The sequence below is a fragment of the Neodiprion lecontei genome, chromosome 4 (assembly GCF_021901455.1).
Source record: "Neodiprion lecontei isolate iyNeoLeco1 chromosome 4, iyNeoLeco1.1, whole genome shotgun sequence".
NCBI classification, from domain to species: Eukaryota; Metazoa; Arthropoda; class Insecta; order Hymenoptera; family Diprionidae; genus Neodiprion; species Neodiprion lecontei.
In genome coordinates this window covers 21,135,758-21,262,717 of record NC_060263.1, presented here as the reverse complement: position 1 = coordinate 21,262,717, position 126,960 = coordinate 21,135,758, and the positions used below count along the sequence as shown (strand labels likewise).

The following is a 126,960-nucleotide window of genomic DNA, read 5'->3' as shown; positions in this document are numbered from 1 at the left end:
TGAATTGAAACTTCCGATTCACCGCTTCGTCGGACAATTCGCTTCTGTTCGAGATAAAAATTAAACGAGGAAAACAACGAAATGCGAAGTAAAAAAAATCGTCGTTCGCCCATCGCGTTTTTCAATTTGACCGCCTAACTCAATCACCGCACGAGTGTCCTAGATTTTCGTGAAAAAAAAATAAACAAAATCGAAGCGGAAAAAGAGTGAAAGAAAACCAGAGAAACAAAGACTGGAAGGAAAATAACCGAATTAAAAAAAAAAAAAAAAAAACAATGATCATCACATTCTGTTTTCTTTCTTCCCAAATTTTCACACGCATAATTTTCCCCTTTTCATATAATCCACATACATATACGTAAATTTATAACGCAACTTTTACTGTCTTACCGCATACATATATGTATATTATTATAGATCGTATATCATAATCTTAAGTATCGTATTGAAATACGTAATTAGTACTAATTAGTTTTAAATTATATTGTATTTATTGCATGTATATACACACACGCAAACTCACACACACACACGAAAGATCTTTTATTATTAATTAATTATAAAAATCCGTTCCAAAGAACGGCTCGATCTCTACTAATTCGTAATGTATCGATACATCCAGCTCCGCTCGTCTCTATATGAGTATGATGCATACGCATACGTAAATTTATATACGTAAATATATATTTAAAGTAAAATTAATTCTACGCTCCGTAATTAATCGCACATAATGATATGTAATAATCGTTCTACGTATTGTGTGTTATTTAAAAATATCCGTATTATACGTATTATGTAAATTTATACACCAACACTCCGTAAATATTATTAATAGATATACATATATATATACATATATATATACATATTAGATTGGACATAATAATAGTCTGGATAAAACGAGATTTTAAATTAATTTTCAATGTATATAAAACACACCACCCCTCCACACACACACACACACACACACGCGCGCGCGTACAGGCTATCATATTACACACGCAGAAAGAGATGCGTGATGAAAAATGGGCACTCGTCTCTTATATTCTGAAATGAATTATTATATAATAAATACCAATCTAACTTCTATGTGTACATAATGAAATTATGCCGCACAACTGAATGCAAAGCTGCAATTGGGGCGCAGCTTGCATTGCATATAATATACTATGTTAATAAGAATAATATTCTAGACGAGTACCCGTTGAATTTATAATTCATTATCAAATCGCATCGTAGGCATACCAAAATTACAAGCATTTATAAACGAAAGAAAAATATCATCAAAGAGAAATTAAAACTGCTATTATGTGCAAATAAAAAATAAGAAAAACCTTTTAATTACATTGATTAGGGTGTATATTAATTATAATATATCATATGCCGTGTGGCGTTTCTATGTACAATCAAATGTTCGTTTTATTGTCAGTGCGTGTATACAGATAATAATAATATTCATATCATATATTGATAAAAAATTTATTATATTATCAAGTTCTATGTTCCATGATATACATATTATGTGACGTGTGAGTGATTGATACGGTATATAAAATTATAGACTTGTATAGATATGTAATAAAATTGTATGATGTACATTGCCGGTATGAAGGATGATATACGACATGGAATTCTAAAAAAATAAAAAAAAAAAAACGAAATTCGCGAGAAGATAAACGAAAGAAAAAAAGAACAAACCGTCGAGAAAATTCGCTAAACACGTTTCAACATCGCGAGTTTTTATATTGGACGAGGGTTACATGGTATTATTTAAAAAAAAATTTATTTCTCTCTCTTTTTCCTCTATGCACCATCACTCTTTCGTCGACTTGTTTTCCACCTTTATTACATAATACGAACACACGATATTGTGACATAGTTAAAGAGGTTCCAGACATTTACGATTCGGGGAACGTGCGTCTTATATATAATACAGAATAAAAGACTATAAAGAAGATGGAAAATGGGATAAAAAAAAAAAAAAAAAAAATGAACAAACGGACCGCCGTGGGTGTCGCGATTATATTATACCTTCAGCTATATCCTTATACCTACAACATAAGAAGTGCAGAAACCAACTCTGAGTTATGATCGTATTATGGGTAGGTAAATTTTCCACCTCTGGCCGAGAGCGGTTTCTTGCCCCTTTTTTCCATTTCTCTTATCGTTCTTCCCCTATTTCTTTTATACCGAAGCAATTCTTCGACTCGACGATTCAAGTTTAAGATTGTCCTGCGGCTTAAAAAAACTAACCCGCGTCTCAAAATATCCAAGAGGATACAGTCGCATACGGGTCATTTTTTTTTACTTCTTTCTTTTTTCGTTTCTACAAAAAATCCGAGCAAGGGATGCGAAAATTATGAACGAAATTAAACAGAACAACGAATAATTCGCTAGGAGAGAAAATTTTAGCGACGTCAAAGAGACGGAAAAACTTTTCAATGCGTGGTGAGGAAGATGATTCTTTTTCTCTGAAACTAAAAATTGTTGCTCCGTAGAATGTTTTTTTTTTTTCTTTTTTATCTTCTCAATTCGTGTACACCGGCGATGAAATAACGCGTGGGACAAAATGTCAATGAAACTATGTAATGATAATGCTTTATTGAAACACTCTCCGTCGATGATCAAAGACAAATGTTCCGCGGTTGCTCGCGAAGCTTTGTGAAAAAAAAAGGAAGAAAAGTGAGAGTATAAAGTAACGAGAGGGCTCTAGATTCGTTTTTCAAGCTCTCTCTTTCTCTATAAGATTTTGGCGTGGCTACGAATTTAATGCGACGGAGGATGAAGAAAGGGCGAGAGAGTAAAAGGAAAAATTATACGTCAAAGGATTTTCAGTTCTCTTATATTCTTTTCTTGAAATTCTGTTTCTTCTTTTTCGATGCCCCTATAAAGTGACTTTATTTCGTAAGCGAAGCTTTTTCTTCACGCTATAATGGTGAGGAAATTATAAACGAGAACCTTTCGATATATTATAAATACATGGGCAATATTTTATCAGGAAAAAACTCGTATCTGTGAATTTTTAAACATTTCATTCTCGTTTGCAAAGTTTTTTCATTCTTATGTGAGGTATTTTAAAAGCATCGAAAAACGACAGAATATTTGAACGCGCAAGCTTTGCAAAAGAATAGGGAATAAAGTAAAGATAATTATACGTACAGTAAGCGCTTTTGCAAATTCTCAGCAATTTAATTTCAAACTTTCTGAACGCGCTAAATTATTTTCCAAGCCGAGTGAGTGCGAATTTGATTAAAAACTTTACTGCTAACCAACTTCGCGAGTTCTCTTCTCGCTGCAAATATTACAGACAAACAGAAAAATGTTTGTACGTACCGTTTTCTTAAAAAAAAAACTTCAGATGCGTACATTTTTCCATTTAAAAATTCGATTGCATGTCGGGGCGTGTTAGAATTATTGGAAAAATTCGGGGACTTGGCCAGATTTTTTTCTATGTATGTTGATTACTTTTTTGGCGAGTGAGCGCGAAGAAATTCCGACACGACCAAAATAAGAACCACCGTAATACGTATATAAATCTTTTTTTATTTTTTTTAACCGGAAATAAATATTTGCACAAAATTGATTTAAGTTTCCGTTTTAAAAATTTTTGCGCAATGTCGAACACGCGACTACTTTTCATATTATCATTACTACGCCCTCTGTCAAAATCTTGAATAAATTATTGCCTTGAGATTAAGTATCGTCAAGTGAACAGATCCTGCTCTTTGCTGCGACTCATGGATGATAAGAGCTAAAAACAAGGCTGCAACGGGAGTCCAACGGTCGATAAAATAGTCGGTTGTGTGATTTATCGGGTAAGACTAAAATCCAGCGTGCGGTAAAGCAAGAACGGTTTGAAATTTCCAAACCAATACGAAATGATTTATGTTTTTTTTTTTTTCAAATTTAGTTAAAAGAATTTCGTTATTCTCGGCAGTTTGCCGTAATGAATTACTTACAGCGCTGAGTATTATTCTAAGGTAATTTACTTCGCGGGCAACGACGAGGCACGAACATCGGGAACAAAACCAAGAAGTATATAAAAGATAATACTGAATAAAAGAAATTCGCGTAACAAAATAAGAGCGTGGAAAGTAATCGGAATCGAGACAGCTGGGTCTATTCTTATCCCAGTCCATCCAACCGCAAATCCGTCGATTTGAATTTAAATTTAGTGACGGGATGGAAAACTCGCGGAAAATCGCGAGTTGGGCAAATGAAACCAAAATTCCAACCTCATCTTCGGGCCACAATTCTCAATTCGTTCAAATCCCCCAACGCAATCGACGAACTTGACCTGTTCCGGCACAGAAAGAGTTCAGATTCGGCGGCCTGAAAATGCCCTGCAATCGGGGTGAAACTTCGTCCTTCAAATTATGCCGCTGCTCTTGTCGATGGCGATGCAAATGCCTCATTCTCCGAAAACCAAAACCCCCGCCGCCTTTCGGAAGCTCGGTGCCGATCGGGGCGAAAATTGGAATGCACCCGCGTCTCGGGGTGAAATTGAACGACGGCCCGCCCCCAGGGACCTACGATCCTCCGCCCCTGGTATCAAAATGCCCCGTAACAAGGTAAAATTATTTTCTTTTTTTCGGTCAATTTCCACCCACGTGATATAAAAATTGACGTAAATTAATGCTAACTGAACGTGTTGTGCAAAATTTTGCTCCGGCTTTCCATCCATTAAAACAAATTTTCCATTTCGTGCACCATGACATTAGTGTTCGCAAGTTTTTGTTATTTCTCTCGAATATTCTGATTTGTGTTTTTGGAGTTCGCTCTTTTCTTTTTTAAGAGCGATACGTGTGGAGAGTTTTTAAAATTTTGAACTACGACAAACAGATCATGTTGTTAACCTGCGATACAGATGATCAGATCGAACTGTCAATTTTAAAATGTCTACATAACTATTGATTAAAATTTTCCGGACTATGGACAATATTTTTGTATTCAAAGTATTGAAAATTACAAAGTTTCGACCCAGTCTTTATGTGACCTGCGATTCACGGGCGTAATGCGGGTTGACTAAAGTTAGGCGCTAAATAAAATTTCTAATGAATTCTAGTTTCCATTTCGACTCCAAATTTCCAAAATTGTAATTGACCCTGACGATAAGAAAAGCAGAGAATTATAACGAACGAAGTTTCGTGCGACCAAGCTGAAGACCTAATCCGAGCGATTGTTTGATGGAAAAAATGAGTAATGATTTCAGCTGGAAGCGGGAAGAGGAGATGAAGGAGTTCGCTGAAACGATGGGCGGTAAGCTCCCGGAGAAATACGCTCTCCAGAGGGACCTGATGAAGCGTGGCCGCGGGCCGGGTGTACACGATATTCGACAATGGCCAGAAGTCGTTTTGGAAGGAAGCTGCAACATCCGGCGTGAAAATACCGGCTTTGGTAGAATTCCCAGATTCAAAAACTCCCGCGCCAAGGAAACACCTGGTCCAGGTAATCAGAAAGAGGATTAAATATTGATAATAATGTCGGGAGCCAGACGATAAAACTAGTTGTTACTGATCCGAATGTTTATTATTGCGTCATAATGATATAAGAGACACAAAATTTTGACACTTTTCAGGATACACTGGAAAAGAACACAACCCGTATTACCACGTTGAGAAGAATCGGTTCAAGTCCTTCTCCTGCCTTTCGAGTTTCGAGTACGACGGTTGTTTACCCAGATTCAAGAAATCCGTTCGCAGCTGGTCGATTCCCTGCAACCGGTGAGATGAAAAAATTCTTCCTACTTATCAGTGTGATATTTTGCCATATTTATGAAACACAAGGAAGAAAGGATAGTGAAACTTGGGTTGGACAAATTTGGAAGGGGTTATATTCGAATCTCGTTAATGTCAACATTTCTGCATGATTCGTTTTGGTTTATGCATTTTCCTCTTTCTCTCATCGATGACTTTCCGATTCTGTTCACCAGGTACAACGTGCGACATCCGGACTCTATAGACAGCAAATTGAAGAAGGTAACGAGCAAGCGAGGACCGTACGACTTGTTCACAGGTGAGTTCAAGGATCGGCGCTGTGGAAAATCTGCCGCAAAAGGCACTATAAGCCAAACAATACCCGCGTCATCTTTCCTGGCTCAGCGTCTTTCGTTCTACTTCCAACGAAACCCCTCACTTTGTACTGTCTCAGGACCGAGAGACGCGAGCACAATCTTCGGTTACCTAGCCCGACCGAAGCCAACGGACACCAAAAACTGGCCGACGAAGTTTCCGAGCGATTTCGAGAAGGCCGTTGAAGGATCGAACCGGTTCAAAGGAGCCTGGACGAGCTGTCCAAGGTGAGGCGAAGCCTCCGCTTCATCTTTTAAAACGCTTCATAATCTTTCTCTTTTTCAGGTTCACCAAGAAACCGACGGTGCGAAGCATGCTCGAGGACATCAGCCTCTGCTACAAGGAACCGGAAGCTCCGGGACCAGGCTGGTACACTCCTGTCCATCCCGCGGAGCTGCGACCCGAAAGGAAAGGAGTGGTCCACCCTTTCAACGACAGTGTGAAGATCGCGAGGCCGCTTCGACCCTTCGAGATAAGCCCCGGGCCGGGTAGTTACGAGGTGATTTCCGGGCGGAAACGGATCCCCGGTAACGGCTGGACGTTTGTCTTTAGTTCGAAGCTGCAGAGAAGCATCGCGCCGAAACAGGACCAGTACAACTCCTTCTGACCACCATTAGCGATCTTCTTCTTATATTACTCGCGGTGTTGGCCGATTTAAAATATACACGGATCATGGACGGAGAGTTTTCTCCGTGGAACGGTTTTGAGAGGTGCGGGAATATCGGGGTAATGATGAGCAGTTAATAACAGCGCAGGTGGAGATGGACCGCCTGCTGGAGTGCACCGAATGCGTAATTCCCGTGCATGCAGGAGTAAACTTTGAACCGGGTACTGGGACCGGCTATTATACCCTCGGTCTTTTTGGTCCTCTCTTTGCGATTTGTGCACACAGGTGAATCCGTTCACCTGTTTCAACGGTTACGCCGATTTCGCTACCGCGAAACAAAAATACCCCGGGGCGAAAACGATAAACGCGGTGAGAGAGGATCGATCCGCCATGGCGCAAACGCGAATCCTACCGCAGATGCATTTTCACTGCGGCGGTACGTGCGGAGAAACTCTTCCTGCACAGCCGATCCTCCGAGCGTTTCGAATCTCTCGCCTACTATATCGCGATTTTCGTGTTTCAAGGGTCATCCTCGCCGCCCGCCTCCGTTATGCCGCAATCCTGGATCATTCCCGAACGGGTTTAATTGCCCAATTACTTGTTGTCCGAGATCAGGATCTCCCGCATAAGCCTCGATCTTTTCCCCGCTGCGCCTTGTTCCGCTCGGATTATACCTCCTCCGGGGTGTCGATGAGGGAAGACATTTCCGAGTCGGTAGAAATCGATGAAATACCTACTTCGCGTTGATAGAAAATAACGAACAGCAGCGACGAGCCGACTATGGGTAATCATAAATTTCCGCGTGATTAATAACAACGCATCGAGAGCACAATAGCGCAGCATTATCCAAGCTGGTCGGAGGACAAGAGACCCCCGGAAGCGTACCGCCTTATTGCTTCAAAATGTAATATCGCGGCTGGAAGTATTTTCGAGGTATACCCAAAAGCCAGGGGATATGATCGAGCCATATGCTCGAGTTGAGGAGGGCTGGTAAATTTATTAGATTGATGAGAAATTTCACAGTGCAACTGACACCCGTATCCTTTGAGCGTAGGCCGTGTTATGGTGTCTGTTGGTTTCGTACGATCATGTGCGATCAACGCGACGTGTCGGATGCAGTCGAAGGGCGCCCCGAACAAGCCACCACGCATTTGTTACACGAGGGTTAAATTAATCGCCTCCTATTTAGCCGATAATAACTTTTTAATTTATCACCACTCTCCTCCTCCCCTTCCTCCATCACGCTCCAGGTAAGAGCTGCGTCCTAAGAACACAACTCGTAACAGAACTCTTGAAAAACGAAGAAGAGCTCCGACGGACAGCTTCTCCAGGGGTTTTATTCACTTCGAGGTCGCGTGCCAGCCTGACAAAGGAGGAGCTTCTTCGGGTTCCGTTTTCCACCTCTTTTACTCGCCACGCTTCCTTCGGTCGTAAATTTGGCGGTGCTACCGGTGTCGCGAAGAACGACGAGTGGTTCATCACCTTGTTCAAAAGATTTCTACTTTCCTTCTTAAATTCTTTCCCCATCATCAGGATCAGGAGCGGCTGTAAATCTGTTCAATAGCTGGAGTCTACACCGATTCCGCTTTTCTCTTTTGCAGGAGCTGCTTGGAGTCGGAGACGGAGTCGACGAGCATCACGGACTGAAATTGCAAGCTGCACTTTCAGCTTCGTCGCTTCTGCACGTTGTGCAGACCCTAAATTTAAACAGTAGCAAAAACTGTGTCACCGCACAGCGGGGGATGCGGCACTGCCGAAACCCGCCTCTTTCTACTTGCCAATTTTCACTTTCCATTTCACAACTGTGTCACGAGGTCGAAGAAATGCTGTGCAGGGTCGGAATCAACCGACGTCGAAGTAAGTACAAATTGAAAAATCTTCGAAGCTTTTTTTGTAGCGAACTTTCTGCAAGCTGTGTTGCAGATTCGCTGAAAAAAATCTCGATCCAACGCTGCAGGAATAAAATTCCTCTCTGTAAAAGGTGCCAGGTGACAAAAAGTGATACCAATAAACGGTTCCCATTCGAACGATCACTTTCCCTGGAATCCGTGCAGTTTGGCCGGATCAGCGGAAATAGTTTACCCAGACAGATCAAAACTTAAGGCCGCCAAAAAGACGTTCGGAAGATGTCTTACTAGCCGTTTTTTAACGTCCAAGAATGACGAAAAATTTCTTTTGGACATAAGGGTACTTTTTCGATGTCAAAAAACGGCTGCTCAAGACATGTTTCGAACGTCTCTTTGGTGGTTCGCTACCGGAGTCGCAAGATTTGTGGTCACAAATTTTCAGCCGAAACTGGAGCATCGGAGTAAAACTTACTGTACTTGGTCTCCTACCGTTTACAAAGTGCCTGAATTGAGCGATCGCCCGGAAAGAGTGCGGATCGCATCTTAATAACCATGGAGTCGAGGAGCCGGGTTGCGTGTTCGGATATAACGACTACTTTGTGGGCAAAGTGCAGGCTTGATTTGCGCCACCTGTACCACGATCATTCTTCTGCCCCCGGTGGTTCGGAGAAGCTACGAAAAGTTTGCCTGCAGAAGTAAGATGAACGGGAGGAACGATTAGAGAAGCGTCAAATCGGCGAGATTGGCGACTCGGGGTTCGCCGGGGGAACCGCAGCTGTTTAACCAGCTGTGACGTATCACACCTCGACGCCGCCGCCGGGGGGCGGGAAAACTTTTTACCCTCTCTAGGTGCTTAATTACTGTCTGGCGTGACCGCGGCTTCCGGTTTCCAAAGGCGCCGCGCCGCGCCGAAGCGGGGCTGAAAACACGCCCGGAAGAACTTTTTACTTTTCGATCCTTTTCGATCCGAGACGGCGGTGAAAATCTTCGCGATTTTACTAGAGCAGGTATCCGCCTGTCTGATTTATTGGGGGGCGGGTAATCGCCGAACGGTAGCTCGCCTTGGCGGCCGCTGGGGGTCGTATAAATTTTTGAGGACACCGTTTTATACGCACCGCTGACCAGCCTTCGGCTAATTTCCTACCCTGGTCCCGTGACCTACATCTGCAACTAGAAAAATTCAGTAAAACAGGTATCGTTAAAATAAACCTGTTTGAATATTGTTGGAGTTACGAAAATCGAGGTACGCGTAAACATTTTGCGCTATCGTCGATCCTTTTTCGGTTATTGCAACGCAAAATCAGTTTGTGAGGTTTACTCTACTTTTTTAGTTAAACAAGGGTTTAACGTCAATTTATCGTTGCGCAAGCATTAAATTTTCGCAACAGTTGCAAGAAAATATAGTAACAGTGATCGTGATGAGAAAGATTAGTAACGGATACTAGACTTTCCGGTAACAGCTAGAAAACTTATTTTCATTTTCTACCCAGAACTATATTTTTCGATTGTGGTAAAAAATGAAAATAGTTAAGGACTGAGCGGTAACCGGAACCAAAAATTTCTCTCACTGTATATCTAGACGATCGTTTGCAAACACTTTTAACATGACGCACCGTGCGCAAAACCCTTGCAGGTGGGATGAATCAATTGACTGTATATTATAGTGAGACGAGCTTCCCTTTATCATTTAATGAACTGCAGTCCTGGGGCAGTAAAATTTATTGAAAAAGGAGGCTCGTGGTTTCGAGTCGCATCGTTGTCGGGCATTTACGATAAGCCTCGTGTGCCGGAGGGTTGTAAAATGTCTGCGTCCTTTGGAAAAACTCGAGTCCTTGAGAAAGCTGCGCACGCCTTCGCCAATACTGCAGGTATTATAAATCCAAAATGGAAAGCGAACCAGAGGCTTGAACAAGAGAAATTTCATGGCAGTTAGGCTATAAAGTATGTCGTAAAATTCTTGCTCTAGGTGCGAATCGCCATGGTTTTCGAAAAACACTTCTCTACACCACCGAGAGAAATTTCTAGTTGTGATCACCAGCCTGTCTTCATAGATTTTCACTTTATACCATGATCGAAAAAAACTGTACTGGATACAAAATGATAAGGAGTTATTTATTTTTGACTAAAAATAATATAGTACTGCGTTCTGTTTTATTCTTTCTGATTATGGTCACTGACTGTACTTTCTTGTAACTGCTGCAATAATTTTATATCAGGATACGATGATAAATTGGTGTTACGGCCTTATTTTACAAAAAGAAATGTCAGAAACCAAACAAATAGACGTTACGTTGCCGTAACCGAAAAATGAGGCACTGACAACTAGAAACGTCACACTTAATGGTCACTTAACCTATAACTTTTTTATTATTAGAACAATATTCAAATCGTAGTTATTCTAACGATACCCGTTAAATTAGAATTTTCTAGTAAGTGTAAAAAAATGAAACTCTTCTCACCGCGTTTCCGTGCAAATTTGAACTAATTTGGCGAAAAGGGGTGCAATTCGTGTCGTTTCTCTCGTTGTTTTTATCAGCGGAGCACACGATCGTAGCTCTAAACCGAAGTTCGGGGCAACCGCCGACGGGCCACACGCCGGCCACGTCCGATTTTTGGGGCCTCATTGGGCCCGAAAATCACCTAAGCGCACAGCCACGGTCGTAAAGTGCCGTAAAATTTCAACGAACACGAGGACGTCGCGAGGACGTTTCTCATCGTAAACTATTTGCACAGCTTTTAGGTGGGGTTTATTTTTTCAAAAACTGAAGAAGAAAAATAAAAAGAAGAGAAGGAAGAATAAAGAGTAGAGGATAGCGCGCGCCGTAATATTATTAGTCGCCATAAATCATCCCGAGAAATTTTCAAACGAGAACCAGCTGACGGAGTTTCAAGGTCGAGATCGAAAATTTTCACAAGGTTGAACCTTAAGTACCTTCATATAACTCTAACATGAAACGTCAAATAAAAATCGCTGGTTCGCAGCTTCAGAATGACGTTGAAAAAGTTTGACTTGGCAAAATGTAGTCATGTTTTGCTTTATCAAGGTTTATTCAATTTCGAACAGCTGTTCCGAAGTTTTAAAAACACGATTGTTCCTAAAAATTAAATACTAGTCTTACTTCACGAACTTGAATCTTATAAAATTTCAACCCCGCTATTGTTAATCTTAAAAATAATTAATCTTCCGGTTTGTTGCGAATTTTATATAGCTTTTAATTGTTAAAGAAAAGTATTCAATCGACACGATTCGATGAATTCCAATAAAATACAATCGATTCAGGGACTCAATCGTTTCTGATCCGGTCTTTTGATCAAGTTATTTATTTTATTATTAAGTTAAATTTCTAGTAAAGATCGAGAATAATGATACTATCGCAATATCCTGATATTCAATAACGAGGGACTAAACAATACAAAATTATAATAGAATGAGATGAACCCTGAATTTCACGGTTGTTCAAATGCAAAAATGAGAATCTAAGCACTGATTTTTACGCAATAACAGTAAATTATGTAAATTCTATACTATCTGGGTGATCGGTCGATGAACAATAAACAACGCGGTTCGCGGATCAGAAAATGTTGCGATTTACGGGTGACAACGTTCAGCAGCATGTTCGTCGTTCCGAAAACTTTAAAGATCCTGATCACTGCTAAAGAAAATCAAAGATAGGACATCCGTAGCCCCGAAGTCACATCGACGAATTTCGTCAATATTGGGCCTTATGAGGCCCCGCTCATTGTAACCGAGCGGTGGGGACTGAATCCCTCCTCCGGGAACGCCTTCGCCTCATAATGCGGCTGGGCGTGGGCAACGGAGCCCGTTCCGCATCCACGACGATGATTCACCCTCTTCAGGATCGATCAATCCTCGATCGAAATCCCTGTGCGCGTCAAATACGTAATTTTTCAAGAATCGAAGAGAAGAATTTAACCATAACCTGCAGATTCTCCTATTCTATCCAAAAGTTCAGGGAACCAATTAGTCAAAATATTTTCCCCAAAAGGTTCAGGTATCGACGGTGATAGAAGCGATATTTAGTCACAGTGTAGGGAACGGGGCGGAGAACTCGACCCTGGAACAGGTTTGACAAATTTCAGCCATCCGAAACGATCCGTGAATAAGTTAAAATCAACCCCCCCTGCGGTTTGGCAGAGTTAAGTATCTCCATCCACCAGCGTTTGCAGACATTGGACACCTTCGAGAACGCTCATCCGCCCAACTCTGGGATTAACAGCCGTCATTAGGCAGGTTGTTGACTAAAAGTTTACAAAACTCCGGGCGTAATCTTGTTATAGCGGTCGAGCCCTCCCTTTGAGGGTAGAGCGACGATCACCCGACACGGAAGCCCTGGCTACCGTAACCGGAATAAGAAGCAATAAAACCTGAGGGTGATCGACGATTCGAATTGCGCGCCCAGGCCGGGATTAGTCAGAGGCGAATGACGTCACGACGCCGAAATTTAATTCCCCGCTACCCGGCGCGGCGGATAGCCGCGAAATTCCTGATCATCGCGAATGACACACTGCAGGCAGAGCAGCGGCAAATACGATGAGTTTAGGGGCAACGGCGTGACGTGACAGCGAGGGCGGCTATTTGTCTCTCGAGAGAGAGAGGGTGGGAGGTAGGGAGTGTTGCGGCCTCTCTTCTGGGCAGAAGAAACCGCGGGACCGATGGACGGCGGCAATTAGTGAACCGACTAATTGCGAGGAGCCCGAGCTCGTCTTATTTACGAACACACGTGCAGCGCGTTTCACCAGGTCTTATGGGAGGTCCCGAGTGTTAGCGGTGTCAACTTGAACGCCATATGCCAGGGCCACATCCAGTCATTACTCGAGCACGCGTCGATGCTAATAGTTCTTGCGCCGGGTCGCTCCTTCTTATTCATATTCTTCTTCTTCTTCTTCTTCTTCGTGGGTGGTCTTACAGCGGGGCTGCGAGGCTGTCGGCCAATGTTGGGCTCGATTTTGCCCCTGGATCCTGGCCACGACGAGGCCCGGACTCGACGACGCAGGATTGAGGAAGCCGTACCGCGGAAAATCCGCTTTACCACGGATTACTTCCGAACAGAAACCGTGTCTCATTAATTGCCTCTAATAATAGCCGCCCGGTCCGGCCAGCACGTGCTTCACTTATTTATAGTGTCGTGTCCCGCATGTGCGCAGCAGCATGCCGCGCAGATGAGCTGGAAAAGGAAGTGTGAAAAGCCGCAGATTCGCGCCCCGCAACTTTTTCGACCAACCCCGATTCTCCTTTGGGGATAACAAAAGCCCTGAGAATTCCAGACCACAATGGCCGCGCTCCTCGCGAGCCGGTGTAACGACGTCATTTCCTTGTCAGACGCTTCCGGTGCGAATTAATTTATCAAGTCGCTCGATTTCGCCCTTCGTATATGAACCGCCGCTGCTCCGCCGGAGACGAGGACCTGCGGCCGAGTCGGACCGGTTCCTCACTTTCTTTGTACCCTCGACCAAATTATGTCGCTTTTTGTTGTCAGCGTATACACTCTGCCGCCGCTGCTGCTGCTGCTGTTGGTGCTGCTGTGCTAATGGGGCCAACTCATTTTCAAACTACTATTCAGAAGCCGATCTAACAACGCTGGATGCGCTGTGTTTCACCGAATTATATCCGGCCAAGCGTTCCTTGTTGGAAGCTCATTATCGCTTCTGTCCTATTCGCCTGCATCATTTTCTCGACAGTTGCACAGAGACAAGAAGCTAGACCAAGGAGAAAAGCAGCGGATACCGAGAGTCTGGAGGCTGTTCCAAGAGCATTGCTTGGAATATGCAACTTTGGAAATTAAACATCCGCTCTGCTTGGACTGGCATGCTGAATCCGCGGTCCAACCAGCCAGGTCAGTAGGAAACTAACAGTAGTTGGCGTCATCTTAGCAGCTCATTTTTGCTTCTGTCTTATTCGTCTAGGACATATACGCACATAAGAAGCCAAGCCAAGTGACGGCGCAGAGGGTACCAAGACTCCTGGTAAAGTTCCAAAGCTGAACGAAGATCGTTACACGATCAGTGAAAACTTTCGGAAGGACATGGGCTTTTTTGGACCAACATTCCGAGTCCTCTTTCCATCCAATCGGCACGGTAAGTTGACTTTGTCCCAGCAGCTCGTTATCGATCGTATCCTCTTCGCCTAGATCATGTTTCCAACAGTTGCACGAATAAGAATCCGAGTATTGTTCAAAAGCTGCGTGAAGAGCATTACGCGAAGTGTGAAGACTTCCGGAAGGACATCGGCTCTTCTTGTACCGGCATTCCGAGTCTTCTTCCCATCCAAGTAAGAAGCTAACAGTAGTTGGCCTCGCGGTCTGCAGCATTGTGGTCGAACGGCTTCCAGTGTTACTTGTCGACGAGGCAACGCGGCGTTTTCGTCGGACGGCAGCGGTGGCGATCGGGAATGATAAAAAGAGAATAAAAAGAATAAGGGAGAGGAGAGGCGAGGGAGAAGGGAGGAGAATCAAATCCCGAAAAATAAAAATGGGAAAAATCAACTGACCCTTACCGACCGGCAGCTCCTCGTCCCGTTTGAGGAACGCCGACCGCTGCCTCGGCTCATTCACCTAACGAAATGAGATCGTCCGGGAGAAGAGAGAGCTCCCGCACCCCGCGGGTCCCGCCGACGAAGCCTCCGGGCGTGATCTTTCCTCTCTCTTCGGACCGTCTGCCCCGGTTCATCATCATCCAGCTCCCGGATCGACCCTGGTCATCCTTTCTGCCCGCCAACACGGTATTGCTCTATTCAAATTACACGCGCCTGAGCCATTTTTTATGACGTTGCTCCGAACAATGCTTCAGAAATTACGACTGAGGCTAATAAAAGTGAATTTAATTGAAGAATTATGACCCGTTCGTTGGAAAAAAAAATACTTCTAATACAATAGTCAACGGTTAATAAACCTTGTTATTAACAATCTCAGAGGGATTAATTACATCGTTTTACTATTTTTTCACCGGAAAATTCCGATACTTTGTGCAAATTCAGACATCAATTTCATACAAATCGACTAAAATGATCAGTAAATCGTTATGATTTACAGAGACAAACTTACCATTGACCGAGAATTACGTTATACTTAATCATTATCAGAACTTTAAGTCGAATGATTTGTGGAGAATCTGGTAGGTGATAAAATAATCTACTGTTTACCAAGATCGATGAAGGAATTTTGATTTGTCGATGAAAAAATTATGAAACCTGTAACGCGATATGCATGGTATTTTTAAAGTTAGAATTCAATGGCTTTAAATTTTATCACCGTGTACCACAAAGAATTTTCTAGTTACAAAACACCAAGTACGTTACACGATCAGGATCCTCTGGATCACGACCATCGTTCTTGCATTTGAAAAATCTCGTCTCACGAACGCGTCTCAAACGAATCGGTAAAACCATCCAATTTAATCCAATAAATTTCCAACGAAATTAAAACCGATCACCGATATTCCGACCGTCAGAGATTATTCATTCCCCTAGGTTGAAAATTCCCGACCAATGTATACACGCCGTCTGGATAAGGTGCCGAAGGACGACGAACGGTAGCCGAGAGATAGATAAAGAGAGAGGGTCGAGTGTCGGCGCGAATAAAGCGTCAGAGATGACTTGACAATTTCGCGGGGAATGGACGCCGTGCCGTGGTGATCCCCCGCGGTGGAAGGGGGAGGATAGAGGGAGGAAGGGATGGACGGAGCTGACGGAGGAAGATTACCCCGGGGGAAAATTAGGCAAAAACAAAACACTTTCCTCTTCTTAGCCGGGCCGGAGGGCGGAGGGAGGGCTCATTGTGTCCGATAATAGCCTGTGCTCGGTAATTAACCACATACGCACCTTCCCTCGGCACCAGGTATGCGTCCGAGCGGGCGGCGGCGGGTTGTTTGTTTCGTTCGGGCGAAAAGAACCGATTTTTCTGCCCGTCGCAGTTGCGCCGACGCCGCCGCCAGGGGCGCTACCTTCGGGCATGCCGACTCATCGAGGGATCAGAGGGCGTGCTCGGCTCGGTTTCACACATACCGAGGCTCCTCTCTCGCCTCTCTCGCCTCTCCTCTTCGCTCCTCGCTGGTTAATTCCGGTAGCTGATCCAGATCCGTCACGCTGCGATCGCGCGAGGCAGATAATTCCCCCCTTCCCTCTCGCCACCTCTCTCTACCTCTCTCTCTCTCTATCTGGCCCACTGCTTCTCGATTGGTAAATAAATGAGGATCGAGATAAAAAAGACACGGTTTATTAGCCGTGACCGGTTGGTAAATTTACACGCGCACACACGCCGTGCTCAAAAAACGTCCTATATCTACGTATTTCGTATATGTAACAATAAGCTCAACGCAACTCTCCTCACAGTTATTCGGCAGCTTATGCAGCGGTCGTCCGCACACCGGGGACGACAACGCCGAATCATTGTATAAAAAACGATTTATCATAACGATAATTTATACACTTTACGCCAAAAATTATCGGAAACGATAATTTCGCTCCGTACCCAACCGTCATTGGTTCATTGCGACTTTGACCGCACCGATCGTACCGGAATCGAAAAAACACCGCCTCATTGTCGCTCGATCCTGACCTACAGCTCGACGCAACGCGCTCTGACCGTAAAAAATATAAGTTTTCCTCTTTCTTTTCTTTGATTGCAGTTTTTCTTTTTTTTTTTTTTTACAATTTTATCACAGAGAAAGAAAACGGCAACTCTAACACGTTCCAAGCATCTATCCCAAGTCTTTCTCAATATGGATTCTGAAAATCTTCAGTTTTCATCGCGTACACAATAAAAACCACGCAAATTTCAGACTACAATTATTTCATCCCCAAATTTTTCAAACCTCCATAAAGCTTATGCACCTAATTAATTATCCTCACTTCAGCTTTTCCGACTCGTGAAAATGATGCGATCGATGGTCTCGATTGGCGCGAATCGTTGTAATCCCGCATCTGCAGCCGGTATAAGGAATCCCTTACACGGGTATGTATTACATACAGGCAGAGCGTGGATTATATTACAAAGCACATAGCACACAGAGAGGCAGGTTGATCCCTGGCTGGCTATATAACCCACACCTGCATTGTGTCTGGGTTGTACCCGCTGCAGGAGAGTTGGCCGGCTCTGGCAGAGCCTATAAGGTAATTAAGCTCCTGGAATTAGATCGTCAAAAATGGAAGAATATGAAATTCCTCGCGGGCGTCCCGGGCCACATGCCTATAGTTGTACATACGCATGCTACGAGAGAGAGAAAGAAAGAAGAAAAATCCGTTTCAGCCACAATGCGCTCCAATTTTTGCTCCCTTTTCTTATTCGACTTTTTCACATTTTTCGTTCGATATTTGTGTGTGTGCGTGCGTGTGTGCGTTTGTACGTGAAATATATAATTTATCCGTATGTATACACAAGCGCGTATCAAACTTACACACGCGTACACGCGCTAGATTTTTTTATTTATTTTTATTTTATTTTTTTATTTTTTTTTTTTTTTTGTCTTCTTTTCATTTTCATTCTTCTTTCTTACTTTCTTCAATTTTTTTTAATTCATCTCAACCAGCTCCGGATCCTCCGAGCCATGAATGAACCAACGGCCGGAGATCATTAATTACACTTTTCAGTTGCCGCCCGTTTCACACTGCAGTGTCTCTCAACCAAATTTCGGTAATCACTTATTCCGTAGTAGAGCTGTGCACAAATCCGATTGCCAACAGCTTGTTATCCCATTCCCAAATATGTACGGCAAGTCTTCAATAATTTCACAGTCTGATAATAATATCTTTGCGCTTTCTTACGTACCCCGTTGTGCGAAGATAAAAAAAAAAAAAAAAAAGAATAAAAACCGCGTAAATGTCAGGAAAAAAAGCGATACTGGAAAATGTAACAATTTCTCAATGGCAATGAAATTTGTATGTCTTTTGTATTCAAAGCTGCAATTTTATCTTTTACATTTTTTTTCGAGTTTAGTCTCTGGCTATTTATTTGCTAAAAATCTTCGGGGGCGGATTAAAATCAACGTCTGAGAGCCTCTGAATCCAGTGCTGTGGGCTGGCTGCCACCTGTAGTGCATCAGGGCGAAGAGATGGGCAGATGATTTCCTCCTCGTCTCTGCAATGTTGCACCCAACCCCTCGATCATTCCGTATACCCGCATTGATTACGGTAGGTACTGGAATGAAATGAAATCTTTTTCTTTCTTTTTAACTTTTTTTGTTCTCCTCAAAATGGAAATCTGTTTTTTTGTTATTCAGGAAACTTGCGAGCTGAAAATCAATGATTTTCGATGATTCAACTATTCATCGAACTAATATACATGTATTCATATTCAACTACGATGGTTTTCACAACAAGGTAAGATTAGAAACTAAAATCGTATGTCGATTTTTCATTCAGAATCGCTACAAAGTGGGTTTGAAAATCTGTCGGATTTGTTCGGATTTACTCTACGGTGATTTATTTTATTCAGGAAACCGTTTTTCACAAATTCACCGAAACAGATTGTTTTCTTCTTCTCAACGATGGATTCAATATCCCCATTACATGTTGATCAAGATTAATAATCAGTCAATGAAGAAAATTATAAATATTCAACGATTATACAAACGTGACGAAGAAACGTGTTCTGTAATATGATCAAACGTTAAGAAATATTGTAACTTTTTAAATTAAATTAGTCGTAATTTCAGAGCCGCAGAATCGTACAAGTCAGTAATAATTTTAACCATTCTAATAAGATTCGAAATCAAAAATAGGTATCTAAGCTACTGTTGATAATTTATACCCATAATATTTTTATCTTGCATTTCTGTACAGAAAACTTACTGTGCAGCTTAGAAATATATATTGCATGTACTTATAATAAGTACCGTATGCGTGCTTCTATCCGGTAATAAAATTAGGGAAGAGGTATTTATTTATTTTCTCGACGCAAGGCTGTTAATCGATGCGAAACGAGTTATAACTATTTAGAGAAATTGGGAGCAAGCGCGATAGATTTGCCAGTCTTGTTGTACTTTTTTATAATCCTCTTCTTCATTTTTGAGACAATTTGGATTTTCCCCCTATCAGGCTTTACGGATGTGAAAGAGGGCGCGTGTGTGAGACTAGATACGGAATCTAGCGCGGGTTAACAAAGTGCAGCCCGAACGCGAGCGAGAGGTAAGAGTTTACCCTGTAATTTGGCCATTAGGAGAATAATGATAGTTATACGCTGGCCAAAACCCCTCATTATTATAGAACCTGGTGTAAAATATCGGTAGTTTTATAGTTTTATAGTACGGCGATATAACCGCCGTAAGCCGAAAACCTGCCCCGGAAATTCTTCAGCCTCTATTATACCTGTATTGCCTCTTCGATTGTCTATAACGTACCCGATTTGACTGGCAGGTATAATCGCCTCGGATAGTGAAACCGATGCCGATTGATTTCAATTGAATTTTACGCACCTAGGTATACGGATTGCAAAATTTTTAACGAGGAATTGTTTCGCCAAAATTCGATACTTTTTGCTAATTTTATCACGAGATGGTCGTACATTACTATATTCGTAAGCCGTACGAAGATATGTTTGCAAAGACGAAAATAGAACATACTGGAAAAATGAATAGAGGCTTGGTATAAATAATCAATGCTTTTTTCAAGTCGATTCGAAATTGTTACAAGTTTAGTAGATTCGTTCCATTTCTTTCTATGATCGCACATTTCATTCAAAACAGTTTCATTTTTTTCCAGTATATAGTGCAATTCAACATTGACATTTGTTCATTTTAGTCAACACCGGCGCGATGTTGCGATACTAAGTATTTAAAGGTGAAAACGTGATGAAATAAAAAAAAAAAGAAGTATTTTAGCGAACCGACTAGTGGAAAGTAGTCTTCTGAATAAAATAATTTATCACCGAATGAAATCGAATGAATTCTACTATGCTTTTAACAGTTTTTAAGCGATTTGGAAAGCATTAAAATCGACATTTATCCCTTAGTTTTATTTATTAATTCCAACATTTTCTATTCTTGTATTACTGCAGCTTTACGACTGTACGATAATAATTTCAAAAAATTACCCAATGCTACAGATAATCTCATAAAGTAATTATTAAAAAGTGGCGATTATCGGTCGACCAGCCTCCGTAATAATTTCCTATCACGGTTTTCGCAACTCTAGTGGATTACCTTGACAAAAAATCATAAAAAATAGCGCACTATGTTACCTTAGACTTGCCAAAATTGACGAATATTCAATTACGTTACCCGGCTATCTTCACTCCATCATTCTATCCAGTCTTCTATTCTAATTCGCTGTATAACGTATCAAAAGAAAGGCTTTTCGAATTGCGCAAATTTAACGGCGTAAAGTCAAAGCACACGAGAATGGTCATACGAACATAATGAAATTTTTTGCACCCGGACGTCACGCGGCAACAGCATCAGCAGCAATAGCCGAACGCAGCGGAATGCGGTCTAGCCGCGATTTTCTACCGTCGAAGCTTGCGCGCCATGCAGCGCGGATAAAGGGAAATTACAGATTCTGTACGGCCAGAGTGGCTGCGGTACGAGGAAATTCCTCAGCGGACACTGAAAGCGCTGCGCTCCAGCTCTCCGTATGAAAATAGAAGAAGAAGAAGAAGAAGAAGAAGAAAAATGAGAAAAAAAGAAAATAAGAAGAGAACGAAGAAGAAGCTATCGGTCAATTTTTTCAAAACTGCACGCCGATGGTCAGCCCGCCGCTTCGCGTAGCGTCGCTCAGCGTCGCGACGCTCGCCGTCGCTAAACTCCCGCCGACGGCAAACGACGAAACCGTCCTTCGCTCGCTGCAGCTAATTACACTTAGGGACTCCGATTTTTGGTCGTTGATTTTCACGATTTAAAATTCATATCCAAAGTTAACATATTTTTCACGTATCGTATCGACATTTTAATCGGGATCGCGGTTTGATAATGTAAATCCGAATATCCTTAACGAGGAGAATCGTAAAACTGATTGAATTTAAACATATGATACATAGACGATAAGTATTTTTTTTTTTTTTTCACGGATCATGATCTCGTGAAACCGTGTTGGGAAAACAAATATCGACAAAGGTGAGGAAAGATTAAAATACCGATTAGATGTGGAAAATTCAAAAGCGTTGTAAAAAAAAATTTCACCAATTTTTGATGCCAATAATGTACGTTTAACGTGTTCAGGAGCAGCTTTCGTACGAACGACGTTGTGCGTAGAAACATATCAAAGCCCGCTATTATTTTTCGATCTCAATTTCAGAGTGGACAGAACAAAGTTTTTAATTATGTGGGGGGGGGGTCTGGAAAGCCAGGGGTTTCGGTCCCCAAGGCGACGAAGACTTTCCTCACAAACGAATACCGAAACCCACCTGTGCGTGTTGACCGTTCCTGCAGCCCAACATTACGAGAAAAATCGGCTTACAAATTCGGCAAAATACGCGAATGACGGTCTGTATTTGTAAAATTTTTCCGCGATCGAATAACTTTCGTATCAGCAAAAGCGAACTTATTTCGTTCAACGGCCGGCGCCAGGTGGCGCTCGATTCTCGCGGTCAAAGATATTCTCGTGATCTCCTTCCCAGTTTTGCGATTTGCTTCTATTTTTTAATGATCAAATGTTGTTCACTGAATTCGAATCGATAAGTATTGTTTTACACACGGTAAGTAAAATTTCTGTACCTGGTTTCGCGTTGATTGAAACATTCGAATCGCCTGCAGGTTGAGTGATATTAGAATTTCACCGCGGCCTGCGTCCACCTTGTGATTTGACTGTGTGCAATTTATTTCGATTGCTTTTTGTTTCATTTTTTTTTTCTTTTTTTTTCTCAAATTATATTGCATTGTTTTCTCGCTGCGTTTTCATTGCTGTTGGTATGTACTGTACGGGAATAATCGATGGACGATGTACAGCAGCATTGCTTGTACACGATATCCGAAGAAACTTGCGAAGGGTTTGATTCCCACGACTACGTGCGGGGGCAATTAAGCCAGTGAAACGGCAAGGAAAAACGTTTGACGGATGAACAGAACGTGAGCGAGTGAGAGAGAGGGAACGAGAGAGATAACGAGAAAAAAAACCGGTCTAAACTTTGGTAGGGATTATAAATGGGTAAAACAAAAAAAAAAAAAAAAAAATGGATAAACAAGTAAAGGAAAAGTCGATGTACAGCAATAAAAAACGGGAAATAGTCAATCGCTCAGTTGCGATCGCACGGCTGTCTTTTATATATACACTCACACAAATCGAGGATGGTTCTTCGTCTTCTTCTTCTTTCTTATTGTTCTATCGGTATTCCCCGGCAACAAGATGAATGCGGTGGAATCAAAAAGATAAAAAAAAAAAAAAGAAGATAAACAGGGCAAAAAATGTAAGATAAACCGAGCCTCGCTAGTACGTACGTGATTCTGGCTGCATCTTTCACACCTGCGGAGAATACATTTATTATCCTTCTGTTCTGATTTTGAAAACCCGATCAGATAGACAAAAAGACACGTCACTGGCGCGCAAAGTGCGAAAAGCGTTGGAGATTTTTTAGATCCGCATAAATTTGAAGGTAACACAAGAAAGGAATAGACCGTAATTTCAAGATGTACGCTGCAGATGGAGAAAACTAATGAAATAAATTTTGTAGAGTATAAAATTTTACCCAGCACGTATACAATGTACCGTGTCATTTTACATAATGAAACGAAACTTTCCTTAAAGTTGACAATTATTCTTCCCAATTCACGTATAACGATCGTAGTTGCATAAGGAGCAATTAATTGATAAAAAATGGAGAGTCCGCTGAATCGGCAGGATAGCGAGTACCCGTATAATAATAAACGGAAGAAGCTAGGTGTGGCTGGTGGTGATTTGTGAGTGTGGATGCCGACATGCACAGGCATGTATATGTATGGGGAAAATCCAATTTTACAAAAATATCGGAGGCGGTTAATGAGAAATTCCAGCCGAGTCATGGCGGGCCGACGGTAAAAACGTGTAAGAAGTATAACCGAACCGGGGCCCGCTCGTTCGGAGGTTGGGCCTGTCTCGCCTCCACGGGACCAGAGAGCTGCGTCACATCCCGCGGTGCCGCGTCTCCGGCCTGCATTTCGTGAGCACCTACAATGGACCGGGGGTTGATGGCTTCTTGTTTCTGCCTCTCCTCTTTCCCGCCTCAGCCATCGCCCCCGAGGGATTCGGGAGGAGCGCATCGCTTGCCGCCTCGATGCATCGGCGACAGGACGAAAATCGGCATGTTCTTGTAATTCCGAAAATCGTACAATTCCGTAACGTCAAATTCATTTTATTCGATACGGAAACGGCCGAGCTCTGTAAATTTCTTCGAGAGAAATCGGCGAGCATTTTTTTTCTAACATGGAGACATTTTTTATTACGTTAAAAATTCTCGCAGTTCGTTTATTTTCATTCGTTTGTACAGATCCAATCGTCATATGGGAATTGAAAGGCGTTAATTAACCCTGCACGATAATCCCATGTTTAACAATGTTCAACATATTTGAACATCCTGCATTCGAGTTCCTTCGGCATCTTGTCGAATTTTTTTTTTTTTTGCACGGAGTGAATCATGCACCAAAATTACTCTTTCAGAACGCATATAAATTGTGGAACATTTTTCGACATGATCTTTGAATTTTTTATACCACTTCCAAGTTTCTCACATTCATTTTCGAATAGCAAATCTATCAGTTAGTAGTTCAAGACATAGTTTGGACCGTAGTAGAAATTTTTAAGCACGTATTTGTTTAAACACGATTTCGCGCAATATGAAGCCAAATCAATAAGTTCAAGTGAAAAAAAAAAATCAATATGAATGAAATAAAAAAATTCACAACACACGTTCAACAATGTTCGACGATTTTTGTATCCCGAATGAGTAACCGTAAACAATCTGTGCTCGATTTTGTGTGAACTAAAGACAATGAGATAACGATTATCGACAATTTGAAAATTTTCAAACATGTTTCTTGCCGTCTCCTGTAAGAAAAAAAAATTTCCCGACAACTCCCACTATCATACTTAATTAGACTAGCATGATTTATATAATTTTTCCGTATTGCAGTGTTCATAATTACTAACTATCTCACTATGTTTTTTTTTTTCTCTCTGCTTACAGCAGGATCGGCGCTTTCAGACTTAGGTGTACGGATATCCACCTAAATCTCGGCATGTGTGGGCTAGCCGAAGGCTTGCAGAAGGCCATGCATCATCCGAATGTCGGCGCTCAGTTGAGCGTCGCGACGATTCAGCGTCGCTGGGCTCGGCTCAGCTCATCTCGTCTGTGACGTTTTCGTCCTGCCCGGGTTGCACGGCAGCCTTAAAGAGATGGTCAATGGTCCCGTAAATTGGCCCTCGCACACTGCGGTAGGTCATTACGCGTCTCAGCTCCGATGCTCTGCATATATCCCCTTTCCTTCCGCGACAATATTTCTGCAACGGAGAACAGCGCGTGCCTAACCAGTAACTCGGCATGGCCGATCTCCTCCTCTCGTCCGGGGTTACGACTACACCCGGTGAGTGAGGAAAATTATACAAGAAAATTTTGACCTTGTTTTATTTTTTTTCAATTTTCAAGTCGAACATTCTTAAATCCCGAACATCATTCGTCCCGATTCTACTTCTGTCGATTTTCGAATCTTTGGTGGACCATAAACGAATAGAAAAATGGTGAAATTGAAAATTGAATTCATGTTCCCGTTGCGTATAAAACAGTTTTTCTAAATCTTACATTGCCGTGAGAAACTGTAGCAGGCTAGTGGCTTTAACACCGTTCGCATGATGGTTCGTGATAGTATTTTTATGAAATTCGCTCCACCTCGTATCGCCCCATAAGCACTGCATACGCATCCTGCAATTGAAATTTCGACTTGTCATTGCCTATGACTAACTAACCGTACGGTGGGCGTGAGGATCCGTCTCGAAACGGCGACGATACAGAGGCACTGAAACACCGACGATCGTCAATAATTCTCTTGATTAAAAATAATCATTAATCCTCGCCGAGCAATTAATTCACCCGGCCTTTCTCTCTAACTTTCTTTCCTTCTCTCCCTCCTTCGATTCTTTCGACGTTGTCATCGCACGCTCTGCAACCATTTTCACAAACTATCGTCACTGAAACGGACATGTAAAAACGTCCCCAATAATATCGGTACCGCATTTATCCTTATTAAAATTCGCTCGGCACTGCGGCTCGTTTTGCTCTCGGATATTCGACACCGAAGTCGGGTGGAAAAATGCATCGCTGTATCGCCGTGCGATTTCTCAGGTATACACGCGCCTATGCGTATATCCGTACACACACACCCATCGGTATGTAAACCGGAAGACTCCCCAGAGCGGCGGATTCTCTCACACGTCGAATTAACGCTACACCTGTGCGCACGCCGCTCCTGCAGTTATCCTTTGCACGATTTAATGTCGACGCGTATATCCGTGTGTATTTGTGTGCCCACAAGCCGATTTAGGAACACCTTATACCTGTAACTACAATGCGCCCCGCGGCGATGGGCTCTGCCTAAGATTATTCTCTGCAACTATACACTGCGAACGCATTTACAAATATAATTAATTTACTCTCGATTATTGACGGGGGTTACTTTTGTTTTTTCCTTTCTCGTGTTTTTTTTTTTTCTTCATTATTACAAATTAATTTCAACGATTTATCGTTGTTTTATTATTCAGAGATCGCGGATAGAATTCTTTCTATAATATTGAAGTGTAAGCTGGAAGTGAGAAGTTACGACAAATTTTTTGTTTTCACAATACCAATTTTAATGAAATTTTCTAGGTATGTATGAAAAATCAGAAATTTTTTCCATTGTGTATGTATGGAACATTTTGTGGTCAAAGGTCGACAAAGGATCTTTAATAACTTTTGAAAGAGTAGATTTATCATAAAATGATAATAGAGCTAGTTCGTAGAGCGTTCAATTCCCTACAAAAATACGTTCTTGTCTTATCAGTACACTAACGCGTTGACGAGTTATAAAATTCCAGAGTTGGAAAAAAAAAAATTTCCATGTTACTCAAATGGGAGATAGAAAATCACGATGAGGCACCTCTAAATAATAATATTAAGAGTTGAAACCTGGACAGCATTTTTTTTTTCGTCATTTGGAACAATATTTTCGACCTGAGTTTTGAAAAAAAAAATATTCGATTTTATGATACAGTATAATTGATATGTATATACATACATATATTATACTAAGGTGCAGAAGTGTAACGATTGTAATACTGACATGTCACTATAGAAAGTGGTTGTCGAATAATTCGATCCAAAACCGATATTCATCGTCAAACTTTCGATCGATCACTGGAGATCGTACAAAAACTGTGGAAGAAAAAAAATCCGATCCACGATTTAGATTCACAATGAAAATCTTTAGTTTTCTCTTATGAAAAGTTTTTCTTTTTTAAATTCTGAATTCTCGGACTGTAAATTGAAAATGGACGGTACGATTCCCTGCTGCGGCAAGATGCAGGGCGACGTTTTCCGAGGCGTGAGCCACCAGGTTGTACACAATAACGCTCGACAAACATCCATCGTTTCGAATCAGAACGAAATTTCGATCTGGAAAATTGGAATTAGGCTATTTAATTGTTCGCTAAGCGGCTCCCCGCCTTTTTACCCAAACCGACATGGCATCGTCGATCCGTTCGCCCAACCGGTGTATGCGGACACAGACGCTGATCAGACCGACGATCGTTCCAGTCGAAGGGAATTCCGTCTTAATCGTAACTTATTTCTATTTTACTTGTTCGCCAAGCTCGCCGCTACAATTAGATAAAATGCACAAATTTGTCGTGAATTCATTGTATTTTTACATCGTTAAGACTGCAGTGGCAGATCTCCTTGCCATTTTTTTTTTTTTTTTTTTTTTTATATCGCCTTATTCCGAATCGTTAATTTTCTTTATACCGTAACAACGGTAGAAATACAGCAGCATTGAATTCTTACAGCTGTGCAAAATTTTAATCGTCATCATTGAATTAGGTTCTCATTTCACAATTTATATTGTATAATGCATTATACTGCATAGGTTTTTCCCGCGAAAGAAGAGAAAATAGAATAGGAAAAAAAAAAAAAAATTGCCATTTCATCCGTCTTACGATGCACTTTCGAAAGTTAATATTGTAACAGTATAAATCATCGGGCAGTCGCCTCTCCTCGATTATATTGCACAATAGTTCTCACAGGCTGGGCTGCAGGATCGTTGTTTTATGAGTAAACCAATAATCGACTTCTCTATTGGTCGATCCGTTTCGCGAATCGCGGAGGAAATTTTTACTCCGTGATTATTTGGATTAATTTTATTTTTGTTTACCTGTTTATCATAGTTTTATCCATCTTGCGTTGTTTTTGTTTTATATTCACCTCAGCCTGACCGAATTATAGATTATAAACTGCGCGGCATAAAATATGTAGAAAACGATCATCGATCGTGTCTGCAAGTCGGCAGAAAGAAAGATCGTTGAGGGTTAATTAGTTGTTAGGTAAATCGCGGGAAACTTGCGACTACGAATTCCACGAAATTCACTTTCTAACTTCATGCACTGTACACAGAGACTGGAAATAATCGTGTCTCTGCACTTCTCCAGATCGCTGCAGCAAACACGTTTTTTATTCCATTTTAGTTCCACTCTCCCGTGATGAAATGTAAGAGGTGATGGGAATTTTTATAGTACTTATGCAAATTTTACAGTACATATTTTTCGTACAATTTTCTATTTCTTTTTCGATTCTTTGACGAAAAAATGTACTAAAATCGTAAACGAGAGCTGATACATTCATACCTATTTTATTGAGGAAATTATTTTCTGTCAATCCAATGTAACAGATTTTACTATTTTTTCTAAATACAAAATTTGACATTGCTTATTTCTTAACCGAAATTAATATCGGTATAATCTGGAAAAAATTTACCATTCAGTGAAACCGATTTGATAGAAAAACAAAGAAAGTAATCCTCTGAGTAAAATAAGTAGTTACTCTCCAATTTTATTCTACAGAATTATATTGTTTACAATTTTCAAAGAATTTGAATCGAAAAATCGTTACTTCAGCTCGATTTATAACTTCGGTTATTTCTTTGCTTGCATCTGTCGTAGAAAAAATTATGACAGCTTGCGAAGACGCGAGCATCTGAGGTAAAATAAGCAATGCAATAATAATAATAATAATCCTGGATAATAATAATCCTGAATAATATAATCCTTCCCGAGCTCGCTCGACTCGAGTTAAAACGTAAAATCGTGTCCTCGAGGATCAGGTTATAGTATACGTAGCCTACCCAACAATGATCCAAGTCAAAGCGGACAGAGCGATGTGTAAAAAGTCGATGAAAATATACCTATCTGTGCAGCAGATGCGAGCCGAGGAGAGAAATAAGAAAAGGATTGAAAATACATGAATAAATGAAAAAAAAATAATAAAAAATAAACGAATTGGACCGAGCAAGAAAGGGAAAAAATTACCGAACGAGGTCACGAGTCTCGAACATAGGGTCAAGCCGACGAAATACTGTGAGAATTTATACCATGGCACCGATGCTCGGCCGTGTAGTTCGGAAAATAAGAGCAAAATCCACCCAAAGCGTCAGCCATTGACCCGCTGCTTCATCCTTATTCTTCTAGCTTCTCGAATTCCACCCGAGGGATGCAGTGATCAGAAAATTAAAGCCTACAGTGATAAAAGATGTCTCGTTTTTCATAGTCAACTTGCTAGAAAATTTTTATTGAGAAGGTGAATCGTTAGAATGACGGTTTGAATGTTGTTCAAGTCGTGTAAAAAATTTGTGCTACCGGTGGATGTGCATTTAGTGCGATTGCAATTAGCAGTGCTTAATTTTCTGGTTACTGATATGCTGTGAAAATAATTTCCGTTTTCTACCCAGAATTGTTACGTTCTTTGTCGGTTGTGGTAAAAAATGAAAACAATTTTGTAGTATAAAAATTTCTCTCGGTCCAAAGAACACATTTTTCTACTTCGGGATAACTGCATGCGAATATATTCGAGATCAGATCGTCCGAGGGTCGAGATTGTACAGGAGGTGCAAAACATTTCAGAGTCGGAATTGGGTGATTTGGAAAATTTGGAATGCGTAAAAAAGTGATATAAGATGGATTTTCCTGACTTTTCGAGAAGTGAGAATTTCCTGAAGAATCTTGAGTGTATAAGAGTTGCAAATAATTTGCGTTTCCGATCTCAGTACTAAATTCATACGAATCTGAGATCAAGCTGTCCGAGATTTTCGTAAGGAATAATAAGGCGTGTCGATGCTCGAAAGATGGTGGAGTAAAAAAAAATCGGAGGAGAATAATGCGAGGCGAGCGTGAATGATCGGAATTTCGCGGCTGGTTTTTCCTCACGCTGCGGTGCATAGAAGCAGCCGAATTCCAAGCCGCGGGAAAACGATATTCCTCGGTGAATTCGACGCTGGATAAAGAAGGCGCCAAATCGTAGGTCAAAGGGGGGGAGGAAAATCCTCCTGTCTTCGGGATTTCGCCAAAAATTGGGAAATTTCGAACGGTTATGCAGGTTCGCGCCGCGTTTTGCGGGTGTTGCGATTTTTCCGCGCCGCGTCAATTCCTATTCCTGACCGAATAAACCGCTTCGCGAGGAACTTGACGTAGCGGGGATTCAATTAAGGTTATCGGAACGTGTACTTTTTGGATCAGCCGGGTTCCCATCCGCGTTTTACATTGTACAGAGAGCCGTAAGACGCGACGTCCGATGAAATTCTTCCCTGTTCCCATTGTCCCGCGGTAATGCAGCCTAGAGCTAGGCCCCGTTTAATGCTTCTCTAGCCTCGCGACGTCCAGCTGATAATAATAAGCTAATCAAAATTTCACGATTCATTTTCCGTTGAACGACTTTGCGGGATTGTGTATACACACCTTCCCTCCCTCTCCCTCTCACAACCGTTTCTGCGCCTTCTTTTTATCTCCGGATCGTCGTCTTCCTTCCTCGATCGGTATTCACGCCTATAAATCCGCAGCTGTACTCTTTGCTCCGAGAGAGATAAAGTGGAATCGTTCTTCTTCTCCGTTATTTCGTTTCGTAATTTTTCTTTTTTTTTTTCCTTTTCTTTCTTATTCATTTTTTACTCATTCAAAGATCAAGGAAAGCAAAGATTGTATATCCGACATTATTCTCACAGGCTAAACATTGCGCGATCTGTTACAAATATACGCGATGTATAAAACGATCGTATTGTACAAAGGCCGCGTTTCCCAATTTAGAAAATCTCGCTATCGTAAATCGCGGCATTCCTGCATCGGGTATATTGTACGTAACGGCAAGGACGAAATTCTTTTATAATATCACAACGATTGCAACCGCGTCGAAGATAAGATGGGAGATAAAAAATTACGATCATGACTAAGAGCAACGACTGTGCAACGAAAAATTCTTTTCTTCTGTATTGTAATATCAATGCCTATACATATATTCGCGATACGATTGAACGCGACAATCGAACGCGGATCGTTTCACCGCATCGTTACATTTCTTTTATCTAGTATATCCAGCGCAATTTTTATCCCAGCAAAAATGATCAGAGACCTTCGAGGCTGTACGATATGTATCGCAACGGGCAAAAAACCCACGGCAAAAATTCACAATATTGTGGACACGAGCCTCGGCCGATTTTGCAAGTGTAAAAACGGTATCTGCAATCGTTTAAATGTGTTCGCACGCATAGTTGCGTCTATGCACACCTATACCTGTGCGTATATGAAACCGTGCAGGCATATGAATTCATGACGCGTTGCGCAATTTACCCGCTAGAGATACCTGCTGCTGTTGCTTTTGCCCGCTGCTCGACAAACGGCACGGTTTACGTAATTACTTGATACGTAATGTAGTAACTTCTAACTCATGCTGAGGCAAAATTTTAACTCTGCTTCGATTTTGTTTATTTATTTATTTTATTTTATTTATTTATTTTTTTGTTTTTTTGTAGATATAAATATTGTACGCGTGACAGAACCTTAAACGGATCATAAATCGACGTTTTTTTTTTTTATCGAGCACTAATTCTTGCAAATTATATATTTGCACAAAACGAGAACAATCCGAGAGAAGAAATATTAGTATTTTTCTCAAGTTATTTTTAACACTTTGTTCCGTGTAAAAGTAGAGAATCAATATTTACAGTCCAGATGTAACAGAGTGATGTAGACGATAAGCAAGACTGGTTCGAAAATTTCCGTGGAAAAGCGATTGGTTCGGCACGAATTTGTCGAAGAAGAATAATCATCGTTGTATATTATGTACGATATACAGCGTTGCAGATAGTTATTGCAACAGTACGAAACCAGAAGAAATTAGCTATTTGTTGAGGCATTCGGAAACCGGTTCATCGGTCAATTAAATACTGAGAAAAATTTCGTTAAATATATATATTTTCAGAGATTTTTTTTCGAATATATGAACCATTTGTTAATGTTCGGTGAATATGGGTTTGAAAGAGTACATATCCGGGCACCTTGTATAAAAAATGCAGAATTTTTTGATTCATCTGTTTCCGTTTATCAGTGATAAAGTGAATTTAATGCTAAAAATGGCGTTTTTAAACGTCCCGCGCGCCCCCTATATATTGTCAAAAAATCTAATCATTGCACGGAGACCTTGATTTCGATGATATCTTTGATTTTTGAGGGTAGCCAAGAGTTTTTTAATTTTTCGATACACCCCAATACATGTATGTACGTGTAATCCCTGTACCAGAGAATTCCCGTAAAACGGATGAATCGTTAAAATAACTGTTCGAATATGAAAAATATCGTTGGTAACAGTAAAAAACCTCATTCAAATTTTGAACGCAGGACTAAAGATTTTTCGTTCATCCTAAGAAATGAAAATTACAGTTCCCGGATTGTAAACACGACTCATAGATATATTTTTCTCAGTGATGAGGAGATGAAGACACCTTCTGAGCGCACAAAGCTCCGAACGTCGAGGTAATTGTTTCACGGTTAAAACGGGGGATGAAAAGAGGGAAGATCTTTCGAAGGCTACCGTCGCAGAAGCGGCCCGGGTACAAGGATGTTGACAAGTTCACAGAGTCGGGGCGACGGGGGGTCGAAGGCAAAAGTCCAAATGTTGCCGGTCTTACGTCCAGGTTGCCGTTAGTCCCGGGTCAACGAGAAGACGGGGGTGGGTCTGACTGGCCCCGGGACGACTGTAAATCTGTGGGTCCCGGAGCGCATTGTTCGGGGGTCGATGGGCATCTCACGAAAAGTTGCAGTGAAGAAATGATGGCTATACGACCCCGCGCCGTAAACTCATCATGCCTGATATACGACTCGGCTGTTGGACTGCAGGCGCAAAATTAACGGAAGCGAGCAGCGCCCAGCTAGGTAATTACTATACAGCCTAGGCTGCAGTGCTTTTCTTGGAGCCGGGACAGTAGGCGGAATACCAACTGCACCGAATTATCACGTCACACTGCTGCAGTGCACCCTGGGATGGAATTCAAAAAAACTCGACTTGTCCACGACGAACTTTACTTTTTACATCGTGGCTGTTCGGGACCGGCTCAAGTCTTATAGTTTGTGAAATAGTCGATGCGGGAATCAAAGTATCGCCGATGTCAGTCGAGTTCATAGCGGATTTCGAGCTGGCGTTCAAATATCGTAATTGGGGACCCAATTCGGTCGACATCGGTAATCAATGTCATCGAATTTCTAGTATTGAATGAACTTTCTTGGAAAACTTGCAAGATCCTTGTTTCGAACTGAGAAGAGTGAAAAACATTATCGCAATGAGTTTGGAACGCGATTACTCGATACACCGATCCGAATTTTACTCTCTCGTAGATGGGAAAAGAGTCGGAAAAACGCGGTATTGAACTCTAGACGGTATTATTAAAAATCAATCTGACACTTGTGATATTGAATGTCTATAATTTGATCCCAGTTTAACACTTTCACATGTTGAAATTTCAGAATCGACCACAATAATTCTTTTGTACTAGTCCACACCGACCAGTTTCAGTCAGTAAGGTAAGTGTACCAGTTACTGACCCTGTCCCAGTCATAGACCTTTTTTCGGTTGTACCTGTTTGATCCTTAGTTCTAAAATTACCAATAAATAAATTTGTAGCCTCTAACAATTTATAATTTTGGAAAGTAAAAGGGTCAATAATTGGGTCTAAACGTGTCGATAACTGGTACACTTATCTTATCTTTGAAAAAATGATCTTGACCTTGTGGTATACGTGTTGTTGTAGGATCTTGGAAATGTAGGTCATTAATTTAACAACAAGTTTTTGCTGTCAACGTTTCGACTCTGATCGGAGTCATCCTCAGGACAATTTAATGCATCTATTGAAAACATCTGATTGTAGTACATTGCCGGTACCGGGTCGGAACAACATTATGATATAAAGATAGGGGAAAGATAAATTACCACTGAAAAAACAATCAAACTTAGTGTATAAAATCTGTTGCAAAGATTGCAAAAAGCCATACATTGGACAAACTAGCCGTTGCTTAAATGTAAGAATCGATGAACATAAAAACATCTTCAAAGATTCAGACGACCATTATACGGCTTTAACAAAACATGCAATGTCCTTAAACCACCATTTTGACTTTGATAATGCTAAGATATTGCATAAAGAACCTCGATATTATAATAGACTAGTGTTAGAAATGTGTAACATCGCCGATCACACCAATTCTGTCAATCTTAGACAAGACATTGAAAATTTAAGCGAAATTTACATTAAATTAATCAAGGATATGAAGGCTTAGGCAGTTCAACGACCTCTTCATCGTATGGTTAAGGACGACCTTCTCAATTATCTCACACGTTTACACCTCTAATCACTCCTCTTTCTTATCTATGTTCAATCGGCGCAAGAAACGGTTTATTTTATTTACTCATGTCCTTCAACTTTCTTTCGTCAATGTTCGTAACAGAACGTTATTGTATTTTAAAAATTGACTGTTTATATTTTAATCATCAACAAGGTATTCGAACGACCTTCTTGTTTGCGTGATGCGAACGACCTCCCACTTAGCTCACACGTTTATACACATATTTGCTTACTTTCTTCTTCTCATCCACACTCATTCTCTTATATATCATAATGTTGTTCCGACCCTGTATCAACAATGTACTACAATCGGATGTTTTCAATAGATGCATTAAATTGTCCTGAGGATGACTCCGATCAGAGTCGAAACGTTGACAGCAAAAACTTGTTGTTAAATTAATGACCTACATTTCCAAGATCCTACAACAACACTTATCTTAACATCGCCGTTCTTAGAGTGTACATCCTACTATCGGTAGTGACCATCGTCGCTCGTGTTTGTGACGGATAATTGAAAGAGCGACGACGACGCCGTAGCGTCGACGAAGGAAAAGCCCGACGACATTGAGCCCTGATCCTGATCTTCTCCGAGTCTAGGAGTGCGGAATGTAACCAAGAGTGAAGAAAAAGTAGAAAGGAATCGGTTATGCCGAGTGCTGCAACGTACCGGAAATAATCAATGTTTGTTACTGTACAACGTGTTTGAGACAACTAGGAGGAGAGATATGGCGTTGAAGAAGACTACGTGGGTCCCGGGGTGAAGAGAATGGGCCCGAGATGCGGGAAGCGGGGCGGCGCGTTATTCGGAGTCTGTAAATAAAATGGCGAGGCCACGCCGGCGAGCCCTTTCAGTCGAGCTTGCGCCCTGGGGCGCGCTAACGTGGCATCACGAGGAGGAACCCGGACCGTTGACATTACTCGAGATCCAAATGACCACCCGCCGAGTCGCCCGGTCAAACAAACTCGCTAATGTCTTCATGCTACTTCACTTACTCGCCGCCCCGGGTGAACAGGTAGCCACCACTCTCGGTTTTCGCTGCCTCCGTCTTGGAAGCCATGCTTCGCAGCTTCGCGGTCCTCAATAATTCCGGACTACCCTCTTAAAACGCTGGTGTTAAAATCTACGAAAATCGGCAGGTTTGGAAGACCGTAATATGAAGAAGTTTTAATGGTCAGTTTCGGAATTAGACGCGTCAGGTGGCGTTAAATCGACATTGAATTCCGGTATTTATCTTGAATCTTGGAGCCTGGATACTGAATTACCGGTGATGCGGATCGAGGAAGAGGCAAAAGAGGAAAACACCGCGTGGTGGAAAGTCGCAACCGTTCTCAGAGACGACGTTCAAGGGTGGAAACTAAACGCGGATGCATCGCGCTACCCGTTACGGTCGTAAATAACGTCAAGCAATGGTGACCGCATCGTAAATACCTGCACACTGCAGCGAGCGAGTGTCAATTGAAGTATGAAAACGAATTTACCATTAGATAAGACCGAGCAGAAAACTGCGGTCGGATGAACGCCGTAAATCTACCGTGCGCTTCAGGTAACAGTCAGGAAGCTCGTGACGCGACGAATCATTGTCCGTTTCAACCATGAATGCATCTTGCGGTCGGATCTTGGAAGATTCTTTATTTACTCACCCAGCTGTGCTAATCTTTCGTTGCAACTTTTGGAAACAGTATTTTTCCAGGTTACACCGTTGTGATCGATTGATTAATCGTGCACTCGGCGCGGATTTACGATCGGATTGATTTAGTGCCGATTTGATCGACATTGCTAATCAGCATCGCTGCAGCTCATTGACCGGTTAGATTAATTACAGTGATTCACAGCGATCGCGACCTTCTAAAAACAAACCCCGCGACATGATTAATCGTGAATGTTTAACCTGGAAGAATTTTCACACGTCAATGACGATTTCCAATAGGATACGCAACGATATCTATTCTTCTATTTCTCTTTTCACTCCTCTGTCTTTCTTCTGTTTTATTCTTTTATTCTTTTAGACCGAGTTTTAGTTTACACGAAGGAAATGACGCCGCAGTATATGCGGTAACTACACGCGCTTCGTATACCACCGTACAAAAATCGGTTTACACATACAACAGGATGCGAAGCAAGAGTACCGTGACCCAACAACATGGCGCAGAAACACGACTTCCCGTCTAATCGGAGCCAAATGGGACCCGTCAACTACCGTGCAGGTAATTTCGCCGATCAGAACCGAAAAAGCTTCGATTTTATAGCAGGTTATCTGAAATCGGTAGGTACTCGGAAATTATCGAACAAGAAACGATGTCATCTTCCTTAAATTATTCGGAACACCTAGACACGGCGAATTAACTGAATACTGTGCTGTACCGACTATTTGATTTCGTTGGATGGCGGTCAGGGTTGAAACGATGCGAATTAAGCATCCAATTTTATTGTTCCGTACGACGTTTCCCCAGGCCCTGCCTACCGTCATCAGGTTTCTTCAATATACAAAAAATCACAGATTTTTACATGAATTACATTTCATCACTAACTGTCACGTTAAAAACATCGAACAGTTAGGAATTTATCGATATTGTGTTAAACTAATTTTCAATTTTGATATTGTACGTGAATGCCAAGTGTGAAAATTGATCGTAATATTTAAACTACAACGGAAAATTAACAACTTTTTCACTCACATAAATCGACATTCCTTAACACTTAACGTTTATTCCACAGTGTCCGAGAAGGAAGTGAATACCAACTTACATTTACTAAGCTACCTGTTCCTCTAATATTTAAATTAACAACAAACTTTGAATGTCATCTGCCTATTTACATGTTTGTTGGTGGATTTGCCTAGTTGTTTACATAACAGTTTATGTCAATTTATAAAGACAATTTTAAATGATGTCCGAATAGAGGTGACTCATCGTCAGGTTTTGAACGTCAGTTTTTCCATTGTCAGTATTGTTTTTGGGTATCATTTCTTTGATGAGCCTCAGGATCACGCGTTTTGAGATCATACTTATGATTTGTCATTCTTTTTTTGAAATGCTGTGAGAAATGACCTTTGCAACATTTGTCACAATCTTTACATTCAATTTTTCATAGAATGTTATTTTGTTCTAGTGTGGCTGTTTTCGACTTTAAACATGTAAATATATTATTCAAAGTGTTAATAATTTTACACGAAACATTAATGCACTCTTTCGATAGTATCTTTCTAATGTTTTGTGACAGGCCATCAACGAGAGGAATTGATCCAAGACGTATTAAAGAAACCTGAGGATGGTAGGCAGGGCCTGCCGAAGCGTCGTATAGAACAATGAAACTGGTTCTTAATTCGGGTCATTTCAACTCTGACCCTCATCCAACGAAATCAAACAAACAGTCATAATTATCTACACGGTCACGAACTTCAACTCATTCCGCTGTTCACAGATTGAAATTGTGTGCCCAATATTGTACGTACATTGTGTGAATATGTTTATGTGAACTTCCGGAAAATATAATTTGCTAACACTAGATGACGTTAGTTCGATAGAATTGTCTCAGCTGAAATCCAACACTGTCTCATTACGTCAATCCAATACTCTCTTAGGTCATATCTAACATCATCTGTTGATAATCCAATACCGTCTGAGGTCAAATTAAACACCATCAGACGTCAGTCCAACATTATCTGATACTGAACTTCGGAATTGAGTACAAAAAGATCGACGCCACATTTTTGACAGTGTGCCATTCCCTGATCGAGGACATAATCGAAATGGTGACGAGTATGTTGCGACCATGCAAAGGACGGTAACGCAGGACGTAATCGAGGCTGACAGTGAAGAAGCGATGACAAAATGGAAGTCAGGAGGCGCAGAACATGGCGGATGCAGCGCCAGGGTGCAGCGAAAGAGAGATTGACAGCGAAGGGGGGGAGCGATTGGAACTGCAGGATCAGAGAGAGAGAGAGAGAGAGAGAGAGAGAGAGAGAGAGAGAGAGAAAGAGTTAGTTGTGCATCGTTGTGGGCTTTTGAAGGGGGGCGGAGCTTGCGTGGCGTCAAGACTCGCGGCTGGGACGCCGGAAGAGGCGGCAAGGCCTCGCCCCTCCGAAATTGCCCCCGGAAGAAGAGGGGGCGGCAGCCTCCGACGGCCGAGCGGCCGCGCAGAGTCGCGGCAAAGTTCAGTGAGAACGAAGGCGCCGATCTGCGAGGAGCAGAAATCGGTCGGACGGTGAAAGACCGCGAGTTTTACGGTTTCGTATTTGTGCTTGACAGTGATTATCGACCACCCCCCATTGGCAGTGTTCTCCGTGTGTATGTGACCCCTGTGACCAGCGCCTTGCTCTCTGTCACGGATCGCAACCGCGCTGATACCACGCATCATCCGATCATCGACGTGAGATGACGGTTACCACAAACTTCTCCATGATGCGACCCTGCTTCACTGGATATCCCTTTCAAGGTGCCTTGCATAATCTACCTCTTTGTCTCGTTGTCACTGTGATTACTCTGAACGAAATACCGGCTTGACTTTTGTTCACTGTCACTCCGTGCCAATGATATCGATCCGACAGTATATGGTCTTGGATGTACGAATGGACCACGGACACTCTTCCCTGATAACGAGCAGACTTTAACTCTGGTCACTCTTGACACCGTCATTTTCTTTTTTACACACTCCAATGTCTTGTCGTACTTTTCATTTACTACTCTGATACGTTCTCGCGCGTTGAAGAGGTAAAACATACCGTGTCGTCGCGATGTTGAAATCGATCGCAGGACGCAATAATTCGACTTCACGTTACAAGTTTTTGATCGGTAGCTTTTAGGCGTCAGTATATTCAAGGCCTGAAGTGATTTGATATACGGGAACCGGGATGAGGTCCTTCTGAGTTGTAAAATCCCTGCAGTTAGAATGATATATTACGGGTCCGAGGAGCCCGGAATTACCGGTCGTATATAATTTTCTAACTCGCGGTGGGTGTCGGGGAAAAATTTTCCGCCTCTTACCGTTTACAATGAGGGACAAACTGGCCGATTTCATGCCGATTTCTTGCCGTTCGCTATTCTTCTCCTATACTCTTTCTTTTTTTGCTTCTCTCCTCTTCGAGACACTGAAAAGGGAGAGAGAGAGAGAGAGAGAGAGAGAAACAGTGAGACAGATGTCGACCGTATTTCCGGTCTAATGACCCCGCTGGTTCGATCTACGGCTGATGTACCATACTCGCAAAAAATTTGCAAACCCTATATTATTATATTTTCTCCAAAATGGCAGCCGCGATAATTAAGCTCTGCATCTACTCGAGTTATGCAATGATTATTATATACGCGTACATTCACGCAAAGAATAATTGCAGGGAGCGCACGCAGAGCCTGAGAAGATTGGATTTTTATTATTCCCGATGGTTTATAGTTTGGTTTGAGTAATCAATCGCCCCCTTATCGTTACCACGTTCGTTATTCAACCTCTCCGTGAGTTTTACGAGCGCCTCGTTAATGAGCCGCAAGTCAATCAGCTGCGCCAAAATATCAACTGCGACAATTGCGTATTGGCTCTCTTCATTGCTCTCTTAATTGTTTTTTACTTTATGCAATATTTTATCTGCAGTATATCGAAGTTATTAATTACTTGCGAGAGAGAGAGAGAGAGAGAGAGAGAGAGAGAGAGAGAGAGAAATTGAATAGTAGCGCAAAATACGGAGTTCCCCAATAATTTGGGTATTTTTTTTTTTGGTCAGCGCGCGACCGGACAAGTGCATTTGAATTTTCTTTTTCAGACTTGGGCTCGATACCAGGTCAGGGCCGCGTTAATCAGCTGGGAGGAGTTTTCATTAACGGAAGACCGCTTCCTAATCACACACGTTTAAAGATCGTTGAAATGGCTGCCGCCGGTGTGAGACCCTGCGTTATATCGAGGTAAGATCAGCACGCAGTTTATGTATTGTAATATTTGAGTCCAGTCCTGAAAATGTAACCCATGTATCTCCTCGTTTTCTCTGAAGATCATTGAAATGAAAGAAAAATACAAGGCGGTGATTCTGCAAATGACATACCGTTAGTAAGAAATATTCGAAACCACGATGATCTTTGACGAGTGTCTGAAAATAAATTGACATCAATGATTCTCAAGTTTTCCGTGGAGCAAATTTCACTTTAAAATGCGTAAAAAACGATCATATCGCGTGGATAACACTCGGCAAAAATTCATTGATACTGTGAATCTTCGGTTCCCCGAAAAATAATTACGTACTTCACTTTGGCTTAAACTAACTTCATCTCACGAGAAGAATTTTCTTAGCGCTCCTGAAAAGCAATATAAATAATCTGGTCAAATGCATCTGATTCTTATCAATTTTGCGAAAATTCTTTTTCACAATGATACGTATGGCATCTAGATAATTGTCTCATTAATTCTTCGACACGCCACTGTACGTGAAATGATTTTTTTAAATCGTTAAAACCCTACATTTCGATTTAATCAGATTATTTAATAATACATGATCGTAGCAGTAATGAGCAATTTCTTCGCGTCACACAGATTTTTCTTCAGTCCGATTAAAATAAATTGTCTCGTATGTATAGAATCCAAGAATCAGGTTTACATGTTGCTTGAGAAATATTGCCCTCAACGAATATCCTGAAATTCTTACGACTATTGAATCGAATGAATACGAGAATGTTTTTGAACATATGAAAAAGTTGATGAATTGAAAATCAATGCTTTTTAGTCCATTTCATTACGAGATATATGGTCGCACATTTAGTACTGTTATCCAAATTGATATATTAGCTAAAAGATGCTTCTAAACATGAGATTAAAAGCATCTAAGATTAACATGAACAAGGTGTAAGCCTTAAATAGGTGTCGATTTTTCATTTCGAATCGATTTAGAATTGTGAAAAATATACTTTAATCGCTCAATTTAATTCCGAAGATTCTTCTCTACAATTCGTAGACATTATTTCATCATGTTCGTATGATCGTGTGATATTCAATTATTCAAGAGTAAGCGTGAATATTGATATTGTTGAAAAAATATAAATATTAAATAGATAATTCAAAAGAAAAAAAATATATATATTTTTCAATAAATTTGTGAAAAACATTTTTCCATACAAAATGACCAATCGTGGAGTGAAAACGAAAAAATTATTCTACTACTCTTCCATGTTCGCAATTATTTCAATGCTATTTGAAGTTGAAAAAACCGATGTATAAACTATCGTTCATTGTAACTTTAGTATTTCTTATTCTCCCTATTAACTTTAACTATCGATAATTTCGTCGGAGAAGGTCAATGAAGGAAATGATATTTAAGCAAAAGCTATCGAATTTCTAACACACTTAACAGCCTTTCCGCAACATTAAAATCTAAAACTTCAATTTCTGATCATATCAACACGGTATACAAAATTAATTGTAAAGATTGTCCCAAATGTTACGTTGACCAGTCATATCAACATCTTAAAACGAGAATTTCCAATCACAAATATAATATCAAATCACATCATCCCGACAAGTCTGCACTAGCTTTTCATTCGCTCACCGTAGTTCATACATTTAATTTTGATGGAGTCAAAATTATCGATAAAGGGGACAACTGGCTTAAACGTCTCGTTAAAAAAATTACACACATCTCGAAAAGTAATACAGTACATAACGGACGCACTGATATTCAAAGCCTTAGCCATTTGTACTCGAGGATCGTTTGATCACATATTTCGACCATTCTGGATTAATTTTTCAAAATTTTCGCGCCTTATGCAATGCTAGTCAAAATTGGTTCTATGATCAATTTCCTACTACGTAAGACGTAATGGATGTATGAAAATCAGCCATTTCGATTTCGAAGCAAGGAGATCACTTCCACCTGGTTAGCCAGATAACCAACACCCAAGCAGGATGGATAGTCAACAATTGTAAGTCTTTGTTCGTTTAGATTATATTTTACAACCCATCGCAATGTACAATTCTCTTCATCTTAAACTGACCGTTCTATTATTATCAATTTGTAATGTCTGCATAAATTTAAATTGGCACAGTGCTGCACACACTTATAATCTCCAATAACGTTGTCGCTTTATCACCTGGCATTATCGCATTAAATAATTGCCTGAAGTTTCGTCTCAAAAAATTGTACCCTGAATATGGCTAGCTGGGCCCAGCCGAAACGTCGATAGTTTTTGCTGGAACATAATGTCTTTCCCCGACGAAATTATCGATAATTATTCTCATCGTGTCACGAATCATCGATTCATTATCTATAACAAAAGCATGGAATCAGCTTACGAAGCGTTTAATTTTCACAAATATTCAATAACGCAATCGATGCACAAAAAAAAGTATAAATTTCCAACCGTGATCCAATCCCTCAAATATCAAAGTATAAATATCGCCGTTGACGCAAGAGAGGTGTGAAAGAAAAAAAAAAAATGTTTTGGTACAATGTGTTCCGTTGATTCGAGTAAATGTTGTGATTCCATTCAACAACCCAAATCATTGTACCGTTGACGTTTGTTCGTCGAATATTCGAATAATAAAAACGAAGAGATACTTTTCTCACCGCCGTTGGTGAGCGGAAAAAATCCTTTTTCCGCCGGTATAAAAATTTTATACTTTTTCTTTCTTTCTTCTTTTTTTTTTTTTTTTATTCTTCTTTTGTTATTCACGCGGAGCAGACAGCTGCGGGTGTCGCACGGATGCGTGTCGAAGATACTTAACCGGTACCAGGAGACCGGAAGTATACGTCCCGGAGTGATCGGGGGCAGCAAACCGAGAGTTGCGACCCCGGAGGTCGAGGCTCGGATCGAGGAGTACAAACGCGACAACCCCGGTATATTCTCATGGGAGATAAGAGACCGTCTGATAAAGGAGGGGATATGCGACAGGACAAGTGCCCCGAGTGTTTCGGCGATTTCCCGGCTCCTGAGGGGTCGGGACCCGGAGGATGAGGCGAAGCTGGGAGATGGTGAGTGAAAGAAATTGCATTTTACCGACTTATCGAAGCTCGCGGGACCACCGAGAAAGCCGGGAGGATCATCATCATCTCGTGATGATTATTATTATGATTTTGATGATGATGATGATGACGGTGATGGTGATGGTGATGTTGATGATGATGTTTGGGGGGCGCGTGAGCTCGCGGGTTCAGATTTTTATCTGAATCGGTGAATGAACGAATTAAAAGCCTCCATTAATCAGTCGTATTGCTCCGGCTGAAAATGACTGGTCTTTGAAGCACCGAGTCGGTAGCCGCCTTCGGTCTACCCGGGTCTGTAATTTTCTCGCCGCTCATCCGCCCGAAAGAAACACTTAAATTGATCCGTTACGTCAGAATCGGTTGTGGATCAACAGAATAATTTTCAGTTTTCTTCGTCCTTCTTTTTTTTTTTTTTTTTCTTTTTCTCCTCTATACCTATATTCCTCGTTTTTTATTACTCCCCGATATCACCGATTTTTATCACTACTACTACGTATCGTGCGCTATGTGATTTCTCACGTTACGTGATATCGTAATGTATCCTTTCGTCGCAAAAATTTTATTATTACCCCCGTTCGATTTTCATACACTTGGTGAAAAAATATCTTGCTTGTAAACTGTGCGTTGAAGATCAATTTGCGTGTTGGTATGTTCAACTGTGTCTATGTAAGAAACTGTAACGTATTTTCCCGCTTGTGTCCGAAACGGAGGTCATCGTTTGTGTATGATTTGAATGACACCAGAGAGGTACCGGACGAAAAGAAGATTAGCACGATGCCGCGATGCGTGAATACGGAGAGAAAGCCAAAGCCGTTCGATATTTCATAGCACATGAATTTCTTTATTAAGCGCGATTTATATTATAAATGTTAGTCGAATTAGCGTTAGTGTGTTCCTTCGCTTGTCTACTTTGAAAAACGTTTGTTAGTCATAAATTCAAATGCCACCATTTTTCGTAATACATTTATTTATTTGTTTATCTGTTCACATTTATTATATAATATTAAATATTATTTACAATCGTTCGAAATTCATACAATTAATTTTTCACTTCGGAAATATTTGATTCAATTATTAGCATCGTTTAATTTCTAATCATTCCTACATTATGAACCGTTCTTTTTTTCGAAGATTTAGCTTCTCGTATGTATATATATATATATATATATATATATACACACATTTCGGATATCGATCTATTATACACATACCTATGTAAGTTATACCGTTATAGATTATTGCATTTCTCAGAATTCAATTATCCAACTTACATACGATTACTTCGGGATTAAGTTATTAACATTTATTTTCTTGTTGCTATAATAAAATCGCAGAGAAATGGAAGCGGATAAATCGAACTAACGATTGAATTGCGGCTTTCTGAGAGAACACAAGAAGAAACGAATTGAAAACTGGCGTCTAGAATAATAAAATTGATTGTGAGAATAGACAAGACTTAATTAATGATCGATACACTGTACAACCTGATAATATATTATGTGGTACGGTCGGGGAAACAAATGAACGACGCACGAGTGTATAGATTTTCGTGCGAAAAAAAAAATCGAGAAAAAATAACGAGAAAAGGAAAATGAAAAAACAGAGCAGTGAAAAAAACGCCGAAAAAAAAAAAACAAAAAGAAAATTGACGGCGTTGGCGAAGTGGGGTGGCAAAAAAAGAAAGAGCTTGGGAAAAAGTCATTGAGGGATCATCGAAAGCGGATCGAGCGGCTAAGATGAAAGAGGCGAAAAACAGCGAACCTTGTAAGCCGATAGCTTTGTGGTGGGACCGTAGGCAAAGGGACCGACCGATTGGAGGGTTCAAAATTCGGTAACAAACGCGCCCACCGCGGTGCGAGGCGTCAAAATGAAAATAAATACTCTGTGGGCCCCTGTTCCCAATTTAATTTCGCTCGAAATTCATGCGGGGGACGCGTATTATCGCCTTCCGAATTTCCTGCGAAATATTTCATTCCCGGATCGAAAATCGAGAACAGGCAATTACGACGGAGCGAACTTTCATGTAACTCGCCGTTTGTACGAGCACTTTTACAAGCGTTGCCCAATTTTTATTTTTTCATTTTATTTATTTTCTTTTTTTGTTCCTTCTCTATGCTCCTTTCAAAAAATATACCGCTGCACTCTTAGACGCGGAGATCACACAGCCAACTGACGAAGAGGCGGAAACCGCGCGCGTAACGGCGAAATCGAATGATAGAAATTTAGGTGTCGGTGATATAACGCATGCGGAGATGAATGTATTTTTTTATTATAGCTATGTGCATGTGTAAATTGAAATACCGGCAATTATAATTTACCCGACCCGCGAGCGCGTTCTAAATTCTTATAACAGCTTCTTCATCTTCGCAAATGTATACCTGTATCTATTTATTTATACATCTACGTATATTGTGTGTATATATATATATAGATTTGAACCGATATTACACGGCAGTATTCCATTCCTGCGGCGCGGATCGACGCAGATCAACCGGTGGGAAAAATCGTCGGGAGAATTTATTATTACTCTCTTTTCTCTTCCTCTTCGTCTTCGTCTCAAGTTTTGAACCGCGACTAATCGCTCGGCGACGTCTGACGCCGCGACGCTTCGAACCAGCGCAAATTCGACACGCCGCTATTCCGGGAGCCGGAATTTTTTTAGTAAACCTAACCAGAGTTCCCGCCTGCCCGTCGTTTATCTACTTTACACGCAACTTGCAAGCACTACGGGACACGGAATTCACGCTGTTTCTTATACCTTTCCACAATCTCGAAAACTTCTGTCGTCCGTACGAAAAAAGCGTAAAGAAAATTCGACGATTTTTTAGACTCTTCGCGCGGTCCGTGAAAATTTACTTCTTCGCGATCAGCTGTCAAGGTGGGACAAACTGTTTTCAAACTGAGTAAAAATTTCGGAGAATCTACACCGAGAAATTGTCTTTCCTGAAATTCACTCTCGGATCTTTTTCTCATCCTTTGCCCGCGTTGAAGTTCCCCACAATTCGTTATTTGATAAGACTCCTGGTCAATAAAATCAGAGTGAGAAATAGATCCCGAGTTGGTTGCAGCAGGTATCACGGTTTCTTTGACGTTGCCCGAGTCGGACGTGGGTCCAGAGTCGCATTTGCTATACAGTTGAGAGAAAGAGAGAGAGAGAGAGAGTGAAGAGGAGGGAGAACACCGGGAATTAAAAACTGTTATTATTGCCTTGTGTATTACGATGCATATGAACCCCGCACGACGTGGTCCACCGAACTTACACGGTCGTTAGGCGTTTCCATTCCTTTTGCACCTCGCGCTGACCCTTCGCTGCAGTTGTGTATAAGCTCCGGTTCTGCTTTCGAACGGCTCTGGAGGCAAATACTGGTGAATAATCAGAGCTTGCTGCGAGATTCAGTGATTGTGAATTATACCTGGTACTTAATAACCGTTTTCTATGTGATAATCGGCAAAAGCGTGTAATTGCGATCCAAAGTATCGAAAGGCGCTACCAGACGGCAGGAAATGTAGGATATCGTATTTAATTACAAAAGTCATTTTTCACTCTATGTATATTCTACTTCTTATCGGCTCAACGTAACAAAAGAATAGTCTAACAGCTCGGACGAACTTTTCTGTGTTCCTTTGCAACGGCAAGATTTATGAATTTATAGAAGCTTGAACGATCAGCTGATAACCGAGGTGCGGCGCCATCTTGACTTCGGCACGCCGATACTTCGGAATCCCGTATTATAAATACCGACGAACGTTGAACGACGACGACGATTTGACGAAATAGAAACACGATAATTTGGACCGTTTTATCGGTAACAACCAGAGTATAAACGACTCGTCTTCACCACGAACGAGAATCGTCGGAAAATCTTTCTTCGGTCAAGGTGAAAACCCGATTTCGATACAATCTGAAGCCTCGAATTTTTTTCCGCAGGAAAGACGAGTTCCGGTTCGGACTGCGAGAGTGAGCCAGGTATTCCGCTGAAGCGAAAGCAGCGTCGTTGTCGGACGACCTTCACGGCCCACCAGCTCGACGAGCTGGAAAGAGCCTTCGAGAGGACGCAGTACCCGGACATTTACACGCGAGAGGAACTCGCCCAGAGGACGAAGCTGACGGAGGCCAGGATCCAGGTCTGGTTCAGCAACCGCCGAGCCCGACTCCGGAAACAGCTCTCCTCCACCACGGCCGCCGGCTACGTCGGCTCCGTCGGCTCCGTCGCCTATCCCGCCGCCTCCTACGTTCTCCACCCCCCAGCAGCCCCCCACGCACATCCAGGGTCCGGCGTGTCCGCGGGGCACCCGCATCCCCATCCTCACGGACACTCGCACCCTCAGACGATACCGGAAACAGCCTTCTCCTCGAGCCAAGGTAATAATCGAGAGGGAAATTGTGCACTGAGAAAAACTTCATTTGTTACAGTGACTTGAAAAATTCAGCAAAACAGGTATCGTTAAAAAAAACTGTTTCAATATTGTTGGAGTCACGAAAAACGAGGTACGCGTAACCATTTTGCGATATCGACGATCCTTTTTTGGTTATTGCAACGCAAAATCAGTTTGTGAGGTTTACTCTACTTTTTTAGTCAAACAAGGCTTTAACGTCAATTTATCGTTGCACATGCATTAAATTTTCGCAACAGTTGCAAGAAAATATAGTAACAGCGATCGTAATGAGCAAGGAACAGTAACGGATGCTAGACTTTCCGCTAGAAACAGCTAGAAAACTAATTTTCATTTTTGACCTAGAACTGTATTTTTCGATTGTGGTAAAAAATGAAAATAGTTGAGGACTGAGCGGTAACCGGAACTAAAAATTTCTCTCAGTGCGGAATGCATTCTTATTTCCATCTCTTCGAGTCGCCACGTATGGTTCTTTCAGCGACCCCGAGTATTCAGTTTCTTGAACACGTTGTCGTTCCTTCGTTTGTGTTTGGTTGTGATAAGGTTATAGCCAGTGACTGAAACCTCTTTATGGGGGCTCGTACTGTGAAACCTGGACCTTAATTATTCACTAGCCCGAATCTTCTGGTTTCTTGGAGAGTGATCGTTCCTTCATCACCGTGAACGGTTTTTACTATTACGAATTTTCAACGGTTGCGTCATGAAGCCTGAGCCTCGATTAAAACAAACTGTTGAATATTGTTAGCTTAATTGGAAAATCATCATTTCTTCATTTTTATGAACATACTCGTAGCTTTCGAACATTGTTGATGGTTGTGCCATCGAAGACTAAATTTTTATTCGGAATTGCAGAACTCCTCCATCTCCACGAGTAGTTTTGACTATTCCGAATCGACGATGATTCTGTCACAAATCCTAGCCGAACTACCCGATTGTCCGGTTTTCCTAACCATCCAATTTTCCGAAAAATGATCACACAGATTTCGGCAAAGTGTGATTGAACAGATATAGATACCGGTCTCGCATCCGGGTAACACGGAGTGCTTACGACGTAATCAACGTGTTTCGACGATCGGGATGAGAATTAAAGTTTCGAGGCGTTCGTCTCGACTCGAGACAATAACCGAGGTGTCTCTCACGTGGTTACACGGACACGCATGCACCGTTGTTACAGGTGTACCATGTACAGGTACAACAATTGCCGGAAGCGGGACGTCGAACAATCGATTCACAAGTCATTCCGTATCGCCGCAAGGATTGGGGGGGGGGGAGGGGAGGGAGGGAGCAGTTGGTGCTCTCGAAAAGAGCGAGAAAGAGAGCGATAGACAGAGAGAGAGAGAGAGGGAGGGAGGGAGGGAAAATTACCAGATGGATAAATGGGTGGCTGGACAGAGAGAGAGAGAGAGAGAGAGAGAAGTGAAAATAGTGTAAAAACCGTCCATTCGCAACGTCACCTGTGTGCAATATCCTGTCATATATCCGCGAATAGTTGCAGGACCGAGTTTACGGAGTGTCTGTTTATCGCCCGAGAAACGCTTCACGGATCAACGCGGAATTACATGAGCCACCGATCGACGTTTTCGTTACATATAACATTTCCACCGAACCGAACGCTCGATTCATCGATGATTCGACAAAGGAACGGATTTCAAATTAATTAACCGACGGTATCCACCGTTGCAGGTGTTCCGCAGCCTCGCGCACCGCGATCAGCCGCAGACTCGGCTGCACTCCGTGGGTATAAATAATTACACATCGAGCTCCTTGCGTGTTTAACGGTGTTTCTTTTTCTCTGCTTTCAGCCTACTCTTCTTTATTTGAATTATCGTTTCGATCTACGCGGGCTGTGTGTTTGAATGGGGGGGGGGGTTGTGCAGGAAACTGTTATTAGTAGGTACACGTTTTTTCCATAAATTTCATCAACCCGTTCGCTTATGTTATGTTGCGCCGCAGATTACAATGAGGAGACCGCTCTCTACGCTCAACGGTAGCGGTTTGTACACCGTTTTTCTCTCTAGAACAAATCTCGCTACTGTATAACTATTACACGTCATTCAAGAACATTACCGGGCCTGCTCCACTCTTTTTTCTATACCAGACGTATACTCGAGATAGTTGCCAGTCATTTTCACCATTTCTGTTCACCCATGTTGTGCAAGATTTACCGCTTCCCGACTAAAACCACACTTGTTCCCTATTATCTTTTCGCTATTCTTTCATTTATTACTTGTCTTTTCTGTTCGTAAGTACGGATTTTTCAGGGTCAGTTACTGGACTATTTCCAATTTCTCTGACTTGTCTCACGGTTTAGTACATTCCTTACTACATCCACACTTATCCCCGAGTATTCTAAACTGATCCAGTCTATTCTCCGGTTTGACAGATAGTTCACGTTTGATTTAGGCTCTATTTTCGAGTAATTTTCACGGTTTCACCGATCACCTGGTGAAATATTATTATTCCCGATTGAAACCGGACTCATTCCTAATACATATTGAATACTATACCCCGATCTTGTCTTCGATTTAGAATGTCCCGAGCACCTGATACAAAAGTCAATAGAAATAAATTTAGACAGATACGGAGTAGCCGATGAAATTTCGGTATTCCCGATTACAATGCGAATTATTTTCTGCTTCCCATACCGGCCCAGACTTTTCCCTGAGTTGTTAAATCGTAGTCATCTGATTCAAGGCGAACGGACGATGAACTTCGGCGATGTTACCGACTGTCTGATGAAATTCTATTATTTCCGATCAAAACCCAACTCGTTCCCGAGTAATCTATGCTACTGTGGTATTTTCTTTCGTTAATGATACCGTAGACATCCGATAAAAAGTAAATTAAGAACAATTATCAAATTTAAAGATACAACCGGGCGAAATTTTGACGTTCCCGACTTAAGCCCGACTAATTCCCTACTAACCGATAATCAGTTACTCACAGTTCCAGAGCTCTACTCGTCTCACCATACGACGATGTCTCACCAGCTCGGAACGGAGTCGACGCGTTTGTCGTCGGGTTCGACTCCAACTTACTCGTTGCCGACGTCGGTGACATATCCGTCGCCGTTGCTGCCACCGACGTCGTCCTCCGCGGGTCATATGAGCCATCAGATATCGTCGGCGGGGCCAGCGCCTTCCACCTACCAGCAGACGACGACCCACCAATTGCCACCGACCCCGAATTCCATGGTGACGATGATGGGGCCCAACTCTGGAAACTCGAACCCCGCTTCGGATCAGCTGACAAGCTCCGAGCTTCCGATTGCTTCCGTCTCGCCCGTGAGTCACCAGCAGCAGCAGCAGCAGCAACAACAACAGCAGCAGCAGCAAACAGAGGGAAGCTCGCCCTCCTGGAGCATCCCGATTCCCGGATCTGGACGCGTCGGGCTTTCCAGCCCACCCTCGAGCCTCCAGCAGGCCCATTCGCACCACCCTTCTCACGGGCATCAGGCCTTCGCCACTCATTACGCAACCCAGGGCTTCCAACAACCGCCCCGGCCAAATCCACACCAGCCGTTCTACAGCTGGTACTGATATCGGGTTTTACTTTTCGACGCTTTGTTCCTACTTTTTTTTTATTTTTTTTTTTTATTGTTTTCTTATTAGACGGTGGAGAAACCGAGACTGTCGGAGAATCGAAAGAACGCAATTATCTTGTTGGATGAACCTCGATTTTTGTAATGCTAAAGACATTGAGTGAATACGAAGTCTCGTTACGGCCAGTGCAAGAGCGTGTACGCAATAGTAATATACAATTTAAAACATTATTATGTCGCGCATACGGGATATAATTTATAACCGTGTCCGCGTATGTTGAACTTTTTTTTCTTTTCCTGTTTTATTTTTTGTTTTTTTTTTTTTTTTTGTGTGTGTCATTTAGTTTAAAAAAATAGCCTTCTGTACATTATTTTTTATCTTATAATTTGAAGCATCAGAAATAGAGACGAGTAATTTTTGCATTTCTAAAGTCAACTCCGGCAATACTCTCTGTAGATCTTTTCAACGAGACGGAATAAAAATTGCACGTAGAATAACATTGCCTTAAAAATTTTCGAAACATTTTTGTGGCCTTATTTAATAGAACCTAGTTTAAAATGTACAAGTAGAAAGAAATATCAACTCTACTGTATCTTTCGGGGACATCTCCAGTGATTATGATTAGTTTATACTTATAAATGAGAAGAAGTAATTTTTTTTTCATTTTACAACTGTAAATACATATATATAAAAACATTTTACAGAGAGAAAGACAAAAATATGTAGTTCAGCAGCACGGATTGACGGCAATTATTAGACCAGCTAAATGTTTTTCAATTAACTATACTTGAGCAATGCTACCAATAACGGTAATGATAGTTTCAGCATGATACTAATCACAGTTCGCGAGAGCTAATCGCTAATATGTTTTATATTCCACCGAAAATAATACTATGGCGTTTCGCGATTCTTGCCTCCTAACGAAACGTTCCTATAATATCATACACGTGTTCCACCCAAATACAGGATAAATCAATTTCTTTTCAAGCCTTACGGTACAGAGACCAACAGTTATTGCTGGAAATTGTTTGCTGCTATTTTTTTTTTTTTCTTTTGTAGATAGAATTAATTAGTGATATTGGTTAGGTTGATAGTATAGCAATAATATTAGAATAGTAACAATAGTAATTATAACAATATTTGGAAATAAAATAAAAATAATTGTAAATATATATATATACCATGATATTTTATGAAAGTTCCTGTAATTATATACCGTACCTCGATCATCGTCAAGCAGATACTCCCATGTAATGAATATGTCGATGAATCGGATCTGGATCACAAAAAAAAAAAACACTGAAAAAAAATGTACAGATCGATTTAACGATTGATGTTTTTTCTCTTCTAATTATTATTATCCTTTACGCGATTTGTACTTTCCTGATTTGAGAGTTCTTAATTTGTTCAACGAATCCTGTATACATGTAACGTGTGAAATTAATACCCAGATTGAAATATATCGAAGATAAACACGAAGAATAAAATAATAATTATACACAGCGTATCCAAATGAGCTGATTCACGATTCATCGATATATCAAATGAGTTACTGCAAATTAGATTCAGTCGTTAGAATTTCATTGGACGTATAAGAAAAAGAAAAAAAAAAAACTTGTACGATTTATTACAAATATTCAATATCTATATACGAATACAGATAAGTTGGACATGGTTGATAAATAAATTAAATAAATAATAAAGACTCGAAATTAACTGTTGCCTTGCATAGGATCTCCGCGATTTTGCCTCACGGTTATATCATGAGATCGGGATCTCAGTCCAGGTAATGATGAGACTCGAATGATTTCAAAAACTCTATTCATTGAGCCACTTTCGTGTCTGCAGAGCATTAACATAGCTGCTTATTCACTAATTTAATCGAAATTGTGAGAAAACCCACCGAACGAGAGCAACCGAGAATATCGTTAATCGGTATGATGTTGCAGTAAAGATTCTTGACTTTCGGTAAAAGGAAAAGAGAAGTGACAAAAAAAGATCTATTTTATACGGAGAGTAGTTTGAACGCATCATTGTTATTTAAGAAATATTAGCACCTGCTGCTTTATGTTTATCTGTACTAATCCACCGCAATTTATTTAACAATTACTACACGATGCGAGTCGTTTCTATTGTCTACGTGAAAAAATAAATTGAGGGCAAAAAGGACGGGAGAAACAGGTTGGAGAAAACTCGAGCTCAAAAAACGTGTCAATTTCAATTCAATAGTCGGTTGGCGGAATCTCTTCGTCACGTTGTTATGGATTTATGTAGTGCAGGTATACGTGTATGTTATATTGCGGGGAAATTAGAAAGGATTTTTTAATCAGCGGGCAGGAGGATCGGATAATGCGTAGTCACTACAGAACGTTAGATTGGAACAAATACTGCAAGGCAACAATTATGCGGAGAATTAGGAAAAGAGATCTTCAGAAACGAACTGAAAATTACAAAACTGGTATCGATAGATCGGTCACAGATCGAAACAACTATTTGCTGGTGTTGATTTTGCTTGGATCGCTGAAACGGGAAATTTAGCTTGATAGACGTTTTCGACACTTTAGCAGATACTTAATTTCATGATCTTAGTCCCCCGTATCAGCGAGATTCGAGTCCCGTGGTACGTGGATAAAAGAGGGGACGAATAGAGTATTATATGATAAACCGGTTCAATTATCGCTGAAAATTTGAACAATTTGAATCTGACTTTTGCGAATACCTAATCGCCGAATTCAATCAAGGAAAACACATCGCGGGTGGAATTTTTGTCGAACGATTTTAAAGGTTGATGAAATATTACTGAAATCAATTACCACGTACTTTGTCTGTACGTGAATGTGGAAAATCTCTGCAATTAATGACCCAAAAGTTACTGCAGTAAAATTGAAACAGCTTGTTGTATATTCCCATTTGTTAGTTCTACGATGTTTTAAATGCCTCTGCCTCTTCCGAGATCCTTAGGGTCAAATTAGTCAAGAACGATTCGTTCGAATCGGTTCTGATACGAAAAGTTTCCAAGTCTAAGAATAGCAATGGGAGACGGACTGATCACACCGAATTTTTTTTTTTTTTGTCTTATTTTGGCCGATATTGAAAAATTTCAAAATTAATTCACGCAAAGGCTTCGTCAGTGTTATAATTTTACGAGACACAACGATCACGCATGGCTCGAATGAGTTACTGCGACGAACAATAGTTTCAAATTTACCGAGGGGCTGTTCACTCAGACTTTTAGTATGCAAGTGATTTCATGACTAATAATGATTTCAAAGTGAATTTAATACCCATTCCAAATGTTTCTAATTGATTTCATTTGATTTCAGCGCTATTCGGGTGATTTGATATACAATATACTGTCATTTCTTTCTCATTTCAAGCGACTTCCGACTGATTTCAAACTATGGCGAACAGCTGGTTTCATTCAAGGGTCAATATCCCCTGGAAATTTGCAGCGCAAAAATACAGAAGACTCGCTGTTTTTCTTTTTCACCTCTTTTTATTTATCCTTTGCCTAATGTTTAACTACGTAATGAACACAACATTACGTATAACATAAATAACTGTTACAAATGTTTTTACCCATCCCATCTAGGTAAAATGCATATCGGCTAATTTTTCAGGTCCGCAAGGATCGCCAGTATTTTGTTTCGCGAATTTTTTGTTCCTCAAGGCTTCTCTTTTCATCGCCATCCTCGCAGCTTCCGCATTACGCTTCATTATCCTGCCTCCCGTCCTTCCGTGAACATCCTGATATCCGGACAACGTCTCGTGGAGAAACTTCGGTCTCATGTATCCGAAAACTGAAAGAGCAGAGCAATTGCATCATTGAATTAGAAAACGGGCAAAAAAGGACTGAGCACTTGTACCAAGTACCTTTTCCTCGTATCCTTGCATCACCTTGGCATATTGAACTTACCTCTCTTTGCCGTCGGTGGAGGAGCCAGAATTTTTTCCTCGTGAGAATTGTTGAACAGTTTATCGATATTTGCGAGAAGCTCACTGCCAAGATTTGCTTCTTCGTCATTCGCGGGTATCGAAGAATTTTGAAACTCTTGACGAGGAATAGCCAATGATTGAATTGCCATACCGCTAAAAAATCGTTACTTACTTCGGTCAGTGAAATCGTTTCTGTAAACTGATCGTAAAGTGTCCAGAATCAGCCAATTTGCCTTTTTTCTAGCCTCGTCGTCAATTTCCGTGATCTTCGATGCTTTTTGAGGATCGATCTGCCAGGATTCATCTACGCGCTCTGCGAAACAGTCACTTTGCCGATTTCTGCTTGGCGGTATATTAAACGATCCCAGAGGTCCAAAATTGGCAACGGAAATGACATCGCAAAATTAATGGATTAAAAGTTACCGATTATGTCAACCGTGTTAATTGAGGTACTCGATTTTGCGACGGTTGTTACACGTGCTTTTACTAATAAAAAAAGAAACACGGCCACAGAAAATTAATAACTTACATCTGCGCTCTACTCTGTACTTTTTCAACGTATTGGCTACGGTATTCGGTGGTAAAAAATTGACATGGATTTTCCGACATTTTCCGTAGTTTCTTTTCTATTCAAAATATTGCATGCTTAAGTGAAAGGATGATTCATAATTTTGATTGAACATTGTCCAACGAGTATTTAGGTACGTATCTTTCGCTCCAACTGACGAAATCTTCGTGACATGTTGATTACCAGTTAGGTATTGAAGTAAGGAAGTATATTTTGCAGACATACGTTTGTAATTTGTTTATACGTCGATAGTCAATTACGATTAATATTATACATTGATATACAAAGCCTTGCAGCCTTGGGTTACTTTTCGTAACAGTTTGGCGCGTTTGGGCGGGTTTAGGTGTATTAACAATTTCACGTATTATCAACCAAGTAACTAATCACACCGTTAAAAGAAGTTCTTCATAACCAACAACTATCGTGTGCGAAATGTTCGTAACATACAGTTGTCATTGTGAAATAGAAAACTTGAGAAAATCTCGCACAATAATCAATCGTGCAGTTCTTTGACTAATCATCATACATCATACATCATACATCATACATCATACATCATACATAGTATTAAAGTTCGAAACCAAAGTGTGGATCTTAGGATGTCAGAAAGTGCCGTCACAAAAAAATTTTTTTTCTCTCGACGGCATCGATCTATAGTAATCGTAACGACCAAAATCAGCTAGCCGAATCCCTCAGTCTGGAAACGTCCGCGCAGTAGAGCGGACGTATGAAAATCGCGCTCCGCAGATTTCGAGTACCGGGTTCTTTAACTTCTGGATCCCGCGCTCCAGGTCCGCTACCTGGTGAAACTCGGCCTCCAGGACTCGTGCTCCGTAGTTTTGGCTGTCCAGGTCCTTGACCTGGTAACTTTTGATCTTTACGAGTAATTTTCTGTGGTTCTTGCGCTCCAGGTCCGCTATCTAGTGAAACTCGACTTCCAAAACAAGCGCTCCGTAGTTTTGGCTGCCGAAGTCGTTCATACTATAACATACTGACAATCTAGCTAATTCGACCGGGAGCCAATTTCCATAAAGATTCTGCGGGGTCCTTTTGAACTACTTAATTTTCAGTTCCAATCGTTTCAAGTATGTTCCTATGAAAAATTTTTTTTTTTCATTTGTAGTGCACTTTTAAAATCATGAATTGGAAAAATTTAATGTCCCAAGTATTGAAAATATCCGAAAAAATTCTGTAACACTTTTCTCTTTGCTAGAAGCACGTTAAAGATATGACGAAGGTTGAACCTAATTCCTGAGTCTTTCTCAAAATTTGGAAACGGTAATTGGGTTTTGATTGAGAAAAATTACGCAAGTGTTTGAATAGATCATATAAAAATGAATAATGAAAATAAATTTATCATGAGGTGCGTTGAAAATTAACTGGAATGAAGAATAAAAACCTTGTGGATTTATTTTAAATTTTGATAGGGTGTTAATATTGTCTTTCAATAACACAACTTTTTGGACATGTGACGTAAGCTAGCTAAAAAAAATTATTTGACCTTTTGCATAATATTGACTTACTTATCGAATCATATTTTTCTTCTCAATTGTTGAAAGGCTAAGTATTGACTATTGTCAGTCCATGGTTCTTCAAAGTGTTAAAGAAAGCAGGAAAAAACCTTGTTCTTGTAGGGTAAATTTTGAAATGTTCAGAATTCCACAAATAACATTATTTAAAAAACAGCGGTTGTTTTTTCACAAACTTATTTCCAAAGGGAATAATCCGTTGAATTTCAAATCATTAAATCCTGTTTCCTACGCAACATTATCCGTAAAGTCAATTTTTATCGATGATGATCCATGAACAAAAAGATGTACTTTATTTGTGCGCACGATACGAAACGTATCACTAGAGATCAGATCGACTTCTGAGATTTTACAAATGCAACAGAATACACAGACGATACCCATAGAAGATACTAGGGGTGTGCGGGTACCCGAAATCTCGGCTACTGGAACTCGGGTTTGCATCGGGTTGGGTTTTTAGAAATCCCGAAATCTTTGGGTAGTCCGAAATCTTGGAGTACCCGAAATTTTCGGGTACCTGACCCGACCCCATGAATTTCAGCACCCGCACACCCCCAGAAGATACATATTGAGCCGGTAGACAATACACTAAATACACAGCTGATATTTGTGTTTCGAGGCACGTCACGGACAAGAGGCAGGATTTGAGGTAGAGATGCCTAATGGGCAGGTAAAGTCTGCACGCGAGCGTGCGTAAATGTCCCGAGGACGACTCGAAGTACCGATTAACACGAAACTGTAATGAGCGGGAGATAATAGTTTCACTTGAGCTGTTACATCGCCATAGAGGCTATAAACTCTGTGTACAATGTGTACATACATCGCTACTTTGCCAAAACACGCTAAGGTATAATCTGCTATTCCGCATCGAAGGAAGTTGAAGCGAGTATACAGTTACACCTTGCGCTGTCGCATATTTATTTAATTTCGAGAAGTGAAAACTGACTGTATTGTTACGCGTCCGAAAATTGGATTTGAAAGAGTTTCAGATGCTGTTGAAAAAGGAGATGCGTGGTTCGTAACCACCTGCAAGAAAAAGAGTGATGAGAACGGTAATCGAAAGTATTATAGCAAGAAGATAACCCGAGAATTTCTTTGAACGTATTTATAAAGGTTTGCCCTATTGCATTTAACGTATCGCCTGCCTTTTGTGGATAGTAATCCTGTGGGGTTATAATTTATTTAACATAAAGATCACTTTTTCACAAGCCATGATCATCCTTGCTGCATGCGATAATTTTTTACCCAATTTACGACATTCTACGGTAAAGAATATAAAGTGTAGAGGACCTGCGGAGGTCTTAGAGACGTCCTAATTTGAACCTAACCGTGAAAGGAATGGAAATATCTGCCAAGTTTAGACCTAGAACAGCATCTCTTTCTAATACAAGGATAGTCCTTCGTAGGTCCTATTTGGCCCCTCATTGAAAAACGAGATCTGTGATCGATATATATCTATCTACGTTGGGGCAAAATTTTTGCCTAGACCATTAATTATCATAGAAACATTTTGTGATAAATCAATTATAACGCATGAGCAACTCGCTCCTTTTTTATGCTTTTCTCCTCTCCTTTTTTAATTAGGCCCAGACACATTGCACGAAATATTGTACGGCAATTGTATAAGTGAAAAAAATACTAAATCAAGTTATTTTATTCGCATTGAGTTGCCTCCCATGTTGAGGGTAGTGCTGGAAAAGTCGCTGCTCAAATATGTTACGTACGTCATTATGAGGGAGAAAATTGAATCGAGTATAAGCACGATAAAAATTGTGCAAGTTTGGGTAAGGCAGAAGAAAAACGAAATGAAAACAAAAATTCAGGACCTCCAGGATTCGCTCCTTTCTCGAAAAAGGGTTCATTTCACAAAACACACTTCAGAATACGGCCGACAGGGTGGGCGCTCGAAGGATATCTCTTTAACGAATGAAATAAGTTCGCGATACTAATTGACAAAAGTCTACGGGTCGGAAGCTTGTCGATAATACATCGCTCTAAATGCCGGTGGTTATGCCAAAGTTGCCAATTTCCTTGCGATTCTAATGGATTACTACGCTTTGCGAGGCTGTAACGACGAATCACGTGGGTGGTTTGGGAGATTGAGATTCTGGGTATAAGAGGTGCTTACCTAAGTGCGAACAAAATGTTAGGTAAAATAAATAAGGCACAGTTTATTTGTATCGATTTTTTTTTCAACATTTTCCTAATAATCTTTTTCATTACGGCTTGCAATTATGACAAAAAAATCCGTAAAGATAAAATAGTGAAAAACAAATTTACAAATACAAAATGCGTATGGAATATTACGTGTATGTAAACGAGTATAGCAGTAATATAAACCAGTGATACATGTGATGGATCGGAAACGTAAATGGAACGAAAATATGCTCATGCAGAGCTGATTTTTCATTACAACATGGCCAAAATTGGTTTCTCAAATTCTGAAATTTACTTTGACATAAATTTGTATAATATATCGTATACCAAGGATTATTCCTCGTCCAGCTCTTCCATATTTCCATCCCCACACCGCTTCAAATTCCATTTTCCGTTTACCGACCGAAAGTGAACTCATGAATTGTAAATTACAGGTATCGATGATCATTCAAATATGCTGCCAAGCTAGAAATCGTAATCTTTCAAATTTTAGCCCAGATTTTATTACATTACTCAATGCACACGGCATAAAAAACTCGAATAGTATTGTTAAGTAGGGCTACGAAAAAATTTTCTCTATAATTCGACATTTCTAGAAGATATTTTCTAGAGGGATTCTGTCAAATTAGTATCGGCTTTTGTTTCGTATACAGCAAAACAGAAACCACGTAAAAACGGCTACTGAACTGCACGATTTTCACACGAAAAGCTGTTCTCGTACCAACGGCAAATTTCAATTGCACTCTTTCATTTTCCGATGTTTCTTTCATTACTTCATTTTCTCAATACGTGTATAAACTTAACTTCGATAATACTTTGATATGTCATATGTATGCGGTGTGTACTTAGTCTTAATAGATGCGTAAAAATAAAATCAATCGAATGAAACGGCCGCGAGCGAGTCACGGCCGACGATAAAAAGGCACTAGAATTCGTTACTCGTAATATACTGGGAGTATTGAACACCGAGGCGTGAGGTTCAGATTTTGGGCAGGGTAAGCAAAGTTCGTTACCGAATAAGCCTAATCTAATACAACTACGTTGTCTTCTGCGATGTCCATCGACTCTGGCACGGGGCTTTTGTTCTTCGCCTCAATCACCTCTGTGTCCTTGTTTTCCAAGTTCAGGGCTTCGCTTGTATTCATTTTTAGTCGGTCAGCTTCCGAGTTCTCGGCAATTTTGGAGTCTGCGGAAGTCTGCTCGGTCTCCGAAACAGCTTGCCGAACAACGTCTGAGACTTGAACATTGGCCTCTTGACATTTAGTTTCGTTCCGGTCTAAATTTTGAATTTCTCGTGTAGATTCGATAATCAAAACTTCCCGATCACCGTCAGCTTTGTCCTCTTGACATTCTACGCTCTTCGAAGAATCACCGCAAGTTGCGAACTTGGAGAACAAATTGTTTCTCGACAATTTTTGAAACTGCTCACCGCGTGGCAATGATATCAAAGCTGCTCTCTTCGGAGGTTTGCTCTGAGAAGGGGTCGACTTGCTGCCTAGCTGCTTCTGCATCTCCTCCTGGGTGATCTTCTTGGTGAATTGAGTGATCAGTGGTATTCTCTTCTTCTCCTTCTCCTTGTCGACTTTCTCCGTCTTTTCAATGTCGGGAAGCTCGCTTCGCCGGGCGGACCGCAAAGTGTACTTCCACCGATTCGGTAACGTCACGTCAAGACAATCGTACTTCTTACGAATATCTTCGCGTACGTACCAGCAAGAGCGTGTGTGCATCGGTCCCTCCTCAGGACACGCTATCCAACTGGCGATTTCTCGCAACTTTTGAGAAAAGCTCAGTTTCGATATTTGCCTATCTCCGGTCTTGTTCTTCTCCCAAAACGCCATGAATTCTTTCATCAAGAATATCCTCCCGTTCGTGTTGCCGTGCACCAAACGTATCAGGTTTGGTATCGCCTCTTCCGGCACTTTCTTCTTCTTCGGCCCAGTCGACTGTGGCGTTGGACTCTGCCGGTCTGCCATACTCGGAGCTAGATTTTCCGAAGCATGCAGCACGCTCAATGTGACTGGAATTTCGCGTACCCACGCCTGCCGAGACATAAGAGCTTCTATCACGTGCGGGGTAGCTGTAAAAATTGAAAACTTGAATTATCATTCCGAAGCGTCCGAAACTAACAGTTCTTAAATGTTCTGTCTTTTTTTATCAAGTTCAGGTTCTGCAAACCCTCCGTTTAATTTACCTACGTCTTATTTGAATGACGCACTTGAATCTTCGATTCTTCAAATAATATGCTGGATTCATAGCTGCGTCCATCATTTTTTTGTTATTTCAGTTTTGGATTTCGAGAGATGTGACCATTGCTGCATGTACTCAATTACTGATTCAGTACATTAGTAACACTACCTTTGCCACACTGCGTTTTGTAAGCGGAAAATTCCTTAAAAATATGCGTACTTAACGCTTTGTCTTATCGGTATAGCACGAGTATGTGGCAACACGATGCAACGCCTGTTGTATGCAGCTGGGATTACACCCAGGTATTAGATTAGATTGGACGCGTAACAAACAGGCGGTGTAACGATATATTCACGCTACAGACTGCGAGGCAGATTACTTACTGTTTTCCGGAAAAGCGTTAATCGATCCTTGCCAAACACATCCTATGACCTTGGGCTTGATCTTGGACGTTTTAGTTTTTCTCTCAGCCTCAAACTGTTCGCCTAGTAGCTTCAATTTTAATTTTTGGGTCTCCGGCGACTGTGGGATAAAAAAATGATTCGCCTATATTTTGATTAACCTTGAAAACGTGTGTTCTTAACTGTTGGCTGCATAGCTTGCTCTTACCATATCTTCACCGTCCTCTTCATCCGCTTTGGCCTCTTCATCCGAAAGATATCTAAAATTAATTTAGAAATTATTCAACACCGACTTCGTACTTAGCGATTGAATAAATGTCATTTCGATTGAAACGTCGAATTATGAAAGAAATTTACCCATGGGGTACCATGAACTCATTGTCGACATCGTATTCATTTTCTTCCGGTCCTTCTTCCTCGCGCTCATCGTCCGAACCTCGAAGGGATTCGCCCGGTTCCTCTTCTTCCCATTCATCGTCGGAGTCGACGTCGTAGTCGAACCATTTCTGCAAATGAAAAGAAAAGAGAATGACGACATTAGTAAATATATAAATAAATACATACAATTCTGCAACATAAAAACAAGATTTGACTTCAATTTCATTTAGCAAACGCTCATAATACTTTTTTTTTGCCGACCGTTTAAAACTGTGTGGTAGTTTTACGAGTCATCCGGTTGATAAGCACATTCTGCGGTTGTATGCGAATAATTTGATCTTCCGTTTCACGAATTTAGTTATCTATTCTCTTCATACGTTTTATATATACATTAAATTAAAAATGATTTCTATACTGCTGCCATGCAATACGCATTTTTATCATTTTTTTCATATACCTAAATATTTTGGATGAATCGTACTATTGATCAAAAATATTATGTATTAATTATTTTATTTAGAGGATTATAGACTTAATAATCTCCGGATGTTAGCCACTATACGAAACACAATGAACAAACAAAAGGTTTGTTACTTTCAAAAGTCACGCATTTTTGCAAATAACCGAATGTAAAACTTATCTGTGTTTAAACGAGCGGGTCTAAATTAACGCGTGTTTTAAATTTCGTATATTCAATACTGAGATTTGATGTAACAATATGTTTCACTTTAATTTCAACAGAATATTCGCAATTTTCAACGCAACTTGAGGTGTCAAAATATTTTCTAAATTGAAAAATGTCAAATTTCTTTTTCGGTTTTGTTAATTTTTAATGCCAGAGATGCCCCCTACATCAGAGTCAACATTTTTTAGTTCACAAAGTTGATAAAATATAATTATGAAACTTCTTCAAAAGTCACCACAAGTAAAATCAGTGTTATACATAGAATAATTATGTGAAAGGTATTGTTAAAATTATGAATCTACAAAAATATTGCAGATATTGATAAATCTGATTGAGGGAAGATTCTTCGACTTCAAAAATTGAACCTTTCTTCAATTAAATGCTTAATATTAAAATTGACGAAGAAGAGTTTATCAGTAATTTTGGCATCATCTTGATCACAGAGGCTGAAGGTCCTCAATACATTGCAAAATACCTTGCTATCCGAAAGAGGTGTAAAACATGGGGTTAGTTTTGTAAGTTATAAAAAAAAGTAGCCAATTATTCTATAAATTTATCTTCACCAATATCAACACAGATCCTGACTCTCAGTTACCTTTTAATCGATCGTTACTTTTTGTAAAACGCAAAAAGCTTTACTCAAATCTACAGTTGTAGGGTAAACCAGTCGCTGATACGTACGAAGTTTTGAAAACCGAGGGAAATCGGGTAACTAATAAATAATACGCGTAATTATCGACATGCGACGCATCAAGTTATACTTGAAAGTCCTTATGTTACTATTATTCCACCGTGTTGCCGGGATATTTGATGTCTGCGTCAGACGAGGACATCGACAACCGCATTTGCTCGTGAATGAGCAGGACGTTCGTATCAGCGACACTTCCTCAGCGGTGGACAAGACGATAAGTCACCGAGCTGTGCGGGTCTACAGCAGTAGCTCGTTTAATCGGAGAAGAGGAGAGAGCTTAGCCATGAGTTTGAGTTGCGGCAAAAAAGTGAGTGACGTACGAATTATTTTTCTAAGCCTTCGAAATAACCGTGACGCGAGTACTGGCGAATTAAACAAATGAACAAATAAATAAAACGTGCATTCGTCGAGCCATGAGATGCGGATCTTTCCAATCTTCCGCTCGTTGATTATGTAGGTAGACGGTGAGACATATCTAAGTACACAAAATGCAATTGTTCTTGACCTGCATCTGGATTTGTAAATATCGCCTTGGGCACGTTTCGGGTGTGCAGTCAGGCCAAAAGTGGTAAAAACCAAAAAACAAGCAGCTTACATTCATCAAATTGAATTTTATTAAAACAATATTCTCTGTGTGAATAAAAGATCCAGAAATTAAACCGATAACGGATTGTAGTAATTGTATCATTTATGGGGTTATAGTCAGTGACGTTAACGTAACGAAACATCGATCAAGAATTTCTATTTTAAAACCTTAGAATGACATAAAAATATAAGTATACGCTTTACCGAATTTCAGACAATCCTACAGCAGCAAAATAACAATTTTTATTAGAATTGCATGGTTACGTTAAGGTTACGGATCTCAACCTCATCATTTGACTATATACAAAGATCACTTTTTTTTGTACGTTCATTTGTTTCATTTGTTCGATATCAAAATCATATCGTTCGTCCGACTCAACAAATTACAGCTAATTAACCACATCACGTGCCCGCACGCATTCGCACAAGGAACAAGGAAAAATGCGAAAAACCTTGCCTGGGTTTATTTTTACCGAGTTCAAGCCTCGGCTTGTAAACAAAACGAATTACAAACCATCGAATTTTAACGAGGCATATGTGTTTGGGCTTAAAAAAACAGTACTTGCAAAACAATGCTATGATCTCTCTAAGGTGATGCGCACGACAACTAACCTTTTTTTTTAGAACGACTTCATTAGTATACAGACGAATAAAAGTTATACCGCACAACGGCGTTGTGGCTAATGTTGTGGATTACCGCATGTGTCTTATCGCAAAACGCTCTACCGAGTGCGTGTTGAAACGGATGTCTACTTTAAGAAAAATTCCCTGAGTTGGACGCACGAGAAAAGAACTGTAAAAATTTATATATCCCTTAATTACCAACGTGTGGTAAATAAAAAATTGTTTTTAGTCCGACATCTTCGTTGAGTATAAGAGAAAATCTCTCTCAAGCGAGACTCTCTACTGCGCACGGATCACCGATTCTTAAGGCATTCGTGATTTTTGTACATAACCGATGTCACAGGTTCCCGACCTCTAATAACACTGTATACAAAACTTGGCAAGAAGCGAATAAAAATATGTAGATATACACAATATCAGCAATATACTTTGCCAATTATTTCGCTGTTTTTGTTTTTTGGAATTACTCCTTTCAATGTGACTTATACCTTCAGTAAATACTACATGAACGGAGTGTTCAACTTCATAGATATGCATAAATAATACTTTGTTTTCAACATTGTACGCGCACGGTGATATGCGGTTTAAAAGGTGAAAGATATTAGAACTTCATTTCACAAGAAAACAAAAAAAAAAACCAGAGTTACGATAAAAATTGCCTGTTTCGTGGCCATTGAAGCCCGTCGAGTTGATATTTTTGGATCAATTAGGGGTAAACGTTTATCATTACTGCAAACTCATTGTGAGCTTGACGAAGTAAAATTTGTTCAAGTGATCGGTATTTTAATTCATGTGCAAGTTCAGACGTCGCAGATATCTGGAAATAAGTATTTTTTATATCGTTTTTAATTAAAGGCCGATATATAACATCACGTTCAAAAACCGAGAAAATCCATGTTTATAGTTGAGTGATATTCGAAGGATAAAATATCTGCGATTCATTTTAGCACACACATGGATTAAAATAATAAGAAAACCCATAGGTAAGTGACGTGGTAAAATTGGTCCTGGTCCGATACATAAAAAATTTCTCAGAAAATCACAAATCAAAAAACCACGATTAAATTATGTCATAGAGTTACATTTAATTAACAAATTCACGAGGCAAGAGTTTTCATCTCCAACATTAAGGCGCCGCTGACTTGGCTTGTGAATATCCATTTCGTGACGTCATGAGCAGCACAATTTCAACTAAGGCAGCTAATTCCATTGGTCATTTCCGTTAGATCCGACCAATGAAATCACTTACAAGTAGAGACAGACTTCTTTTGGATCATGAACGAGCTCCTGTCACCTGAAAATTTCCTTGTCGAATCGTGCCGTATTCACGGAAAGATAACCGATGTAATTGGTTTTCCCAGATTACGTGTGTGCTTTTATCCGTCTGTATCTCCCTGTCGAAAGTGAAAGAAATTCTCAAATCACAGAAGCGGTGAATATTCAACAAGTCGGTAGTTCCGATCGGGCACGTGTGATGTGATGTGACGTGATTTTATTTATTTTCATTACTATTCATAATAAATGTTATCAGCGATCTACGTTAGCAATGACTGAGATACGGACGTGCATTTTTATTCAAGCTACGATTTAAAAAAATTTCCAGTCAGATTCGTACCCCCGTTTTCGCATACGAGAATTACCATATCAAAAACCACCCTGAATTGTAGAATTTCATTTTATCAAAGAATAAATTCACGTCCCTTGTAACAAATTATTATTTCATATAAATCTGCAGTATAATTGTTGGCACGATAAATTACGTACTGCGTTATGAAAAAGAGAATGATTGAAACAATAAAATATGGCATTACTTAATTCAACCGGACGTTTCTTTGGTTCGAACATTCTGCATGTTTAAATATTCCATATTCTATTAGATGCTCGTTAGATACGGCCTACCAAAGTTTGTCAAATGAACTGTGACAGTAAATAGTTTTTTGTTCCTGGAATTTCGAATCATTTGTGATAAATACTTGTAGCTAAAGACATTGTGTAATGAATTTTTTTTTTCAAACAAGAAAAGGGAATATCTCAACTATTTTACCGCACCAAAACGGTATGCATCATTCCACGAAATTCGACATGATCAAATTTTCAACAGTTAATTGATACTATTTGCATTACACTGATAAAGTGATAAGATATATATACATAATAAAGAGAGAGAGAAAGAAAGCGGGGAAGAGGGGGGTGTGACCGCGAATCTGCAAATCGAATATCTGCAAAAGATTTTAATCGTAACCAAATATATCGTAACCTAACAATGATCGCTAATTACCAGTTAATCACTGGTCATTATTCAGATGTGTTTTTAATCTAATCGTAATTTTATGCGAGTAAAAAAAAATGTGCTTGCGTTATATTGTACATTCGCATATACTTCTGCTCATATTGTGCAGCATTGATAAACATTTCGAAACAATACTCGTTTATCTTTATCTTTTTAATCTCTGTTTATTGGACAGTTTTTGTAGGAGTAGAGAACAGATGAATATGTAACTATAATAGCGTATGAAATTTTATTTCGGTCAAAAAATTGTACAACGAATGTTTTGAAATTTCGAATATTATCTCTCGTTTCGCACACCACAGAGTTTCAACGACTGATTCTATATCAGAAAGCGGGTTTCCTGTCCTTATATCACAGAACCGAATGAATGAAAAGGTCCGAAGCTTCGAGTGCGGTTAACTTTCAACGTTTACTCGTAATTGCTCGTGAAATAATTTATCATTTTTTTCGTCTCCTGAAAAATTTTCTTACACGCAAGAATGAGACGAAAGTTACGAGCAATCGCGAGCAAACGCGATTCGCGCCAAAAGAGTGTGAATTTCAAAAACGAGAGACCAAGATCACGGAAGTGAAAACAAACCGGGCTATTTCCGAAAAGTGAGTAACTCTAACGTCGACGAGTACAGATCTTAGCCGGTATAGTTTTCCTTATCTGCAGGGAACAGAAGTGGAATAGAACCGCTGACTACGTTTATGTAGCGGACTGTTAGGGCACGCATCGGTTGACAGATTGACAAATGAGAGTTGATAATGGCTCGCAGCCCTACTCTGCATTTAATTGAAGGATGCACGGCGAGGTAATCGTACGAGGATGTTAATACCGTTCGAAAGTTCTCAAGTGTCGAGCTATTCACTATACGGCGTTGTCAACCTGCCGGGCCATCTGTAATGGCTGTTTTATACCCTGTACAGAGATTAACGGTTCCTCGGTTAGTTATAGATTACCGCAGTGCTCGGTCCGTCCGCTGATGATTTATACGAAAACATTACCAGTGCGACCTGGACTTTGTTAACGCGGAGTTTCTACTCTGCTCCAGGGACTCAGAACCCTTGGGGGTGCATACCCCCTGCATATGCGTGGCATAACCTATATGAGATTATGGAGCCTGAACCTTAATACTGACTTTAAAATGATTTACCGCCATTACGGATGGTTCGATTGAAATTGGAGGAATCGCTGTTTAGATCACAGAAATCGACGAATTCTTATTTCTTATAGCTGACTGTCCGTTATTATTGTTTCCACCGAAAGGTTGACCATCGTCGAAATATGGTGATGTCTCCTGAAACCTTAGAAAAATCTAGCGAAATCATCTGAAATTTTATGATGGATTTTGAAAACAGTTGAAATTATTTGCATTCCTGTGAAATATTGTGAAATCATTGGCTATCAAAATCATCTGATTGCGAGATCTTGTGAAATTCTGTGAAATTATCTGCACTGAGCAAAAATTTCATTTTTTACAGAAAAATTCAGTAAAACAGGTATCGTTAAAAAAAACTGTTTGAATATTGTTGGAATCACGAAAAACGAGGTACGCGTAACCATTTTGCGATATCGTCGATCCTTTTTTGGTAATTGCAGCGCGAAATCAGTTTGTTCGGTTTACTCGACTTTTTCAGTTAAATAAGGCTTTAACGTCAATTTATTGTTGCGCAAGCATTAAATTTTCGCAAAAGTTACAAGAAAGTATAGTAACAGTGATCGCAATGAGAAAGAACAGTAACGGATACCAGACTTGCCGGTAACAGCTAGAAAACTAATATTCATTTTCTACCTAGAACTATTTTTCGATTGTGGTAAAAAATGAAAATAATTAAGGACTGAACGGTGACCGGAACTGAACAACCTGATGAGCGGTTAAGCTCTCGACTGTTGTAGAGTAAATTGCATATGGGACCACCATATAAATAAATAAAAATCAAATTTTCCTCATATCTTTCTCGGTTGGCAAAATGCACAGGTCTTTATTATAGAGAGACATCGGAGACGCTAACGACTGTAATCAATTTCATACTTAATACTGTAAACATAAGTTGCAGCCTTGAAATTAGTTTTCGCCAGTATGCAAGCGTATCTGTACGCAAATTGGTAGAAAGTGATAGCACATGCCACGAGTGAGATTTTCTTCTTCGGCACACCTCGTACGAGATCAATCGAGTCGAGTCGAAGAGAATGTTGTTGGCAGCGTTTCATCTTTTGCTTCACCACTGCAGATGATTATTATTGATTATTTTGTTGGTTTCTAAGGTCAAGCAACCGTTGTTCGCAATCTCATTTCCATTTTTCAATTGTGTGTTCTCCGTCAGTTGAACCCAACCTACCTCGTGCCGTACAAACCGTGAAAATATCGATAAACAAAACAAGTATCTCCTATTAAACGGCTTTCGGGACAAACAGCATGACGCGGAGTTACGTGGCGGAGATGAGAAATTTTCCCATACGGTCCGGGTTCAAAAATCATCTATAATCGCAACTTTGATAATAGACGTAGTAGTCGTACAAGCGATGCACTCAACACGAGCGGATTTATCACGTTTATATGCCGGGCGATATGGCGCTCTGGAATATCGTTTTACATGGAACCGTGTTCCAACCATCGTCTGGTTTTTCAAGCCACGCTGAATACCGGCAGATACGTTTCGTTCTTTCGTGTATATATATATATATATATATATTATATTTCATATTCCATTTCAGTCCATAATACGGTATACAGCATGTTTTCCGCGTATACGCAAACTCATGCTCCGATCGGGTGCATTATCAATCAACAAGCCATATAATTTGTATGACGAAGTAGTAAAATCAGGAAAACAAATTGCACGGACAACACTGTAATACCTGAACCATAATCATTTTTCTTTAATTTTTTTCTCATTTGCACACACACACACACACGCACAAAGTAGGTTTAAGGTACGGACGTGCAATGGAAATTTCGATAATCGAACACACAGGCTGCAACTTGCAGAAGATCGAGGTATCACATACATGTTATACACATATAGTTATATTATCAGGCATATATTTTCGCGAGTATAATAAATCGCTCTACATAATCGGGTAATTATCCAATTAGCACCAGCGTGACGTGTCTGGACGTCGAAAGAGCAAAGCGAACACAGCTCGAGGAACTCCCTCGGGATTGGCGGGGACGGCGCCGAGTGGCACAAAACGCGCGACGATATCGCTTCGGCGACGTCGCGTTTCGACGCGATCCTGCTGGCGCTCTGTCAGTTTCAAATCGTCCGAACGCGGACTCGCATGTGCAGTGTGACGTTGCGCACCGGGACCGGCTACTACGATGTGAATATGCAGATAGTCGGACAAACACACGCGATGCGATAAAACGTTACGGTTTGATCGGAGTATAATGGAGATTTTTATCCGTCGCCATTTGTTTTCGCTCGCGCGAGTCGACTTGGATACGGTTCGATTGATCCATTGAAAAAATTCAATCAATTCTGATCTGGCAGTAATTTTTACTCTGAGGGATCGAAGAAAATCGGTCAATACTTGACGACAATGCACTTATAATTTTAACTGTACAGCGAGACTGTTACCGATTTGTGATAATTATTAAACCGAACATTCGAGATATCGTGGTTTCAGTTATCCCATTATTTTTCACCGATCCGAGAGTAAACTATGGTGGCCGATACATCGACATTCGACGTGAGTAACTCAAAGAGATTATCAAATTTTCATGCGTTGAAAAGGCAGGAGAGCGGATGAAGAATCGGTAAAACGACCGAACGCTAAGGCGCGCTGAATACAAAGTTTCTAAAAATTGTCGAATAACTCAGGAATCGATGGGAAAGTTGATCGTATTTTTTCATCGTCTTCTTTGCTCGTCGAATCATCCGATTCGTACCGAAGGTGCATTGAGATCGGTAAGAGTGGTTTTAAAACCACGCGCATTACTGTGCGATATTCGCTTTATACCTGGGAATCTTTTTATATATTTATATATCTGCATCGTTAAGCAAAGCCTCGTGCCGGTGGCGCTACTTCTCTTTATATTACAATGTTTACTTTAAGCATTAAAAAACAATGCAAGGTAGTACTTTGTATCTGTAACGGTATCCGCGGGAGTCAATGCATCAAGTGATTCGATGTAACAGGGATGTACGCGGTCAAAAGTTTATCGCTCAGTGGTAAATTAAACAACATGTCTGTGTTAATGAATAACAAAAGTGCAATGAAATTTTATATATCGTAATTAATTGATATAGTAATTTATAAATACGCACACGCGGAACGCGCATCGTTCTACAATAACTGCATAGAATAATCAGTTATAAATAGAGTTAATTAGTTGAATTATTATTTAAACGACAGAAATCCTTACGTATCCAATAAAAGAATCATTGTAATATAACACGCGTGATATATCCATCAGTATTTAAAACGCAACATTATTTTATTATTATTTGTTTGCGTCTTCTTCCACAATCAACATCCGGTGAATTATTCATCCGCCCAATCAATATTACCGCTAAAAATATAAACGGTTTAATTATATACAGACGAAGATGAGAAAAAAAATTTCGAGTACATTCTTGCAGAATTTAGAATAGTGCGATAAGCATTAGCTAAATAGATGGATAAGTAATTGGTTCCAGGCATTTATTCGACAAATGTGATTCGACTTATGACTTCAAATATGTCGTCCTATATACACGACATACATACGATACTGATATTATATTGTTCATAATTTAGTCATAATCGTCAACCGACGTATGAATCAACTTGCACGAAAATGACACGAAATTTTAAATTTTTACACATTCAATTATGATTATCACATCAAGATTATCAAAGTTTTTTTGATAAACGATTAACAATATCGTAAATAATACTTAGATCTAGCGTTTGGTCAATATGAATTGTGCAAATTTACAAACATGGTGCACGCGAACTTGAAACGCTGTCAAGAATTCGGAATAGCATTCGTATATAGATCAAATCTGCGATCTAGAGTATAATATCCACTCAAATGTACCGATAAAAAAATGAATACATCATGCTCCTAGGTATTCAAGTCTTTTCGGCAGATTAATTCTCACCGTTCGAAATATGGAAGTCCATTATAGGCCTCAGAAACAAGCTGATAGATAAAGACATAATCTATGTTCGACTGTAACTATCTCAGTCAAGTCCTACCACGTGATTGAATAACTTTCAAAGGATACAGGTGGTTGTGACGTTTACGCTTGAGATACTTTTCATCGTCGGATGGAGATTTCCAGTTGAAGACAAATTTCTCCGTCAAAGTTCAATTGATTTCAAATTAACTGGGGCTGAAGTTCCGGGAAAATTTAGTCGTGATATAAGATCTCTGAATATTTTTCAATTTAATTGCCTATTGCATGTGATACATATTATAATACTTGTACGAATAATTTTCTGATTTCTGAAACGAGCTGTTATTTATTAACATTGAACGAACAGAATACTTCTGGCATTGACAAGAAAATGATGCCCAAGTACAAATTTGAGGCATCTAAGGGTGACATTTATGGATAATGCAGTGATTTCTCGTAGTTAAGCCGTTGTGGTCACACGGGGTCCTTTCAATTTAAAGTAGTAGGTTCCAAGCTACCTCTTACGGACCCGCCGGGACCACAACGGATCAGGACCCCATGATAGTTCATTTGAACTGTGCGTCTGTGAAGTTTAGGGAATATTAAATTGATCGAATCTAAATCTTGATCGACTGCGGTACATGGTGCCTGGACAAAGGTTTGGTTTAACAAAATTCTGAGTAACCAGCCAGCACCCATGATGCATCCCTTATTCAGCGTGTTTCGCTTCGTTACTCCTTTCAAGGTGTAATTGCTCGCTTGTTCACTGTTAACACAGATGACGGAGGAACTTCTTTTTTCGGCGTTGGGGTTCGCGACAGACCCAAGCACCGATAACCATCAGCTCCTAGAGTCGCCAACGTTCACGACGATGTCGTACGAATACGAGACCCCGTGTACAACACCGACGAGCGAAACGTCCGATCCGTCTGACTATACGCTGACGCCATTGAGGGAAACGCCGGAATATTACAACGGAAATTTATCCTCATCGCCGGAAATGGCGTGGAGCGACTGGTCCTGCACGAACGGTTCTACGTCATCCTCGGGTAGGCTGCACCCACGCGAAATGCGTGCAGTAGACATTATACCTAACATTTTCGCTGCTCAAGATAGCAAAGTAACCCCAAGTGTCTAGGCGCGCGTGTGTTTGCCGAGAGGAAATGGTGGAACTTGACGAATTGAACGGCCGACTGCGCATGCGCAGGCTTTCTCGATTTTTTAAGCAAGCCGGTTACACCTGTTAAACCCGACCTACGGAGATTACGTTGGTGATTCCAATCTTTGGCAAAGAACATCTCAATTATATTAGATATAGTGTTTCGGAAAGACTTGTCAAACTTTTATTGCCAGTTTCAATTCGTCACTAGACGCGGGAGAGTTTGACATCTCGTGTCCCGTTTCGAATAAGTTGGCTCCCCTGATCTGCAGACGAAAATATCACCGCGATACAACGACCTGACCAATCGATAGAGTTGTTATTCTGCACATGCGCAGTAGATCACCCTTTGTCGGCCTGCCAAGTTTCACAGTTTCCTCGCGGTGAAATGTGTAATTCAACACGATACAACGTGTTCAAAAATTCACAACTTTTTTTTCTCTTTCTTTCGCTACAGGATACCTCAGCGAGTTCAGCGAGCTTAGCGAACTTGACTCCGAACTAGAATGGTGTTTGGATCGCAGCTGGAACGCCGGCCTACCGGAGAGAACCCCCCTCTGCACTCCTGGCTGCGAGGGATTCTTGCATCTTCCCTTACCACAGCCGCAAGTTCAGCAGCTTCACTTTCAGCACGACGAACCGCTACTTATATTAGGAATCGATCTTCGCGCGATCGAAGATTCGCTAGGCACCGGTAAGAGGTTTAAAAAAAATATTTCAACCGATTTATGCACACTGCACGGCTGATTCACTCATCGCACGAGTCGAGGACGGATAATTCTTCCCCGCGAAATTTTATCAGCACCCATTGTTTACGTATAGAGAAATATGAACAATTTCCACATTTATTTTCTTCTCGCGAAGACACTTGGTTATATTTCATAGCGTCATGCTACTGCAGAGAATCAGGATTCAAAGCAACTCACTTCGATGCCTCAACGTATGGAAATGTACAGAATTCTGTTGGATTTTGTATTCTAGTTTCTCAATGATGTGTTTTTTCTGTCGTTTGATACATAAGTCGGGAAAAGAACAAGTTGGAACCGATATTGGTTCGTACGAAACGTGTGTAGATGGCGCGGTGAATAATTATCGTGACATCACACAACAGCAGCCAATGCGATACACCTTAGAAAAAGTTTCTCCGTTTATCCTTCTTGGTACAGAGAATTAGATATTTCATGCGCTGTGACAAACGGTCATTTGGCAATGATGGAAGAATATTGATAACCGTGCAACAACCGAATTAATATAGCCGGTAATTGTTTGAATATCATTATACATATACCTCCTCTCTCATTATAGATCAAAACAACAATCAAATAGAGGAGAACTTACTCGTACAATCCGCAGCTAACGCAGCTCTTGCCACTCACGACTACACAAACAGAAATCTAGCTAACGCCGCGGAAGATCGATGCTTTCCTTGCACTTATCAAGGTTGTGCAAAGGTACGTTGCATGCCAAAATTGAATTGAAAATCTTTCTTGGGTCTAAATTTCGATGCTTTTGTCGTTTTCACCGCTCATTGCAAAATCTAAAAGTTCACCAAATTTGAAAGCTTCAGGGTTTACCGTTTACGACAAATATCTAAATCGATCTATGTTCGAATCCTCAGCAGGTTAAATATTGGATTTCAATTCTGATTTCATTCTTATCCCCACCAACGAAGGAATATAAGCCCATGTATTTTTTTAATAAAACCCGTCTGAAAGACAGCATAAGAAATACTCATTTCTTTCTTGACAAACACATTTTTCATTGATCGGTATTTTTTACGACGAATTTAAAAATTCAACGGCCACGAGTTTCGAACAACGTGAACTTTCAGACATTAATGCAAGAGTCGCGAAATTTATGTATCCATTATATCGTTTCCGAAGATATAAAAAATGTTGCTGCCAGAATATAATTGACAGAATGAGAGAAAAAATTTTTTTTTAAAAAAGACACGTAACATGTTTTCGTGCACTTAGATGTATGCAAAGGCGTCGCACTTGAAGGCCCATTTGCGGCGACACACGGGTGAAAAACCGTTCGCGTGTACCTGGGCCGGATGCGGTTGGCGTTTCAGTAGATCAGACGAGCTTGCCCGGCACCGCAGATCACATTCCGGCATAAAACCTTACTCCTGCGAAATGTGCCCGAAGAAGTTCGCGAGAAGCGACCACCTAGCCAAGCACCGTAAAGTCCACAGGAAGAACACATCGCCGATATTCCCGGGTCCAGGAAATAGGTGTTTCCGCACGACAAAAATCAACCCCGTTTCCACAGAGGTGTGATCAGCATAAAATTATACATCGGCAAAAAATCTACCAGCTACGCGATTCGATGATGCATGTGCCTTAAGAGTTTTACTTTTCGGTTGCTCGTGATCACGACAAGTATTACACGTATTGCGAGCTTCATTCGGCCCTCAAAAACAGATTCGCTGAACCGAGAAATGAAAAAGTTTTAATATTGTTTAAAGTTTTCGCTAGATAACTTTTGCTGTGCTGGCAAAAATTGTGCAATTTTAGCTGAAGATTTTATTAAGGTAACAAGTGTTTTACATGTTTAGAATGATAGTAGAAATAGCAAGCTTTTTATTCCGTGCAGCGTTTTAAAATTCCATTAACAAGAATTTCAAATTTTTTCAGACATACGTTATTACCTATTTTTGCGCTTACAGTGAAAACTTTGGATTGTTTTTCGGTCGTCGACCCAAGAAAAATAAATATTTTCTTGTCTTTTCAACTGCAGAGTGCAGCAGTTTTTATTTATGCATAAGGTATGTATTTATGTACGGTAAATTTTACCGTGTATATGCAGTTGTGCGTTGAATTCAAATTTAAATATATTTCGTTATAATTTGCATCCCTACAGCCGTTGCTAAATACTTACAATTATCGATTAACATAATTGCTGCGATATTTTCGGTCATTTGCCTGAAGTTTTTGAGACGCTGAATACTCTGAAATGGTGTTTGAGTCGATTTAGAGCGATGGTTATATTATACTTGCGATTATAGGTATTATCAATGTAAATAATATGTGCAATGCACGCAGTTTGGCAAGGACTATTATCACAGATGAGTATCGCGTATTGTTTTTTTGTATCATTTCTTTTCGACGTTTCAATCTCTATCCTAACGCCGACACATTCATTTTCCATATCCACAAAAAACTTTCATCTTTGCTCAATTTCAAATACAGATGGATAGCAACGGCTGCGAAAAAGACATTCGATTGTCACATCACCTCGACCACAGCTCTTATTTTTAACCCTCTAACACTTGTTAAACGTATCTTTCACAATCGAAACCTGTTATCTAGATAAGGGTGTTGAACTATACATCGATTCAATTTACAGAAAAGCCAAATGCGCAAGCGTCAAATCGTGGCATTCCATTCATAGATTCAACTACAGTGAAACTTCAGTTATAAGTTTTTCATGGGGTATGGCAATACTGATGTATAAGTGAGATAGCTAAATATTCCAAAACTTCGTAATTGTAAAATTAAGAAGTTACGCTTGTCAGCGGTTTTATAGGTATCATCTTGTCATAGATGCATTTACCTGTAGCGAAATCGACTGATATTATTAATTACAACATTTTACCGTAGCCCGCGCCCGGTGAAAGCTAATCCAGTGACAGTAAGTAAAGAATCTTCCTGTCGACGAGACACCGACCTGGACTTGCCAGAACGTATTTGGGACATGAATTGGCACACGTCTCAAGTTACGCCATTTAGCGGTAAAAAAGTAGACTAAACATCCGAACGCGCGCGCCACCTAGCGATAGGTAAGGTGAACGTCAAATCAAAAGTTTCGACTAGATAGTCAGCCGTCGCAACGTATAACCGAATACGTAACGTGTAATGGCGAAAAACGTACAAGTGAAATATTTTCACATTATTTGTAGGCAGAAATTTGCAGGGCCATGAAAATTCAACGCTGAAACGAGAAAAATGTACAAGTGCGAAACGTATAACTGAGGTTCCACTGTAGTTCGCGCCGAGTATTTTTTCCGCTGGTCAGGTTGACCAACACAATTGCGACTAGACGATAGCTATCAGAATACGCAAGGATATATAAGTTATATTGCTTTGAGAATTTGAGGCAGGCAAGATGTCACGGATCTGTATTTAAGTCAACATAACCTCGAAACGCTTGCGCGTATCGACTGTTCCCACTAGACCCAACGAGCCAGAGTTGGCTTAGTTGGCCAGCCTGTCCAACAATAAGCAAAGAAATTGGCGCATGTGTACTTGGGTTTCAAGTTTCCTAAGAGACCGTCGCGATATTGTATGATATGTATATTGTATACATATCATACAATCGACATAAGTTTATCATGTGAATCGTACCGTAGATTAAGCCAAAGAATCATGTGCCAAATGTACTTTTCATTTCTTTATTTTTTAGCCTCTTTCGAAAGAACGAATGGCAAAAATCTCGTGCCATATTCAGATAATCAAAATGTTTTCGCAAGGGATGACGGGTATAACAAATAGAAGAACGTTAAGTAGGAAAAAAATTACATATTTTGTGTGTGAAAGAATCAAGCGTTTGATTCGTATAATACATCCGTCGCTAATATGCATATATGTGTATACATACATATGTTATTACGCTTGTTATTGCAAGATACCTGAACGTCTGAACGTGACACGACAAATATATGTACATATACCGTATACGTATAATACATATATATTGTATATTATAAAATAATATATTTTATATGCAACAAACAATACTCTTTTATATAGACAATAAGTTATGCACTATAATATACCGTAAACTGTAGATTAGTGAATTGTTTAGTGATCGAATGAATGCAATAATTAATTAATTAATTAATTTTTTTATCGAGTCAATTGATAGGCGTGTGAGAACAACTGTAAAAAACTGCGGATCGTGCAAAAATCAATCTGCGTTGATTGAAGAGGTGAAAAGGCGGTTTAGCCCGACGCGTAACATTGCCATACGTGTGCAACACCAATCTCTATATTTTTATTTTTTCCTTTCGAATATCTTGTACGTACATACTCTACACGCACAAGTCAAGCACATGTTATTATTTTTATACATGATAATTTGTTCACGATAATTTCAACGCGCGTAATGATTTCAATGATTCGAAAACGCGCTGTATAGCTATACTTGCGGCAGTTATACTTATATAAGTATGAATATAGGGATATATAATACATAATATCTTTACTTTTATTATTATTGTTGTTGTTATTGTTATTATTATTATTATTATTGTCATTACTACTATAAACTTTTTTCCAACAGCTATTAAACTATTTCCATGACATTTGAAAAAGTAATAATAAAGTGCAATTATCAATATTATTTGTCTGCATATCTCGTTTCTCAATTTAACGCTGAACAACCTCACAGGCGGCGGAAGGGTATACGTGAACGAATACGAGTGCAAAGGTAGATTATAAACTGTGGAGGGTCGTTCGTGTCATTTTGTTTCAAGCCGCTGTTCCAATATTTTTCCGATGGATTTTTACCTTCGTTTTCTCTATTTTTTTCCTTGCACCGTCGTGCAGCGTGACACGTTCGTCAGTTTTCAAGGATGTTGGAAATTTATGGAGAGTACAGTCTGGTCAGGAAATTGTCAAAACAACAAGAATTATGAAAGAACTGTCCAACAGGTGTTACTCCAGAAATTGTTCAATATAAAAGTGGACTTACTGTGTTTTGTTTTTCATTGGCATAACAAATACAATTTTATTACACCTATAATAATTAAATGAAAACTTCGAGTTAATAAGTAACAACGAATCTGACAATAAAAGTGAATCATTATTGTACTTAGCTTCTGTGCGAATGGCGCACTATCGTTTTCAAGAAAAAATAACAATAATTAGTCGTACTACGATACACTTTTAACCAACTGCGGACTAGAAATAGGGTAACGGGTCAAAAAGGAAGCACATCTGACGGCACACTGTATTTCGCTGATAAAAAATGTCAGCGAGTTCGGACAGGAAGCATTTTCAAGATTGTGTTTTTTTTCTCATAGATCCTATACGTCGTATGAAGCCTTCATTGTGCAAAAATTATGACGCCAAATATCGCTCAAGATACGTCCAAAACACCATTTCATCTGCACACTTTTTGCCTATTTCAAATTTAAATCGCCTCTATTTTTATACAAAGAACAGTACGGTAAAACAATGTTGGTGCAAGTGCGCTGCTCGAGTGTTCGATTTTACACACTAGGGCTTTTTTTGGGGTACGCGTACTTTTAGATTAAGTTACTTAACCCCAATTTTACGTGTTGTAAGTGGGACATTCGTTGCTTCTCAAATCAAACTTTCCTTCACATGTATTGGTCAAACAAGCGTATTACACGTGCGGGATGGGCGATATCTGACTCGTATGATTACAGCACGCGTTTTTACGGCTCACGCGGCCAACTTCACGCTCATCGAAAATCGCCCTACGCAATAAGGCATTTTACGCACGCTTCACAGGCTCCGAAAATCGAACTTTCCAAGTAAGTATTGGAAATTTTACATTTTAATTATCCTCGCTACATTCGATATTCTCCCATCTGGTCATCTCGAAGGCGGGAAGTACGCACTGATGATACACAGACAGATCTTGTACAAAATTATGCAAAACTATATTGTCCTGTATAAAATCATTCTACTCGAAGCGAATGTACGAAAAAAAATATTTTCAAGAACCAAACTTTATACGTGTAACATAAACTAGGAAAAAAAGTGTATGGCCGAGATTGCGTTTTCATACAATTATGGCCTTGTATAACTGATATAGGGAGGAAAACAACATGCTTGGAAATACTTCACATTCGAACTCACTGCTATGATTTGATTAGCTTTTAGTTCTAACGCTCGCCACGAGAGGGCAGATCTGGCGCCTATTGATAACGACGAGGACACGCGATTAGATCATTTAAGTTTCAGCAACGAGAGAACGCGGACTGGTTCGTCGGTTGTTCGGGTTTCATAATTCGCCACATCTGTCCTCGGATGATCCCTTTATTTGGGCCGCTTTATATCAAGGCGAGACACAAGCGACCGTTGCGGAGGTAATCGCTTTATCACCTCCCCTGGTGCACCTTCCACGAGGTTATAATAAATAAACGAAGGATTGTTCACTCGTATATCTAGAATAAGAGAGGTCACTTAAACTGACGAGAAATTGAGGTAAAAATTAAAGTGTGACTTCTTGTAGTATTCACTCTTCGTTTAATCATACCTCATCTCACCCTTGTTCAATAAATTTACCATCACTAACTATTATAGCTTGCTCGAGCTTTTTCCTCTACACCGTGAGGATGTTTTACCCCCGTGCAAGCTATTATTTGCGTTTAGTTTAACCGAGAAATTACTATGTTGTTATTCAAACCCATACTACTAGTTTCATCCCAAATTCCCCCCTTTTTTACGGTAGATTTTGAAAAACCTCGTTTACAAAAGAGCGATAAAAACTTAATTCGGTACTGTTGGTTGGTTTCAAATAACGGTATAATAATCGTAGCAGACACTGTAATTACTTCGTGTACTTATAAATAATTATAATAAGTAATCCCTTGTTCAATTATTTTGAGTTTCAATCAACGATTTTGAACATTATCAAAGGGTGTTGTTCAAACACGACGGGGCGGACTAAAGTGATCCACAAACTTGAGCGTGTGTTTTCAAGTAGGCTGAACTTTCGGCAAACCACCTTGGAGGATAGGGGCACAATTTTTCGAACCGAAGAAGTTAGTTAAATGCAAAAGCGCAACGGGTACGTCAAAAAGCACCGACTGAGCGAATAGCGTTTCATGAAAAAGAGTAAAATTAAAATCGAACTTTTCATCTCAATATTGCTTTCTTGAGTCAAATAAATTTTGATCAAATAAATAACTGGAGCCAATTTCAAAAAACTACGCTTACCTACTTCTAAGATCGTTGACATCAAATTTTACTAAGAACACTCAAATATCAAGCGCAACAAAACACGACTGTTTACCAGTGTTATTAGTGATTTAAAGACTGTTTTAGTATTTTGTGCAGTTCTCACAGCCGTGTGTACGAAGACAAGCTGTGAAACTAGAAATTTGTACAATTTTTTTCCGAAGTAAAGAACAACCGCTAGACTAAAGTTCCTAGCCTTGAAGTTTTCAACAATGCCGAGATTTGTCCTAATTTTTCTATTTTGTCAGCGAGTACAGGTCAAAGAAAATGAACAGTGTGTCGCACGCAGTCCATATTTTGAGAATTCATTTCCTTTCAAAAACTTTCAAGAATATTTATAATATTTTTATCCGCTCTGGAGATAACTCATTGTAAAAAAACTTTCAGTCTATCTCTAGATAGCGCTATGGTGAACAAAACAAGCCCAAAACGTTATAATTGGATTAAAAAAATCACCAGAGTTTGGTATTACATTTTATACGTTTCAATCATACGCCTTTTCTCAAATTGTTAACATTTCAGTTTATCTTATTTTCATTTGCCCAGATTCATATTTACTAGATGGCGCGAAGATAATTCCAAACATTTTGTTCTCGTTCCCCAACTTTTGCTTCTGAGAGTGGGACCCATTTACCCTTAATACGAGTAGTTAGGAGGCACGTATTTCCGTGATAAACATCTGCTGTATGTTCTTACAGTAATGCATTTCTGAAGCGTATCTTTGATCACAAAGGTGTTTATTACATCTCGAGGCAAACTAAAGTCGACCATCCGTCTGCTGCGTCATAGTTGAAATCGCAGCGCGATTCTAACACGGAATAGAGTTTCATTTTCGAAAATATGTTGTATTAAAACGCAAGACGCGTTAATAATACTTTGACAATTGTACTTACAGCGTATGCCGCGGCAATCAAACGATAGGGAGACTGTACATATGTTACGGATGCACATGTTAGAGATATATCAAATGTGTATATAAGCGAAAAACAGGAACGGAATTCTCTTATCTTTTCCTAGTTTGTAACCCAATCCATACAACATACCTATCGTTATCGGTTATTTTTTCTTTGTTTTATTTCTGTCTCTATCGCTCTCTGTTTCTTTCTCAGTCAACACTGCTGAAAAAACATTTCACAAAATGTACTTGTATATATGTTGTGGTGGATCTTGGAAATACAACCTACAACACTTATACTACAAGGTCAAGATCATTATCAAGTACTTGTATATATGTTGTCTTCGTCACAGAACCACTTTTTTTACAACCTCTTGAATGCATTTCATGATTTCCCAGATTGTAGCACTGGGCGGGAGAATCCCCAACGTCTTTTTTCAGATTTTCACAAACGATATGGGGATCAAGTAGAAACAGTATCATATACGAGATGCAATACAAGAAAATTCTATATACATGTGAAATTTCTGATCGCAATCAAATTTCCATCCTATTAACCATGCTTGATTTTTGTCCAGCCAAATATTGTTTTTCTTATAGTTTGACATTAATGATTATCTATTTATAAAGTAACAGTTACACTAGTTTCCAAAATTAGAATGAAACAAATGCGAAATTGCAAAAAAAATAATCCAACATAAATGTTTTTGTATCAATTTTATGTATAATTCTTTTTGTCACTTTGAAAATTATCAGTACGATCATTCTATTAGTTTATCTATGATTTTCCGGCAAAAACATATTCCCAACTAATTATTTTTCTGTCAATATTCCGCTCATTTTACTCTTTATACTTTGACACTGTGAAATTACAGTAACTAACATAATGTTTTTTTTTTTATACATATATAATCATTTAGCCGTGAATTTCATTGGTTGAATTCTCTGACCTTACTTTTCACCATCGACTGCCAGAAATTTCTGCCTTAAAACTTTAAAAAAAAAATATGGCTCTACGCGTTCGGTAATTGCATATTAAATCACTGATTTTCGAAATGAACCTATGATGTAATCTTTGTATAAAAATTCGATCTTCTTACCCCATGACGATACGAACCAAGGTAAAGGTTTTTTCCAACATTAGAAATAATTTCTGCACTAACGATTTGAGAATTACATTGTCGTAAAAATCGATGTCGCGAAATCCACTTATGGGTGCGTGCATTTTCCGACAAAAAGAAACATCAAACATTACCTATCGTTCATCCTTAAAAATAATAGCATTCTATCAATTTTTGTTTTCATATGCAACGGTTTATAAGATAGCTCGGTAGTTGTTAGGAATCAAAATTCAACGAAATGAACAGAAAATTACTTGTCATGTACAACGAAAACGAATTGGATTACGAAACCAGTACAAACCAGTACCAGTATGTAGCCTAGGGTGGTCGTCATTTAGAATGTTGCCGAATTTATTCCGGATCACCCCACCCAAACCAACTATAAATAATTCAAAAACAATTCACAATTTTTTTCAGATTTTTATATCAACCGTAACCCGTGCCTGTAAGAGGAAGGATTTCCCAATTTAAAATACACGTGTTTCGGACACGTTCTTAGTATATATTTTGCTGTAAGACTAATAATGTTCAAAAAAATCCATGAATGTGAGGTTCTAGTGAGCATTAGTGCTACTATCTGAGAAAAAATTCACATCATCATACCAAGTAATATAGACAATTGCATTTCTTATAGATAAAAAGAAAACGTCAAATTTCTAGAGTGTGCAATTCGTCGAGATTGGTTGGTATGGTGATGTGAATTTTTTCTCAGATAGTAGTACTAATACTCACTAAATATTCGCAATTACAGATTGATTCGAACATCGTCACTCTTACAATAAAATATATGCTGAGAATGTATCTGAAACAGGTGTATTTTAAATGGTGATATCCATCCATTTACAGGCACGGGTTAGAATTGATATAAAAATCTGAAAGAATTGGGAAATTGTTTTTGAATTATTTATAGTTGATTTGGGGGGTAGTCTGAAAAAAAATCATCAACACCCCAAGTAAGGATCACCCTAATGTAGCCATCATTTTTTTTTTTAATTCATCGTTCAAAAAGATGGTTTAACACCCGCAAGATAATTCTACCCATATCTTTTAGTTCTTTTTGTGATGGCAATTAAAAATTATTAGCATGGATGAATATAAAACCGATAGTTGCACGATTGACACTGACAAACATGTAATACACTTTTTGGAAATAATTCAATGCATTGAAATGTTAATCTTGTTCGTTTCTTCTCCACATTTTTTAATACATACGTTCTGTATTAAAGGTTAAACCATCGGTTCTGGTTTAACGTTCCGACTAAATGTCTGCCAAGCCAAAGCAAAAACGCATAAATAAATGCAAAACTTGTAAGTACTTACCGGATCTTTAGCAAACGGTTTCCGTGGCTTTATATGCGTACTTTTCTTCCTCCACGTTCCCCAAAAGGGTGGTCGACGATTCTCGGCGAACATAAAGAACTTGGGATGATGCTTTTCTACAACTGCGGCATCCCCTTGGTCCACCGCATCAGAGGAACTATCTTCTTCATCTGTATAACATATTATCAAGATTACTTTGCATGGTGCGAAATAGATAACCCTTACTTTATTATCTTTACTTATATATCTGAACTATAAATCAAATGAGTTTTGTAGTAACTGACGTAGACATTGTCCTTTGAAATTTAATAATCCATATACCATCCACTGTGAAAACAATTTTTTCAATTTGATTACTGATTACCTGGATAATTATTTTATAGCTTTTATTTACGTTTTCACTACTTCTTTCAAATTGGTTTCTCTATACTTCACTTCTAATTGAGTTTAATTGAATGAATCGAATGTATGACATTTTTTTACGCCACGGGTTTGACAATGCTCGTTTAACATTTTTTTCCAATGACAAAAATAAGTACTAAATAACCGCACAAATGAATTTTATTAAAAAAAAAAAAAAAATAAAAAACAAGCAACTGGAATAAATCCATGCCGAAATGTACAACAGGAAGTATTTGGCTGAAACTTTGCAAAATGAATGCTCATTCTTATTTTAGAGACCATTGGAAGTGGATTTGCGAAGCTATGTGGAAAAATTCTGGGAAAAATATTATTTCGATAGACACGAAATGGGAAATTAAAAACTCAAGGTATTCCTTGCCACTGACAGTTCAGAATAAAAAATCGATGGAGAAGAATTGAAATTGGGTACTTTGTATTGAAATGCACCTAAGCCTATCGATACATAATAGTTAATTACCAATGATAACAACATCATCCTTGGTCTCACATGGCCAAGTTCTTCCGGATCTACCGACATCATTGCGATTTCGTTTGAGCTGATTGAGATATAATTCGTTTTTCAAGACTCCTTTGTTGAACAATCCATCGAAAGTTAATTTTGTTTCATTATTAAGATTCCTCCTGGTTATCGGAGCTACCTTCATATCTACTTTGACTTCAAATGGCATGAAGTTTTGATCTTTAACTACACCGTCTTCTTCAAGAGCTTTTGTTTCCTGCTTTTTCGGAACAAAGAAGTTTGCAAAATTAGATGCAGCCTTTTGTTTTTTACGCTCAGCCTCTTCCTCTTTCTTCCGACGCTCCTCCTCCTTTGCCTCTTTCTCTTTCTGTTTTTGCCTGCAAAAATTAAGACTGATTAAACTAATATAAAGTTTGCACAAAAAAATTGTTATAATCTTTACCACAATGTCTTGTGACACGAGTAGGTATATGGTATTTTTATTACAGTTCTGACATTCTAGATAGAAATTATACATGTATTTAGTACTCACTCATTTTCAATTTGCTTTTTCAACTCCTTCATTTCTTTCTCTTTCCGCTTTTGTTCTTTCTCAAGTTTCTCCTTCTCCTCCTTCTGTTTTCTACGATTCTCACGCTGCTCTTCTCGCTTTTTCTTTTTTTCCTGAGTGAACAAGTTAAAAACTATAATACTGTTATAACTACTTACTTGTCATAAAAGTCACAAAAGATACTTTGGGTGAAGTAAATATAAAGAAACATACCATTTTCAACTGCTGCTTCTCTTCGCGTTTCTTAGCACTCTGAAGTCGTCTTTCAATCTGTTTTGGAGTTAATTTTCTATTTTTGAATACACCCGACTTTTCACTTCTAGGTGTTTTGCTTCCGTCATTTTCTTCTAAAGTTTTATCCTTTTCTGTATTCTCATTACTAGACTTATCTGGGTCGTCGTCTACATCTTCGTCCGATGATGAACCACCAGTATCAGAATCCGATTCGTCATTCTTAGCATTAATGCTATCAGAATGTATGCTATCCTTTCGATGACAAGTTGAATCAGTGTCTGAATTTTTCGTCTCCTCAGGAAGGAGCTTCTTCTCCTCAGTACTGGTGTTCTGCTCAGTATTTTGAAGTGATTCGATATTATACTGAGATTCTGTAATGTTTGTCGAGACGGCGCTATTCTCTTTGATCTGAGTTGTAGAATTTTTAGATTCTGAACTTTGTTCCGCAGTTTCTTCCGAACTTTGCTCTACGATTTTCTTGGAGCTTTGCTCGAGAACTTCCTTTGATGTTTGTAAGTCTAATTTTACTTTCAATGAAGCATCACTATCTTTGCTGCTGCCGCTTTCATAATCGCTCATTGCTAAAAGTTGGAGATCATCCTTTGATTCTTTGCTCTGTGCTTTTTTTAAAAACCTGTTTAACGAACCGTAATCCTTACGTTTCTTGACATCACTTTCACTATCAATCGGATTTTTTTCAGCATGCTTGGCTGCACCTTCTTCTCTAAATTCCACTAACGCCTTAACATTGTCTTGATCACAAACATTTTCCACATCCGAAACATCCACTTCAATAATTTCAACTTCACTACTCTTGGCCCTTTTGGACGCATTTTGTTTTTTAACTATCTTCCCAGTCCTAGGACTTTTGCTTTCCACCGGTGATGGTGATTCTAGCTTCCTCTTCTTGTTTCCGATTGTATTGGGCGACCCCAATGAACTGACCATTTGAAATGGCAGTTGAGCTGAAAATTAACAAAGGATTTAAACAAATCTCTTGCTGAAATTTATTACAGACCTTAGGTTGTGTAATCAATTGCGTTGTGAATACAATGATTTGTAAAAATTTTTGGCTCATGTCAAATACTTGAAGATGTTGTTCACCAGAGTCCAAAACTTTAAAATTGTGAATTTGGCTCTTGTAATAGATAGAATCGCAAAATTAAATGAAAGTATTTAAAATTACCTTGCTTCATTTTTTTTCTGGGAGGTGTAACTATTTCGTTAGTGCAATCCTTTTCTTCAACGGAGACTTCCATAACTTTCATTGTAAAATACCTGCAATGATATTCGTATCCAGAGCACGTCAAGAATTTTTTACAATCTGACAAGAAAATTAGTTGCCCGGTCGAAAATATTAATAGATTTTTAAAGTAAATTTTTCACCTCTGATTGTTGCTAGTCAAACGATCCCCGGTCTTATAGAAGTATAAATGCTAACGAGGCAAATCATTACTGACTGCTCGCAATACTATAACCTCTTAAATTGACATGAAGTTGAATAAGCAATAGAGAATGAAAAAAATTGATAATATGTTCATGTCATTGAAGAAATGTTGCAGGTGAGATACCGATTAAACTTTGAAAATATTTACTTCAAATTGTTGAATCGTTTGATAAATAACACGATACTACCTCCCACATAAGAAATCGCGCGGGAATTCAACAGGTTTTCTGCCTTGTGATTTGAGAACTTTGTGTACGGCAATGTGTTCCGAAACTTCACTTCGAAGTGCTTTGAAGCCAAATCAAAACGAGCTTGAGCATGGAGCTTTATGAGCCTGAAAAAAATACCACGTTCGCGTTATTCGGATTCTCGATTCATTAGCGCTTTCCTGATCATGGCGGTGACGGAAGATATATTATACATATAAAATTACTGACAGGCTGACTTTGGTACGCCAGACAACTACTAGCGCCACTAGTGGTCGAGATTGGCGGCAGAATCGAGGGACATTTTGCGAACCACTTTTAGCAGCGTGTGTCAGGGGGCTGGGTGGGACACATTTGTTGTCTAGAGAAGCAGTCCATGCTCACTGCCTATGGTTGCAATTCGAATTTATATGATTCGTAGACCAGTCTAAAGCCACGATCAGCTTGTCAAGTGTCAATCATGGCCGACGAGGTGAGGAAAATTTCGTTCGGCTTTTCAAAATCGATAAAAAAGCCAGTTTTGAAAAATATAGTGCAAAACGACAAAAAGAAGATTGATTATATTGAGTGTCTGGATGAGAAAGCGATAAAGGTTATTGGGTAAGCCGCCACTTTAGCAGCACAGGAATACCAATATTTGTAAACATAACCTTAAATTAAATATTTGGCTTTTGCAGTTTGGAAGATAAAAAAGAAGATGAACCGCTGGTGATACCTATGCGAGGATCAAAAACTTGGCATGATAGAATAGTTAATAAAATTGACGCAGATATCTTTGAGCCCAAAGTGAAAACAAATTCAAATGGAGATGTGGTTGATATTGTGGTTAAAAAGGAGCCAATTGGCGCAATGGACACTGACGAAGCTGACATAAAACCTGTAGAATCTGCAACGATAAAACAGGAGGTCAAAGTTGAAGAATCCAAACTGCCTAACACATTGGAAGAGCAAGCGGCGCAAGAAATCCTACAAGATCTGCATAGCACAGAAACTAACGGCAAAGACCCAAGTATTTTTTCCTTACCTGTTAAAGATGCCGCCTCCTTAGCTGGTGAACAAGAGGTAATTTATTATACTTAGTAATATTCACTTCTACACCAAATGCTTTGTAAAATTTATCTACCTCCCAAAGAGGCATTTTTAAAACTTATATTTTATCATACTGAGTTTTCCGTAAATCTGACTGCCTCGGAACTATAGTAATTCGAATCCACACATGAGTGCACAGAAATCGACAAGAGGCTTAGCCTAGCAGGTTGTGCCAACAAAACGGTACCTCACGCTCATGGCACATGCTTGTATAACGGTCTCCTACAGTTGCCGAGCAACCATTTATCACACATTACAAGTACGAATATTTTTACTGGAGTTTCGAATGACGGTGTTAATTTATTGGGTTCAGTGAGTATAAAAAATTATACTTTCTGTCAAACAAATCAGAAATATTCTAATGACCGTTGACGATTCTTTTAATATTTATGAAACGCAATGAATTTGGAAAAATGAGATCAAATCAGTACACTGCAAAAGTAATGGAATAGGAATATTTGAAAGTCTGTCTAAATTTTTCTGGTGATATTTCCTTCTTGATAATTTCCCGAATACCTTATGACCACATCTTTTCAAATATTTATAGTAGGAGCTCGATAACTAGCTACTTCCTGAATCACCGCCTAATTATCTTTCTTGCCATGCATATATCCATGCATGCAAACAACATATCCCCTCTACTGTGAGTACTTTACCAGTAAACAGTCGACAATATACGACTTTGCAGATGGACATTCAAACTTCTGTTAAACGTCGTTGGAAAATTTGTTGAGGCTAGGTCAATCAGAAATATTTCAAAAAGCGCATTTCTGGGTTGTTATAAACGTCATGGCAGTGCATTTTTGACTGGTCACATTTATGAAAACTGGTTTACAGAAGACTTGGTGCTACAAATGACAAATTCTTCACGATAAAAAGGTTTTACTTTCCTAAACATTACTTCTTATTAACAGCGCACCTTGCCAACTCTGCATCGAGATTCTTATCAGCAATATGTATCATTTGTAATATTATATGTCGACTACAAGTTTTAATTAAATTTATAACAATTGTCCTTTTTTTCCAGTCACCATTTTAGAGTTAAATTTTTTAATATTACTCATACCTGTAGTTGCGTGATCAAGTTTTTCATGAACATTTTCGTACAAAAGCTATTAGGTTCGATGTTGAACTTGATCTATTCTATTGCAAAGTTATCAAACTTCTACTGTACGGATAAAATGAGTTCTTTCAAGTCAGAGACCTTAGGTTCCACTGAAAATTACCAAAAAAAAATTACCAATCCATGGTTTTGGTCACTTCTGGATACAAAAAATAGAACTAAATATCCTTCATAGAGCTAATTTGTTATTTCAGTCAACCTTGGAGGACTATGAGAACATTCCAATTGACGCTTATGGAATGGCTATGCTACGTGGCATGGGGTGGAAACCTGGTAAAGGAATTGGTAAAAATGAGAAGTACGAATATTTACAAATAACACTACATTGGAGTCAAACCTACTTTTCCCAGTTACTAATATAATAACATATTGAATGCGAAATGATTAGTTCACATAACAAAGTAAACATTGCATCTTTTTTTTAGATTAGTCGAAGCATCTATACCTGCCCTGAGGCCAAAAGGAATGGGACTTGGTGCAGATAAAGTAACAATGCAGAAACAAAACAGTAAACCAAGAACAAAGGAAGAAGAAGAACTGAAACTTATAAAAGGAGCTTTTGTCAAACTGATTGCTGGAAAGCAAAAGGATTCCTATGGGCAGATTGAAGGTCTCGACGACGACGCGGGTAGATTCATAGTGAAAATGGCACTAGGAGGAAACGTCGTGTCTGTAAATGAATCTGTGGTTCAAGCAGTGACAAAAGAAGAGTATCTGAAAAATGGCAAAGTCCTAAGTTAGTAGATTTTGGCTAATTGTACGGGGTTTTTAAACTGGATTATCGTACAATGTCTTATAAGTTACAAAATTGCGTATGATTTTCATTGCAAGTTGTTCCGAAATTATCCTTTTTAAAAACCCCTTTTAAAAACTTTTCGATGTCAAGTAAAAACTTGATGATTTAGTCTTTAATATATCGTTGAATTAATTTTCAGACTCTGCCAAGTATCAGGAGTACAAGGATAAAGATACAGATAACACAGGCATTGAGAGTCGTTTGCCTATCGTAGAATCATTGGATGGAGAACGAGAGGAAAGAAGAGGGAGAAAGGAAAATAAAGAACACGATGAAAGCATTACCAGTGGAAAGAGAAAAATGAAGAAATCCAGAAGACGGTCGAGCAGTGACGACAGTAGTCCCGATTGTACAAGAAAAAGAAATGATTCGGATAGTAGCGAGGTCGAAAAAAAGCCGAAAAAATCTAAAAAATCTAAGAAACACCGGAATCGCGATAGTTCGGCAGAACGATCGAGTAGAAAGAATCGAAAGAAGGATAAGGAGCGGGAGAAAAGAAAGGATAGAAGATGTTCCGAATCGCCAGAACGAAGAAAGCGCAAAAAACATAAAAGGTCCAGATCTAGGTCACCTAGAAAATGATTTTCATTCATAACGTAATTTTATTTTATGACTACCCTGGACGAACAATTGTATCATAAACTTTTCTTAATAAAATTTGTTCATTTTTAATTTAGGAATCGCCGCTGTATCCTATACTTGACAGTGGACTTGACTTGAGCTTTATACTTGATACTTTTGCAGACTTGTACATAAGTATCACAGTACATACTCTTCATTAAGAAAAATTGTTACATTTTTTAAGATTCTACCTTGACTATAATGAAGTCAAAATATAAGTTTGCGACTATACTGTGCCTTCCAACATAATGAAACCGACGAGATAACCACTAACAATGAAAATAGAATAACAGCGGGGTGAGAAAAATATTATTTAGACGCTTTGGATAGGCCAAACGAGCAGCTTTCGAATCCACAACCCACAACCATTCGCATAAACAATAATATTCATTGTCGAACTGATCATTACAAAAGGCTGGATATGCTGGTGAGGAAGTACTCGATGAAACCAAACATTTTCTTGTCTTTCTTTTTGAACTTATGCTTCAAATACATTCCATAACTTTGGATGGTGTACCTTATAGAAATGCATCTCTACCAAAATGACTGGTTATACATTGTACCTTATCATCAATACAATACACATATTTTTATTGGCTTTTCAAGTTAGAAAGAACGAATAAATACAACAGTGCCATTCTGATAATTGTTATATTTGATATTTCAGTTTTGGCAACATCTTGGTTCCTTCAACCTCAAATAACGTGAGAAAGTTGATGTTAACTGCATTTAAATTCTACTACATATCTAGCTGCAAACTTCTTTCCTTCCATGAGTTCTTTGAAATATATCTAGAATACTATAATACATCGATGTGTATTCCTAAAATTGGATTCCTCGTCTTTCAATGCTGCTTCACACACATCTCTTTCTTATCAGTAGCTACAAGTAGTTAGCATAAGTCGCATCATTCGGTTGTAGCACATAATATAGCCAATCGGACCTAACCTATCAGTTAGTATCTGCATGGCCATGGCATTGAGCAATATCGCTCGACAGTCAAGTAAAGCAATGGCAAGTACGTACGATGATTTTTGCCAATTTCATGGAAACAATTTTGTACTTTTGGCGATCGATAATGTCAATATATCTAATACATATCTTATTAAAGGTCTTCGATTGGCCCTGGTACAACTTGCCGTAACTGACGATAAAGCGACAAACATCTCTCGAGCAATCTCTTTTGTCGAACGAGCAAAACAACAAGGCGCCGACGTCGTTGCACTGCCAGAGTGCTTCAATTCACCTTATGGAACTGGTAAAATCTGCACCCTCTAATTCAACAAACAGTGATCATGCATGAAATCGAGTTGACTATAATCATATCATACATACATACATACTATAAATGCCCGAGTGACGATATTGAAGTTAGTAACGTTATCGTAACGACATATTGGGAAAAAATCACTATTTTCTTATTTTTACAATGACTTTGAAGGATCGAAGATTGAAAAATATGAGTATGTTTTGTTTTATTATGGTTTACTGAACTTGCGTCAAAAAATCCGAAGCTTTGTCTGACTAGTATGTGTTCAAACACAAGAAAATACTAGTGAACAGGGATGAATTCTATGAGTACATTGTGTGCCGGTACACTTTTGAGTGAATGCAATACATGGTTTTTGTCGACCGAATAATATTCCACTTACTTTGACCAGAGTCCCCAAATTTTGACTATTAACATAGCTCACTCATCGCTGACGTAAAATTGCCGAACAGCGCAATTCTACATGCAACGCGGAACAGAAATAGCCGGAGAACTAGTGTCAAAAACGTTGTGTCATTTCAGTAGGGAAATTTTTTATTTTACTATAGGTATACTGTCTAAAATTGAAATCGAAAGTCTGCTTATCTCTATAGCATCTTGTAGTTGAGAGTTATGGTGTTATTGACGATGTGACAAAACCGCGACAATTTTTCGTAATTTTTTTTTTTTTGTCTATTTTCTTTTTAATCAAATCAAATAATACGTTTGCAACTAATATTATGTGAACAAAAATTAGAAATTCAAAATTTGTTGTAATCTTCAGTTCAATACATTTCAATTTTCACATAGCAATTCATAAATATAAACTGTATTGTTATCTATTGTATCTCTATGAGTCTATGTATATTATTATACTTATTATAATAATATGTGACGTTGGTCTATATGATTCGAACTATAAAAGCAACACTTATTCTCAACGTCTGATAACCTTTTTTTTGTATTAATCCTATACGTTTTACTTCTTCATTCGGTTTAATTACTGTCTTTAATGGTTTAGATATTGCATTTATTTTAATTTCTCTGATTAGATTCCTTATACATGATGCCACAATTTTTTGTGTACATGCTTGTTAATATACCATATGTTGAGTGCTTCCAGTTCGTTTTTCGCTTTCTACTATTTTAATACAACTTCAATTATCTTCATAATAGCTTCTTATTTCGAGATCTTTTCCGTCTATATCTTTCACAACTCCTTCTAATTAATGCCTTTTTTGATGACAAGTCTGTGACAAAATAACGATAAGACTACCCGATAGTAACGATCGTACATAAGTACGGAAAGCAATTAATAATTTTGCCTAACTTATTACAGACATTCTTACCATATTCTTTTTACAGGACTGTATGAAAAAGACAAAAACTTTTATGAAATTTATCAACATTATGCCTATACATATTCTTAGCGGGTCAATTAATCTCACGACCGACAGACCCGGTTACCGTCTTGCAGAGACAAATTCAATGACATTATTTTATTTCACAAAATAGCACATTTTCCAAATTACGCTGAAAATGTTCCCGCGGGTGAAACAAGTCTTGCGCTATCAGCTGCAGCTAAAAAAAATGGAATTTATGTAATCGGTGGTTCGATTCCGGAAAGAGATGGGGAAAAGTTTTTCAACACTTGCACGGTCTGGGATTCCGAAGGAAAATTCATCGGAAAATATAGAAAGGTATTTTTGCCAATTTTTTCGGATTACCCGAAAAACTCGTATTACTAAAATTCCCGAATTCCTGAAAAATGTTGGGTTTGCCGAAAATTGCGAAGTTTTCGAAAATTTTGCTCGTGGCTGTTTTCGCTTCTACAAAAATACCGGGATTTCTAAAGCGAACAGAGATTTTCGAAAATTTCGGACTACCCGAAGATTTCGGGCTTGCCAAGAAACCCGACCCAATGCAAACCCGACCCGAACCCGAGTTAAAGTACCCGAAATTTCGGGTACCCGCACACCCCTATCAATCACATCTGAGATAGCGATGGTCAGAGTTTCATCCACTTGGCAAAGAACACCAAATATAAACGCACTTGCTAATCATTGTCGAAATCGGATATTTTACAACAACTACATGGAAATTCCGGTTTTCGAAGTCTGTGGAGCGTGCGTAACGTTTTCAAACACTGCGGAAAATGTTTTTCATTCTTTTTCACCTATAATACATTGTTTCTAGATCATAAAAATTTCGGATTTTATTGGACATTGAACGAAGAATACGCTAGTGTTTTTTTCCAGAATTTTTGGTCGTGCAGATCGTGGTGAAAAATCCATTTCAATATTTATACCAGTGAGAAAAGATGTTTCGTTGCGAGAAAAATAAAATTTAAAAATCTATGGTTTGACGTGGAATGACTCATTGGACGTGTCACACACGTACTTTACTTTTTGGAATATCCGCGCAGATAGTTCGATTTGGGAAGCATTGACGATGCCACTGGCAGTTAGATAAATTGAAGTAACTTACGATCAATAATACAGTGCGTAAAATTGAGTTAATCGAAATAGCCCATTAATCAAAGAATGCCGTAATGTGGAAAATACCGCATTTTAATTGTGCGCATGCGCCGACGTCGTTTTACCGCACTGTTCGGAAATGGGGCGCCTTACGCAGGCCCCGCAGGCTGCGGAAATTCAACTTTGAACCCAAATGTTGATAAGACCTGATTTTCAACTAATAACTTTGTACAGGTGCACTTGTTCGACATTGATGTAAAAGGAAAAATGACATTCAAAGAAAGTGACATCCTCACCGCTGGCAATGAACTTCTTACGTTTCACATCAAGAACTGGAAGATTGGTTTAGGAATCTGCTACGACATTCGGTTTGAAGAGTTGGCTCGTCTGTACCGTAACTTAGGTAATCCGCAATCAATCCAAGCATCTTACCGCGTACCCGCCTTCCCGTAGTTACTCTGCTGTTCATCCTTTGTCAGGGTGCCAATTGATGTTTTATCCTGGTGCTTTTAACATGACTACCGGACCTTTGCATTGGTCTCTTCTGCAACGCGCTCGTGCCAATGACGCCCAGCTTTATGTTGCCGGCGTATCTCCGGCCAAAGTAGACGGTTCTGGTTACGTAGCTTATGGCCACACGCAGCTAACGGATCCCTGGGGAAAAGTGCTTAAGGAGTTGGAGTTCGCGGAAGATATGATTGTCGCTGATATTGGTAACGAACGCATTTCGTCTAATTCTATGAATCCGGTCATTTCATTCGACCGCCTTTCAATTCATAACTCGACTTCACTTTTCTTCTGCCAACAGAGCAAGATAGTCAGAATAATACAAGATGAGATCAGTTTAAATTTTCCGACAGTGCAGCGGGATTTCTACAATAATCGTTTTTTTTTTTTTATCATTTGAAAAGGCCATCATTTCCATGAGATTCTTAATAATCATGATTCAATTTTTTAGATATGACAGTCGTTGATGAGGTCAGAGCCCAGATTCCAATTTTTGGCCAACGTCGTACCGACTTGTATGAAACTTGTTGGAAGAAAAATTAGCACAAACAGCGACAAAATTTGTATCTACCTTAAAATGGATTTTGATATTGAAAAAATCAAACCCTTTTTACTCACCAAACCCATTAAACCATATACATATTTTTTCAACGAGTGGTTTTCAACAGTCGCCTGAAGCTTATTTTTTATCCGAAATTGCGTCAGAATTTTGCCGTGCGTGAAAATCCAGCCACGGTGCTGCATGATGCATATTATGTTATGTATGCGAGCACAGACGATTACTCGATAACACATATCTGCCATCGAAACTTCAGGCTGGATTTTCACAAGCGTCAAATTGAAACGGCAGCGTTACGCCGTCGGCGGCAAGAAGATGCTCATGGAAATGAGTACCGACGGCAGAATGCTGCACGTTGAAACCTACGTGTTAGGTCAATGGATCTCAATCACATTTTTACGCGAAGAATTTAAAAATGTAGGATTTCTTGTTGAAAGTGAAAAAATGGAGAAAACGAAGAAGCGAGATGAAGTAACTGATAGTGTAATCGGACTGCGCGCAATCGATTCCTCTCGCAAAATTACGTCGATGCAGTGCATCAAAGAATTGTTTTAAGTACTTTTCAAAATCGGCCATATTTGGAATGAAAAAATCCAAAGATAGCCTTCCTTTATTTGCGATTCTCAGAGCTCGAAAGCTTTTCGTCTCAGTATCATTTTTGCAGGACTCTTTCTACTAATTAGACCCTCAGAGGAATGACTGAATATATCTAAGGTCAACGTATTTTCTTCGGCTGGAAGTCGCCAGAAAATTTCAAATGAAGCCCGATGCCGCGTGCAACGGAAATTTTTCAAATATCTGACCGCGTTCTGCGCAATTCGCATGGCGATTCTTCTGATCGCCATGTGTTCGGGACATGGCCAAGCACCGATACTTTATGATTGAAACAACGGCTGTGTAACGTGAATCGTTCAGTGTATTCCCACGAAACTCATTTGTGAATAATATACAAACGACAAGCCGCGTGTGGTAGAAAAAAGAACGGAGTTACTGAAATAAAAACAGTCTGTGACATCGAAGGTGAGTTTAGTTTATCAAATTTTCATTGCTTGTGCAACTTCAGCTTTTAGTGATTTCGATACTCGACTCTATGCGTCGGGTGTCGTTTGTTATTGTTTGTGGTGCGGCTGACTTTCTGTCAGTGCGTAGTTGCATTGTTAGCAAGTTTAACTCAATCCGTTTAGGCAGCCAACTGTAACACGAAAAGTGTTAATGGGCTTCACATATCGAGTGTAATTATTACGCTGCAGTTTGCTGAACATGTTATTAACAGATTGAAATTGCTCTCGGGCAGAGTTTTGACTAGTCACAAGCGTTCTGTGCCGAGAAAATGGCCCGATAATCTTCCGTTGTGATTTTTTTTCCAACATTCTGGAAAATCGGGTCTTGCGGAAGGCGACCTTCCTGCGAGTTGCGTCTCGGATTTCGATTCGCGGATCAAGTATTTCCAACTAACTTCTGTTACCAACATTAGTTTAAGTGTTTTGAGTATTATTGTGTAATATAATGATGCGATTGGTTTATTCGTCGCATATGTAAAATCGCTTGTATGTACGTACAGTGATAACCAATGAAAATTTTGCAGTCAATTTTGTTGTCTATCATTCTTGCTGCAATAACATCATGTGTTAATATATTTTTGATTCATTTCGTTACTTCCAATTAAAAATCGTGCATTTTTTAATTCTTACGTTGAAAACGCATCTGAGAACCACTGACTCAACCACGTATTTTGACGTACGGCATTTTGCCGTTGCGTCGCGTCGGTACTCACTTTCAACGTATTATCAATGCATTTGTTGCAGCGTAAATTTGCCGTCGGGCCAATTAGACGCCCGTGAAAATCCAACTTGACAAAAAAAAAAAAAAAAATACAAACGAATTTCATCTGTCAAGCTGCCGTCGTATCGCCTTCATTTTTTTACAACGTGGCACTGAGGAATCGCGCCAAGTAAAGCGATGACAAGTAGGTGTTGATTTTATTAATACAATTTCGAACTGTGGGTCACTAATTACTTGAATATACAGAAAAAAAAAATTGATTGAAGCTCTCCGATTGGCCCTGGTACAACTTGCCGTAACCGACGATAAAGCAATAAACATCTCTCGAGCAATCTCCTTTGTCAAACAAGCAAAACAACGCGATGCCGACGTCGTTGCACTGCCAGAGTGCTTCAACTCACCTTATGGAACTGGTAAAATCTACTCGATCTGTTTTTAAAAATATCGATTACACACAAATATTGATAATCCGTGAATAACTTATCACGTATAGTATGTTCGTGAGAATGGTGATTTTTTTTTTTTTTTCTTAGCACAGGCTACAAGTATTAATATTGTATAATTGGTAAATTTATTCACAGTCAGCGGTATTACATCGGATATTACGGTCAATTAATATAGAAAATTAAGGCTGAAACCTATTTTGACGGTTTTTAGCCACGTTTGAATTAAAATCCTATTTTCACTTCTCAACTTCAGGTGTGACGATCGCTTATACAGACTCAACTCGCAGTTGAGTATACGGCGCAATTGTCTCATGCCGAGTTCAACTTACAGAAAAATTTTGCACTCATAGTAAATTAATTGCAGATTCCCTAGTTTTCAGATACGGAAATGGGTATACAAACGATTAATAAAATCACCTTAATTGTGAATTCAGTTTTTTTCTATAAGTTCGAATTAATAATAAATTGAAAAAAAAAAAAATTTTGCAATAATGCTGTCCTATTAGGTAAAAAAAAATTCAGTCGTATGTTTATCAAAAAGTATTAAATTTAAACGAAGCACATGCATAATCATGTTAGGTAGGTACAGGTGAATAATATGGTGTCCCTTACACACGTGATATATTCTTAAATGCTTGGCGAATCTCATAATGGAAACGGTGAAAAAATCTAATTATGTTTCGGTTTTGCTTTCACAAAAATCACATACCTAATATCATTTTATTTCACAAAATAGTACATTTTCGAAATTTCGCTGAAAATATTCCCGCGGGTGAGACAAGCCTTGCTTTATCAGCTGCAGCTAAAACGAATGAAATTTATGTGATCGGTGGTTCGATCCCGGAAAGAGATGGGGAGCAATTGTTCAACACTTGTACGGTCTGGGATTCCAAAGGAACATTCATCGGGAAATACAGAAAGGTATTTGTCAATAATAAACATTGAAGCGGAACGTCGATTGCAATAGTAATATTATTACAATAGAATAAAAAATTGTCATTCGATGCAAGATGATTTAATTCACGTAAACTGCACTATATTAGATACATGAGGCATTCCTTGCAAACACGATGATTTTTTTTTGTTTTTATACTATTGCCCCGACTCTAAAATGCGATCATATTTTTTGATTAGATTTTCACACGGCAGTATCGTTTACGTATGATTTTTGAAGCTTCGGGAAAAAGTCTCATTTAGCCAATACCGAAAAAAATATCTCTAAATTTCTGTGTCAGGTAACGATAAATTATGCTTGTTTAAACGTGGATAAGTTATTTGAAGATGGTAATTTTTAAATTTATTTTATTGACTGCTAACGTCCAAACTTCTTTAAATAAAAATGTACAAATAATCACACATTATACTTTTATAAACTAATGAAAACACTTCGCAAAGCTTGAACAAGTTGCGAGAAGGTTAGATTTTTTCAGGTGGAATACCCCGAATACTATTTTGAACGCCTTCAAAGTCTACACCAATATGAAAATTTACTATCAATGCCCGAACTGACTCTATGTACAAAAATATGTGGGCTAAATAGATCTAAAGAGTGCTGAGCGAATTGACTTGAATTGAGTTAAATTAGCATGAAATAGTCAGTTGTACACATAGTTTCCAATCAGCAGTGACGACATTATTATCATGCGATATAACTTTACACAGATGCATTTGTTCGACGTAGACGTTGAAGGAAAAATATCATTCAAAGAAAGTGACACCATCACAGCTGGCAATGAGCTATTCACGTTTCGAGTCAAAGGCTGGAAAATCGGTTTAGGAATCTGTCACGACATCCGGTTCGAAGAGTTGGCTCGTCTGTACCGTAATTTAGGTAATCCGATTCACAATGAAAGCACCTTACCGCACACCCTCCCCTACACTCATAGTTTCTCTGCCGTTCATCCATCGACAGGGTGTCAATTGATGTTTTACCCCGGTGCTTTTGAATCGACCGTAACCGGACCGTTGCATTGGTCTCTTCTCCAACGAGCCCGTGCCAATGACGCCCAGCTTTACGTTGCCGGTGTATCTTCGGCCAAAGTAGACGGTTTCGGGTACGAATCTTATGGCCACACGCAGCTGACGGATCCCTGGGGAAGAGTGCTCAAGGAGTTGGAGTTCGCGGAAGATATGATTGTTGCTGATATTGGTGACGAATTCGTTTCATCGAAATTAAAGAACTTGTTTCAATCGTTCGACAGCCGTTCAATTAACAGCTCATTCTCACTTTTCATTCTCTTCAGACATGACAGTTGTTGATGAGGTGAGAACCCAGATTCCGATTTTTGGTCAACGACGTGAGGACTTATATGAGACTGCTTGGATGAAAAATTAATACGAACGCCGGAGAAGTTTTCGTCAATGTATATTTTCTTTTTTTTTTTATACAGCTAATGTAAATTATATTATTGCCCGTATCCTTCAAATTGACAGTTGAAAATGCGCACTATAAGTAATGGAAAAATATCATCCATTTGCATAGTTAAACTTTCGAAGCTGTTCAATTTGTTCGCAAGTTATTGTACCTTAATTAGCACGCTTTGTTTTAATTTCAGATCACTGAATATAATACAATGAATTTAGAATGTTTATTTATACATAAAAGGCCCCTTGATGATCCTCAACAAATCTCAATCAAACTTAATAGTTCATGTTTTAACATGTTATTACGTTCCTGTGCATATTACATAATATGTTATTATTATTTTTATATTTACATTGATAGAATAATAAATTTATACGTGTATAAATATTAGTTAAAAATGTAAGCCTAGGAGAAATTGGTCAATTAATAAGACTTCTAAGTATGAATCTAAGGAATAGCGAAAAAGCTTTGATTTTCAGTCGATATGAGTTGGGCTGAAGTAATCCGAACAATATGAAATCGTGGTAATATATCACTATATTGATTTGATTTCCGGTGAAAGCTTGCTTCTGAAAATACATTGAAAACAAGTTTTCAGACAAACTTGAAACATGACTTTTGTCAAAACATCCAAATGTTTTCCATAAAGTTTTTATACGTCAGAATTTCATATAAAATCTTTAAAGTAGTTATCCCATTAAAAATACAAGCGTTTTTAAACGCCCAACTCACTTGAATAGATTTTGCTTTTCCCAAAATTTACTTACACAATTAACAAGGATGAACAGAAGAGACAAAATATCGCAATAATATTCCAAGAATTGGTATTACAAGCTTGTTAAAATTTTTTAGTAAGAAGTTGTTCATCAGGTTTGAAATCAAGATCACAAAATTTTGCGTTCATTTTAAAAGCAGCGCTCTTCAAATTTGTCTCATGTTCTGAAATCACTTTATCATAACAATAACTAATTTCATATATTCCTTTTTTCATTCCATACAAATCTGCAACAACGATGTACGAAATTTTGATTTGTGCAATGCGAGGCGGTATAATTTTTTTAAGTAATTTATTTTTGCATCTTTCAAATTGTTTGCGAGAATCTTTCTACCGTTTGCGAGAAGAATTGAGAAAAAATTTATCGATGCAAAATGTGATATTATAGCATGCGATAGCGTGGAATGAAATATGGTTTGATATTAAATATTATCTTACGTCAAAAGTCAACGCGACAAAACATAGAGAAACATAAGTTGATGCAGAAATTATTTTTAAACTGCTTAAAATTCACCCTACTTTCAACATTCGATAATATTACGTACCTTACATCTAAAAAGACGTCAATTCGCTAAGAAGTATTCAAGAAACCATTTATTTCAGTAATTTCTAGCTGATACTTCGCAAGCATTTTCATGCTTATGATGATCGCTTGTGATGATAAAAAAATTATTTATGTAACGCATGTCTGGTTTATGCGTCTCTTTTTTATCTGCGTTTCGTACTGACAAGTTTTCATAAAGAGCAAAAACTGACTTGATATTTATGCAAAAGTTATTATATACATGTTTTCAATGATATGTGATTACAGACATAAATTCTTATTCGAATGGATGGATTTAACGTATCTTGATACTGGCTCTCGTCGATTGGAATGACGAAACGATAATATGGATTACGTCTATAAATTGAAGAGGTAGATTTAAAAAAACTGTAAGTACCTGCAAACCAAAAACTAAAAAAAAGATAACAACCAAAACTGTTTTTTCTTCACTGCGTGGTTATTTATCGCTCGGTTATTATTATTGTTATCATGTAAATGGCACTTACAGCTTTTATCATTTCTTCTCTTCAATTATTTTCCCGGTTTCGCGCTATAGTTTTTTACACCGATATGCATATGGGACATTCCATGTCAACTAGACCAGGTCCTAACCCTGATCTTTTAGTATCTCCCAAAAATTTCAGAAGCACTTAAATGAATGTTTTTACTTTTTTCTAAAAAATCCTCTACGACCAATAACTGTCGAAAGTTGTGAAAAAACGTCCCACTTTTAAAATTTCAAAGAAGTATTCCATAAAAAAAAAGGTAAAATGGGAGTTTAGGAGATGCTAGTATCAACGGAAAAAGTGTAAGCAAAATAAGAAAAACGGGAAGTCAAAACTGCAGGTCAATTTTACATGAAATGTTCCATATTTGCATATTTTTTGAACCTAATAGGTTTTCTGTTTTTTGACCTATAAATAATTAGATCTTAATACGTCAGATAAGTATGGGGGCATACATCCTTTTCGGTTTTTATTGAAAATATGGATGTGATATCGATCTCACGGCAAATTGATTACGCTTTACCATCAATCTTTTTTCGAGTGTATATATGTTTTATTGTTTGAAACTCATGTGCACTGGCTCCAGTTTTAGATATTAATTCGAGGTACATGAGTCACCGACACGTTGTTTTTATTATTTTTCTTAAATTTGTAGCATTGACCGAATAATAACAAGTTGAGAGAATTTTTATTACAAAACATTCCTCATTTCTATCACTTACTTCGCTTCGAAACACGAGGTACTATTCTTTTTATATGTTGTAGAGCTACTCGACTAAATAAGCGCATATGCAAAAAACTTGCGATCATTTAATGGATCAAAATAGCCCTCAAATAATGGGAAGTTTTCCCGTCAATCAAAGTTTGCTTTTACTTTCAGTAGTTTACAATATATGTGGGAAAAACGAAAAATTTACCAATTTTTGAGGACTATTCTGACACATCAAAGATTCATATGGCTCGCCAATTTCTTTGCATACGCTCTTAGTTTCAAAAAATATAAAAAGAATACCGTATTTTTTCGGAGTGTCAATCGAGGAGGCTTCAGTTCTAGTTTCTCACGATTATATTTCATGCGAATTTGTCACACGATGAAAATGTGACAAAATTAACTATTATTAGCAACTATTGAAAAATTTCGAATTTTCTCTCGTCAGATTTTTATACCTACTCGATATTTCCCAAGAATTCTCGTGATTTTTGAGAATCTTTCGGAAAGATATGTCTCCAAAAAAATCGAAAAGAAACGTGGGTTTTCTAATTAAAAAGAGAATTAATAAAAATAACTCCGAGTTTAAGTATAACGTCATTTTCTTATCACTATTTATATAAATGATCCAACGAAATTGCTTTCTAATTTCAGTTCCATCCTGCCTACGTTTAGGTTACATAGATTTATCTATTGCTATAACGTTTCGGTTAAGATTTAGTAAATTTTGCAGGGATGAAAAGATTTTTTTGCGATCATACATCCGTTTTTCCAGATCGAATGAAACACCAAGTATCTTAAAAAGGATCTACTAATACTCTGAATGCTATAGTTGAAGGGCGGCACGCCAAAACGGTGCAAGTGCCAAAATACCAAAAATACGTTATTTTTTTAAAACAATTTGCAAAAATCCGTACACACGTCCCTGCCAAACGATATGGCTAGCAAAAATTTATTCGCGTAATTATAAAAAGTTGGTATATATGGGAAAACTATGTAAATACCATCGTTATGCTATTTCAGGAGAGCAAAACACTTTCTCAAAATTTCATCGATTAATTTGAAACAGTAATCGAAAAGTACTTTTTAGATTTATTCAAACTCTTTCAAACGGCCCGAACTTTGATTCAACATTGCAATCTGTCTCCGAGAGATGACTTGCGAAAATCTATTTTTTTCATGCCAGTGTAAGACCGTGATTCGTGCCAACTTTTTTTCTCTACTTCAGGCGATGATTAAAAATAAATTTACGAAACAGATATAAATCGGTCTTTCTCAGTTCAAAGTTCGCAAAAAAGGACCTCGCCGATATGGTTTTTCATGCCTTCGCAGACCAGATTGTACTATCAGGATTTACATCGACCAAATTTATTTATTTGATTTTGATTTTTTGCGCTGTTCAACCGTTTTTCAGTAAAATTTGACAATTTTGCTAGCAAACTATATTCATTTTGGCACTTACACCGTTGTCGATCCCCCCCTAGCCCATCATTTTGCTATGTAATACTTGAAAATTTGTACAAATTTGAAAATACAACAACGGATTTTATTCGTTAAGGTTCAACCTTTGGATTCATAACTGTTTCATAATGCTCGTATCGCAAGTGTGTTTTGAATCAGAATCCAAAGTTGAAAAAAAAAACATATTTTCGCAAGTCATTTCCTCGAAGGTGAATTGCTGTATATCTATAGGATCGGGGTGCAGGCCACTTGAAAGAGCTTGAAAAACTCTGAAAAGTACTGTTTTGATTTTTTCTTTTAAATTAATTAAACAAATTTTTTAACAGTTTTCTTTTTTGCTCTCCCGAAAAATCATAACGATGACACTTGCACCGTTTTGTCGCGACACCGCTCAATTATGAACCCTCAGAGATAAAACATACTTTGTATAACTGCGATGTTACCAAACTTTCATCCTGTTCTGAAAAGAACCTACAAGCGTCGTGCTTATATCTCAAATATAAAAAATACTATTCATCTACTCTTACAGGTAATTACGAACGGGTTATGAATTATCAAACTCCAAGCATATTACGTTTGTCCAAAAGCTATCGAATCGCACCAAAGCGAAGCTTTCAAAAGACCTGATTTATTCCGCCTTGCAGATAAAAATTCGAATATTGAAACTCGTAAATTGGCTCGGACATCTTCATCCTTGCAAAACAAAAGTTATTGAACCTATCAGTGCAGATTGGTGTATTTTCATTCAATACATATAAAAATGTTCATCTCGAATAAGACGTCAACGAATTTCTTGTCCGCAGTTATGTTTGACTGGCGATATAAAAGCGATTCTTCAAATATCGAGATGTGATCCATACGATGTAAACAGTCACATGCGGGGGATGCTGTCTAAGATATGCGATACTTTCAGGTTCGGATGGCAGCTCTCGGAGATCTTAAAACATAGAAGATTTCTGTTTACCACTTCGCCTTGACAACCAACGGACCTGTAAACCCCGGAAACCATACTTCAAATTCTAGCCTTCGGCAATGTGCTGCCAAAAGTACGGACATGATTTTCCACATATTCCTCAATTTCACAATAAATTTTTCGAGAGGATGTGGTTTACTAGCGTGTTTCTATAGAGAATCGAAGTGCCTATTTTTATGATTTAAATTTTTACAGCAAACTCGCAGTTTTACTGACGTACCTGAGCAATATTTTGGAGTACGCGATTCTGCGGATGATCAAAAGTTAGGAATTTCAAACTTTGGAACAGTTGTAAGTAATGCAATGGAAATAGTTATTGCACAAACTCAGATTACAAATTTTTACAATCCATCACGTATGAGTAATTATCGATATTCTTTTACGCAGCATTTGGTTTGAACCCGTAGTAAAAAATTGGTTTAATTTAGATTAGTGTATTGGGAAATTACTCAACGTAATCTATCGAAAATTCCAACTATTATACTGTTACGGAAATTAGTAGACGAAAAAGTTGACTTACATCGTTGGCCTATACAAAACTTCACTTTCTTCCGCATTTCTCGAGATTTATATAATTTATACTCTCTTTCACAGCCTTAAAGAACGTACTCCAGGTGCATGGCTTCCAAGATAAATTAATACAACACGGGTAGCATAACGAAGAAAAAAAGATGCTGCTGCTTACACACTCAATGCGTTATGTACTTGTAATATCGAGTTCTCTGAAATAGCGAACGCGTCGATCATCAAACTTCCAACGATGCGATTTGTAGCGGTTAAGGCTCGATCAGGGCTGCCAGAAGCGTTGCAACGAAGAGCAAGACTCCTTCGTCTAAGCTGGAAGCCCCGGATGCAATAATGAGATCGGGGCTGCTCCAGTCAGCATCAGTGCCGTCCAAACACTCGAATTCACAGCATCGCTCGCCGACGCGAAACCGCTTGCATTTCTGTTGGGATTAATTTTCTTGATTAATTTTCAAGCTTGTTCGAACACTGTTCGCAGCTAATTGTAACCTCGAGGTTAAGGGGATGCCACTTGACCTGATTTTCAATTCCAGTTTACCAACACGCTCAGGGCGTTCTCCAATTTTTCCTACAAGTATGGCGAATTATCGCGTAAAAGCGTCAAACGTGAAATAATAAAGTTGTATTTTAATGCGAGGGTTACCTGACTGAAGTGTTTTGGAGAACAAATTTTTCCTTGGAAATTGTTATTCAGAAAGGACTCATAATTGATTTTCGTTCCTTGTAATTTTCATAAGGTTAAAAAACAAAAATCATCAAACTGAATTCTTCTCGTTTACGAAAACGTTAAAAACCATCACGTACACGTGCGAGGTGCTAGGCAGAATGTCTTTTATACATTCTACGTTTTTCATTTAGATATTCAATCACGTAATTTTATTCGCACAACAAGGTCACCCGTTTGCACTGTATCAAGATATTTGTACATAGCCACAACTCGGGACTTCATTGATCAATGACGCAAATGAATCGAGGGTGTGAACGCGTGAAAAAAACAGTTGGAAAATAGAAGGGGATGTTTTTGACGGCTTTATCTTGGGAAGAAAATCAGCGAATGATTATTTCACTGGAAACCCTCAACTTGCAGATTTCCATCCAGCTTTCAAAAGAACGTCTGTAGGCCAGTACGAGCGTTTTACCATATCTTTATATTTTTTTAGATTGAATCAAAAAAATCTGTCGCCAATGAGGACAAAATAACAATTATGCCGTAAAAAATTTACATTTCTGTTACCTTCAGATTGAAAATTTGAAGCTTTTTACTAATAATGAAATACCAAAATTACGTCAGTCTCATCTATTCCCATATTTTCAAAATTTGAAAATTTTTATATTAGTTACAATTGTACAAGCCATAACTTTAATATGTAATCGTTAGAAAAATTGAAATTGTAATTTCCTGCCCAATATTTTAATACAGTCAATCAAATCTCTGGTAGGCCGATTTTATAAACTTATATACATTGGTATCAACATGCATACTTTTCTTATTAGTAATCAGTTTGCCTCACGTGTTACGGAAAACTTCTGAATCAAATATACTAATTATCGGACTAGTTTTCAATTATTTTCGGTACCCAGAGTTCTGATTTTTTTGTTTTTTGCCAGTTATTTGGAACATTGGTCCACTTTTCCGCAAATTGCAGCAACGGTAACGTTCCAAACAATATACGTTTAAAAAAAATAACAGGAATGTAGATGAAGGATGGTACAACTGAAATTGTACACCTCCTAATTTTTTCAACTATCAGACTAATTGTACTAGAATAAATCTCCAGGAGTGAAAGTATAACGAGAAAAAAACGTATTAGGCAATCTAAATTTATTGAAAGTACTATAACATTGAAATGAACATGTTTTCAATGCATTCTTTTTACGGCAATGCGTCTATTGCATTATCAGCTTACATCCACAAATCTAAAGAAAACCTCTGAATAATTATGCCTGGCATCATGATATAATTGCAGAAAAAGCCTCTCAGCATATCGCTTTAAACATCGCGTACCACGCAAATTACACCTCGCAGGTCAAGCCTCTGGGGAAAATGCTGCACTCACTGCAAATTCTAAAGAGAATTTATGGTATGTTGTTTACCGTGACTCATTGCATAAAATACGATATTATAAGTATGTTGACCAAATTTTCCAGAACAACTAGCTATTATTGGATTAAGTTAACTTACACTCAATGACACGATGCGTAAAATTGAATTATTGGAAAGTGAGCATGCGTCGAAGAAGGGCCGAGAGTGTAAAATATAGCATTTCAATTGTGCGCATGCGCTAACGTGCTTAATTTCCAAGCAATTGTTGGAAAAAAGACTGTTTTTACAGCTCTTTATTCAACCTAACCACGATGCAGCAATCCTGTTACCGAGTTACGACGAAAAGAAAAGTTTTCTGTTGCCTATCTGTGCTATTGCATCTAATACGAACAACCTTCCCACAATCATATTACCTGGTGAGCGCGAGAAGTTTGTGCGGCATGCGTGTGTGCTGGGGGGGGGGGGGGAGTGGGGGGAGTAAGCGAGCAGCGCGCACGCGCAGAGGGAGAAGCGCAAAGCGAGCGATTAGCGCGCGAGAAAGACGGAGGTGAGAGCAGTCAGACTCGAGCTATCACGTCCGATTAGTCGCACACCGATAGTGAGCGTAGTAAGTGATAAAACAAACCTTCGTAAGGATCAAAACCCTTTTACCCTTATGAGTCATTACCGTACTTTTGAACTTGGTTTATTACTTGTCCCTGAGGAAGTAAAACTATCAAATCACTTGTAAGGGGCTATTTTTTTAGACCTTGTGTACGTACGATCGGTTGAATAGTGAAAGATAGAGTTTTTCACGAAGTTTCTTGGCTATTTCAATAATTTCAAGGAAATTTGAATATCGACAAACCTTTGAAAAAATAATTGAGTAATTAATAGCAAGAAGTTAATTGCCAAGTATTTTATAGAGAGAACGAAGTGTGTGTGAGAAGAAAATTAATTGCCACATTGATGTAGACTTCACTTTACAAATATTTATTTCAGACAGCATTGTTCAAGTATTTACATTGTAAAATTTTCTCTTAACATCGACTCTGTGAGAAGAAGACTGGCAAAAATATATAACTAGTTTTCATTCTAATTGCATCGTACTCTATTATTATCATACAAATCACATCAGAATTTGACTAAATGCCGAGACGTCGTGATTCGATCTCTTATGTGTTCTAATTTTAATTCTACTTCTAGTGTTGATTCAATTACCAGTAATTCGAAAGGAATAAGCGCCTCACAAGCTTCAAAACACACTGGAATCTTATTTGATTGTTCTCTGCTTCTATAACGTCCAACTGGCCATTTTTCTTCTAAATTCTTTAAAAAAATTAATGACTAATTCTGATATTGGGTGGTAATTTAAAATAAAAAAAAAAAAATTGGCGATCCGAGAAATCGTGGTCTGTAGTAAAACTCCTGTGAATAAATAATCAAATTGAAACTCATTGGAGGTAAAGGCGTTTTGACAATAAAATCTTGGCGAGAGATCACTGCAGACTGCAGCATATTGCAAAACGTAAATTTCAACTTTAACCATGGCACAATTGAATAATTAGTAAAAACTATAGTTATAAGTCTCAGTGAAGATTTAAGAAAGTTGAAGATAAAAAATATAAAAGTAAAATATATATCCAACGATATTTTTAAAAAGTTACGTGAACGAACATTTTTGAGTAGTTCAATTTACGTGTCGATCCAGTAGTTGTAGTCTGAATTACGTGTAGGATTGAACACATGTGATAGAAATTACACCCACTCATGAAGGAATTATAAATCAGATGTTAGGGATTCCGAATTATGTGGAGAATTATCCAGTAAAGATTTGGCTTTTCGAAACCAGTTTCGCCGTATTCCACATGCTTCAAAACTCTGTTCGTAAATATAAATCGTCGTTCCCTTTGAGTGGAGACGAGAGAACCTCTGCATATTGTGTAAACATTACCCTTGGCCTAATCCTCTTCATCTTGACACGACAAACCACGAAAGGGCTTCGCTAACAAGTATAGCTATAAGAAGAATCATACACGCCCGCCTTCGCGTACCAACAACAATTGCGCATTATTTTTTCACCAGGTGGTGTTTGTAATTTGGAACTACTATCGCATTGTTTTTGGTGTTTCAGCAATTGCATTTTATAGATTGAAATCAATTTTGTTATTTTTTATATTGGTAACTTTAAAAGTTAATTTTGGACGTAATGGTTCTTTAATTACGTTGTAGTTCAGTAACCTTCAAGTACATTCGCTATTCCTCCGACATCGTGACATTCCGAAAAAGGAAAAGAAGTTTACAACGAAATGTAGTGGTAACCTGTCGACTATGCTAAATAAAAATGATGACGTTACTGTCGATTGTTACAGGTGGCGTAGTATCAGAGCTCACTTACGTATGGTGGGGTGCAGTAAATGGCCTTGCACCACATCGGCTCGGAATGGTAGCAAACGCACAAGCTGCATACCGCAGGACCTGGTACGTAGAGGAGGCCATGTCTAACTGTGCCACCCTGGAAGTCGGTGCAGTTTTCTTCCAGTGCATCTGAAACGATACTGACCCTGCTGTATTCGCCAAGTTTCCAGCTCGTTGGCAACGGTGGGTGAAAACACAAGGGATAAACGAGCAGCGAGGGGTGAGTTTGAAATAAAAAGTGTTGCCGGTATGCAAGTATTGAAATAAGCTTGGCGTTTCAACTTTAAGGTGAATAATTGTCTGTAGCGAAATTCATTGAACGTCAATTTTCATCTTCATCAACTCTTACGGACTCCGTTAGGTCAGACGTGATTACATGATTTTATTTGATTCTGTCGATCGATGTAAGAAGCAGCTGGAAGATTTCTTTATGGGACCGGAACATCGCGTTTTATGGAAAATCAATTGCAATTTAGTTAATCACGAACGGTTATTACTTACGCCGCGACTTTACCGCTATAATTTTATCATCGCCCGCCGCCCGAGTTGTAGACTATATATTCGTGAAAGGTTGCGGTAAATTATGTATGCTTTTAATGTGTACATATCATGAGGTAAAATACCTAGTGCTTTATGTTGTCGCTATTTTGACAGGGACTTATCCGTTTGCGAACAAAGTTCATTTATACAACTGTATGAAAAGTGACGAGGATTGTGCGGCTATAAGTTTTGTACTAATTTCTCTTCGGGAGACTACTTTGTTGAAATAACTTTCTACACGCAAAAGTTACGTCGTATTATTAACAGGCGAGAGTCCGTTAAGTTGCATTACCTTTATAAATTGTCAATATCGAAAGTACACCCGACTTTTCTGTATAATAATTTTGAAACTTTGAGTCTTAGAAAATAACCCATTCGAATTGAAAAAGCTAATTAATTTGCCTGGATGCTTAGCTGTTGAAAATAATGTATTATACAGCGAGAATGAAGATTTAATCTAACTTTTTTCCCGGCCAATCGACACGCCAAAACCTCGCACGAAAGTATGCCCTTGAAAATAAAGAGCTTTGCTGATATCAAATACACGTTCAGTCAAATGTGTAAATGCTTTGACCTTCCAGCTAACTTGTTTTCAAATCGAAAGAAACTGCGAGTCTAACTCCATACGAATTATGTGACAATGACTGCCGATGCAGCTGACGTGAGAAAATGTGATGAATTGTTACATAATTCGCATTTTGTTTATATATATCAGGACGGTGCAAAATTGTTTTCGGACCGCCTCCAGATCAACTTTAAGTAATTAAAAAAAAAATCTGCCAAATGTTTTCAGTATTTTATCTCAGCTCTAGCACGTGCCCCAAAAATGGTGGATTTCCCCATTAAAAATTTACGTGTTTCGGACACATTCTTAGCATTTATTTTATCGTAAGAGTAATAATGGTAAAAAGAAAAATGTTTGACTGCGAGATTTTAGCGGGCATTAGTGCTAACATCTGAGAAAAAATTCACATCATCATACCATGCAATCTCGACGACTCGCACACCCTTGAAATTTGACTTTTGTCGATTTAGATCGACCACCCTAATATATTTGCGTTATTTATGTCGAGTGTCGACGAAATCGCTCACCTGCTTCAGAGACTAGAAATGCAGCGATAGACAATACAGCTGCAGCCAGTCGCGTTATTGAATTCACCATGGCGATAATCTTTTTCCTTGACCGTTGACCGTTGGCCTGACTCGGGTCACGGAAAAATTTGCGAATAACGCTCCCAACGGCGAGGAAAACTCTTGTTGTTAAACGTTCAGCGTTCTAACAACGCGACGTTAAGTCCGGCTACGTCTAGCCGAAGAACTGATGCGAAAACTCTTCAGTCGAACAGCTTCTTGCCACACACTGATCCCGCAGGAGCATGACTCCTAACATTCAAGGCATTAAGACACGTTTGTCATCGTTACCAGCAGCGTGGGTTTGACTGATGCGCAAATTAAGTAATTGCCAAGAAATCTACTTCGTTGCAGAAGGTGATAAATTCCCGCATCATCTTTGTTCCAAATAGTTATAATGATTAAATGTAAGTGATTGTTGAGCAGCCAATCGGACGAATCAATTTCACACGAGCTTCATTATGTTCGAGGATTTCTCAAATGGACTCGCATGTTTTGATATAAGTACGTCTAAATATGAAAACTCAAACACCCCGCTTCGTTGAAGAGGAATTTCTCAAGCAATAATCTTACAACTATTTTCGTAACAGGAATCGAAAGGATAACTATAATTCACTCTAAAAAATAAGAAAGCAACTGACTATTTGAAATTATGCGATATAATATATCATACATGGATTGCAATGAGAATGATAATTCACCAAATTACACATACACAGAAAAATGTCAAATTTGGTAATAATAAAAATCGCAATAATACTTATATTGTGATTACAGAGTTTGAATATAAGATGAATCAAATCATTTTCGAACGACGAAAGTAGTGCTAAAAGGTTTATTATAAAGTATACGGACTACATCGTTCATCGGATAGCATTGAAATTTTATAAGAATAGTTTGCAATCGCGAAAATTTCTATACTTTTTCTATGCTTATCAATATATAGCAGTGTTCCATAATAACCACAGAGCGAATGAGAGGCAACTGCAAGTACATTTATATAGCGTTTTCGTCAATTTTCCAAACTTTCCTCAAACACCGCAGAAGCGTAATCATTGCGAACTGTATAATTTTTCAAAGTTCGTGTCGATTGAATTTATCACGAGTGAACGAAAAGTGAAATACAATTTGCACACTCAGTCGGTATTGCGACGTTGTTGCATTCATAACTGAAACTATATCACATGGTTCGTAAAAAGAAAACCAATCAATATTCTATACAGTGTTTTCCATAGTTTCTTGACTGCATTTCATATTTATTTTTAAATACTTCGATAAAACAAGTATATTGTCTTCTTGTTGCACCTCCTACATTTCAAACATAACTTAGTAACAAATTAAAGTGCGTTTTACAGTAGATATCGTTTTTGGAAAGTTGAAACATTTTTCTGTGTCATTTCGTGAGATTTCGAAATTCGTGGACTTTTTATAGAATTATCAGATGACTCTTGGATTCAGAATTCTCAAGTATGAATCACTCCTTCTCTGAAGATATTTACAAATTCAGTCAAAACGCACGAGTCTTTTATGTTATAATCAGTGATAACAATATATCACGTGTGATTCTGTACTGACAACAAAATAAGAGGGACATGTATCGCATACCTACGTGTGGTACACGTGAATATCATGTGTCATTGACGTGCCGATCTTGATATTCCGTACAGCGACTTGAATAATTCAACACTATTATACGCACACCTTACATCCGTACAGAAACGATGAAATTGAACAAAGTAAAAGAACCAGACGTTCAAACTACCAAGGTCAACAAGCATCCCTATCTGACAATAAATAGCGACTGAAAGTAATCGCGTCGCGACGCATGAACGGTTCACTTTATCATTAACGAAAGGAAAAAATGATCATCAACATATCGTTTCAACGGCACAATTGCAGGCGAGCCGGTCACCGAGTTGGGTTGTCGAAGAATACGGAGAAGAAGACGACGGCACACCCTTCACCGAGTCAATCGCGGCCGACGGGTCTAGACTGGGTCTGAACCAGTACCCAGTGTGCGAAATGGTGCAAATTCACAATCAGTGTTCACAGCCCGACCACGCGAGGTGCCGGACCAACGAAGCCGACTGTCGCAGTGAGCGCCGCACGCTGCGTAGTGACCGGGTCGATCGAACGCAACCTGTGCACCCCAAGGCACGACTCGGAGACCACCCTTATCCCCGACCCCCACGTCCAACTCCCACCCTTCCAGCTCGAAGAGCGTGGCGCAAGCTTTTGGAACCCCCAGCTACCAACGACTCAGGCGGGACCAGCCTCCTCGTGCATTTACCCGGAATCGGGTATACCTGTACGTATAACCATATTGCTCTGCACGTAACCCGTACACGTGGTGATGATCTTGCGGTATACTTGCGGACGTTGGGGTCGGCGATTGACAATCAGAACTGGAACTGCGATCTTGCTGCAGAGTGAAAAGACCATTTGGCAAAACACCAAGGGTAGGTTAGGATCTGGTTCAGTGAGGGATGACCGAAAATAAAATACCAACAGCCCCATGTTCTTATAAAACTGTCCGCACAGAAAAATCCTGCTTCTTCCCGATGGCAAACTTTTAGAACCAAAGGAGTGAAAGTTACTCGAGAGTAAGAAGTTACGAGAACTGCCCAACCGGTGGCTGGTAGTTGTCCCAACTCCGAAGATCAGGGTGGAGCAAACCCATAGTCCAGTCGAAGAGTTGTAAATACGGAAGTATGATTTAACGAAGGTTTGAAAGTACAACTGAAAGGACTTGAGGTAATTGTAGTCGAAACAATATTCCCTTGACAGAAAGCTTCAAAAATCATAAAATACAGGTACAATTATAGCGCAATTATTGACCACTTTGAAATAATCACGTTATTGCATCATTTCAATAATAAAAAAAACGCATCATTGGCTTTTGAGAAATTTTTAGTCGTTATAGACGTATTATGTCTATACATAAACGAGAAAAGTATTACTTAATTGGTTGGTAAAAGATTATATGTTTAACGACAATTTTGTATATATTTGGTATAATCACGATTCGATGTCGAGATTTTAGATTTGCTCCAGAATTTTCTTACATAATAGTATTCGTCGAAAATAGAGCTCGATTATTTTCATCTTATTAAGAATCTCTATCTGAGTAATGATTTAATTTGCTGGTTCTCAAGCGCCGATTTTCTGAAATCTAAAATTTTCAGAAACACCTAGTAAAACATAATAAATATAAAACTCTTTTTTTCTTTTTGGATACCAAAAATTCATTCCGTTATTGCTTGAAATTTTAATTATTTTCTCAAATTTACATTCCTACTGCTGTTATGAAATCTTCATTTTCGACATGGGCTCAAAAATTTCGTTATATTTTTAATTCTTTGCAAATTAGTACTTCAAAAATAGGAAATTAAATCGTATCTCAGACAAGGATGGCGTTTACTTAAAATCTGCTTTTCTAAATTCTGTCTTCCATTTAATACTTTCATGCAAAAACTAATAGAACAAATCTCAAATCGGGACCTCCGATCTTAATCGATACCTCCTATGATACGACATTAAAATTTTTTACAAAACCCTACTGCTTGAATCCATAGGTATAATAATATACCTATGTCGTATGCAATATCAGATTAACTTTCCACAAAAAAAACCCAGCTCTCGGTATTAACCCTCAACGCTTCCCGGTACTTTAACAATTACATCCAAGTTTCAAGTTTATACCCAAGTATAATGATTAGATTCAGGCTCAATGATTACACTGAAATGTTTTCAAGGAGAACAAGTCCTCTAATGTTGAGAGTAACCTCCAACCCCCAAATATGTTCTAATTAACGGTTAACGCTCAATTTTAAATAACCCTCTAGTAGTGACTGCGAATTTACCCTTAAACTTGAGAGTCAATTTAGGGTTTTTCCCAGCAGAGGAATGCACTGCCGACTATTTTATCGAGCCTCTACCGCCCTCGGTTTGAAAACTAGAATACAATAACTGTTTGAAAATTCACAGTCTGTTACCAGATACACGTAATTTCTACTATTTTTTCTTAAATTAAATTTTTTATTTCTATTTTTTTCTTCCTTCATCGCCAAAACCTTGGATTCGAAGCCAAACGAATCTCAGGCAACTAGAGAGATATCCCGCAACCACTTATTGCTCAAGGTTATTGGCAACGCTTGGAGAACTTTCTGCGTATTAAGTGAAATAGTGGACTAGACACACATTCATATATTATATGTATGTACGATGCAATATGTATGTACATACATGCATACATATTATGTTGGTGGATCTTCTTAATTAACTACATGAAGCAAATGGTTGCATCGTGTACCACTGTGCAGTCTCGCGCATTGGCATTGTTTCAAGAATACTTTGCTTGAACAGCTTCGCCCATTATCGGCAACAATTACCAATCACTAATTGTGTATTCAAAGTCTACGTTTACCGAATGATAAATAAAGATGTAAGTAGCAGGTAACGATCGAACGTTCTGTTCATTGTAGGGGTAACTTCCCTGTCGCTGTGGTAACGGAAACAAGTTCGCTCCTCCAAAACAATTTTGTTCTCCTGGCAGTATCCTCCGCAGCCATAGTCAACTTGTACACAGTTTTATCAATTTTATTAATTATCCTTTACCCGACACCCAGCAACGGAGTGAACCCGATTTTACCTAATGGCTGACTATTTGTCATCTTACTCGAGCAGCAAAATAGCTCACGTAGCCAGAGAAAAGGTACGCAATCTCAGCTTTGTTGTTAAACATTCGTAAACGAATAGTTTCTGTTATCTGTCACTTTCGTTTCTCATACACTTTAAATTGGTGAAGCTTTATCGATTTGTCTCAATTGGACGCCACACACAAATTTGAAATCGACGAACGAACGAATGTGTTTTGCCATGAAGCGCTATAACTTTTCAGTCATAGGCATTAAAGTCAAACTCTCGTAATGTGAAAATCTGTTCCTTTTTATACGGCGCTCGGCATAATACGTGCAAGTTTCAGAATTGTCCAATTAAAAATTCTACCGATTGTTAGGGCCGAACATTGTTGAGAATAAACGTTAAAATCATGGGTTAGGAAAAATCTAAATGACCATGACGCAATAATTAAAAACCACGATTTCCTTGCAACTACAATCGTTTCCCCACGTACGACGTCAACGTTTTCGCCTTTACCCTGTGATGTGCGAGTTACCTACATATAGTGAAAAACTCACGTGCAAAAAGTTGAGTACAATATTTTTTAGGAGGAAAAACGCTCCCAAGAGAGGCGGAGAAGTCTGATGTATCTTATCGCGGAGTTTCTGCGGGAACAAGGGTGGGTTACGAAGCGTAAATTCTGATACATACATATTTTAATGAAAGAAGATCATGTGCTTGACGTTCATCAACTTGCTGATTGCCAATTCATTGCATAGATTGCAGTTGAATAACAATTCCATAATCACCTACAATAGCGCCGTCATGTAATTATTAATTTCAAAGAAAATCGCTGATCACGATTCATGTCACAGAGATATTGAGCGTTAGTATATACGCCATTTTAACAAAGGGGCCTTTTTAATTTGTTGGAAATTCGAAGTGTTACATGTGAAACTTGTGCGGCTACGAATGGAAAAGACGGTGTTAATATGATTTGAATTTTACGCGTTACCGCTTCGGATATTTTTTGAACGGCATTTATTTTAAACAAAGAAAAAACATTGCAGTTCTAAATGACTTGTAACGAATATCAAGATGAATTCAACGAGGCCAGTAATAATACATTGTGTCAATGCGGAAGTAGGAGATTTCAGCAAGATATTGATTCATGGCATCGAAAACAGACCAACCTGTATACGAGCGTGTAGCGTTGATGTGTAATGCATTTTTTAACACAGATGTATAGATACGGTCGAATCGCTGGTCAAAGAGGCTCAACTCTCGGGGGACTATCAAGTCTGCGACAACATCGATTTGGACACCGTCCTCGTTGAATTTTCTGACTACCACTACGCCAAGTACAACAAATACCCAAAGATATGTAAAAAAATTGAGCCAACAGCCTGCAATAACGCTGTCAACATTAATCCGTGAGTACGATATAGTTTTTTCGATCGAAAATTCATACATTGCCGTCACGACTCTGTATTAATATACCGTAGAGTTTTATTCATTCGTCGCACAAGAACATGACACACTTTTTCACCGATCAATATTTTCAGCCAATGTGGTACGTGCGTTTGCAAATATACTTCAAAAAGTAAAAGTGTTCGCTTATTTTCACCCCAAATTATATGCACGCCGTATCTCCTCTGGACATTCAAATCTTATTCGCTTCTGCCACGCATTTCCGCCCTTGTAGTACCATCATTTCATCTTACTACATTTATCCCCTCTAATCTTTTAAGCTTTTACAACCCATGAGAAATCATAAAGTAAGAATCACACCCACTTTTTGTCCATGATTTTATAATACATTACATACCATCAAAGTGCAAAAATGAAGTTTCATGTGTGTATATATATATATATATATATGTATGTATGTATATGTATATGTATATGTTTTAAAATTGCTCTAATTTGTGCTTTGCGCATACAGTTTCGCTTTGAAAATCAAACAAAAATAAAAATAACACTAGTCAACTGTAATTTTATGATATAAAGTATCGCGTGCAACATGAAGGCTGCGAGATCATTTTACACCTCGCGTACTTGCAACATTCGTTACTCTACAGCTCAACATAAAAAGACGTACTTTGCCTCCTTAATGCACAACCTAATATTGTCTAGTAGTTTGAAAAAGATGCGTTTTAAAGTGCAGATATTCAATTTTATGACGGCTCGCCAATATCGTTAAGATGATTATTTCTGCACAGTTATATCAGGTTTGGCGATAAGTTAGATATTTTTACACTCATGTGTGGTGAACCAATAAATCGATTGAGGCACCTCTTGTATAGTTATAAACTTCAAGCAGAGCTTAAATTTCCAGAATGTTGAACTCAGAATGGGTTAGTCAAGAGAACAGCGTTCAAGGCTGGAATACCGAATATGAATAGAAATTTACCGAATTTTTTTAGACATTGTGAATCAGATATCAAAAATTGAGATGTCCCTACGCTGTGGCAATAAGTTTTGTGATACGACGAAATTACAAGCATGTCATACAAGTATAATGTGAGATTCCTTCTCTGCTATAAGGTAGAATTTCAGAAAAATCGTTTGACGATATCAGTAAAGATTCGATACAGAGTATTTAAGTATTGATTAACAAACTTCTTCGGAAGTTAACTAGAGCTTGACCTGGACCATCGTAATTTCATGACCTTTGCAGACATTTACTTGCACAGGATTAAGAAGGAGAAGATCAACAGAAACTTGCGGAAACCAGCAGACGTGCGGCCGACCGAGCTGGCTAAAGGTAAACCCTTACCGAAAGTGAATAATGTGCAAGCCGCGGCCGACAATGAGCCAAACTTGGGTATCACTGTGACTCCAGTCTTCCAATCTTCCGGAAATGCAGAGCACGTTAATGTATCAGCCGTCAACGAGGAGGTCGCACACTTTGCCAAAGAACGAATTCTGAAACCAATTGGTAACTTGTACCAACTCGGCACAGAATGGAGGGATATGGCTGATACGATATCCAGGGTGAACCTAAATCCTAACTTCTCCGCATCTTTGTTGCATGTAGAGCTAGTGCCCAGGAAAAGGGTAAACCTCTGACCTCCGATTAATGTCGTAAATCGTATAAATTTACAGGATATCGTAATGACGGACTTGAACGTTCATTGGGACGACATCGAAGGCTTGAAGGAGTGCAAGAGTCTACTGAAAGAGGCTACGGTGTACCCAATGAAATATCCCGAGCTTTTTGGTGGCAAGCTAGCTCCATGGCAAGGAATCCTTTTGTACGGCCCTCCAGGAACCGGTAGCGCCCTTTTAAAATTATCATCATCACGTGTCGGGGGAGGTTTTGAAAACCGCCAAGCCAAAGTCCCAAATCTAATATCCAGTTCGTGGCTCGCTGGCTAGGAACTAACTTCCCTTTGTCCATCAACCAATAATAAACACGACCTTTAACCTTCGACCACCATTCACCGACAACCTTCTTCGCAGGTGCAAAGCATGAAATTTATGCGAAATCCGGGTTCAATCTATTTGGACAACCAGCGTTTTGCTCAAATTAAAGGCTGATATTTTTGTCTTTTCTGGTTTTATGCGACGTAGGTAAAACCATGCTGGCTAAAGCTGTTGCCACTGAGTGCAAAATTACATTTTTCAACATTTCGTCAACTTCGATCGTCAGCAAATGGAGAGGAGACTCGGAAAAGCTAGTTCGAGTAAGTGCATTGTGTTAATTTTGCCGAAAATACTACCTGCATTACACAGCTCTTGAGATTTTAATGGAAAAGATCGTATTCGTCCTAATAGAAGAAGGCCGTGTCAGATAAGCCTGTGTCCAATAATACCCGTGTAGAATACATTTTTTTTTTTTTTTTGCAAGGTGGTCTGAGGCGGATCAGGCCTTTCCCATAAAAATCTCAAGAGATATTCAAGATGTGGCGCAAAGGAACCCTCTTGATTTTTATTGAAAACTTTGCCGACATCTCGTTAAGAGACGAAACATAAAATCGTTCTAATTTATTTATTTACTTTTGTTTTTTGTCAAGTGGAAAATTTCAGATTTTCGGTAACTGATGTCTGTTTTTGTTTCATTCTTTCAATTTCTTGAATCACGGAGAAAATGAGTCATTCTTTGTATAAATAGAATCTGGCAGAATTTTAAGAATTTGTGAAAAAGCAAAATGAGTTTATACAGAAGAGTTGAAAAATTTGAACAAGTTTTTCCAGTACCCAAGAAGAAATCTTCATTGTCGTAGGGTCATTTATATGGTCTTCGTTTTACTCGTGCATGTGAAAATTAAGTCATTTAGCTCAACCTTGAACTTCACAGATCCTTTTCGACCTGGCAGAACATCATGCCCCAGCGGTAATATTCATCGACGAAGCTGACTGGGTGGTTGGTAGTCACGCGGATGTGACATCTTCGAACTGCACAGACCCAGCCAGACGTTTTCGAGCGGAACTGCTGGCCAGAATGGACGGACTTGTTTCATCGAAGAATGGAATTCTACTTCTGGCCGCCACAAATTCACCCTGGTGAGTCAATTTTCGGTTCAGTCTCGAAGAATTGAGCTGAGATGTTTGATTTCGGCGCAGGGAACTGGATGCCGCGCTTCTTCGTCGACTTGAGAAACGTATTCTCGTTGACCTTCCGGATGTGAGGAGTCGTTTTGAATTTCTTCGATCATACGTCCACGTCGACCTCCTCCAAGACAAAGACTTCTTCGAATTGGTACAAAAAACCGAGGGTTACTCCTGCGCCGACTTGAAGTTGATATGCAAAGAAGCATGGATGATGCAGTTACGCCCGATTTGGCAAATGCTTGAGGAAAACAAAATCGTACGCGGGGAAATTGGAAAAATTCATCATGGAGCCATTAGTAAATTGAACTACCTCCAGATAGCCTTTGATCGAATTAAGCCTACATCGAAGCACATAGCCGACATGTACAAACAGTGGAAAGAAAAATTTGGTGCATCCTAATTATAATAATGTTCTAAACTGACCAAACAGAGTAGTTCGAGGTCAGACGTATATTGATCGAAACCAAACATTCACACTGTTGGACATTTTTCTCCCGAAATACGCTCTATGTGGAGGTGCATCATCGGATCGTATTTCACCTCAAGATCGCTATTCGTAGAAAATGTTCACTTGTTCGCCGCATCGAAAAATGGAATATGAATACTACAAAGTACAAAACCAAGTAAGTTCGGCGCACGAAAGATGAAAATGCACTGCGATCAAATTAATATTACGCAACTTCGAAATAATTATAGTATCATGCATATTGAATGAAAGCCATGTAACGTAGAGCCTGAATAAGACGTGACCATTTTAAAATTGAACTTTCAAAATAACAAATATATGTACACCTTTACGATTTCTATAAAGTTAACACTTCGCTAATGTTTTATGCATTGATTTGTATAAAAATTAGGAATTGAACTGCCAGAATACACACAGGAGTATGGGTCATTCCATGCCAAATTGGCCAGCCTTCGACCCTGACAATTTTCTATTCATTTAGGGGATTTGTATAAATTTGAAATTTCAAAACCGACAACCTCATCTATCGAACCGAACGAAGAAAGGCCCAATGAATGGATCTAAACATTAAAAATCCGAATTGATGTGGCAAAGAAACAGCCCTGGTAGTTTCAACAAAATCCGTGATCTAAAGGTCTGATATATACTCTCTTTGTCAGTGCCGTACGCTAATTAATCGTATGTTTCGGTCCCCGCGCAGGATCTAAGCTCTGCAAATTGAATACATGACAAAAACATTGTAAATTTGAAAAATTCCACCAAGTACGTATTTTTAAATTTAGATGAGCAGAAAATTGTACGGGAAAACTAATCACAAGTTTCTCTCTTGAAATGAAAAAATAAAGCCAAGCACCGTACATCCGCCTCTTTTAAACTAATTAATTATTTGCAAGCTTTTTTTTCTTGATAGCGTTTCAAAGGGCGTAGCAGAAGCGACGAGAATTACGAAAAAATATTGAACTGTCTACTAAAAAATCCCTTGTTCCTTTAGATGAATATTAAAATTGATATGTTATTGTCAAATTGACCCGAGTCTATTCGGTTGTGACACTTCTTGAAATTAACGAACTCCGGTAATATGCAGCTCGAAATCAACTGAACTCTAATTTCATCACTACCATATTCTCTGCAGGAGTAACTACAATTCTAAAAATAGCTGCCACATAGTAAATTTTATTGCACATTAAGATTTGGTTTCTTGTTCTTCATAGAATCCGTTGCTCGTCGTTAAGAAACCATCGGAATTATGAGTGAAAATTAACAACTGGTTCTTCAAAATTTGACTTACTTTTATTATGAATTTCGTATAAATAGATCATTTTTCTTTACAAAAATCAATCAATTCAATTTAATAATGAGAAATTATAAATTGTGTCACTTTTTCCGTCTCTCTTGATTCTCCTTGGCTTGTTTTATACCATGATAATATCCTGTAATAATCAATTTTGAATTAAACGAAATGCCAACAAATAGATTAATAGGCAATGGAAAAATCGGCAATCAAAACCAATCATATTACCAGTATGAAATCCACTGATATACCAAGACATCAACATGCTCGAAAGTGCATCGCCATCGCTTTCCGGTAGCCTGTGCAACATGAAAGATAGAACGATAATTATAATGAAAAATATTTCATGAAATCAAAAAGTCTTCTCAAACATTACCTGGTCATTAATTGTGGCGGTAAAGGGGGTGCGGGAGGTACAATGCCAGATGGCCAACCAAGAGATGTTCCAGTGGTAAAATTTGTCTTGGGTAACTTTTGATCATCGGTGTCTAACTCCATCTTATCCTCGCTAACCATGTTTATCATCTCAGGATTATTGGCAGAATCAGATTCTCCAATATCTATGAAGCTAGTTTTTTCTGCATTTGCCTCTTTAGTTTGAGCTATTTGACTACCGAGACCCAGAGACTCAGTAAGCGAACTGATATCGACCTTAGCTGAATTTTCGTAACCTGAGAGTAATAATATGTAGCTGACTAAATTTGATGGCGCGCTAGACTGGATATAGCTGGCTACCAGCATTTACACTTGCAAGACCGTTTTTGGAAGGACTCGAGCATCTCAATAGAATTTTATATAACTCAGCTGTGTTGCAGCAGTATTATACCAATTGCAGGGCATATGATTATGAAAATTTAAAAATTAGCAAGATCTTTTCTCTCATAACTGTATGCAATCAAACAAGATAATCCAATTCTTTTCACCACATTTCCAGGTTTTCAAGACGAGAATACAATTTTTCTTCCGTCATTAGTCGCAAGGCTCCAGAAGAGTTCAAGGAAATAACTGTGACCCAGCAAATGAATTAAAAGTGCGGCTAAATGCTGAAGGAATGTTTCAGGAATATCGTTTCAATTTTCTGATTGTGGCTAAAATATCGCAGACATATTGCCGAGCATATTGCAGTAATATTACAAAGCTATGTTACTTCACTTTGGGTTTAGCTTGAAATTAAAACATCTTGGGTACATCCTACTAAATACTATATTTATAAAGTACAGTTGTTATTGTAATCATACCGGGTCATTGATTCCTTGCTGACGACAAATGCGATTGCCGCAGTGGCTCTCTGTTACTCGGGCATCACGTTCAGCAAGGAATAAGTGACCGTATATATCCACAACTTACACTCAACTTTGATTGTTTCAATAATTCAACACATAGGATGTGTTCAGCATAGGTGTGTTTCATTTAGTCTTTGGTGGAACAATGAAACAGTTAAAGCAATGGATGAGTGAAACTCAAATAAAATCACATCCACGATATTGATAACACGACAATTTGATATTGCTAAAACATTACGTTTCAGCAGCAGCAGCATTAACAGCAGTAAAAGTTTGCTGCTGAATATATGCAACATTCAAGAAGGATTGTCAATCTATCTGTAGCATTTTGAACTTTGAAAAGTTACGTCACTACAATATTTCTGAAAGATTACATACTGCATGGAGTAGCTGTGACTTACATAGATTACATTTACTTTGAATCTTGAACACGTAAGACCCGACTGATACTTGACAGCACTAGTCAAAGACTTGGAACATGGATTTTAAATACATGTGTTTCAGATGCTCGAGTCTATCCACGATCTATAAGCTCAAAGACAAAAAGGTAAAATATTACCTATAAATTTGACAATGCAAGTAGCGCTACTTTCATAAATTTTCTGTATCACTGCTTCATAAACTTCTCCATCCTCAGACCATACAGCTCGACAAGGAGAGCCTACGACCCATTTCTAAGAAGAAGCGAGATTACTTTACCAATTTATAAAGTCAATGTTCCTTACTTATTGAAATTTTTATACCTTGTAAGGCTTGGCTGTTTGTCGATTCGGTTTGTGATTATGCGCTTTGCTCTGTTTGCCATGCGATGTGGATTGTGCTTCAACACCCATGCGTCTTGCTACTTCATCTTTGGCTAAATTTACCGCTTTGTCATAGGCCTTGATGAGAGCTGTGTCATCCCAGTCATCGTCAATAGCGTCAGTTACAGCAGATCTCTGAGATCAATCATTCAAAGGATGTAAAAACATAACCTCACAACGTACCACCAACGATCGTACGAATAATAAGGAATCATTCGATCATACCTGTTTAGAGTTTTTTCTCACAAACAAAACGTTATCCTCATCTGCCATTTTAAAATTATTTGAATTTCAATAATTCAAAAGTCTCGTGCTGTGGAACCAAATTTTATTTTTGTATTAAATTCAATTACTTCGCGTCGCCGACATGCCGATAAATAAATAACCTCTTTAAATCTCGTTTATATCTATATGCTGATGAACATTACGTTTTCAAATAGCATACGCCTGTTTGTTTATTATTCGAAATTATTTTTCCATTTTATAATTACGTTTTAAATTTATGTGTACATCGAAAACTTTGTTTTAATAGTCAACAATTGTTTTTCAATGTTATTCCCGAGTTTATTTAGTTTGGCCATGGTTGACCAATCAAAGAGCTTTCATTTTTTGGACTAAAGCGTGAAGTTGACAGCTAATCCAATACGTTGTCCAATACAAAGTGCTATCTACTCATATCTCTAACTTTTTAATTTACTTTATAAATAACCCCCGGAGTGCCGTCAGGCATTTCATAAGCTATAATCAAACAAGCTCAGAACAAGTACTCAACGATCTTGATGAATGTGTAAAAGTCCGCATCAAAATCTTGCATACAAACTATTTTTCCCGTAGACAAAAGAATATCGATCCAATAATAAAATGAAAAATATCACTCGTCGAATAAGTATTGATTTGTATTAGGGACCCTAATTTGGATATCATTACGGGTCACTCTAGCGTCTTTTTCTCTCATATATTTACGTACTGATCTCTACAATACAACATAGAGATGAGTCTACAGCTTCAATTTTAATATCGACATAATATTATACCGTATTCAATAATAATTTTTGCTCAAAATACGTTTGCCTACGTACGAGTTTTTGCTGCATATTATAGCAAGAATGAAAATCACGATTGAATTAAATATACACATTTTGAGAAGAATGTTCATTGAAATAATTCGTGAACTTTTCGGCTGATTATCATGCACATACTAAAATTTCTT

The 126,960-nt window shown here is 38.8% G+C and overlaps 9 protein-coding genes and 3 long non-coding RNA genes across 32 annotated transcripts; 7 read left to right on the top strand and 5 right to left on the bottom strand.

Moving 5' to 3' along the window:
• Window positions 1-4,338: 4,338 nt before the first annotated feature.
• LOC124294093 (lymphocyte expansion molecule-like) lies at window positions 4,339-6,678 on the top strand. Its single transcript, XM_046737955.1, has 6 exons — window positions 4,339-4,571; window positions 5,213-5,448; window positions 5,579-5,723; window positions 5,933-6,015; window positions 6,151-6,298; window positions 6,357-6,678. Exons 1-6 carry the CDS (start codon window positions 4,339-4,341, stop codon window positions 6,676-6,678), a joined length of 1,167 nt encoding a protein of 388 aa, XP_046593911.1.
• Window positions 6,679-42,160: 35,482 nt separating this feature from the next.
• Window positions 42,161-52,864, top strand: LOC107221666 (segmentation protein paired). Of its 3 annotated transcripts, none has more exons than XM_015660737.2 (5): window positions 42,161-42,236; window positions 42,996-43,285; window positions 47,226-47,660; window positions 50,639-51,224; window positions 51,304-52,864. In XM_015660737.2, coding segments are annotated over exons 1-5 (1,329 nt in total). In that variant the 5' UTR covers window positions 42,161-42,219; the 3' UTR covers window positions 51,305-52,864. The 3 variants fall into 3 exon arrangements, with proteins under 3 accessions (XP_015516223.1, XP_046593181.1, XP_015516222.1); XM_046737225.1 differs by having other exon boundaries at window positions 50,629-51,224; XM_015660736.2 differs by lacking the exon at window positions 51,304-52,864 and having other exon boundaries at window positions 50,639-51,293.
• A 6,564-nt stretch (window positions 52,865-59,428) lies between these two features.
• LOC107221659 (chromatin assembly factor 1 subunit A) lies at window positions 59,429-88,433 on the bottom strand. 2 transcript variants are annotated; one of them, XM_046738007.1, is made up of 10 exons: window positions 87,845-88,433; window positions 87,645-87,736; window positions 86,438-87,423; window positions 86,207-86,337; window positions 85,672-86,051; window positions 84,792-84,961; window positions 62,370-62,518; window positions 62,221-62,272; window positions 61,995-62,133; window positions 59,429-61,501 (listed from the first exon to the last, which is right to left on the bottom strand). In XM_046738007.1, the coding sequence occupies exons 2-10, from the start codon at window positions 87,724-87,726 to the stop codon at window positions 60,447-60,449; spliced, it is 3,144 nt and encodes a 1,047-aa protein (XP_046593963.1). In that variant the 5' UTR covers window positions 87,727-87,736; window positions 87,845-88,433; the 3' UTR covers window positions 59,429-60,446. The 2 variants fall into 2 exon arrangements, with proteins under 2 accessions (XP_046593963.1, XP_015516214.1); XM_015660728.2 differs by having other exon boundaries at window positions 88,094-88,433.
• Window positions 63,990-78,858, top strand: LOC107221661 (dendritic arbor reduction protein 1). Of its 4 annotated transcripts, none has more exons than XM_046738016.1 (5): window positions 63,990-64,073; window positions 73,138-73,408; window positions 73,976-74,212; window positions 74,824-74,969; window positions 75,495-78,858. In XM_046738016.1, the coding sequence occupies exons 1-5, from the start codon at window positions 64,050-64,052 to the stop codon at window positions 75,798-75,800; spliced, it is 984 nt and encodes a 327-aa protein (XP_046593972.1). In that variant the 5' UTR covers window positions 63,990-64,049; the 3' UTR covers window positions 75,801-78,858. The 4 variants fall into 4 exon arrangements, with proteins under 4 accessions (XP_046593972.1, XP_046593973.1, XP_046593974.1 ...); XM_046738017.1 differs by lacking the exon at window positions 63,990-64,073 and adding an exon at window positions 64,212-64,230; XM_046738018.1 differs by lacking the exon at window positions 63,990-64,073 and adding an exon at window positions 65,548-65,566.
• An 8-nt stretch (window positions 88,434-88,441) lies between the features above and the next one.
• On the top strand, window positions 88,442-91,791 carry LOC107221656 (G-patch domain and KOW motifs-containing protein). Of its 2 annotated transcripts, none has more exons than XM_015660725.2 (5): window positions 88,442-88,711; window positions 88,789-89,173; window positions 90,518-90,621; window positions 90,749-91,059; window positions 91,259-91,791. In XM_015660725.2, the coding sequence occupies exons 1-5, from the start codon at window positions 88,572-88,574 to the stop codon at window positions 91,699-91,701; spliced, it is 1,383 nt and encodes a 460-aa protein (XP_015516211.1). In that variant the 5' UTR covers window positions 88,442-88,571; the 3' UTR covers window positions 91,702-91,791. The 2 variants fall into 2 exon arrangements, with proteins under 2 accessions (XP_015516211.1, XP_046593971.1); XM_046738015.1 differs by having other exon boundaries at window positions 91,229-91,376.
• On the bottom strand, window positions 91,717-93,501 carry LOC124294114. The gene is made up of 2 exons (XR_006903974.1): window positions 93,393-93,501; window positions 91,717-93,012 (listed from the first exon to the last, which is right to left on the bottom strand). It is a non-coding gene; the product is annotated as an uncharacterized LOC124294114 (long non-coding RNA).
• On the top strand, window positions 91,929-96,613 carry LOC107221657 (omega-amidase NIT2). 2 transcript variants are annotated; one of them, XM_015660726.2, is made up of 6 exons: window positions 91,929-92,758; window positions 92,852-92,998; window positions 94,505-94,689; window positions 95,701-95,869; window positions 95,946-96,179; window positions 96,425-96,609. In XM_015660726.2, exons 1-6 carry the CDS (start codon window positions 92,707-92,709, stop codon window positions 96,514-96,516), a joined length of 879 nt encoding a protein of 292 aa, XP_015516212.1. In that variant the 5' UTR covers window positions 91,929-92,706; the 3' UTR covers window positions 96,517-96,609. The 2 variants fall into 2 exon arrangements, with proteins under 2 accessions (XP_015516212.1, XP_046593976.1); XM_046738020.1 differs by having other exon boundaries at window positions 91,929-92,998; window positions 96,425-96,613.
• A 517-nt stretch (window positions 96,614-97,130) lies between these two features.
• On the top strand, window positions 97,131-106,222 carry LOC107221654 (omega-amidase NIT2-like). 4 transcript variants are annotated; one of them, XR_006903972.1, is made up of 6 exons: window positions 97,132-98,498; window positions 98,581-98,727; window positions 99,497-99,681; window positions 100,423-100,909; window positions 101,004-102,833; window positions 106,034-106,222. XR_006903972.1 is itself a non-coding variant. In XM_046738023.1 (6 exons), the coding sequence occupies exons 1-6, from the start codon at window positions 98,492-98,494 to the stop codon at window positions 101,093-101,095; spliced, it is 837 nt and encodes a 278-aa protein (XP_046593979.1). In that variant the 5' UTR covers window positions 97,585-98,491; the 3' UTR covers window positions 101,096-103,148. The 4 variants fall into 4 exon arrangements, 3 of the variants coding, with proteins under 3 accessions (XP_046593978.1, XP_046593977.1, XP_046593979.1); XM_046738023.1 differs by lacking the exon at window positions 106,034-106,222 and having other exon boundaries at window positions 97,585-98,498; window positions 100,423-100,591; window positions 100,673-100,909; window positions 101,004-103,148; XM_046738022.1 differs by lacking the exon at window positions 106,034-106,222 and having other exon boundaries at window positions 97,131-98,498; window positions 99,557-99,681; window positions 101,004-103,148.
• LOC124294115 lies at window positions 101,110-106,867 on the bottom strand. Its single transcript, XR_006903975.1, has 2 exons — window positions 106,799-106,867; window positions 101,110-106,109 (listed from the first exon to the last, which is right to left on the bottom strand). It is a non-coding gene; the product is annotated as an uncharacterized LOC124294115 (long non-coding RNA).
• Window positions 106,868-111,064: 4,197 nt separating this feature from the next.
• Window positions 111,065-114,848, bottom strand: LOC107221663. The gene is made up of 3 exons (XR_006903973.1): window positions 114,336-114,848; window positions 112,692-112,982; window positions 111,065-111,199 (listed from the first exon to the last, which is right to left on the bottom strand). It is a non-coding gene; the product is annotated as an uncharacterized LOC107221663 (long non-coding RNA).
• Window positions 111,142-123,666, top strand: LOC107221655 (katanin p60 ATPase-containing subunit A-like 2). 8 transcript variants are annotated; one of them, XM_046738009.1, is made up of 10 exons: window positions 114,922-115,189; window positions 115,272-115,484; window positions 117,359-117,444; window positions 117,959-118,029; window positions 118,592-118,783; window positions 120,047-120,347; window positions 120,459-120,627; window positions 120,927-121,039; window positions 121,654-121,859; window positions 121,920-122,733. In XM_046738009.1, exons 3-10 carry the CDS (start codon window positions 117,385-117,387, stop codon window positions 122,305-122,307), a joined length of 1,500 nt encoding a protein of 499 aa, XP_046593965.1. In that variant the 5' UTR covers window positions 114,922-115,189; window positions 115,272-115,484; window positions 117,359-117,384; the 3' UTR covers window positions 122,308-122,733. The 8 variants fall into 8 exon arrangements, 7 of the variants coding, with proteins under 7 accessions (XP_015516210.1, XP_046593970.1, XP_046593965.1 ...); XM_046738011.1 differs by lacking the exon at window positions 117,359-117,444 and adding an exon at window positions 116,817-117,174 and having other exon boundaries at window positions 114,923-115,189; XM_046738010.1 differs by lacking the exon at window positions 117,359-117,444 and adding an exon at window positions 116,817-117,174 and having other exon boundaries at window positions 114,923-115,189; window positions 115,272-115,543.
• On the bottom strand, window positions 123,642-126,472 carry LOC107221658 (survival motor neuron protein). Of its 3 annotated transcripts, none has more exons than XM_046738024.1 (7): window positions 126,179-126,472; window positions 125,976-126,063; window positions 125,691-125,885; window positions 125,507-125,621; window positions 124,041-124,335; window positions 123,893-123,963; window positions 123,642-123,803 (listed from the first exon to the last, which is right to left on the bottom strand). In XM_046738024.1, the coding sequence occupies exons 2-7, from the start codon at window positions 126,021-126,023 to the stop codon at window positions 123,748-123,750; spliced, it is 780 nt and encodes a 259-aa protein (XP_046593980.1). In that variant the 5' UTR covers window positions 126,024-126,063; window positions 126,179-126,472; the 3' UTR covers window positions 123,642-123,747. The 3 variants fall into 3 exon arrangements, with proteins under 3 accessions (XP_046593980.1, XP_046593981.1, XP_015516213.1); XM_046738025.1 differs by having other exon boundaries at window positions 126,242-126,472; XM_015660727.2 differs by having other exon boundaries at window positions 125,976-126,471.
• Between the last annotated feature and the right edge of the window lie 488 nt (window positions 126,473-126,960).

Coding starts and splice junctions, on each gene's coding strand:
- LOC124294093 (XM_046737955.1), top strand. CDS start 4,339: ATGCCCTGCAATCGGGGTGAAACTTCGTCCTTCAAATTATGCCGCTGC. Junction 4,572..5,212: donor TCAAAATGCCCCGTAACAAG/GTAAAATTATTT, acceptor TAATGATTTCAG/CTGGAAGCGGGAAGAGGAGA. Junction 5,449..5,578: donor CAAGGAAACACCTGGTCCAG/GTAATCAGAAAG, acceptor GACACTTTTCAG/GATACACTGGAAAAGAACAC.
- LOC107221666 (XM_046737225.1), top strand. Junction 43,286..47,225: donor TGAGGCGAAGCTGGGAGATG/GTGAGTGAAAGA, acceptor TTTTTTCCGCAG/GAAAGACGAGTTCCGGTTCG. Junction 47,661..50,628: donor AGCCTTCTCCTCGAGCCAAG/GTAATAATCGAG, acceptor ACCGATAATCAG/TTACTCACAGTTCCAGAGCT.
- LOC107221661 (XM_015660729.2), top strand. CDS start 70,918: ATGGTGGCCGATACATCGACATTCGAC. Junction 73,409..73,975: donor CGGTTCTACGTCATCCTCGG/GTAGGCTGCACC, acceptor CTTTCGCTACAG/GATACCTCAGCGAGTTCAGC. Junction 74,970..75,494: donor CTTATCAAGGTTGTGCAAAG/GTACGTTGCATG, acceptor TCGTGCACTTAG/ATGTATGCAAAGGCGTCGCA.
- LOC107221659 (XM_046738007.1), bottom strand. CDS start 87,726: ATGAAAGTTATGGAAGTCTCCGTTGAAGAAAAGGATTGCACTAACGAA. Junction 86,052..86,206: donor AAAAAGCAAATTGAAAATGA/GTGAGTACTAAA, acceptor TAATTTTTGCAG/GCAAAAACAGAAAGAGAAAG. Junction 62,273..62,369: donor GAGTTCATGGTACCCCATGG/GTAAATTTCTTT, acceptor AATTAATTTTAG/ATATCTTTCGGATGAAGAGG.
- LOC107221656 (XM_015660725.2), top strand. CDS start 88,572: ATGGCCGACGAGGTGAGGAAAATTTCGTTCGGCTTTTCAAAATCGATA. Junction 90,622..90,748: donor GGAATTGGTAAAAATGAGAA/GTACGAATATTT, acceptor TCTTTTTTTTAG/ATTAGTCGAAGCATCTATAC. Junction 91,060..91,258: donor GAAAAATGGCAAAGTCCTAA/GTTAGTAGATTT, acceptor ATTAATTTTCAG/ACTCTGCCAAGTATCAGGAG.
- LOC107221657 (XM_046738020.1), top strand. CDS start 92,707: ATGGCCATGGCATTGAGCAATATCGCTCGACAGTCAAGTAAAGCAATG. Junction 92,999..94,504: donor CAATTCACCTTATGGAACTG/GTAAAATCTGCA, acceptor TTCACAAAATAG/CACATTTTCCAAATTACGCT. Junction 96,180..96,424: donor TATGATTGTCGCTGATATTG/GTAACGAACGCA, acceptor TCAATTTTTTAG/ATATGACAGTCGTTGATGAG.
- LOC107221654 (XM_046738021.1), top strand. Junction 99,682..100,422: donor TCATCGGGAAATACAGAAAG/GTATTTGTCAAT, acceptor AACTTTACACAG/ATGCATTTGTTCGACGTAGA. Junction 100,910..101,003: donor TATGATTGTTGCTGATATTG/GTGACGAATTCG, acceptor CATTCTCTTCAG/ACATGACAGTTGTTGATGAG.
- LOC107221655 (XM_046738009.1), top strand. CDS start 117,385: ATGGCTGACTATTTGTCATCTTACTCGAGCAGCAAAATAGCTCACGTA. Junction 120,348..120,458: donor TGGCTGATACGATATCCAGG/GTGAACCTAAAT, acceptor ATAAATTTACAG/GATATCGTAATGACGGACTT. Junction 121,040..121,653: donor ACTCGGAAAAGCTAGTTCGA/GTAAGTGCATTG, acceptor TGAACTTCACAG/ATCCTTTTCGACCTGGCAGA.
- LOC107221658 (XM_046738024.1), bottom strand. CDS start 126,023: ATGGCAGATGAGGATAACGTTTTGTTTGTGAGAAAAAACTCTAAACAG. Junction 125,886..125,975: donor TGAGAAAAAACTCTAAACAG/GTATGATCGAAT, acceptor GATTGATCTCAG/AGATCTGCTGTAACTGACGC. Junction 124,336..125,506: donor TTGCATTGTCAAATTTATAG/GTAATATTTTAC, acceptor TATTACTCTCAG/GTTACGAAAATTCAGCTAAG.